This window comes from Bubalus bubalis, chromosome 5 (assembly GCF_019923935.1).
Source record: "Bubalus bubalis isolate 160015118507 breed Murrah chromosome 5, NDDB_SH_1, whole genome shotgun sequence".
Taxonomy (NCBI): domain Eukaryota; kingdom Metazoa; phylum Chordata; class Mammalia; order Artiodactyla; family Bovidae; genus Bubalus; species Bubalus bubalis.
In genome coordinates, this window is record NC_059161.1 from 99725485 (window position 1) to 99869663 (window position 144179).

General features: G+C 38.2%; 1 long non-coding RNA gene across 2 annotated transcripts; it reads left to right on the plus strand.

Moving 5' to 3' along the window:
• The first annotated feature begins 1244 nt into the window (after nt 1-1244).
• Nucleotides 1245-105651, plus strand: LOC123333772. Of its 2 annotated transcripts, none has more exons than XR_006551323.1 (3): nt 1245-1517; nt 8844-8985; nt 9118-10344. It is a non-coding gene; the product is annotated as an uncharacterized LOC123333772 (long non-coding RNA). The 2 variants fall into 2 exon arrangements; XR_006551322.1 differs by lacking the exon at nt 9118-10344 and adding an exon at nt 105189-105651 and having other exon boundaries at nt 1246-1517.
• The last annotated feature ends 38528 nt before the right edge of the window (nt 105652-144179 follow it).

Sequence of the window (144179 nt, forward strand, 5' to 3'; positions counted from 1 at the left end):
TGACGGAACAAGGCTAGGGAGCACTCTCTAGCATCCAGACTTCTCTGTGTGGTTTTTAGAGCCCCAACACCTGGACATTTGCTTTGTAACTGAGTCAGATCAGTCCCCTCTTGTAAGTTCCTGTCAAAATGGGACACTTGTAGTCCCTGACCCCTCTCTTGTTACTCTGCGTGGAAGTTCCTCTCATGAACTCCCCTGCACTTCCACCCTAGAGCTTCCACTTGCAGTCCTAGAGCCTCCAGTTGCCCCTGTCTGCTGGGAGCCCAGGGCTTGCTTAAATTCACAGGGCCCTGGAATCTGCAAGGAACCTGAGAAATCAAGCAGAAATTGGAGAAGTGTTGTGTAACTGCATGGGGCACACTCCAGCTCCATCCTGTAGATTCCTTCCCTGCACCTCCAAACTCCCACTCTGAGTTTCCTTGGTGATGATCAACCTGTAACAAAGATTGTGAAACTGGCACTGCAGCCTCTGCAACCGCTGCTGCTCAAACAGGACACCTCAATGATGAAGAAAAGAATCTCAGTAAAAGAAGCCCAAAGAGCAGAGGGAACAGGTGAGCAGCAGATCTAAGGCCAGGACTCTCCCACTCCTGAAACACTGTTTCACACTTAAAAAAAAACTCTTTGTTCAAACTTCCAATACCTCTGTATTTCCTCACCTCCATTTACTAGCACTAGTCATGTTTAAATGAGAAAACAGAAGCAATCAGAAGAAAATACTCCATTTTTCTGTTAAATGTTAAACAACTATTTATAGTCTGGCATCCCTCATGTTAAAACAGATGAACTTTACCTGCTTTTCTGAAAAGTTCGCTGCTTCACTTAACTCTCTGGATCTACCCTACTTCTTATTCAGACATCACCCTGACAACTGACCTCTTTCTTCCTGCTTTCTTAGTTTTTTTCCTTCTTAACCAGATTATTGCCTACAAAGGGAAAATATTCTGAGATGCTATTTTTTTACAAATCAATTTTATGGAGGTATAGTTTACATGCAATGCAATGCATGGTTCTTAAACTGCCGTCACTGTTTAAGTTCTCTTTATTTTAGTTATTTTGTTTTGTTTTCCATCTGTTTAATTGCATTCATTCTCAGCTTCACCTAAACCAGTTGTTTTACAGAGACTTGCCCGTTCCTATCCAATAACCAGCTGGGGCTACTTAGGCCCACTCTCCCTATAGCTAGGCCAGCACAGGTGTCTTTATAAATCGTCTTTTGACAGGGGCGCTCTGGAAAGCTCCACCCTCCTAGCCTTCTAAGGACCTCCATTTGTGCGTGCACAGAACACTGTTAAACGCCCTTTCCCCCTTACCTCCAATCACATTTCCCCATGCCAAAGACCTGCCTGCTTAGCCCATAAATACCCCAACCCCCTCACCTTGAGACGGTGAGTGAGGCTTGATCTCTGGTGTCATCGCTGGGTTGCCTTGTGAATAAGCTCTTCCTCCACAGCAAGTCTTGCAAGTGTATTGGCGTCAGCATTTGGCTGTCGTGTTGGGCAAACGGATTTGGTTCGGTAATGTCGTCTTTAAACATTTTTTTTTTTTCTTTCTTGAGTCTCAACAAAATGTATGCATTAACATTCTTATTCTAACATGACAAATTACTACAAACAGTAGCTTAAAACAGGTGTTATTTTACAAGCCTATAGAGCAGAAGTCTGACTAGTCTCATGGGCTAAAATCAAAATGGTAAGGAGACTGCGGTCCTTTCTAGAGATCCTTAGTGGACAATCCATTCCCTTGTTTTGTTGGCAGAATTGAGTTCATGTGTTTGTAGGGCAGAGGGCCTGTATTCTTGCTGGCTGTCTGCTCAGGGTCCTTCTTCGCTGATGAAGGTCACCTGTGTTCCTTGGCTCTCTGTTAATGCTCCCTCTATCTTCAGAGCCAGCAGAGGGAGATAGACTGTCTCACATTCGAAATCTCTGCTTCCTCTTCTGTCATTTCATCTCTCTTACCCTAGCCAGAAGTAATCCTCACACTTTAAGGATCCCCGTAAATTAATTGGGCCCACCTGGCTGATTCAGAATAATTACTTTATTAATCACATCTGAAATGCCATCTACAATTTAAAGTAACATATTCACAGATCCCAGGGATTAAAGTACTGACTATTTTTGGAGGGGGACTTCCCAGGTGGCACAGTGGTAAAGAATCTGCCTGCCAGTGCAGAAGATGCAAATGACCTTGGGTTTAATCTCTGGGTCAGGAAGACCCCTAAAGTAGGAAATGGTAACCCACTCCAGTATTTCTGCCTGGAAAATTCCATGGACAGAGGAGCCTGGCGGGCTACAGTCCACGGGGTTGCAAAGAGTCCCACATGACTGAGCTACTGAGCACACACATACACATATTTTTGGAGGGCCATTATTCTATCACAGAGACCCCAAAATACAGAACTCTTTCAAGTTTAGTTAACAAAGGAAGAAAATCCAAGTTCCTGGTAGTGGGATTCTCAAGGTATAAAATTAGCAAAGGTCTAATTGTGCTTAACATAAAAGCAGAGGTTTCATTATTTTAAAATGCTAGTTCGTGTCACTGTAAAACTAAGGTATACAACATTTAAAATTTTCTCAAGTCTAAGCAAATTAACTGTTAGAAGTACGTGGGTTTCTCATTAAGATTTTAGAACTGGGATTTAGGGCTGTTAATGAAGATACCTAGATGAGTAAATGACTAACAGGTTTAGCTTTTTTTTTTTTTGGCCATTCCCAAAATCACCAGGTGGAATACTGTTGGAAAAAGAAGTCAAGAAGTGCTTCTATGGTATTATTTCCAGCAAGTAAATAAAACCCAGACTATAGAAGCATCACGCTGAGGAAATGAGATTTATACCTTTAATGATAATAGCAGATGCTTTTGTAACATGTGAAGCTGTGCCTAGTGCCCAGTGCTTTGTCACACCTCAGAAATGTGATAAGCTTATAGTTCTAGGACTTTGAAAGAATTAAGCTTATAAATTTTGCTGGTGCTCAGTCGAGGTTGACTCTTTGTGACCCCATGGACTGTAGCCAGCCAGGCTCCTCTGTCCATGGATTTTCCAGGCAAGAGTACTGGAGTTGGTTGCCATTTCCTTCTCCAAATTTTGCTTGGACAACAGCAAATGTCAGTGAGTATTGGATGTACTCAAACTCTGTCTTCAATGTGGTTGACAAAATTGGAAACTTGCTGTTTGAAACTGAACTTAAAATTAGGTTGGAGCCTATAATAAGTTAGAATAAATAAAATAGATCTAGCCATCTTTCTGTACTGGTTGAGATCAAAGAAAGAGTAAATTGCTCAACAATCTTCCTCTCAAATCTTAGAGATTAAAAGCATATACAAGTACAGTAAAAGTAGAACTTAATGTCGAGGAGGGGCAGAAAATGATTTATAGTTTAATAGGAAGAAGTGATTTACTCTTAAAAGTGGGATAACAGGAGATAAGGAAGGCTTCTGGCAAGAAGGAAATTTTGAGCTGTTTAAAAAAAAAAGTCTTTGATTCAGTAAGCAAATGTGAGAAGCAGGAGATTTTAGAGCAGGTAGGGGAAATTCTTTCAGTATAGCGAGAATGAGTTGTGTGACAATTGGTTAATGTTATACTTTTTGTAGAGCCAGAGCATCATACTCGCTATTGGTCCTTTGTTCAGTTGCTTAGTCGTGTCTGACTCTGCAACCCATGGACTGCAGCGTGCCAGGCGTCTTTGTTCTTCACCATCTCCCAGAGCTTGCTCAAACTCATGTCCATTGAGTCAGTGATGCCATCCAACCATCTCATCTTCTGTCATCCCCTTCTCCTTCTGTCTTCAATCTTTCCCAGCATCAGGTCTTTTCCGATGAGTCTGCTCTTCACATCAGGTGACCAAATACATTTAAAGTATTGGAACTTCAGCTTCAGCATCAGTCCTTCCTTCAGGGTTGATTTTGTTGAGGATTGATTGGTTTGATCTCCTTGCAGTCCAAGGGACTCTCAAGAGTCTTAGTATTCATAGTGATAAAGACAGAATTGCAAGATAATTTGAGGGAAAAGGAAAGAAAATAACATTTTTTTTTTCTATGTGCTTATACCCAGGCTTTTTGCTGGACATTTCACATTAACTTAGTAAATATGCTGCTGCTAAGTCGCTTCAGTCGTGTCCGACTCTGTGCGACCCCATAGATGGCGGCCCACCAGGCGTCCCCGTTCCTGGGATTCTCCAGGCAAGAACACTGGAGTGGGTTGCCATTTCCTTCTCCAATGCATGAAAGGGAAAAGTGAAAGGGAAGTCACTCAGTCGTGTCCTACTCTTCACGACCCCAGGGTCTGCAGCCTACCAGGCTCCTCTGTCCATGGGATTTTCCAGGCAAGAGTACTGGAGTGGGGTGCCATTGCCTTCTCCATTAGTTAATATAACCTTTTAAAATTTTTCCCAAAAAACTGCTTTCAGTCAGGTTAATCAGTGTGCCCAAGGTTGCATATCTGGTGTTACCAATAATGATAGAACATTATATGTTGAGTCACAGTTCCTATTAGTATGGTAGTAGAACAGCAGTTACCACATTTATGTGCTTATTAGAATCACCTGGAGATTTCATTCACTCTCTAAATCCCATCTCACACACTAGACCTGTTAAGCCTTGGTGCCTGGTGGTGGATGCAGGCATAAATAATTTTCAGAGCTCTCAGAGTGAGTCCCCTTTGCAACAAAGTTTGGAAACAAAGTGTACAACACAGTCTCCTTTGAGCCTCACAGAGTTTACAGCCTATCAGTTGTAACACCATCCCCATTTCACAGAGGAAGACACAGATGTCTAGATTATGCCAGGGGTCTAAAGCCTCACATTAGAAATGATGGAGCCAGGACTTGAGCACAGGTATTTTATTTTGAGCCATTTCAGTGCTTTGCTGTGACAGTCACAAAGCACTTCTGTTTCTCTACAAAGCAAACCATATTTAGCTTTCTCATCATGCTATTTACAGCGATGCCAACTTATGTGCAGGAGAGACAGTCTTGCTGAAGAGATTTTTTTCGAAGACTAAAATACTCCAACTTGGGTGTTCATGTTGTGGTGGTCATTTATTTTAAGGTGGCAGTTTCCTGATTCCTATTTCCACTATTTCCAGAGTTTTCTTTGTCCAGAAATGCTTCTTTTAGAGAATATCTAGGAAATTGTCTCAAACGTTAGCTCAAAATTTAAACTAATTCCGAATGAGACTACATCATCATTCACTTATTTATAAGGTACCAATAGATTCTGATTGCTTAAAAGTTCTGGTGCCATATAGGCAACAGCACAGAAGAACTAATTGTAGAAGCTGCAGGCAAAAACTGAAACGTTTTTATTGTTCAGTGGAAATTTAGTAATCTCTTTTTCATTCTTACACAACTCATCATAGTATGTGAATGGTCATATCATTTGCACTTGGGTTCAAATGCTTTGTTTTCCTTTCTGGGTGAATAAACTTCATTTTTACCATCTTTAAAAGGGAATGAGGATGAGGGGGGGAGAGGGATGAATGGAGAAAGTAGCATAAACATATGTAGTATCAGTGTAAAATGGATAGCTGGTGAGAAGTTCTGTGTAACACAGGGAACCCAACCCAGCGCTCTGTGATGACCTGGACAGGTGGGGCTGGGAGAGGGGCGGGAGGCTAGAGAGGGAGGGGACATACGTACAATTATGGCTGATCTACATTGTTGTACAGCAGAAACCAACACAACATTGGAAATTTTTTTTAATAAAGGGAATGATGCCTCACCAATAAGTCATTCAGAGAGTGAAATGAAGTAAACAACACCTGTCCCATGAAAGGTACTTGATAACATGTTAGAGTTCATTTTTGTAATGATTATTTTATAATGTCATTTTAGATTTCTGGGTATTATTTCTGTTCACTTTGCTCTTCAGTTTCTCATTATTTCATGGATAGGGAGAGAATTCATGGAGGGACAGTGGTAAGAATCAAAATAAACCAAATCACTCCATGTGAATTGCTGTCCAAACCCAGAATCTCCATATTGGCTCCTGGGTAAATGTACTCTCTTGATTTTAGAGCACAGTCTCCATCTGAACATGTCCTAAAATATCAAATGTTGACATAAATATAGACATTGACAAAAAACCCTGAATTCTTGGACACAGTGGTTTAGAAAATTAAAAAACAAAACAAAAAAACTTAGTCCCAAAGAGAACTTCATCTGAAAAGATTACAAGACCCAAGCTGCAGTTGTTACTGTACATTTGTACGTAAGGTGGGATTTCAGATGAGCCGAATTCAACTTCTGGGATCCTCATTTTCTACTTCCCAATGATACTGTAATTGGGCCTCTATAGTAGATAGTGCTCAACCTGAGCAATTTTGACATGTGCTTCAGAGACATGACATGATCAGTGGAAAAGCTTACATAATCTAGACTCGTTTGGAATGGTTGGAGTTTGTGGTAAGTCACTTCAGTTGTGTCTGATTCTTTGCAACCCCATGGACTGTAGCCCACCAGGCTCCACTGTCTATGAGATTCTCCATGCAGGAATACTGGAGAGGGTCGCCATTTCCTTCTCCAGGGAATCTTCTTGATCCAGGGATCGAACCGATGTCTCTTATGTCTCCTGCATTGGTGGGTGCATTCTTTATCACTAGCGCCACCTGGGAAGCCCCCAGGATGGTTAGAGTAGATTCTCAAATATTGGGTTGGCCAAAATGTTCGAATTTTTCATAGCACCTTATGGAAACACCTGAACAAACTTTTTATCCTAGCAATGAAATGCCTCCAGAATTCCCAAAGACATTAGAATGATTAAACTTCATGATTCTTGTTTTGTGAATAAAATCATTGTATGAATTATTGCTTAGCAGTGGACACTCATGGATTAATTCAATACAATTAGTTAAGGGTCATGTGTTAGTAACAATGCTGGAGATTCAATACTCTAAAGTTAGATGATAAGGTCAGCTTAAATAGAAGTGGTTTTACAGAACTATATATGATACACCTCTCAGCAGAATCTAACCACCAGTGGACAGAATCTAACAGCCAGTGGAAATAGTGGGAGAGCATATCAATTCCATATAAAATGAGCTGTTTTTGAGAAGTATCTAGAAATAGGAGCCACATGTAGAGGTAGGAAATTGTATTATTGAATAATGAAAATTATTCATCGTTGAAGCACTGGGGCCGTGAGAAATAGTAACATAAAGGTTTCTTTCGACTCCAGGATCCAATGGCCATGAGAGATTACAGTGAAAGCTGATAGGAGCACATTTGATATTTTAGTGAATTAAAAGCAAAGGACAGACATCTCTGGTGCTCCAGGGGTTAAGAATTCACCTGCCAGTGCAGGGGATATGGATTTGACCACTGGTCTGGGAAGATTCCAAGCCTGTGCCTAGAGCCTGTTCTCCACAGTAAGAGAAGTCACTGCAAGAAGCCTGAGCAACACAACTGGAGAATAGCCCTCGTTTGCCACAACTAGAGAAAGCTGGTGTGCAGCAGTGATGACCCAGGATGGCCAAAATAAATAAATAATTTTAAAAAGCAAAAGAGATACATTTTGATTTTTGTTGATCGCATAGGGGAGAAAGTCACATAAGGGAGAAAGCCTTGAATTAGAATCCTGACTTTGGTTGTCTTGTGGACGACTGGCTATTATTCTGAGTGCTGGCTTCCTTACGCATGTAATGTAGGCTAATGTTCCTAAATTTTAGGGTGAATTATAAATGGTGGATTTGTAACAAGGCCACTTACATGTCTGCTAGCAATAGTTTTTGTTTTGCACTTTGAGAAACATTGACATTAACATCTTGATTTGAGATGTCACTAATAAATGTTACATACACAGTATTTTAACAAACCTTAAAATCCCATAAGTGTCTATATCTGTATATCACTAGCTTCTCAAATGGAGAAGGAAATGGCAAACCACTCCAGTGTTCTTGCCTGGAGAATCCCAGGGACGGGAGAGCCTGGTGGGCTGCTGTCTATGGGGTCACACAGAGTCAGACACGACTGAAGCGACTTAGCAGCAGCAGCTTCTCAAAAAGCTGCTGTACAATTTCTAGATTTCTGAGCTTCAAGAGCCAAAGTTTGCCTCGAAGTCCCCTTATCATGAGCTATCTTCTTGAGTTCACACCACACACTGTATATATTTTCTGTAAGTCTGGTGGGGCTATTTAGGAAATGCCTTTGGATTCTCTGGTAGTTTTTAAAATAGACTTAGAAAATTTGAAATGGATCATGGAGAGCTAAGGGGCATACTGAATTTTCAGTTTAGGGTGTCTTTAAATTACTTTAAAATGATGGGTTATTTTCAGCAGCTTTTCTTAAAGGCTAATATTGGAGTCACATAGAGAAAATAAAGGCTATACATACTTCATTTCATTTTCCTGGGGATTGAAATTGTGCTTCGTATTGTTTTATAGTATAGTAAGAATTAAAGAAATTGCACATTTTATTTTAATTTTCAGTTAGGGGTTAAGACTCAGTGTAAACATTATTTTCAATGTTTTTAACTCCTAAATATAGTCAATATTCATTTTGTCTTAATGGGCTGAGGGAAAGGAAAGAAAACAGTGGAACTAGGAGACTTTGCTTGGTTTCTTGCAGTTTTGTTCACGTGCGCATTTATCATCAGAGGGAATTATTCCATGGCAGTCATTGCCTAGGGATGGTAAGAAAATAAAAATGTGTAAATCAAGTCCTAGAGCAAAGAGAAAATTATGCCAGGATTTTCAAATTAAATGTGCGCTTCTTCAGGGATTTATGTAAACCTCCTTTGCCCTTTCCCCAATAGTTACTATGTGTGTCACTATAGCAAGCTTTGAAATTTTCACATAAGGTGGATTAATTTTTTCTAGACTAATTATGCTTTGCTATTATTTGACCCAGAGAACAGATTTCTAGAAACATCATTCTGGCTCTACTGCATGAAACAACATGAAGAGGTCACTTCATGCAAAACCTTCTTGTTACTGTGGTACTTTTTAAAAAGAAGAAGCAGTCATGCCTCATCTCAGTCTTTGCAGAGATGGTAAGTAGTTTTCATGGTTTTTTTTTTTTTTTTTTTAACCAGCTGGCTGTTCTGCCTAATAGATAAGTATCCTGTACAATACCTGACCTTAGAGCAGGTGATAATATGACACATCTTATTTTCTTGCCATAGATCTTGTGGACTTCTAAATATTGAGGGTCAATTTGTTGATCTGGAGAATGTGAAGAAAAGCTATGCTAGATAAAGAGGTCACCCAATCAAAGATATGCAAATACAGATATCCATAATTCTGTGACCTTTGCTAAGAAAGTGTTAGCTCTTTCTTCTTGATCCTCATAGGATTTGGTTTATGCTTATGTTTAGGCTGTATCACAGGTGAATTGGTATTTCTATTACTTTTATAAGGTGTGTTTTAGGCAATAAATTATAAGCAATTTGAGAAAAGGAGCCACGAAAATCTTTGTATTTCCTATAGCACTTCACAAAATATGTGTTATCAGGAGCTTAATGATATTTGTCAAATAAAAGTATACATTTATCAAGATAGGATTACATTTATCTAGATAAATGTAGCTCATTCACTGTAGAGGTGAAGAAACTAAGTTTCAAAGAGGCAGTGTCACTTGCCTAGAGATGTTGTCAGGGAGCCTGAATACTGGGAGCACTAACTCCTAGTCTTAACACATTTACCATCAGCCGCATCAATTGGAATAAGAAGGATTGCCTTAATTAGACATATGCTTCAATTAGCTTTTTCTCTGCTTTATTATTCTATTTTTCTGATTTAGAAAAAAATCATGCCAAATCTGCACTTTCTCATGAAACAGCCATTTGATACACATGGACTGAAAATAAATTGCCTTTCCAAGCAAATGGGTCTTAGTTACACACTTTTAAAATGCAAATAATGCTTCTTTTTTAGTCTTCAGCCTCTTCTGATTCCCAGTTAATGCTATATATTTGCCTTGTAGTACTGCCTTATGTGCATCCTGAAATTTTTACATGATCTTTTATTTTCATTTCTAAATATTTTCTAATTTTCCTTACAATTTATTTGACCCATGGTATACTAGAAGAATATCTAATTTCCAAGTATGTGGTCTTTCCCAGATATTTTTCTCCTTTTAAGTTTTAACTTGATTTCGTTGTGGTAAAAGAACTTATTTGTGTGACTTAAGCTGTTTAACACTTATTGCAAGTATTTTGTGACAGAATAGGATGTGGTTTATTTTGGTAAATGTTTTCTGTGAAGTTGGAAAAAATGCATGTCTAACTATATTTTGGAATATTCTGTAAATATCAGATACATTTGGTTGATTATATTATTCAAATTTTCAATGCCCTTACTGATATTCTATTTAATTAATTACTGAGAGTGTTATATTTAAATCTTCAAATATAATTGTGCTTATTTCTTTTTTTAGTTCTAGTTAATTTTTCATTTAAAAACATTTTTTAATTGGAGAATAATTACTTTACAATATTGTGATAGTTTTTGCCATATGTTGACATGAATCAGCCACGGGTGCACATGTGTCCCCCTATCCTGAACCCCACCTCCCACCTCCCTCCCTCTACCATCTCTCTGGGTTGTCCCAGAGCACTCACTTTGGGTACCCTGCTTCATGCATTGAACTTACACTGGTTGTCTATTTTATATATTTGGCCACCTCATGTGAAGAGTTGACTCACTGGAAAAGACTCTGATGCTGGGAGGAATTGGGGGCGGGAGGAGAAGGGGACGACAGAGGATGAGATGGCTGGATGGCATCACTGACTCGATGGATGTGAGTCTCAGTGAACTCCGGGAGTTGGTGATGGACAGGGAGGCCTGGCGTGCTGCGATTCATGGGGTTGCAAAGAGTCGGACACGACTGAGCGACCGATCTGATCTGATCTGAATGTACAAGTCTCAGTGATATTCTCTCAAATCATCCCACCCTCTCCTTCTCCCACTGAGTCCAAAAGTCTGTTCTTTACATCTGTGTCTCCTTTGTTGCCCTGCATGTAGGATCATTGGTAACATCTTTCTCAATTCTATATATATATGCATTAATATACAGTATTTGTTTTTCTCTTTCTGACTGACTTCACTCTGTATAATAGGCTCCAGGTTCATCCACCTCATTAGAACTGACTCAAATGTGTTCCTTTTTATAGCTGAATAATATTCCATCATGTATATGTACCACAACTTTCTTATCCTTTTATCTGCCAATGGATTGCTTCCATGTCCTATCTATTGTAAATAGTGCTGCAGTGAACACTGGGGCACATGTGTCTCTTTCAATTCTGGTTTCCTCACGGTGTATGCCTAGCAGTGGTATTGCTGGGTCATATGGCAGTTCTGCTTCTATTTATCTAATTTCTAGCTTTTCATTTGAATATTGAAGTTTTTTAAAATAAGTAAACACATATTCTCTTGGTGGATTGATCCTTTTATCTCTCTGAGTTGAAATTTTTCTTTTTGGTAATATTGTTTGTCCAGTAGTCATATGTCTAATATGAGTATAGCCACTTCTCACCTTTTTTTTGACTGCTTATAAGCATGATGTGTGTGTGTATGTGTGTATACACTTTAGGTATCTTTTAAGTTTGGTTTATCATAGATAAAATAGTTGGATCTTGTGTTTTATTCAATCAAATCAGTCATGTCTACTTAAAATTTCAAGTTCTTTAAGTTTTTAATAGAAATTTCTGATGTCTCAAGTTTATTTCAGGCTACTTCTCAGTATAGGTTTCAGTCAACTTCCAAAAAAATATTAGGTGCATCCCTAGTTAGTTGAGCTAACACAATGGATCCAGGATCCAGAATCTTACTAAATTCACTCATATTTGTAATTATTTCCCAGTCTGATGTTATGTTCTCTTCCTTGTTTAACAGAATGAGAACATGTCACAGCATGTATTCTCCCAATTATTCTGATAGAAATGAATGAACGCTTGTAATTTATTTTCCACATTTAATCTCTCTGTTCCTAGTCAGACTTTGAATTATTTCCCCTATAGTGAAGTAAGCCAGAAAGAAAAACACCAATACAGTATACTAACGCATATATATGGAATTTAGAAAGATGGTAACAATAACCCTGTGTACGAGACAGCAAAAGAGTCACTGATGTATAGAATAGTCTTATGGACTCTGAGAGAGAGGGAGAGGGTGGGAAGATTTGGGAGAATGGCATTGAAACATGTAAAATATCATGTTTGAAACGAGTTGCCAGTCCAGGTTCGATTCATGATACTGGATGCTTGGGGCTGGTGCACTGGGACGACCCAGAAGGATGGAATGGGGAGGGAGGAGGGAGGAGGGTTCAGGATGGGGAACACATGTATACCTGTGGCGGATTCATTTTGATATTTGGCAAAACTAATACAATTATGTAAAGCTTAAAAAATAAAATAAAATTAAAAAAAAAAAAACAACAGAAAAAAAAAAAAGAAAACAACAGAAAAAAAAAAAAAGAAGACTAACATCATAGTACAGTTATCTGGAGGAAGTGAGGGTGGTAATCATGGGGGATGAAGAGAACTGCTGTTCTTTAGTTAGATACCTGCTTCAGGAGATCCTTAAATCTGCTTCAGGACCAGCCTTATTACACAGAATAGGATGGTTGCTTGTGCTGGTGAAGAGCTAGGCTCAGAGGATTTCATTCCTGATATTCAAATTTACTGTTTTTTTTTTTTAATTTTCAAATTCTTTTTCCCTTATAGCTCTAACTGTTAAATGGGACTTGTGGTGATGTTAATGTAACTTAAATTGTAGTACAACGACATAAAATCCAGTGGTAATGTTCAGCTGAGTTTTTCAAATACATGATCCCTGTGGCTATGAGATGAGCATTCTTCTTAGCCTTGTCATAAAAGCTCTGATTCTTTCACCATGCTTTCTGAGAAGAGACTTAAACTCAGATTTTTATTTTCTTTAAGATCCCAATGATACCAGAATTAGCAATTTGGTCACCAACTCTGCCCTAATTCTTATATTTATTTTGGCTTTGTAATAGATTGGCTGACTCAGTACTACCTGTGACAAAGCCTTGCCTTTATTATGCATTTTATTCTAGATCATCATAGGCTGATTATTTGATAATAACCATTTAACACTCTTTTGGGCTTCCCTGGTGGCTCAGACTGTAAAGAATCTGCCCGCAATGCAGGAGACATGGGTTCAACCCCTGGGTTGGAAAGATCCCCTGGAGAAGGGAAAGGCTACCTACTCCCGTGTTCTGGCCTGGAGAATTCCATGGACTATACAGTCCATTGTCTTGCAAAGAGTTGGACATGACTAAGTGACTTTCAAAAGCATTTTAAAAAGGAACAGGAACAAGGACTTTAACATAAAGAGAATTATACTCTATCAAAACTGTTGAAAGTTTAGAGTTGTTCCATTCTGGACTTACACTGCTTAAAACAGTACCCATGAGAACACAGAACTGGCTCTCCAGGCCTATACCCTTTGTCATGGCCACTGTCTTTACCCACAGGCTTTGAATCCCTCTCATTTCTTTTGGCTTCTGCTGAAATGTAGCTGTGTCAGTGAAGCCATCTCTGACCACCCAATAAAACAACCCACCCAGCATAATGGTAATTCTCATCTGATTATTTAATTATACATTTCTTTATCAACTATTTCTTCCAGTAGAATATTGTTCTATAGTGGGGGAATTTTGTTTACTAATATATTTTCCTGCTTAGAATTTTGTGTGTCATATTGTAGGTTTGTAATATCTGGAGTGAATAGATGAATGAATGGACAAATGAAAATTTGTTCCTTTGTCCATGGTCTTGCTCCTACATTAAGTGTGTTTTCCTCCTCTATATCTTCCCAAATTCTTAGCATAATTCAACATTCAGCTTACATCAGGCATCCTCATGGTTTCTTCTCACACTTTGTGATCCCTTCTTCCTGAGATCCTAGCTATTTTTTCAGTCCATACCAGGTTATTTAGGATTCTGCTATATTTTTAAAACATGCAAACACTACTAAAACCTTATAATATTTGTGGGGGCAAAGCCAGTCCCTTTGATTTATCTTGACATTCCAAGAACCTTATGTTTTAATAAACATAGTTTGGTGCCAAATAGTTTATGTTGAACAGGCATGCACTATTTTTCAAGGGTTTTGTCTATGTTATCATGCCGATGATAAATACTTGATTACTTACCGTATGTCAACTCTAGTTCTCCATCCTTTATATTTATTATCCTATACAATCATGACAAACACTCTGTAAGAAAGGTAAAATAATTTTGTGCATGGAGCAGTTTGCTGTCAAAAATTTGTAACTCTGCTGCCGCTGATACATTTGATATGTTGGGAGAAGGGGAATCAGACTTGACTGTGCTAACCCTTTCCAGTATTCTTGCCTGGAGAATTCCATGGACAGAGGAGCCTGGAGGCTTATGGTCCATGGGCTCGCAAGAGAGTCAGACACGACTGAGTGACTAACACACTGGTCAGCCTTGGTCAGAGTTTCCTTGCATGCCAGCTGAAGGAAGTAACAGGATTATCTCTAAGGCCCCTTCCAGTTCTAATAATCTATAAATCTGTGACTTAGAAAAATTGAAGCAATTCAAGGATGCTATTAACTAAGAGTATAAAAAAGCAGACTATTAAGGAACATACTTTCTCTGAGGAAACCAGAGATCTCCCAGGCTTCCCCAGCTCCATTGTCTGTAGTTAAACGAATCCCAGATTCACTCTCATTTTTTTAGGATCTTCATAGTTCAAATACATTACCTCCTAGCTGGATATAGTTATTTGAAAATGAAAATTTTAAAAATTTCTCCTAAAGTACAAACTAAAATTCTCTCTGTAAAGGAAATTTTAGTCTGTATGTTAGAGACTAAAATAATAGAGACTAGGAAGAAATCTTGTTTATTAAACTTTACTAATGAAAGTAAAAGTTGGGGTCCTGACAGAAAATAAAGCACACTCGAAGCGTTTGATGTAGGATAACTTGCTGAGGTATAAATAGGATAAAATATCCATGAAAAACTGTGAAGCAGTCACAGATGAACCCTGTCAAACTGTTGCCGCATATAGGCTTAAAGAGCAAGAGGAGAAGTAAGGGTAACTAAAGCTAAACCACAGAAGGAGTGCAGCTCACAGAGGTGACACTTAGAACAGGGGTCCCAACCTGCAGGCCGCAGACCACTCCTTCCTGTCAGATCAGTGGTGGCATTATATTATATATATAGAAGTCAAGTGCAAAATAAACGTAATGTGCTTGAATCCTCACGAAACCACTCCCCTACCCCCAGTTTGTCTCCCACAAAATCGGTCCCTGGTTGCAAAAAGCTTGGGAACTACTGCCTTAGCGCACAGCCATTGCCATACCAACAGCAAGGCAGGCAGGCAGCAGCAGCAGGAGGTGTAGCAGTATCCCAACTTTTACCCAGCCTATACTCCTGAACCCTGTCAGTGTCATCCGTTGACCAGCTCAAAGATATAGACGCAGTCTATGCAGATCTGTCTCCTGGACTACAGAGTGGAATAAAGGTGTTGAAAAAATGGGAGAGGTAACACAAGATCGCATTATCAAATCAGATTCACACAAATCAGATTGCATCTAGTGTTAGATTTTTCCTGATGTCTGCATCCTTGAAATTAATCAAGAGACATGGTCTAAACAGGAAAAAGTCTGGCTCATTTGGGGACATCCTTGGTCCCTCTTTATTAGTGAAATACTTGGGTAGGTTTTGGAGCATCTCCATTCTATACCTCAGATGGTCACTATTTTATATACCACTTTTTAAGAATGACAGGCCCATAAATCCACATATCCCAAGTTTGTTTCCTATAAGCAATTGTAATTAGGCACATCATGCTAAGATAATTCAATAGGTAAGCACTCTCCTCCTAGAAAATATTCTGTTTAGCAGAAGGTCTTACATTCTTAAAAAGAGATTGTACACATTCCTTTCTTTGCTTGAGTCTCCTTGATAAGGAGGAGAGTATTGGAGAGATGGTATATGTGATTTTATACTGCCAGCTGAATTTAAATTTAAAAGTGAGGCACAGTCATTAATCTTCATATAAGATAACAGGTAAGAGGAATTAAAAATTAACATAAAGCATAGCTGCTTCATTGACAGCTACAAGGAGGCGACTTTCACCTGCTGTTTGCTACCCCTGATTTCGTATTAAGCTTACCCATTCCTAACAACTCAGCATATTTTTGTTTTCTCTGCTAGGAAACCCAAATCTTCTCTGGATGCATATCCTTTTTGTTGCAGTTGTTTAGTGGCTAAGTCGTGTCCAATTCTTTTGTGACCCCATAGACTGTAGCCTGCCAGGCTCCTCTGTTCACTGGGTATCCCAGGCAAGGATAATGGAAATGGGTTGCCATTTCCTTTCTCTAGGACATCTTCCTGACCCAGGGATCAAACCCACATTTCCTGCATTGGCAGGTGGATTCTTTACAGCTGAGCCACCTGGGAAACCCTATAGTTGCAAAGGCTGCCCTAACAAAATAGCGCAGACTGGTTGGCTTAAACAACAGATTTAGTTTTTCACAGTTCTGGAGGCTAGAAATCCAGGATCAAGGTCCTGGAGGATTCAGTTTCTAGCAAGGACTTTCTTCTTGGCTTGCAGGTGGTTGGTACAGGGGTAAATAGGGGAAGTACTGCTCATGATATTGAAGGGGGCATTCTGAACATGCCCATCTACACAAACACATCAACTTATTCCACATCTGCTACTATCCTGTTAGCCAAAACAAGTGAAAAGGTCTTCATTTTTCAAGTTAAGCAGGAAATGCACACTCTTCCCGTCATCAGGCCAAACAAGCCACATGGTTGAACCCATTAACTGTTGGAATGGAATATACTTTCCATAGAGTGTATATATTTGAGGGAATAATGAGTCAATAACTTGATGCAGTAATTTAATCTATCGCATTTCTCAAGTCTAGGTAAGTGGGATCTCTTTGTGTCTGAAAATTACAATTCCAAACCCCACCCTCTACCACATCACATAGGTGTGTATTAACCATAGCTCTCATCATGATACTATCATTCCAGCGCTAATCTACTATATTGCTTTAACCTGATTTCAACCTTACATAAGTGCCAGTTGTCAGTGGCTAACAGTCCAAGATTTATTTCACAAGGTTATGAGGTATTGTCTCTATGTGCTACTTTTTTATTCTCTTTTACTACAGTGGAAATACCTACTCCTCATTTGCTATGCATCTCCCTCTCTCTGGTGGTTAATCTTTTTCTTTTTTTTTTTTTCATTTACATCTAGTTCTCTTATAATTACTTCTAATCTTGTGTTTTGGAATATTGATTCCATAGATGTGAAATATTATTTCATTAGCTTAAAACAATTATTTTTTATCAGGAAACTTTAAAAAAAATTAGCCCTCTGAGGACAAAGATAGCTTTTTAGACATTCATGGATAAGTAGTTCATATGTATTATGTGATCCTTGCTATTTAATGAGGTTGTATTTATTGTGCAATTTCTATTTGCTTGGCAGGTTTTATATAGTTTGAAGATATTTATATTGCATTAATTATTTAATTATATATCTTACATTTTAATGTTAATATCCTTAAAAAATACCCTGAAATTTATAGACAACAGAGGAATTATACATTATTAAAAGATGGTGGACAGCATAAATGTTACTTGAAGGCAGAATTTATTACTCCAAGTGCCATGTTTCTTTTTAGTAGCTTAGCTGCCATGGTTGACTAATGTTCCCCTAGATTTTGCATATAATAAAACTTTATATATTTGAGTAAAGTTTATTTGAAAGATACTTTAATTCTATTTCTGTACTGATTTGAACATTTAGCACAGTCTTGCAGCTAATGAACTTTGTTCTATTGTGAGAGGGTCATGTCAGAATGAAGCCATTAATCACTGTAATTCCACAGAGAGGAGCCTAAAATTGTTAAAGAGTGAAGGTTTAATAAGTGGGAGTTGCTATAAATGTCACTTCAGATGTGCACCAATGAAGAGACAGGTAATGATTCAATAGTGTATTTTTAAAACTATATGTAGGCTGACTTGAAATAGATTCATTTTTGGAGTGATTTTTATGGAACCAATTTATCTGAAAGTTGCAGCTAAGAAAATGGTATGTGTGTGATACTAATTTTTCCATTTTTAACTGGAAGCCATAAAAATGAACGTTAATTGGAAGATAAACATTAAGAGAAAACTTTTCTTCCGAATAACTCAGCCTTCACTTGAGAGGCAATTGAAGGGTTATCTCTTTGAATAAGGCAAAAATATGAGTAAAATTTTGTGCCTATAATTTCAAACCTCATTTTTTTTTAACTAAAAAGAAAAGGGGGAAATATTCATGGTTCAAGATCTGCAGATTAAACACTTCACTGGCCGAAGAAGTATGGTGTGTTGTTCGGTTGCTAAGTCATATCTGACTCTTTGCGACCCCACAGACTGCAGCACACCAGGCTTCCCTGTCCTTCACCAACTCCTGGAGTTTGCTCAAACTCATGTCCATTTAGTCAGTGATGCCATCCAGCCATGTTATCCTCTGTCATCCCCTTCTCTTGCCCTCAATCTTTCCCAGCGTCAGTGTCTTTTCCAATGAGTCGGCTCTTCGCATCAAGTGGCCAAAGTACTGGAGCTTCAGCTTCAGCATCAGTCCTTCCAAGGAATATTCTGGGTTGATTTCCTTTAGGATTGACTGGTTTGATTTCCTTGCCGTCCAAGGAACTCTCAAAAGTCTTTCCAGCACCACAATTTGAAAGCATCAGTTCTTCAGCACTCAGTCTTGTTTATGGTCCAGTTCTCACATCCATACACGACTACTGAAAAAACCATAGCTTTGATTATATGGACCTTTGTTGGCAAAGTGATGTCTCTGCTTTTTAATATGCTTTACTATGGTTTGTCATAGCTTTACTCCCAAGGAGCTTTTAATTTAATGGTTGTAGTCACTGTCCTCAGTGATTTTGGAGCCCAATAAAAGAAAATTTGCCACTGTTTCCATTTTTTCCACATCTATTTACCATGAAGCGATGGAACCAGATGCCATAATCTTAAGTTTTTTTGAATGTTAAGCTATAAGGCAACTTTTTCACTCTCCTCTTTCACATTCATCAAGAAGTTCTTTAGTTCCTCTTTGCTTTCTGCCATTAGGATGGTAACATCTGCATATCTGAGATTATTGGCATTTCTCCTGGCAATCTTGATTCCAGCTTTTAGTACATCCAACCCAGCATTTCGTATGATGTACTCTGCATATAAATTAAATTAGCAGGGTGACAATGTATAGTCCTGTCCTACTCCTTTCCCAATTTTGAACTAGTCCATTGTTCCATGTCTGGATCTGTTGCTTCTTGACCTGCATAGAGGTCTCAGGAGGCACTTAAGGTGGTCTGGTATTCCCATCTCTATAGGAATTTTCCACAGTTTGTTGTGATCCACACATCAAGGGCTTCCCCGGTGGCTCAACTGGTAAAGAATTTGCCCACAATGCAGGAGACCCTGGTTTTGTTCCTGGGTTGGGAAGATCTGCTGGAGAAGGGATAGGCTACCTACTCCAGTATTCTTGGGCTTCCTTGGTTGCTCAGCTGGTGAAGAATCTTCCTGCAATACGGGAGACCTGGGTTTAATCTCTGGATTGGGAAGATCCCCAGGAGAAAGGAACAGCTATCCACTCCAATATTCTGGCCTGGAGAATTCCATGGACTATATCTATGGGGTTGCAAAGAGTCAGACATGATTGAGCTACTTTCACTTGGACTTGGACACAGTCAAAATCTTTAGCATAGTCAATGAAGCAGAAGTAGACGTATTCCTGAAATTCCCTCACTTTTTCTGTGATCCAGTTCAGTTCAGTTCAGTCGCTCAGTTGTGTCCAACTCTTTGCGACCCCATGAATTACAGCACACCAGGCCTCCCTGTCCATCACCAACTCCCGGAGTTCACTCAAACTCACGTCCATCGAGTTGGTGATGCCACCCAGCCATGTCATCCTCTGTCGTCCCCTTCTCCTCTTGCCCCCAATCCCTCCCAGCATCAGTGTCTTTTCCAATGAGTCAACTCTTCTCATGAGGTGGCCACAGTACTGGAGTTTCAGCTTTAGCATCATTCCTTCCAAAGAACATCCAGGACTGATCTCCTTTAGAATGGACTGGTTGGATCTCCTTGCAGTGATCCAGTAGATGTTGGCAATTTGATCTCTGGTTCCTCTGCCTTTTGTAAATCCAGCTTATACATCTGGAAGTTCTCAGTTTATGTACTCTTGAAGCTTAACTTGAAGGATTTTGAGTATTACTTTGCTGCTGCTGCTGCTAAGTCACTTCAGTCGTGTCCGACTCTGTGCGACCCCATAGACAGCAGCCCACTAGGCTCCCCTGGGATTCTCCAGGCAAGAACGTTGGAGTGGGTTGCCATTTCCTTCTTCAATGCATGAAAGTGAAAAGTGAAAGTGAAGTCACTCAGTCATGTCCAACTCTTCGTGACCCCATGGACTGCAGCCCACCAGGCTCCTCCGTCCATGGGATTTTCCAGGCAAGAGTGTAATAAGCGTAATTTGTGGTAATTTGAACATTCTTTGGCACTGCCATTCTTTAGAATTGGAATGAAAACTGATCTTTTCCAGTCCTGTGGAAGTATGGTGTAGCAAACACCCAAAATGGTAGAAAAGCATTATCATAATTAAAAGTAATTTTATTTTGTGAGATATGAGAGGTTAATGTTGCTATAGCCTAATTTAGCAAATTTCTTAACTCCCTGGTCCTCAGTTTCCTTGATTGCAAAATGGATCAGTTGTATGAACTAATATATAAGATGCTTTCTAACTAAAAGGTTGTGACTATTTAGACAACCTAATTTATTATTAGTGACAAGTAGCTTTCTCTCTGGCAAAGTCCTTATTGGTTACTAAGAATAAAAATGTTAACATTATGCTTCTCCTTGGCCTAAATAATTTCCTCATAAAGGCATGTGTGCTCAGTCATGTCCGACTCTTTGTGACTTCATGGACTGTAGCCAACCATGGACAAATTCCTCTGTCCTTGGAATTTTCCAGGCAAGAATATTGGAGTGAGACTGGAGTGAGTTGCCATTTCCTGCTCCAGGGAATCTTCCTGACTGAGGGATTCAACCCACATCTCGCATTCCTGCATTGGCAGGCAATTCTTTACCAGCTGAGCCACTGGGGAAGCCCAAAGTGAAAGTGAAAGTCACTCAGTTGTGTCCAACTCTTTGAAACCCCATAGACTATACATTCCATGGAATTCTCCAGGCCAGAATACTGGAGTGGGTGGCCTTTCCCTTCTTCAGGGGATCTTCCCAACCCAGGAATCAAACCCAAGGCTCCTGTATTATAGGTGGATCCTTTACCAGCGGAGCCACCAGGGGAGCCCATTTCCTCATAAAGAGAATATTTAAGCAGGTTTTCTTTAAAATCGGCAAAAATAATTGGGATGCTTTATATATATATACATACATATATATATGTATATATATATGTATATATACAGATGTGGATTTTTTAATCTTTCAGGAGATTCTTATAAATGTCAAGTGTTTTGAAGAATAATTAACATCAGTTTATTCTTCAACAAGAAGCTAAATCTTCTGAAAGCCTCTTTGCCCACTGTCTCATATACTATAAGCCATTAATAATTAAGTGCAGCCAAGTAAAACTTTGAAAGGCAACACTGACATTATTTAGGGGCTGCTACTGATATCCAAATTGTGTATTTTTTCATCAAATTGCTGTGAAAATGGCATCCTATGTTTTAGGTAATATTTACATATATCATATACATTTATGAACAACTGTCTCTCTGATAAGGAAGCTATGCATGTTTTGTTGAAACTGGAGTCCCAGGGGTTTTCTATTATAGTATTCCAAAATTTTAACTGAATGAATGTCACAACTCATTTCTGAGTCATGAAAGAATACTGCGTATCTTTAAAACATTTCTTGATTTTTAAGGTAAAATTAGTCTTATTTTCCTCCCTAATCCATGTTTTTGTTAAATTTCTATAGAGATATTCTCCTTTGATGAGAAAGTGCATATTATGAAGAATAGTGTTTTCTTTTTTTTTCTATTTTTTTAAAATTTTATTTTATTTTTAAAATTTACATAATTATATTAGTTTTGCCAAATATCAAAATGAATCCGCCACAGGTATACATGTGTTCCCCATCCTGAACCCTCCTCCCTCCTCCCTCCCCATTCCATCCCTCTGGGTCGGCCCAGTGCACCAGCCCCAAGCATCCAGTATCATGCATCGAACCTGGACTGGCAACTCGTTTCAAACATGATATTTTACATGTTTCAATGCCATTCTCCTAAATCTTCCCACCCTCTCCCTCTCCCACAGAGTCCATAAGACTGTTCTATACCTCACTGTCTCTTTTGCTGTCTCGTACACAGGGTTATTGTTACCATCTTTCTAAATTCCGTATATATGCGTTAGTATACTGTATTGGTGTTTTTCTTTCTGGCTTACTTCACTCTGTATAATAGGCTCCAGTTTCATCCACCTCATTAGAACTGATTCAAATGTATTCTTTTTAATGGCTGAGTAATACTCCATTGTGTATATGTACCACCGCTTTTTTATCCATTCATCTGCTGATGGACATCTAGGTTGCTTCCATGTCCTGGCTATTATAAACAGTGCTGCGATGAACATTGGGGTACACGTGTCTCTTTCGCTTCTGGTTTCCTCAGTGTGTATGCCCAGCAGTGGGATTGCTGGATCATAAGGCAGTTCTATTTCCAGTTTTTTAAGGAATCTCCACACTGTTCTCCATAGTGGCTGTACTAGTTTGCATTCCCACCAACAGTGTAAGAGGGTTCCCTTTTCTCCACACCCTCTCCAGCATTTATTACTTGTAGACTTTTGGATCGCAGCCATTCTGACTGGTGTGAAATGGTACCTCATAGTGGTTTTGATTTGCATTTCTCTGATAATGAGTGATGTTGAGCATCTTTTCATGTGTTTGTTAGCCATCTGTATGTCTTCTTTGGAGAAATGTCTATTTAGTTCTTTGGCCCATTTTTTGATTGGGTCATTTATTTTTCTGGAGTTGAGCTGTAGGAGTTGCTTGTATATTCTCGAGATTAGTTGTTTGTCAGTTGCTTGATTTGCTATTATCTTCTCCCATTCTGAAGGCTGTCTTTTCACCTTGCTTAGTTTCCTTTGATGTGCAGAAGCTTTTAAGGTTAATTAGGTCCCATTTGTTTATTTTTGCTTTTATTTCCAATATACTGGGAGGTGGGTCATAGAGGATCCTGCTGTGATGTATGTCAGAGAGTGTTTTGCCTATGTTCTCCTCTAGGAGTTTTATAGTTTCTGGTCTTACGTTGAGATCTTTAATCCATTTTGAGTTTATTTTTGTGTATGGTGTTAGAAAGTGTTCTAGTTTCATTCTTTTACAAGTGGTTGACCAGATTTCCCAGCACCACTTGTTAAAGAGATTGTCTTTAATCCATTGTATATTCTTGCCTCCTTTGTCAAAGATAAGGTGTCCATATGTGCGTGGATTAATCTCTGGGCTTTCTATTTTGTTCCATTGATCTATATTTCTGTCTTTGTGCCAGTACCATACTGTCTTGATGACCGTGGCTTTGTAGTAGAGCCTGAAGTCAGGCAGGTTGATTCCTCCAGTTCCATTCTTCTTTCTCAAGATCGCTTTGGCTATTCGAGGTTTTTTGTATTTCCATACAAATTGTGAAATTATTTGTTCTAGCTCTGTGAAGAATGCTGTTGGTAGCTTGATAGGGATTGCATTGAATCTATAGATTGCTTTGGGTATTATACTCATTTTCACTATATTGATTCTTCCAATCCATGAACATGGTATATTTCTCCATCTGTTAGTGTCCTCTTTGATTTCTTTCACCAGTGTTTTATAGTTTTCTATATATAGGTCTTTAGTTTCTTTAGGTAGATATATTCCTAAGTATTTTATTCTTTCCATTGCAATGGTGAATGGAATTGTTTCCTTAATTTCTCTTTCTGTTTTCTCATTATTAGTGTATAGGAATGCAAGGGATTTCTGTGTGTTGATTTTATATCCTGCAACTTTACTATAGTCGTTGATTAGTTCTAGTAATTTTCTGGTGGAGTCTTTAGGGTTTTCTATGTAGAGGATCATGTCATCTGCAAACAGTGAGAGCTTTACTTCTTCTTTTCCAATTTGGATTCCTTTTATTTCTTTTTCTGCTCTGATTGCTGTGGCCAAAACTTCCAAAACTATGTTGAATAGTAATGGTGAAAGTGGGCACCCTTGTCTTGTTCCCAGCTTTAGAGGAAATGCTTTCAATTTTTCACCATTGAGGATAATGTTTGCTGTGGGTTTGTCATATATAGCTTTTATTATGTTGAGGTATGTTCCTTCTATTCCTGCCTTCTGGAGAGTTTTTTATCATAAATGGATGTTGAATTTTGTCCAAGGCTTTCTCTGCATCTATTGAGATAATCATATGGTTTTTATTTTTCAATTTGTTAATGTGGTGTATTACATTGATTGATTTGCGGATATTGAAGAATCCTTGCATCCCTGGGATAAAGCCCACTTGGTCATGGTGTATGATCTTTTTAATGTGTTGTTGGATTCTGATTGCTAGAATTTTGTTAAGGATTTTTGCATCTATGTTCATCAGTGATATTGGCCTGTAGTTTTCTTGTTTTGTGGGATCTTTGTCAGGTTTTGGTATTAGGGTGATGGTGGCCTCATAGAATGAGTTTGGAAGTTTACCATCCTCTGCAATTTTCTGGAAGAGTTTGAGCAGGATAGGTGTTAGCTCTTCTCTAAATTTTTGGTAGAATTCAGCTGTGAAGCCGTCTGGACCTGGGCTTTTGTTTGCTGGAAGATTTTTGATTACAGTTTCAATTTCCATGTTTGTGATGGGTCTGTTAAGATTTTCTATTTCTTCCTGGTCGAGTTTTGGAAAGTTGTACTTTTCTAAGAATTTGTCCATTTCTTCCACGTTGTCCATTTTATTGGCATATAATTGTTGATAGTACTCTCTTATGATCCTTTGTATTTCTGTGTTGTCTGTTGTGATCTCTCCATGTTCATTTCTAATTTTATTGATTTGATTTTTCTCCCTTTGTTTCTTGATGAGTCTGGCTAATGGTTTGTCAATTTTATTTATCCTTTCAAAAAACCAGCTTTTGGTTTTGTTGATTTTTGCTATGATCTCTTTTGTTTCTTTCGCATTTATTTCTGCTCTAAGTTTTAAGATTTCTTTCCTTCTACAACCCTGGGGTTCTTCATTTTTTCCTTTTCTAGTTGCTTTAGGTGTAGAGTTAGGTTATTTATTTGACTTTTTTCTTGTTTCTTGAGGTGTGCCTGTATTGCTATGAACTTTCCCCTTAGGACTGCTTTTACCGTGTCCCACAGGTTTTGGGTTGTTGTGTTTTCATTTTCATTCGTTTCTATGCACATTTTGATTTCTTTTTTGATTTCTTCCATGATTTGTTGGTTATTCAGCAGCGTGTTGTTCAGCCTCCATATGTTGGAATTTTTAATAGTTTTTCTCTTGTAATTGAGATCTAATCTTACTGCATAGTGGTCAGAAAAGATGCTTGGAATGATTTCTATTTTTTTGAATTTACCAAGACTAGCTTTATGGCCCAGGATGTGATCTATCCTGGAGAAGGTTCCATGTGTGCTTGAGAAAAAGGTGAAATTCATTGTTTTGGGATGAAATGTCCTATAGATATCAATTAGGTCTAACTGGTCTATTGTATCGTTTAAAGTTTGTGTTTCCTTGTTAATTTTCTGTTTAGTTGATCTATCCATAGGTGTGAGTGGGGTATTAAAGTCTCCCACTATTATTGTGTTATTGTTAATTTCTCCTCTCATACTTGTTAGCATTTGTCTTACATACTGCGGTGCTCCCTTGTTGGGTGCATATATATTTATAATTGTTATATCTTCTTCTTGGATTGATCCTTTGATCATTATGTAGTGACCATCTTTGTCTCTTTTCACAGCCTTTGTTTTAAAGTCTATTTTATCTGATATGAGTATTGCTACTCCTGCTTTCTTTTGGTCCCTATTTGCATGGAAAATCTTTTTCCAGCCCTTCACTTTCAGTCTGTATGTGTCCCCTGTTTTGAGGTGGGTCTCTTGTAGACAACATATGTAGGGGTCTTGTTTTTGTATCCATTCAGCCAGTCTGTCTTTTGGTTGGGGCATCCAACCCATTTACGTTTAAGGTAATTACTGATAAGTATGATCCCGTTGCCATTTACTTTATTGTTTTGGGTTCGAATTTATACACTGTTTTTGTGTTTCCTGTCTAGAGGATATCCTTTAGTATTTGTTGGAGAGCTGGTTTGGTGGTGCAGAATTCTCTCAGCTTTTGCTTGTCTGAAAAGCTTTTGATTTCTCCTTCATACTTGAATGAGATCCTTGCTGGGTACAATAGTCTGGGCTGTAGGTTATTTTCTTTCATCATTTTAAGTATGTCTTGCCATTCCCTCCTGGCTTGAAGAGTTTCTATTGAAAGATCAGCTGTCATCCTTATGGGTATTCCCTTGTGTGTTATTTGTTGTATTTCCCTTGCTGCTTTTAATATTTGTTCTTTGTGTTTGATCTTTGTTAATTTGATTACTATGTGTCTTGGGGTGTTTCGCCTTGGGTTTATCCTGTTTGGGACTCTCTGGGTTTCTTGGACTTGGGTGATTGTTTCCTTCCCCATTTTAGGGAAGTTTTCAACTATTATCTCCTCAAGTATTTTCTCATGGTCTTTCTTTTTGCCTTCTTCTTCTGGGACCCCTATGATTCGAATGTTGTAGCATTTAATATTGTCCTGGAGGTCTCTGAGATTGTCCTCATTTCTTTTAATTCGTTTTTCTTTTATCCTCTCTGATTCATTTATTTCTACCATTCTCTCTTCTAATTCACTAATCCTATCTTCTGCCTCTGTTATTCTACTATTTGTTGCCTCCAGAGTGTTTTTAATTTCACTTATTGCATTATTCATTATATATTGACACTTTTTTATTTCTTCTAAGTCCTTGTTAAACCTTTCTTGCATCTTCTCAATCCTTGCCTCCAGGCTATTTATCTGTGATTCCATTTTAATTTCAAGATTTTGGATCAATTTCACGATCATTATTCGGAATTCTTTATCAGGTAGATTCCCTATCTCTTCCTCTTTTGTTTGGTTTGGTGGGCATTTATCCTGTTCCTTTATCTGCTGGCTATTCCTCTGTCTCTTCATCTTGTTTAAATTGCTGAGTTTGGGGTGTCCTTTCTGTATTCTGGCAGTTTGTGGAGTTCTCTTTATTGTGGCATTTCCTCGCTGTGTGTGGGTTTGTGCAGGTGGCTTGTCAAGGTTTCCTGGTTAGGGAAGCTTGTGACGATGTTCTGGTGGATGGAGCTGTATTTCTTCTCTCTGGAGTGTAATGAAATGTCCAGTAATGTGTTATGAGATGTCTATGGTTTTGGGGTGACTTTGGGCAGCCTGTATCTTGAAGCTCAGGGCTGTGTTCCTTTGTTGCTGGAGAATTTGCTTGGTATGTCTTTCCCTGGAACTTGTTGGCCCTTGTGTGGTGCTTGGTTTCAGTGTTGGTAGGGAGGCGTTTGATGAGCTCCTGTCAATTAATGTTCCTTGGAGTCAGGAGTTCCCTGGAGTCAGGGTTTGGACTTAAGCCTTCTACTTCCAGTTATCGGTCTTATTTTTACAGTAGTTTCAAAACTTCTCCTTCTATACAGCACCATTGATAAAACATCTACATTAAAGATGAAAAGTTTCTCTACTGTCAGGGTCACTCAGAGAGTTTCACAGCATTACATGGAGAAGAGAAGAGGGAGGAGGGAGTTAGAGATCACCCAAATGAGATGAGGTGGAATCAATAGTGGAGAGAGTGGGCTAGCCAGTAGTCACTTCCTTGTGTGCACTCCACAACTGGACCGCTCAGAAATGTTCTCGGAGTTATACAGAGAAGAGAAGAAGGAGGCAGGAGACAGAGGTGGCCAGAAGGATAAAAGGGGGAAATGAAAAGGAGGGAGACAGATCCAGCCAGTAATCAGTTCCCTAAGTGTTCTCCACCGTCTGGAACACACAGAAATTCACAGAGTTGGGTAGAGTAGAGAGGGGTTAGGGAGGAGATACAGGCGGCCTTGTGGAGAAAACGGAGAGTCCAAAGGGAGAGGGAGCAGTCAAGCCAGTAATCTCGTTCTCTAGTGAAAAATGGGTCCTGAAGATTGGGTTCTTAAAGGTACAAAATTGGAAACAAATAAATAAAAGCAAAAATTAAAAATCTAGAGTAGAGTTTGGAATTTCAAAAATGCGATGTTAATGAAAAGAAGAAGGAAAAGAAAGAGAGAAAAAATGAACGAAGAAAAACAAACAAGGTCGTGAAAATTATAAAGAAACTACAGGTACAAAATTGATAACTAATACCAAAAAGCAAAAATTAAAAATCTAGAGTAGAGTTTGGAATTTCAAAAATACAATGTTAAAAAAAAAAAAAAGAAGAAGAAAAATAAAGAGAGAAAACAAACAAACCAACAAAAACAATGTTGAAAAAATTATAAAGAAAATACAGGTAAAAAATTGATATCAAATACCAAAAAGCATAAATTAAAAATCTTGAGTAGAGTTTGGAATTGCAGATATACGATGTTATATAAAAGAAGAAGAGAAAGAAACAGAGGGAAAAAAAAAGTCACAGAAATTATAAAAAAAGCTATAGGTACAAAATTGATAACATATACCAAAAGGCTAAAGTTAAAAATCTAGAGTAGAGTTTGGAATTTCAAAAATACAACGTTAAAGAAAAGAAGAAAAAGAAAAAAAAACAAAACACGGTCAAAAAATTATAAAATATATATATGAAGTTTGCTGAAGAAGAAAAAAAAATAGGGTCTTTTTTTTTTTTTTTGCAAAGTAATAGTTATAAAAGTGAAAATTAAAGGACAATAGAGGACTTAAAAGTTTTTAAAAAAAATTAAAAAAAAAAAGAAAGATTGATCGTAAAAATAGTAAAAATATATCTAGGTGTTTCTCTGGTTTTGTTGTGAGTATTGTGGGTTCAGTTCATTTTTGGCTAGTTCCTTGGTCCGACTTATATTTCTCAAGATCTATAGGCCCCTTCCTATGTAGTCCGTAGTAACCACAGGGTTTTAATCTATGGCCTGTAGCTTCCAAGGCGTTTCCCTTTGTTATAGCTTCTTCTGTTTGCTGGTCTCTTCATTGTCTGGTTTCCGCCCTGACACAAAGGGATGGTGGAGGACACTTTTTTTTTTTTTTTTTAGGCTCACTTGTTCAGCCGCGCTGTGGGGAAGGAGGGAGGGATGCTGCAAACAGATAACAGTGGCGTGCGCTCGCAGTGCCTCAGCCCCACTGGGTCTGCCCCCGCTCACGGCGTGTGTAGCCTCCCTGCCCACACTGCTCGGGCTCTAGGTTGTTTCGCCTGGAACAATCAGAGGCCGGCCCTGGGCTGAGCTCCCAGGTCCAAGCCGCTCAGGTTCCGGCACTCGGGTAGTCCTCAGAGGCGCAGACTCGGTTGGGCCTGCGTTTTGTGCTCTTCCCAGGTCTGAGCAGCTCAGGTGATGTGTTTGGTGGGCGCCAATGCTGGGACTTATCGCCTCCCCGCCACTCGGTTATCTGGGTGTAAAACCAGCTCACCTTCTCAGGTAGATGTTGACCATCCAGACCCCCAAGAAGTTTTAGTTAGCGAAGAAGCCTGCTTACAGTTTTATAGATAGTGTCTCTCTGGGGCTGCGATTGCCCCCTTATGGCTCTGGCTGCCTGTCACCAGAGGGGGAAGGTCTGCAGCCGGCTATCTCTGTTCAGTCCTTTGTTCTATGCGCGGGCCTGGCGGTGTCTTAGGTTAGGGCTGGCTTTTCGCGTGGTAGATATCCCACAGTCTGGTTTGCTAGCCCAAATTATTTCGCTCAGATAGCGCTCAGGACATTCGGGCCCGATTCTTACTCTAAGGGACACAGCCCGCGCCCCGCTTCCCTGCCCAGCCCCCGCTTGCTAATGCCGTGTGCAGGCGTCTGCGCTGCTTCTCCGCTGGGGGAGTTACCGTAGGGCTCACAATCTGCGATTTTTAATTGTTTATTTATTTTTTTTCTCCCTTTTATGTTGCCCTCTGTGCTCCCAAAGCTCAGCACAGATTCGGCAGTGAGAAGGTTTCCTGGTGTTTGGAAACTTTTCTCTTTTTAAGACTCCCTTCCCGGGACGGAACTCCGTCCCTCCCTCTTTTGTCTCTTTTTTTTTGTCTTTTATATTCTTTCCTACCTTCTTTCGAAGAGTTGGGCTGCTTTTCTGGGTGCCTGATGTCCTCTGCCGGCATTCAGAAGTTGTTTTGTGGAATTTACTCGACGTTTAAATGCTCTTTTGATGAATTTGTGGGGGAGAAAGTGATCTCCCCGTCCTACTCCTCCGCCATCTTGGCTCCTCTCTCAAGAATAGTGTTTTAAAGAAAAGCAAATTATTTGGTTCTTCAGTGGAAGCAATTGCTGAAATTGAAGCAAGTGAAATATTTCCTTTCTTCTAGGAATATAATATGAAGTGCTTATAGAGAATAGTGAGCAAATACTTTCAAAGAAGTGAGAGAGCTTAGAAATGTAGAATAGGAACTCAAGGTTGAATTTTCTTGAGTGGAAGTTGTCATTTAAAACAAGTGTATTTGGAAAAATACTCATGTTAGCCTTCTATCTACGACACAGAGCTTCTTTTGTTCATTCTGCAGCTGCTCTGTTTAGTTTTAGAATCTTTGAGTCTATCCTGACCTTTCATGCAGTCATAACCAAATAGATTATCAATAATGTATATGCTTAATATATTCAGTTTCATCCTAAAGACAAAATATATTGCTGATTGCATGTTAACTTTGGAAAGGTCTTTGGCGTCTCATATTTAGACAACCCAGATCAGAGGTGTAGGGAACTTTAAACTTAATTATAAAAAGCCAGTATTCTTTGAGTGTTCATCTGGGTGTTAGTGGTAAGCAGTGTCGCATAGAGTTGATTTTAACCTGGATATAGAAGGACACCTAGAAATATATAGAAGGACACTCTGGAAAAATGTGACATCCTGGCAGTGTCAGGATGTACCCATGTACCATGGAACTCATATATATATATAAATATATACTATATTTTTGAAATGGGAAATACTTTAGAGATATTAATTATCCATGCAACACACTCACAGAAATAGTCTGTCTCTCTCTCTCTCTCTCTGCCCCCTTACCTCCCTCCACCCCCCCATCCCCAATTTCTCTTCCCTCATTTTTCTCACCCCATTTAAGTAAGTAAATATCTGGGATTAAGACTCAGCTTAGCTGTTGACTAGATTTGCTGCTTTCAAATTAAAACACAGTGTTATTTCCTATTTCTATATATAAAGTGCCTGAACTGTAGGACATTTATGAATAAAATGCCTTGTAGAAAATTGGTTCTTACTGCACCCTAATCATTTTCACATTTGAAAGATTTTTGTTTTGTAATTTTTATGTTTTTATCCATCTTATATTTCTATTAGTTAGAGTCTAAAGATGATTTTTTTCCAATATACTTTCTTGACATAAAACCAAGTCAAATCCTGGCTCTATTGCTAATCAGCTATAAGATTTTAGGGAAGTCAGACAACCTCCCTGGGCTTCAATATCCTCATCTGTATAAGTAAGTCATTGACTGTACAGTTATTTAAGGTCTCAATACTCTTCTGCATAAATGTGAGTGATAATTACCTCTGTTTTCTATTTAGAATAAATTGTCAGTCAAGTAAAATGTTAGTCTTCATCCACTATTGAAATTTAAAGTTGTGAAATTTAAGAGATTTCTTACCACTTTTTGCGTTCCCCACTTGACATCCCTGTAAGCATCTTTGAATATTAATGAAAATTTGAGTTCATGTTAAGACAGGTTACTATTTCACTTCATGGAACTATTACAATTACAACAACTTTAAAGGAAGAAATAGTTGTATCTCGAGAAGCTTGAGTTTGCAAGGTATTTAACACATTCTAAGTAAAACTTTCCTGCTGTAAAAGATAGATGGTATTATCCTCTTGAAATTTAGGAAAGTGAATTTTAAAAGTGATTCCTTAAAAAACTGGAAATAGAACTGCCTTATGATCCAGCAATCCCACTGCTGGGCATACACACTGAGGAAACCAGAATTGAAAGAGACACGTGTACCCCAGTGTTCATCACAGCACTGTTTATAATAGCCAGGACATGGAAGCAACCTAGACGTCCATCAGCAGATGAATGGATAAGAAAGCAGTGGTACATATACACAATGGAGTATTACTCAGCCATTAAAAAGAATACATTTGAATCAGTTCTAATGAGGTGGATGAAACTGGAGCCTATTATACAGAGTGAAGTAAGCCAGAAAGAAAAACACCAATACAGTATACTAATGCATATATATGGAATTTAGAAAGATGGTAACAATAACCCTGTATACGAGACACCAAAAGAGACACTGATGTATAGAACAGTCTTTTGGACTCTGTGGGAAAGGGAGAATGAATTGGGAGAATGGCATTGAAATACGTATAATATCATATATGAAACAAGTCGCCAGTCCAGGTTCAATGCACGATACTGGATGCTTGGGGCTGGTGCACTGGGACGACCCAGAGGGATGGTATGGGGAGGGAGGAGGGAGGAGGGTTCAGGATGGGGAACACATGTATACCTGTGACAGATTCATTTTGATATATGGCAAAACCAATACAATATTGTAAAGTTAAATAAAATAAAATTAAAAAAAAATAAAAGTGATTCCTTTCCTTAAACCTCAAGGAATTGAAAGATGTTTTGAACCTAGTTCTGTATAGTGGCAAAGCTGGCCCCATTTCATGTCACTCTTTAATGAAGGAAAAGAGTCAATAATGAATTGGCTTTGGTTTCTTCAGATACTTATGCTTTGAAAGTCCTTTCATTAGCTTTTATTGTTTGGGTAAGTTAGTTCGTTGTGTCTCATTTTCTTCATCTGTATAAAGGATTATAAATTATATAATTAATGTAATTCTGCCTACTTAAATCTAAAGCAATAAGATGTTTTATATTTAAATAAGCATAGAGGAAGAGAAAGTGGGTTCTGGGCAAGGAAAGCAGTAGATACAATCGAAAGCCTGGGAAAAGCCATAGTTTTCTTGAGGTTACTTGGCTTGAATCTCATTTTCTTAATCTGCACAAAAGAATATAAATGATATAATCATTATATACTTAACATATAGGATTCTTGATATGTAAAGGTATGGATATTACTGTGTGGTCCTGAAATTGTTTTTAGGATAATTTGGCCAGGGAGACCCAGTTCTTCATCCTGGAAAAAAGAAAAAAGTTATGAATGTGGGCAAAATTAAATGGACTATAAATGTAGCACAATGAGAAGGGCTTGACTGTTGTAAATGAGTTTGATAGCAAGACTAAGTACTTAAGCAGTGATGAGAGTTACTGAAGTTCCATCTAATCTGTGTTCTGTTCGTTTATTCAACAACAGAGTTTCTGAGGAGAAGGTCCATTGGCTTCCAGAATATTCTCAGTGGGGTTTTATAACTCCAAATTCATACAGTGTTTATGTCAGTTATCTAATTTTTTTCAAATGTCTTGTCAACGCTATGTATTCAACAGTGTCATTGGTAGGGTACAAAATTGTCTCCAATAAGGAAAGCTGGGGAGATAACCAAAAAAGAATTGCTTTAGGCTTCAGGCTTTCCCAAAACAAACACATGAAAAGAGAAGATAGCTTTTACTGAAAATTTCTGGATTGAGTAAAGCCCATCTTGAAGGAATTAGGATGGGAATTCCTGGCCAAACTACCCTAAAACAATTCCAGTTCCCCACAGCAATATCTACACCCTGCGGGGGGCCTACTCACAAGTGTTTACTTCATGGTCTAAGCAAACTCAGTGATGCAAAAAATGGGAGCCAGCAGTAAGGATTCATCAAAGTCACTGCCATTAACCATGAAGCCATAAAAGCTTCTAGGGGACAGTATCCTGGAACCCAACCCTGCAGTGTTATAAGGTCTAACCAAGTTCAATGATGCAAGAAATGGTAAGTGAGCAGCAAGGACAGAAATGAGAAAATAAATCAGACTCCACTGACACATGAATGCCTGGGAATATTAGCTAATTTTCTGTCCCAAATATTTTCTCCTCATACATTTACTCTCCCTACATATCAGAAAACTCTAAGATTTAAAAAGTTTATATTTCCATGAGGCAAAACAATTTTGTTTCACAGTATCTATGGTTCTTGTTACTTAAAGTTACGTTTCATGTTCTGTCACATTTGAATGCCATTGTTTTTTTGATTCTTTCAATTTAGGAAATTCTCTATTTGAGGTTTTGGAAATGAGCTGATAAGTAATGATACACTAGTTCTTATGTTGATTTTGCACAAAAGAAGTGGCCTAAGAATAGAGAACGACCATAAGACATATGCACTGATTCAGAGAAGGGGACTAAATAACTCAAGCTGATTTAAGAGGCATTTTCCTTCTCTGCTAGTTAATGTGGTCTAAAAATAATTTCTAAACCTTATGTTCACTTGTGACTGAAGATCCTTCAGTTCAGTTCAGTTCAGTCGCTCAGTTGTGTCTGACTCTTTGCGACCCCAGGAATCGCAGCACGCCAGGCCTCCCTGTCCATCACCAACTCCCGGAGTTCACTGAGACTCACGTCCATCGAGTCCGTGATGCCATCCAGCCATCTCATCCTCTGTTGTCCCCTTCTCCTCCTGCCCCCAATCCCTCCCAGCATCAGAGTCTTTTCCAATGAGTCAACTCTTTGCATGAGGTAGCCAAAGTACTGGAGTTTCAGCTTTAGCATCATTCCTTCCAAAGAAATCCCAGGGCTGATCTCCTTCAGAATGGACTGGTTGGATCTCCTTGCAGTCCAAGGGACTCTCAAGAGTCTTCTCCAACACCACACTTCAAAATCATCAATTCTTCGGCACTCAGCTTTCTTCACAGTTCAATTCTCACATCCATACATGACCACTGGAAAAACCGTAGCCTTGACTAGACAGACCTTTGTTGGCAAAGTAATGTCTCTGCTTTTGAATATGCTATCTAGGTTGGTCATAACTTTCCTTCCAAGGAGTAAGCGTCTTTTAATTTCATGGTTGCAGTTACCATCTGCAGTGATTTTGGAGCCCCCCAAAATAAAGTCTGACACGGTTTCCACTGTTTCCCCATCTATTTCCCATGAAGTGATGGGACCGGATGCCATGATCTTCATTTTCTGAACGTTGAGTTTTAAGCCAACTTTTTCACTCTCCTCTTTCACCTTCATCAAGAGGCTTTTGAGTTCCTCTTCACTTTCTGCCATAAGGGCGGTGTCATCTGCATATCTGAGGTTATTGATATTTCTCCTGGCAATCTTGATTTCAGCTTGTGCTTCTTCTAGCCCAGCGTTTCTCACGATGTACTCTGCATATAAGTTAAATAAGCAGGGTGATAATATACAGCCTTGACGTACTCCTTTTCCTATTTGGAACCAGTCTGTTGTTCCATGTCCAGTTCTAACTGTTGCTTCCTGGCCTGCATACAGATTTCTCAAGAGGCAGGTCAGATGGTCTGATATTCCCATCTCTTGAAGAATTTCCCACAGTTTATTGTGATCCACACAGTCAAAGGCTTTGGAATAGTCAATAAAGCAGAAATAGATGTTTTTCTGGAACTCTCTTGGTTTTTCAATGATCCAGCAGATGTTGGCAATTTGATCTCTGGTTCCTCTGCCTTTTCTAAAACCAGCTTGAACATCTGGAAGTTCACAGTTCACATACTGCTGAAGCCTGGCTTGGAGAATTTTGAGCATTACTTTACTAGCATGTGAGTTGAGTGCAATTGTGCAGTAGTTAGAGCATTCTTTGGCATTGCCTTTCTTTGGGATTGGAATGAAAATTGACCTTTTCCAGTCCTGTGGCCACTGCTGACTTTTCCAAATTTGCTGGCATATTGAGTGCAGCACTTTCACAGCATCATCTTTTAGGATTTGAAATAGCTCAACTGGAATTCCATCACCTCCACTAGCTTTCTTCATAGTGGTGCTTTCTAAGGCCCACTTGACTTCACATTCCAGGATGTCTGGCTCTAGGTGAGTGATCACACCATCGTGATTATCTGGGTAATGAAGATCTTTTTTGTACAGTTCTTCTGTGTATTCTTGCCACCTCTTACTAATATCTTCTGCTTTTGTTAGGTCCATACCATTTCTGTCCTTTATCAAGCCTATCTTTGCATGAAATGTTCCCTTGGTATCTCTAATTTTCTTGAAGCGATCTCTAGTCTTTCCCATTCTGTTTTTTTTCCCTCTATTTCTTTGCATTGATCTCTGAGGAAGGCTTTCTGATCTCTTCTTGCTATTCTTTGGAACTGTGCATTCAGATGGGTATATCTCTCCTTTTCTCCTTTGCTTTTTGCTTCTCTTCTGTTCACAGCAATTTGTAAGGCCTCCCCAGACAGCCATTTTGCTTTTTTGAATTTCTTTTCCACAGGGATGATCTTGATCCCTGTCTCCTGTACAATGTCAGGAACCTCATTCCATAGTTCATCAGGCACTCTATCTATCAGATCTAGTCCCTTAAATCTATTTCTCACTTCCACTGTATAATCATAAGGGATTTGATTTAGGTCATACCTGAGTGGTCTAGTGGTTTTCCCTACTTTCTGTAATTTAAGTCTGAATTTGGCAATAAGGAGTTCATGATCTGAGCCACAGTCAGCTCCTGGTCTTCTTTTTGCTTACTGTATACAGCTTCTCCATCTTTGGCTGCAAAGAATATAATCAGTCTGATTTCAGTGTTGACCATCTGGTGATGTCCATGTGTAGAGTCTTTTCTTGTGTTGTTGGAAGAGGGTGTTTGCTATGACCAGTGCATTTTCTTGGCATAACTCTATTAGTCTTTGTCCTGCTTCATTCCGTATTCCAAGGCCAAATTGCTTGTTACTCCAGGTGTTTCTTGACTTCCTACTTTTGCATTCCAGGCCCCTATAATGAAAAGGACATCTTTTTTGGGTGTTAGTTCTTAAAGGTCTTGTAGGTCTTCATAGAACCGTTCAACTTCAGCTTCTTCAGCGTTACTGCTTGGGGCATAGGCTTGGATTATTGTGATATTGAATGGTTTGCCTTGGAAACGAACAGAGATCATTCTGTCGTTTTTGAGATTGCATCCAAGTACTGCATTTCGGACTCTTTTGTTGACCATGATGGCTACTCCATTTCTTCTGAGGGATTCCTGCCCACAGTCGTTGATAGAATGGTCATCTGAGTTAAATTCACCCATTCCAGTCCATTTTAGTTCGCTGATTCCTAGAATGTCGTCATTCACTCTTGCCATCTCTTGTTTGACCACTTCCAATTTGCCTTGATTCATGGACCTGACATTCCAGGTTCCTAAGCAATATTGCTGTTTACAGCATCGGACCTTGCTTCTATCACAAGTCACATCCACAACTGGGTATTGTTTTTGCTTTGGCTCCATCCCTTCATTCTTTCTGAAGTTATTTCTCCACTGGTCTCCAGTAGCATATTGGGTACCTACTGACCTGGGGAATTCCTCTTTCAGTATCCTGTCATTTTGCCTTTTCATACTGTTCATGGGGTTCTCAAGGCAAGAATACTGAAGTGGTTTTCCATTCCCTTCTCCAGTGGACCACATTCTGTCAGACGTCTCCACCATGACCCACCCATCTTGGGTGGCCCCACGGGCATGGCTTAGTTTCATTGAGTTAGACAAGGCTGTGGTCCTAGTGTGATTAGATTGATTAGTTTTCTGTGAGTATGGTTTCAGTGTGTCTGCCCTCTGATGCCCTCTTGCAACACCTACCGTCTTACTTCGGTTTCTCTCACCTTGAACAAGGGGTATCTCCTCACCTCCGCCCCTTCTGACCTTGTACTTGGAATAGCTCCTCTAGGCCCTCCTGTGCCCACGCAGCCACTGCTCCTTGGAGGTGGGGTTGCCCCTCCCGGCCACAGCCCCTGGCCTTGGACATGGGGTAGCTCCTCTTGGCCGTGCTAAGTGTGCCGGTCGCAGCCACCCACACTAAATGCGCCAAAGATCCTTTGTATGGTATAAAGGAATAGTTATTGCATATCTCATGGCCCAAATCTTTGCTAGTCAATGAAGGTGATCTCTACCTGGGGTAACATAGGTTAAGGGGGAAAGTAGTTTTGATATAATTGCTATAAAAGCATTATAGATATGGGAGGGATTTATATAAATTGATGTGGAATTACATAGGAAGAAAAACAAGCACATTGCAATATACACAAACTAGGATAGTAATTTGAACTAAGTTTTAAGTTCATATTAGGCTTATCAGGCAGAAGATAATGAACTGTTTTAGAAGATATAAATCATTATCAGTTCAGTTCAGCCACTCAGTCATATGTGACTCTTTGCGACCCCATGGACTGTAGCATGCCAGGCGTTGCTGTCCATCAGCAACTCCCAGAGCTTGCTCAAACTCATGTCCATTGAGTCAGTGATTCCATCCAACCATCTCATCCTCTGTTGTCCCCTACTCATGCCTTCAATCTTTCCCAGCATCAGGGTCTTTTCCAGTGAGTCAGTTCTTTGCATCAGGTGGCCAAAGTATTGGAGTTTCAGCTTCAGCAACAGTCTTTCCAATGAATATTCAGGACTGATTTCCTTGAGAAAACAGTTTTAACTGTTGCTTCCTGACCTGCATACAGGTTTCTCAAGAGGCAGGTCTTGAGGTAGGTGGTCTGGTATTCCCATCTCTTTCAGAATTTTCCACAGTTTATTGTGTCCGCACAGTCAAAAGCTTTGGCATAGTCAATAAAGCAGAAATAGATGGAACTCTTTTGCTTTTTCGATGATCCAGCGGATGTTGGCAATTTGATCTCTGGTTCCTCTGCCTTTTCTAAAACTAGCTTGAACATCTGGAAGTTCACGGTTCACGTATTGCTTAAGCCTGGCTTGGAGAATTTTGAGCATTACTTTACTAGCGTGTGAGATGAGTGCAATTGTGCGGTAGTTTGAGCATTCTTTGGCATTGCTTTTCTTTGGGATTGGAATGAAAACTGACCTTTTCCAGTCCTGTGGCCACTGCTGAGTTTTCCCAGTTTGCTGGCATATTGAGTGCAGCACTTTCACAGCATCATCTTTCAGGATTTGAAATAGCTCAACTGGAATTCCATCACCTCCACTAGCTTTCTTCATAGTGATGCTTCCTAAGGCCCACTTGACATCACATTTCATGATGTCTGGCTCTAGGTGAGTGTGAGTGATCACACCATCATGATTATCTTGGTCGTGAAGATCTTTTTTGTACCGTTCTTCTGTATATTCTTGCCACTTCTTCTTAATATCTTCTGCTTCTCTTAGGTCCATATGATTTCTGTCCTTTATCGAGCCCATCTTTTCATGAAATGTTCCCTTGGTATCTCGAACTTTCTTGAAGAGATCTCTAGTCTTTCCCATTCTATTGTTTTCCCCTATTTCTTTTTGCATTGATGGCTGAGGAAGGCATTCTTATCTCTCCTTGCTATTCTTTGGAACTCTGCATTCAAATGGGTATATCTTTCCTTTTCTCCTTTGCTTCTCTTCTTTTCACAGCTATTTGTAAGGCTTCCTCAGACAGCCATTTTGCTTTTTAGCAAGTCTGGGTCAGTCTCTTTTGGGGTCACTATTCCTTTCTCCTGGGTCCTGGTGCACACAAAGTTTTGTTGGTACCCTCCAAGAGTCTGTTTCCCCAGTCCTGTGTAAGTTTTGTAATCAAATCCCACTGGCCTCCAAAGTCAAATTCTCTGGGGATTCTCAGTCTCTTTGCAAGATCCCCAGGTTTGGAAATCTGTTGTTGGTCCTAGAACTTTCTTAACAGTGCAAGAATTTATTTGGTGTAAATCATTATACAACAAAGCAAAGGTGACTGGAATCATTTTTTAGACCTATATTGGCTTCAGATATACAGAAGCCTTGTTAATTTTGCTTGTGACACTATGAGTCCATCTCTTAATTTTTTGCTCTTTTCTGTCTATACATGTTACATCAGTTGTTGAACTAAAAAGGTGAGATATCTAACAACCTGGTTATGCTGTATGGTATATATAAAGTATACACCAGAACATATGTACCGTTGCATATCTGTGTGTATGTGCTTTCACGCCTGACTTTTTGTGGCCCCATGGACTGTAGCCTACCAGGCTCCTCTGTCCATGGAATTCTCCAGGCAAGAACACTGGAGTTGGTTGCCATTTCCTCCTCCAGGGGATCTTATTGACCTGGGGATCAAATCTGAGTCTCCTGTGTCTCCTGTATTGGCAAATGTATTCTTTACCATTACACCACCTGGCAAGCCATATGTATGGTTAGAGGCTGGGAAATGATAGAATTTCTTAATTTGTATATTGGAAAAAAGATTTCCTTTTTTTGTAATTTTAATCTATCTAAAAGTAACTATACATGATATTTGAATTTTATATTGTGTTTTTCTTTGGAGATATTTTATTGCCAGAGAACTCAGAGGTAGCCATTTTTATTTCAATATAGAAAAAAAAAAAACAAACAACACAATGGATCCATGCACATTAGAACTATATAAATGTAATATTTGGAAATGGAGTTTAAATATCACTTTTTTTTTTTTTACTGAATTTTCAGCTCAATGCAGTGAAAAAGATAAATTAGAAAAAATAAGTTTATTCTATATAGCCTATCAGAGTAAGACATGGCAACCCACTTCAGTGTTCTTGCCTGGAAAATTCCACAGATAGAGGAGCCTGCAAGTCTATAGTTCATGGTGTGGCAACGAGTTGGACACAACTGAGCACAGCAGCAGCATATAGCCTATTATAGTTTAATTTTTGTGAATGATTATTTGGGTTAATATCATACAGCAGAATTTTAGGACCTTCTGACATTTAGATGTTCATTCCTTTTCTTTTTCTTTCAAATCAACTGCCAGAAATGAAGTCTCTCTAGAAAGATAATGTTTTAGCTGATACCCAAAGCAGTTAACCAACATTTTAGAAGAAAATATAACTTTTAATGTTTCAGACTATAAATTATCATATAATCCTTACAAATTATATAACATTTATAAATTAAAAAATTATAGTTTAATTAGAAGTGTGTTTGATATAGATTCTCCTTCCATTAAAGCTTTCAAATATTCAACATATAAAAAAATAGGATATTTAAAGAATTCAGTATATCATTTAGTTCAAGGTAGATATTTAAAATATTAGTATTCCTTTCTTTCTCCACCATGTAGCCCTAAAAAGTGTCAGTGTTTAGGCTTCAATATCTCTGTTTAGTTCCTGTCACCATGAAAATATTTGTATATGTGTGTTTTTTAATGATGATTGATGATTCACGATGTAATGTTATGTCTGAAACTACTTGGTTTCTGCAAGCAGCAGCCTGTCACCCAGCAAGGGTTTAATAAGTAACTCCTTGATTTTTAAATCATGACAGAATTTCAAAATGGTTTCTGCATTTAACTAATTGGACCATTACCATTTTGTATAAAATTAATTGCCATGTGATGGTTTTGTTCATTGGCTTCCTTCTGTGCTAAATTCCCAACCAAATGTTATTAGAGGCATATGATTTCTGATTTCTTCATTAAAGATTTTATTTTGTGATAATGTGGCTAAATTTGAAATGTGTGGTTTACTCCTCAACAATTATTTAATAATAATTCTTAAGTATTGTGGGGGGGGGGTTGAGGTTTTGCACTCTTTTTTTTTTTTTAAGAAAATTATATATAGATGTAGATTTTTTTTAATAAAATTTCCTGATACATAAAGTGTTGAAATGTGAATTAAAATTGTAAGGCCTTATTTAGCTGTCCAGATGTTTTCATTTAGATTGAAAATAGTTTGCTTCTGTTGAAGGCATTAATGAATTATGATGTAAAATTTATAACAGTTGCATTTTGCTTTCTCTGACTTAAGCATCTCATATAAAGAACTAGGGAATTTTAAGTGCTTTCAGTATTTCAAAGACATTTCCTTTGAGGGTTGGACAGATTTTAATGTGTTATTCTTGGTCAATGTTAGTTTTTTCCCTAACAAGCTCAAATTCAAAAGAGATTTCCTTTTGAAATACTGGCAAATTTGAAGGACTATGAAATAGATTTTCAAATGCAGTAAATTTACTTCAGTGATGCCTCTTGGAAGACAGCAATACTCTTCTCCCCTCCAAATTTAACCTTAACATTTAATCTATAAGGTTATTATTTTCTATATTTCTTTATATCCCCCTAACCCAGCAGGAGAGGGGGACACAGAGGACAAGATGGTTGGAGGGCATCACTGACTCAATGGACATGAGTTTGAGCAAGCTCTTGGAGTTGGTGATGGACAGGGAGGCCTGGTGTACTGCAGTCCATAGGGTTGCAAAGAGTTGGACATGACTGAGTGACTGAACTGAACCCAGGCTCTGAAACAAAGCTGTGCACTTAATAGGCTTACTTCTTTCTTAGTACTGGAATTGCCACTTGGAACAATTCTTGAGTGAAAATTTTCATCTCATCTTGAGACTATGTCTGCATATGAACTCAGTGCACAAGTCAAGGTCTTAGGGAGGAAGGCTGAGTGGGAAAGCCATTGGCTACTAAACTGAAAGACCTAGATATTAATCTTTGAGCTACCATGAACTTCTATTGGAGAAGGCAATGGCACCCCACTCCAGTACTCTTGCCTGGAAAATCCCATGGACGGAGGAGTCTGGTGGGCTGCAGTCTATGGGGTCGCAAAGAGTCGGACATGACTGAGTGACTTCACTTTTCACTTTCATGCATTGGAGAAGGAAATGGCAACCCACTCCAGTGTTCTTGCCTGGAGAATCCCAGGGACGGGGGAGCCTGGTGGGCCACCATCTATGGGGTCGCACAGAGTTGGACACGACTGAAGCGACTTAGCAGCAGGAGCAGCAGCAGCAGCACCAGCAGCAGCACCTCTATAAGATCAGCAAGTCAGCCCAGATTTCTTAAACTTCCTTTTCCTCATCTCAGATCAAGAGGATAACCCCAATGTTCTTCACAGCACTGTTTACAATAGCCAGGACATGGAAGCAACCTAGATGTCCATTGGCAGATGAATGGATAAGAAAGCTACACACAATGGAAATTACTCAGCTGTTAAAAAGAATGCATTTGAATCAGGTCTAATGAGGTGGATGAAACTGGAGCCTATTATACAGAGCGAAGTAAGTCAGAAAGAAAAACACCAATACAGTATATTAAGGCATATATATGGAATTTAGAAAGATGGTAACGATGACCCTATATGTGAGACAGCAAAAGAGACACAGATGTAAAGAACAGACTGTTAGACTCTGTGGGAGAAGGTGAGGGTGGGATGATTTGAGAGAATAGCATTGAAACATATATATTATCATATGTGAAACAGATCACCAGTCCTGGTTTGATGCATGAGGCAGGGTGCTCAGGGCTGGTGCCCTGGGATGACCCTGAGGGATGGGATGGAGAGGGAGGTGGGAGGGAAGGTTCAGGATGGGAAACACATGTGCACCCATGGCTGATTTATGTGAATGTATGACAAAAACCACCACAATATTGTAAAGTAATTAGCCTCCAATTAAAATTAAGTTAAATAAGCAGGGTGACAAAAAAAAAAAAGATGATAATACTTGCCTCATGGATTATAGTGAAAATTCAGTTCAGTTCAGTTGCTCAGTTGTGTCTGACTCTTTTCGACCCCATGAATCACAGCATGCCAGGCCTCCCTGTCCATCACCAGCTCCTGGAGTTTACCCAAACTCATGTCAATCGAGTCGATGATGCCATCCAACCATCTCATCCTCTGTCGTCCCCTTCTCCTCCTGCCCCCAATCCCTCCCAGCATCAGGGTCTTTTCCGATGAGTTAACTCTTTGCATGAGGTGGCCAAAGTGTTGGAGTTTCAGCTTCAGCATCAGTCCTTCCAATGAACACCCAGGACTGATCTCCTTCAGAATGGACTGGTTGGATCTCCTTGCAGTCCAAGGGACTCCCAAGAGTCTTCTCCAAAGCATATATATATACTGGTTAACACTTACGGAGTACTCACTGTGTAGCAGATATCATGTTAAACACAGTAGAACACCAAAATCCTGTGAGACAGGTACTGAAATCCAACATTTCAGGGAGAAAACTGAAGCCCAGAATGAAAGTAAATTGCTCACCATCACTCAGCTGGTAAATCAGGCTCCAGACCTGTGTCCTTAACTAGGCTTCAGTCCAATTTCTGTCCAAAGTATAAGATCAATAATCAGTAGCCTCTCTCATCTCTGTCTTCTCAACTCACAGGTCAGGATGCTTATGAATGGTAATCCACAGTCCAGTGAATGTTGAAGCATTCATTTCAGGCCGTGGTATAAATCGCTTTCCTTTAGTGTTTTCTGTCTGGCGATTTATTTTTTATCTCATCTTTGACATACTCTGCCTCCATCTGGTGTTACTCTTTTCCCGATAGGAGCTTTAGGTGTTTAATTAATAATTTGGTTCTTTATTTCATAATATTGCTATTTTTTTGGTTTCTATGGTGAAACTTTTTCAGTCTTCTCTCTGGCAATTTATTCTCAGCCATTGTTCTCTCCTCATCCTCTGCCAAACCCTCTAATTACTGAAATGCTCCTTCCTACTCTTATATACAGGCTTCCCTGGTGGCTCAGATGGTAAAGAATCTGCCTGCAGTGCAGGAGATCTGGGTTTGATCCCTGGGTCAGGAAGATCCCCTGGAGAAGGAAATGGTGACCCACTTCAGTATTCTTTCCTAGAGAATTGCATGAACAGAGGAACCTGGTGGGCTATAGTTCTTGGGGTGGCAAGAGTTGAACACGACTGAGTGACTAACTTACACACTCTTCTACACTCTGTCCTTCCTTTCAAATGTATTCGTTTTAAATCAGGAAAGCAAATATTTTTCTCATAAGGACCTACACTAATTAGAACTGGGAGACAGAGTTGAGCAGGACTCAGTGTAGCTCTAGAGACGTGCTGCTTATTCCCTTCCCTTCATTTATAACATGGCGTCCATTTCACGAGGTCTATAATTCTCACTTGTGTTCAGTCTATTTTCCTTACTCTGCTGATCATCTCTCTCAGCTTATTTGGAGTTTGCACATGGTTCATCATAAAAATGCATGATAGAGAGAGTTTTTAACCTTAAGTGCCACTGCCAACAGGTCCATTATTTTATTATTACATAGTTCACATTCCCAAGCAACAAACCTTTATAGTGATGTATTAGTATTTGACTTTTGCCTCTATCTCTGGCTGCACTTTGACCCTTCACTCCTGTGGTAACCATGTGCTGTCTCACTGGCTTTCTTTCTGTAACTGAAACGGGACTGGCTTATCTCCCCCTCAGGTTTTTTATACTTGCTATTTTCTTCCTGGAGACTGTTTCACATCTTTGCATGGCTGATGTCTGTGAAAAACTCTTTTTTCTAGATGTAACATTTAATCATCTTTCATTCATCAAGCTGTGATTGATTTTTGAAATCAAGATTTCAAAAAGGACACAAAAAAGATGCATACATTTTTATAATTATCATTGATCTATGATTTAAAATTTTCCATTTCTTTGTTAGATTGACTTTTTTGTCAACTGTGGTTAATTATTTGTAGCACAAGCAGAAATATTTAATTTTATCCAGTAGCTTTTCTATAGAAATTTTTCATCTCTGGGGTTGACTTTGTCAAGTCACTCCAAGACTCAATAACCTTTCAAGCAGTGTTTGGACCCTGAGATACAGTGGCTCATTTGTCATGGATGTCTGAGGCAGAATTTAGGCATATCATGGGGACTGATACTCAAAGTGAGTCTAGGTCAGTCAAAGAATGAGAATTGTAAGCTATTAATTATCTGAAATCTCGTTTTTCTCTCACAGTTTATTTTGAATTCATAGCTCTGGAGATCACTTCATCTTTTAAGCTCCTAGAGAGTGTTGAATTTATTTATATTAAGTTTCCTGCTCCTTGTATAATTATTGTCATTAGTTCACTGATTAATACTCATTCATTGCTTTTTGTGTTTACAAGACACTTACCTAAATTTTTAATGTTTACTTGCTTAAATATGACAGGTCTTTATGGAGGCAGTTGGGGTTTTTTCCCCTTATAAATTGTATTTGGCACTAAGGCAATGGCACCCCACTCTAGTACTCTTACCTGGAAATTCCCATGGATGCAGGAGCCTGGTGGGCTGCAGTCCATGGGGTGGCTAAGAGTTGGACACAACTGAGCGACTTCACTTTCACTTTTCACTTTTATGCATTGAAGAAAGAAATGGCAACCCACTCCAGTGTTCTTGCCTGGAGAATCCCAGGGACAGGGGAGCCTGATGGGCTGCCGTCTATGGGGTCGCACAGAGTCAGACACAACTGAAGTGACTTAGCAGCAGTAGCGGCAGCAGGGGCACAAAATTTGCAAAATGTCTCTTTAGCTTGTGGATCATTTCAAGTTTTAAACAATTAAGGTCCAAAAGACTCAGGAAGAAACTTTGACCTTCCCCCTATAACTGCCTGAAATTTGATAGAGGGCCTTTGCTGAGATAGAGCTGTCACCAGAAAGGTGGTATATGGTGGGGGAAACTCGGCAAGGCCAAGGAAGCAGAGTGCTCTCTGTTTCCCATTATTTCTGCTGGTCCCAGCGAGCATGTGTTTACCAAACATTTGCTTTTCCATCTCCATGTCAGTTGCCTCCCTCCCCTTTGAAGTCCCAAACCACTACTCTGAACATCCTCTGTAGTCTTAAGCTGACAGTGGTATTTAAGGTGAGAGTTTCAGCTTTTTGGTGAGTTACTTAGTTTTCCTGGATCTCCCCCATAGATACCTGTTATTAAGCTTTAGTCTGATTGTCTCCTGTCAGTTTAAATTTTAGACCAGCCAGAAAAGCCTAGAAGGATAGAGGAAAATTTCTTCTTCTTCAACACACTTTCCCCAAATTCCTTAAAGTTTGTGTGTGACAGTATTTAATTCAGGCTTACTCACTCACTGCATGGGCATGTTTGGAGACCTAGAAGATAGGAACCTTAAGAAGCAGGGGTTGTAACTGTGTACTGTTTACTTGCTATTAAGCAATAACTGAAATTGTATTAACTTCTCTATTTGACAAAAACTTACTGAACACCTATGTTCTGATTTCTTGGAATTATTTGGAACAGAGTTAGCAAAGATCCATGACCTCAAGAAACTTCTGCTATCTACCAAAAACAAAAAATAAAGAAGGCTGCAAATAAGGAGGAATTATTTGGTATCTTGGGAGTTACAATTCAAGAGACACAGATTTGAGTAATAACTTAAATGAGATAGGAGGGAAATAGAAAATGGTGAGGGTTTACAAAGATGACAAAAATAAAAATATTCAAGAGGAGTTACACAGGTTGTTTTACAGAACTATGATTGGTGCTGTCAGGCATTCAGCTTCTTGTCAGCAAGTGATAACTTGCCAAACTGCATTTTCCAAGGGGTAAAGAAAATGAGTTCCAGGTGGCCTGTGAATGGCCTGGTCCAGGGTTTATATTGCATCTAGGTGAGGATATGTTTGAGTGCTGCGTCCTCAGTGGCCTCCTGATTGCATTATAGGTCCCTTTGACATAAGTGACTCCATTTTGTGGTTCATAGTTAACACTATCCCAGTGACTTCTGTGGATTATAGAGGGGAAGAAATGTCAAAGTCACTTATACATTTCTTTTTTTTTTTTTTGAGAGAAATTGTGATCTAAGGGATTTTGCTATGTTTAGAAATATGGACAGAATTCTGTGGAAGGCTTTTAGGTTTTGCACATTTAGATTTCAAGTTTCTTGCATCTAATAATCAAGTATGGTCAAAGCCATGGTTTTTATATACACACACAGTGTGATACTCAAATAATGTACAACAAACTAACAGCATACAGTGGGCTCTGCTCTGTCTCCAGCATGTCTTAATTGTTATAAAGACCATCTTTGAGTGAAAGTCACTCAGTTGTGTCCAACTCTTTGCAACCCCATGGACTATAGCCTGTCAGGCTTCTCTGTCCATGGAATTCTCCAGGCCATAACACTGGAGTGGGTAGCCGTTTCCTTCTCCTGGGGATCTTCCCAATCCAGGGATCAAACACTGGTCTCCTGCATTGCAGGCAGATTCTTTACTGTCTGAGCCACCAGGAAAGCCCAAGGCCAATTTTGAAGTCCTATATTTGAAATCATGCTCCTCATTTTAGGCCTGTTACTGCTGACAGTTCTCACTATTATCCCTGGTAATAACATCATGTGGCTGCAATCTCTGCCCTCTACCAGAAAAGTAACCTCTCTAAACTCCAGAAACTGCATTTCTCTCTAAAGGACCAGGTGTTTCTGTCCTGGTGCTAGTTGATTTTGTTGGTCCACACAATGGGATTAAATGTCCCTTTTTGTCTAGAAGTATCCTTATTTTTTTCTTGGCTTAGAGCTATAATTTACTGTGCCCCTTTTAGCTCAGTGAGGTGAACAGTCTTCCAGGGAGTATTCTATAAAGAGTTGTTGTTCTTGTTGTTCATTTGCTCCGTCATGTCTGACTCATGGTGACCCCATGGACTGAAACACTCCAGGCTTCTCTGTCCTTCAACATCTCCCGGAACTTGCTCAGACTCATGTCCATTGATTCGGTGATGCCATCCACCATCGAGTTGATGATGCCATCCACCATCGAGTTGATGATGCCATCCAACCATCTCATCCTATGTTGTCCCCTTTTCCTCCTGCCTTCAATCTTCCCCAGCATCAGGGTCTTTTCCAGTGTGTCAGTTCTTCGCATTATGGCCAAAATATTGGAGCTTCAACTTTAGCATCAGTCCTTCCAATGAATATTCAGGGTTGATTTCATTTAGGATGGACTGGCTGTATCTCCCTGCAGTCCAAGGAACTCTGAAGAGTCTTCTCTAACACCATAGTTCAAAAACATCAGTTCTTCACTGCTTAGCTTTCTTTATGGTCGAACTCACATCCATATATGGCTACTGGAGAAGAAATAGCTTTGACTATATGAATGCTTATCAGCAAAGTAATGTCTCTGCTTTTTAATATGATGTCTAGGTTTGTCATAGTTTTTCTTCCAAAGAGCATCTTAATTTCATGGCTGCAGTCACCATCTGCAGTGATTTTGGAGCTGCATATCTGAGGTTATTGATATTTCTCCCGGCAATCTTAATTCCAGCCGTGCTTCATTCACATTTCACATGATGTACTCTGTATATAAGTTAAATTTGCAGGGTGACATGTCCACTTCTAACTGTTGCTTTTTGACCTGCATACAGATTTCTCAGGAGGCAGGTCAGGTGGTCTGGTATTCCCATCTACTTAAGGATATTCCATAATTTGTTGTGATCCACACAGTCAGAGTCTTTAGCGCAATCAATGAAGCAGAAGTAGAATTTTTATGGAATTCTCTTGCTTTTTCTATAATCCAATCAGTTCAGTTCAGTTCAGTCGCTCAGTCATGTCTGACTCTTTGCCACCCCATGAATTGCAGCACGCCAGGCCTCCCTGTCCATCACCAACTCCCGGAGTCCACCCAAACTCATGTCCATTGAGTCAGTGATGCCATCCATCCAGCCATATCATCCTCTGTCATCTCCTTCTCCTCCTGCCCCCAATCCCTCCCAGCATCAGGGTCTTTTCCAATGAGTCATGTGTTGGCAATTTGATCTCTGGTTCTTCTGCCTTTTCTAAATCCAGCTTTAACATCTGGGAGTTCTCGGGTCATGTTCTGTTGAAGCCTCACTTGGAGAATTTTGAGCATTACATGTAAGATGAAAGCAATTGTGTGGTAGTTTGAACAGTGTTTATCATTGTCCTTCTTTGGTGTTGGAATGAAAACTGCCCTTTTCCAGTCCTGTGGCCACTGCTGAGTTTTCCAAATTTGCTGGCATATTGAGTGTAGAGCTTTAACAGTATCATGTTTTAGGATTTGAAGTAGCTCATCTGGAATTCCATCACCTCTACTAGCTTGGTTCATAGTGATACTTCCTAATTCAGTTCAGTTCAGTCACTCAGTCATGTCTGACTCTTTTCGGCCTCATGGTCTACAGCACACCAGGCCTCCCTGTCCATCACCAACTCCTGGAGTTTACCCAAACTCATGTCCATTGAGTCGGTGATACCATCCAACCATCTCATCCCCTGTCATCCCCTTCTCCTCCTGCCTTCAATCTTTCCCAGCATCAGAGTCTTTTCAAATGAGTCAGCTCTTTGCTTCAGGTGTCCAAAGTATTGGAGTTTGAGCTTCAGCATCAGTCCTTCCAATGAATATTCAGGACTGATTTCCTTTAGGATGGACTGGTTGGATCTCCTTGCAGTCCAAGGGACTCTCAAGAGTCTTCTCCAACACCACGGTTCAAAAGCCTCAATTCTTCGGCACTCAGCTTTCTTAGTAGTCCAACTCTCACATCCATACACGACTACTGGAAAAATCATAGCTTTAACTTAGAGGGATCTTTGTTGGGAAAGTAATGTCTCTGCTTTATAATATGTTGTCTAGTTTGGTCATAACTTTTCTTCCAAGGAGCAAGCGTCTTTGAATTTCATGGCTGCAATCACTATCTGCAGTGATTTTGGAGCCCAGAAAAATAAAGTTTGTCACTGTGTTTCCCCATCTATTTCCCATGAAGTGATAGGAGCAGATGTCATGATCTTTGTTTTTTGAATGTTGAATTTTAAGCCAGCTTTTTCACTCTCCTCTTTCACTTTTTTCAAAAAGCTCTTTAGTTCTTCTTTGCTTTCTGCCGTAAGGGTGGTGTCATCTGCATATCTGAGGTTATTGATATTTCTCTGGGCAATCTTGATCCAGATTGTGCTTCAGTCAGCCCAGTGTTTCTCATGATGTACTCTGCATATAAGTTAAATAAGCAAGGTGATGAAATATAGCCTAGACGTACTCCTTTTCCTACTTGGAGCCAGTCTGTTGTTCCATGTCCAGTTCTAAATGTTGCTTCTTGACCTGCATACAGATTTCTCAAGAGGCAGGTCAGGTGGTCTGGTTTTGAGTGTCTCCTATGGAGGTACGGGTCACCAGTGGACTGCCACAGGGGCAGGGGATCTGGGTACAGCAGACCTGGGTGTGGCATAAGCCCTCTTGGAGGAGGTCGCCATTAACCCTACCATAGAGCTGCCAGAAGTTACACAGGACTGGTAAATAGACTCTTGGAGGGCACAAACAGAAACTTGTGTGCACCAGGACACAGGAGAAAGGAGCACTGACCCCACAAGACACTGCCCCAGACTTGCTCATGAGTGCCCAGGAGTCTCTGGTGGAGGCTTGGGTTGGCTGTGGCCTGCTGCAGGGTTGGGGGCACTGAGTGTAGCAGTGTTTGCATGGGATCTTTTGAAGGAGGTCTCTGCTTTTGAATATGCTATCTAGGTAGAGACATTACTTTGCCAACAAAGGTCCATCTAGTCAAGGCTATGGTTTTTCCAGTAGTCATGTATGGATGTGAGAATTGGACTGTGAAGAAAGCTGAGCGCTGAAGAATTGATGTTTTTGAACTGTGGTGTTGGAGAAGACTCTTGAGAGTCCCTTGGACTGCAAGGAGATCCAGCCAGTCCATTCTGAAGGAGATGAGCCCTGGGATTTCTTTGGAAGGAATGATGCGAAAGCTGAAACTCCAGTACTTTGGCCACCTCATGCGAAGAGTTGACTCATTGGAAAAGACTCTGATGCTGGGAGGGATTGGGGACAAGAGGAGAAAGGGACGACAGAGGATGAGATGGCTGGATGGCATCACTGACTCGATGGACGTGAGTCTCAGTGAATTCCGGGAGTTGGTGATGGACAGGGAGGCCTGGCGTGCTGCGATTCATGGGGTTGCAAAGAGTCGGATACGACTGAGCCACTGATGTGATCTGATCTGATATGTATATATTCTTAATATAAAATGTAGTAAAACACAAACAAACCTTTTGGCCAACCCAGTAACAGCCACAGAAGTTAAAGGCTTAATTGTAAATGTACCAATTCCCAAGCTATTGCTCCCAGATTTACTATTTTTGGTAGTGCGTGGTGTCTGTGGATGAATTAAATATGATGTCTGGCCTTGGAGAGCAATTAATACCCTAAGATACCATAGGGCAAGGCAGGTACACAACTATAAGCAATACTGTCAGACTAACATTTACTTAGTGTTTACTCTGGATTGGCATTTGCATACACTTGCATTTAATCATCACAACAAATCATCAAAGTCAGTGGGTGGCATGTGTTGGTACTAACCCGAACATAAGTTCCTTCTAATATATCCTGTCTTACGATGCATTGTGATTGGTCATAATCAGTTAAGACAGATAATCTGCGATTTCTGAGTCTTTCTTGAAGCCAATGTCTGGCCACATTTTTCACTTCTGGACAGTGATAAATAAGGGAAAAACTTCTGGGTAGTAGGGACAACTTTATAGAATGTCTGCTTTCCTAGTGAAGGGAAGCCCAAATAAACAAACCATGGCACTGTCTGTTGAATCAACAACTGTAATGCCTTACATCTGAATTTTATTGTGTGTGAGAAAAATGCACCTCTGCTTAAATCAGTGATAGCTTCCTGTTATATGTAGCTAAACATATTTCTAATTAATGTTACTTTATATTTTTGTAGGAGGATAAAGGGAGAGCTAAGGTCTAAAGACACTAAATGACTCAAGGTGACAACAAAATAAGTGAGGGGGGCTAAGATCTGAGCTGACTCTAAAAGCCATGCTTATCCCATCACATATACCATACTTTAAGAGGATATAACAACTCATCCAGGACATCAAGGAGGATTTTACAGAAATAGAACAGCAAGATCTTCCCAATGGGCATGGGAAAATTCCACTGCTAATACTGAGAAAGTTATTGTCATTAGAAGACATCTGCTGAGGTCTGGTATTATCCAGAAATCTGTAACACGTTAAAACACAGTATTACTAAAGATTAGGGATGAAGTAAAGAAATACTCAAGCTGGGTATACTTTAACCTTTCTAAATTTATTTTAGAGAAATTAAACATTTTCTTTGCTTAGTGGATAGATAGTTTTATCTAAGCTTTTTAAAAATGATGGGTGAAAAATCAGCTCCTATCTGTGAAAACAACCAGACATCTCTGTGGACCCCATCTCTCTGCCTTCTCTGCAGCCAATGAATGATTTGCTGACAGTTTGTGTGAACTTGTCACTGGGCCGACTTTGCTGAGGCTGAGCATGTTGAGGCTCAGTGAGGCTAGTGTGTTGATGATTGTGCTCAATGAAGGTGATTTTATCCTGTGTCTGTTCATTTTGTCTGACTTGGTAAGCCAGAAGAGCAAAATAAATTGTGAAGCAAAGTAAAGCAGACTCCAATAGCTAAAGAATAGACTCTGTGACCTCAGGGGTCATTCCCATCATGGATGTGTGTGGATATGTGATTTTTCTTTGAGTTTAAAAGGGTTTTGTTGATGTAATTGTTGAAAACCTTGTTTTGTTTTGAGTCAGCTTTCTATATACACTTTTCAGCAAGCCTTTCAAGATTTACCCTCTCTCACTCCTGTTCTCTTCCATTAAAAGTATCCATTTTATTTGTATTTACCAATCTTCCTTTACTTACAATGTGGCTACATCCCAATAAGCCCACTGTAAGCTGAGTATTACAATTAGAAAATGCATTTAATACACCTAACCAATAGTTTAGCCTAGCCTAATATGCTCAGAACAGTTACATTAGCTTACAAGTGGGCAAAATTATCTAACAGAAAGCCTATTTTATAATAAAGTGTTGAATCTCTCATGAAATGTATTGAGTATGTACTGCAAGTGAAAAGCAGAACGGTCGAATGGGTGCAGAATGGTTCTAAGTGTATCAGTTATTCGTGTAATTGTGTGGCTGGCTGGGAACGAGGGCTCTTTGCTGCTGCCCAGCATCACAAACATATTAGACCACATATCAATAGCCCAGGAAAAGATCAAAATTCAGACTTTAAAGTTTGGTTTATACAGAATACTTCCTGCTTTTGCTCTACCTTGAAGTAAAAAAATCATAACTCAAAGCATCGTAAATCAGGTATCATCTCTAGTTACCTCATGGATATCTAAAGATGATTTTCCATGTTTTTTATTAAAAAAAAAAAAGTATTCCTCAGCACTAAAAAAAACTGAACTATCAAGGCATGAAAAACACACAGAAACTCCAAATATATATTACTAAGTGAAAGTAATTTGATTTCCAACTCCATGATATTTTTGGAAATGCAAACTTTTGGGAGTATTAAAGGGATCAATGATTTATAGTGTTGGGGAGGGTGCAGTAGGCAGAGCACAGAGGATGTTTAGCTAAGAGAAAATATACTGCATGATACTATGATGATGGACCTGTATCATGCATGATACACTTGTCCAAACCCATAGGATGTACAATACCAAGACTGAACCTTAAGGTAAACTATGAACTTTGTGTGCTTAACATGTGTCGATGTAGGTTCATATTTGTTTAAAAAAATTCTAGGGAGTGATGTTGATAATGGGGGAGACAATGCATGTGTGGGGGCAAAGAGTATCTGGAAAATATCTATACCTCCCTGTCAATTTTATTGTGAACTTAAAATTATTCTGATAAGGCCTTATTTTGTTAAGACAATACAAAATTTGAAAAAAAAATCAAGGAATTGAATGGTATCATATCTCTCTTCACCAATACTTATGTTTGGGTGGGGTTGAGACATTTTTACACAACAAAAAAATTGGAGACAGCTTTGAATTCAGTAAAGTAGCCTAAAATAGAAAAAATTCAAGTATGATATTGTGTTTGTGTGTGTTATTTGCTCAGTTGTGTCTGACTCTTTTGTGACTCCACAGACTGTAGCTCTCCAGACTGCTCTGTTTATGGGATTTCCCAGGCAAGAATACGGGAATGGGTTGGCATTCCCTTCTCCAGGGGACCTTCCCAACCCAGGGATTGAACCCGGGTCTCCTGCATTGCAAGCAGTTTCTTTACTGTCTGAACCACCAGGGAGCTTCAAAATGTAAATTAGGAAATAGAAACTTGAGGAGAAGTAGAATTTTCACCCATAGGTCAGTAGTTCTATAGTTATAGAATGAGGTTCAAATATATTTTCTATAGTTACCATTGATGGCATGTTATGTTGCAGACAGGATATTGTTTTCCAATACCTGTCAACACCATCATGTGCATATAAGATGCAACTAAAATAAGACATTTGTTGTCTGTGCATAATCAGGGCTGGGAAAGTCACTGTGTCACAATCTGCTTCTTATAACTTTGAATTTGGTCCAAACTAACTGTAATTTTGAATGATCTGAAATCTCCTTGCAATTAATCAAATAGGTTGAGTTGTACTCAAGTTAGTGAAAAATACAGGGTACCTATTTTATACATTAATATAGGTGTACATATATACTCTGTACAGAAGCTTATCATTTCTTCATTTGCTAGAAGTGAATACAGTTTTTTAGCCAGTATTTTTGTCTGGTCAAAGTCCTCTATTTGCAGTGTGTGCTGATGCTCTCCTGGATAGCTTACAATTTTTTCTCCAAGAATTTGCATCAGTTCAGTTCAGTCACTCAGTTGTGTCCGACTTTTTGTGACCTCATGAACCGCAGCACGCCCGGCCTCCCTGTCCATCACCAACTCCCAGAGTTCACCCAAACCGATGTCCATCGAGTCAGTGATGCCATCCAACCATCTCATCCTCTGTTGTCTCCTTCTCCTCCTGCCCTCAATCTTTCCCAGCATCAGGGTCTTTTCAAATGAGTCAGCTCCTCGCATAAGGTGTCCAAACTATTGGAGTTATGGCTTCAACATCAGTCCTTCCAATGAACACCCAGGAGTGATCTCCTTAAGGATGGACTGGTTGGATCTCCTTGCAGTCCAAGGGACTCTCAAGAGTCTTCTCCAACACCACAGTTCAAAAGCATCAATTCTTCGGCACTCAGCTTTCTTTATAGTCCAACTCTCACATCCATACATGACCACTGGAAAAACCATAGCTTTGACTAGACGGACCTTTGTTGGCAAAGTAATGTCTCTGCTTTTGAATATTCTGTCTAGGTTGGCCATAACTTTCCTTCCAAGGAGTAAGCGTCTTTTAATTTCATGGCTGCAGTCACTATCTGCAGTGATTTTGGAACCCAGAAAAATAAAGTCAGCCACTATTTCCACTGTTTCCCCATCTATTTGCCATGAAGTCATGGAACTGGATGCCATGATCTTCGTTTTCTGAATGTTGAGCTTTAAGCCAACTTTTTCACTCTCCACTTTCACTTTCATCTAGAGGGTCTTTAGTTCTTCTTCTCTTTCTGCCATAAGGGTGGTGTCATCTGCATATCTGAGGTTATTGATATTTCTCCTGGCAATCTTGATTCCAGCTTGTGCTTCTTCCAGCCCAGCGTTTCTCATGATGTACTCTGCATAGAAGTTAAATAAGCAGGATGACAATATACAGCCTTGACGTACTCCTTTTCCTATTTGGAACCAGTCTGTTGTTCCATGTCCAGTTCTAACTGTTGCTTCCTGACCTGCATACAGGTTTCTCAAGAGGCAGGTCAGGTGGTCTGGTATTCCCAACTCTTTCAGAATTTCCCACAGTTTATTGTGATCCACATAGTCAAAGACTTTGGCATAGTCTTATTTATATTTCTCTTTGCATGTGCACAAAACGTGATATTTGCAAATTTACTTTCAAAACTGTCTTGATCCCTTAGGTTTTGTAAGTATTTTGATTCTCTGCAATGCATTCAACATGATGCTAACGTTCCCATTCACCTGTAAGTGTCTTCTTAGTCTTAATGAGCAAGCCATTTTGGGTCTCTATTCCCTTCTGCTATTCCCTCTATTCCCTCCTCCTAGTCTCTGAGGCTCTTTGAATGAAAAACAGGCCATCCCCTGCTGTATTTGAGAGAGTCACATGTGGATTGGTATGTACTCCAGAATTTGTTCCATTGCTTTATTGTCATGACCCCACTGTGTGTAACACCATTCAGTGCTAGTTATCAGCAACTTCCCTGGTGGCTCAGACGGTAAAAAGTCTGCCTGCAATGCAAGAGACCCAGGTTTGATCCCTGGGTCAGGAAGATCCCCCGGAGAAGGAAATGCCAACCCACTCCAGTATTCTTGCCTGGAAAAGCACATGGATGGAGAAGCCTGGTGGGCAACACCCTATGTGGTCGCAAAGAGTCAGACACAACTGAGCAACTAACACACACACACACACACACACACACACCGGCAGCACTTCTTTTAACCTTTTTTTTTTTCCCCCACAACAAGTCTTCAAACTTCAACTTCTGCACTGAGGACAAGTGTTGTCTGGTAGGTATTTGTTAAATGAAAAAATGTAAGAATAGCATCCATTGGCTAGTTAGGAGACTTTAATATCAGTAAGAGTTTTGAGTTTTCACTATTTCCTAAAAAGTGTACTGAAAACATAAGCTAACATGTATGTGATTTGCTTTCTGATGTTCATGAACTACTCAAGAAAGATCTTACCTGGCCAAGGAGATTTTGGATTGGCTCCTCCATTTTCTTAGGAAAATGAATTACATGATTCTCAATGCAGTGAAGTATCCTTAGTTTACTTGTGTGTAACAACATCCTTCACATCCTCATTCACAGACTGTTCTGCTGTTTCCAAAGGCTTTCTAAGGGCTATGCCAGTAAGTTGAAAGAACAAATCAAGTAACCCTGAAAGGACCTTGAGGAAGATAAGGGAAATAAGAGGTTATTTTTGGTAGCTGTCCACTTTCTTGGGTCAGAACATTGGTTGATTCATCACAATCCAAATCTATTTCTTAGCCTTCAGGTTTAAGGATTTTTTTCCTCGGTCATTTCAAAGTATTTTAGTCAAGGGAACATGACAATGGGAGAACAAGAGTCAATGTTTTTCCTTTTTACTAACTGAAATATTTGAGTCCTTTAAAAATCTGGAAATCCCACTAGCAATCAGAATATTATTTTATAAATATAGACCAAGAAGGTAGAATGTTTTACCTAGATTCTGATAAAGCTGTATGAGCCATTCCTGCTCCACAGCACGCCAATGTCCTTTGGATTTTTATATCTCAATTCCATGGACAAGATGCTTTGATGAAAATTTAATGAAACCTTTTGATGAATATTTTAGTACGTAACTATGAAGTTTATATTTGGCATAGAGTTTATTTGGCCATAGCCTGGACCTAATTATTATTAATAGTTATGATCAAGCTACAACTTACAATATTTTACATTCTTTGTATTATTAGCTTCATATATGTATAACTATGTTTTCCTTGGCTTATGGTCAATTTAATGCATTTTGCTGTTATATCTCTTCATTATTCCATGGGTGTGAGTTAGGTTAATTTTTATTGACATCTTCTTACATCTAGTTTAAACTTTAGTGGTATATATAACTTAGTTGTGACTGGAAATCACATGTGTGCATTGCTTTAATCAATTTGCCTTTTGGGACCCAGGCTCCCTTTTATATGCTGAGTCAATTATGGAGTTTATATCCCAGTCTACTGAAGATAAGTGTGAGTATTACTTAAAATTTGTATTCAAAATATTCATGATGATACCTCATGAGGCATATGTTATTTTTAGGTAAAATAGGTGTGAGAGCACAGTGACATTAACTGATAAAGATCAGATAGCAGGAGTGTTTTATGTATTATTCAAAAAATATGGATGTTGTCCTGGAAGCAAAGGAGGACATTCTGACATATTTTAGAAAGGGCACATGGAAATATAGAATAAAATTTAGAAGTAATGAGATGAGAAAGCAAAAGGGAAGAGAAAGACTAGTAAGAGTCTATTGCAATGATCTGGTAAATGGGAACACAGAATCACAGCATAGAGGGAATCATGGGATAAGTGTGGAAATGGGGGGTTGTATTAGGATTCTCTAGAAAAACAGGACCAATAGGGTGTGTTTAGAGGATATTTATTACAAAGAATTTGCTTGTGCAGTTTACAGAGGCTGAGAAGTTCTGCCATATGCCAACTGGAGACTCAGGAAAGCTGGTGGTATAACAGTCCAAGTCTAAAAGCCCAAGAAATAGGAAGCCTCTGATGTAGATTGGGCTTCCTGGGTGGCTCACTGGTAAAGAATCTGCCTGCCAATGCAGGAGGCGCCAGAGACACAGGTTTGATAGTGTGGGGAAGGTCCCCTGGAGTAGAAAATGGCAACCTGCTCCAGTATACTTGCCTGGAGAATCTCATGGACAGAGGAACCTGGTCGGCTACAGCACATGGGGCCACAAAGAGTTTGACATGAGTGAACGACTGAGCAGACACGTGATGAAGATTATAATCTGAGTCTAGAGAACTGAGAACCAGGAGCACAGAGAGGTGTCCCAGCTCAAGACAGAAAAGCTGAATTCTTTCATCCTCTGCCTATTTGTCCTATTCAGGCCCATATTAGATTGGATTGTTCTCACCCATATTGAGGATGGCAAACCACTTGACTGAGTCTATGTATTCCAATGCCAATTTCACCCAGAAATGTCCTCATAGAGACCCAGAAATAAGGTTTAGCCTAATACCTGGGTACCCCATTATCTAGTCAAGTTGACACACACACAAATAACCATCATAAGTGGGAAACTGACAAGTGAGAATTTGCTGGTAAACGACTGGGAGACTTGAGGCAAATTATTTTTAATAATCAACTACATTTCTTAACTGATCGTTTCTGATTCACATAATCTGATTCCATTATCTAATAGCTTGCCATCATTATCCATTGTTATCTTTATAAAATATACAGTGCACCACTGCCTTGAGTTATTGGAATTTTGGTTGACATGGAGAAAAGAGAAGAGACTATCCATGAGTCAAGACAGAATACTTCTAAAAGTCTAAAGGAGTAGGACATTCGAAGTGGGAGTTGACCAAGAGACTCTGATAGTTCACAAACTATGAGTGAGGTCCTGGATTTATTATTGTATATGGGAGGAGCTCCCCATGGCCTTCTATTTTTTTCCCTAAATGTTAGGGAGAAAGCAATCCCCAAATCCTAGCTAACTTGTGGACATACGAATTAGAGATATTCAAGTTACAATTTAAAAAATAATTTTAAAGCATTTTTCATGAGAAAGCTTTGTACAAACTATGAGATTCTTAAAATAATGTATATCTATGTTGGAAATCAGGCAAAAGCTCTAATTCTGTGATGCTTGTTCAGTGTGTAACTTGGGACAAATTAGTATGTCTCATTTTACTTATCTTTTATATTTAAAAGTGATTATAGATGCTACAAAATGTTACTTCCTAACTGCTATGAAAACTCAGAAGATGAATATGATATGTGTTCTTTCTTTATATAATTCCTTACTATATCTCTAAACCTGGCAAAGTGTGCATTCAGCCAGTGTTGAAAGGCTCTGGAGCTATGATCTGGAAGAATAGCCAGATTAGATAATTAGAGTAATCACTTACTAAGCAGCCATTGCATGCTAGCTATTAATTTTGATAGTATTTAATTTCCCACAAACTTTATACAGTAGGTTTTGTTATTTTCCTTTAGGTGGAAAATTGAGTTCTAACAGTATTTAAATAAATGATCAAGGGGAACAGCTTATTTAACTTCCAGGAGTACTCCAAACTCAGCAAATTATTTGTATTTGCCTCATCAATATGTCATTAGTTGTACCAGTTTTGTAGCACTCAGTTATGAAATGAAATGACTAGATGTCTCTTCCTGAGCTTCTTTCCCCTTTGTACATGTTAGAAGAAAATAAAGACTCTATGTCTTATCTATAGTCAAACTCAATATTCTCTATATTAAATATAGTGACAATCTCCACCATCAATAGTAAATCATTTCTAATGGTCTAAGGTGTTGAGTTACTAATAAATTAATAGTATCCTAAACTTATGTCTTTCTGTATATTAGTAAAATGTGTTGTCATAAAGTGTTTCCTGAATAGCTTAGCAAACATGATAAATATTCACAATCAGAAAGCTTAACTTTAGGGAAAGAGCCTTTCCTTGTGGTGATGGAATGTTTCATAATAGACTAAATTTCTTTTTGCCCTTTTCATCCCTATTCTGACTCTCATTTATAAACGATGTGTAATATGACACAAGGACACAGATATAACAGAGGAAAGAAAGGAAATTCCATACAAAATGTATTTTCTATTGCTCATTTTTGTCTCCCCTTGCTCAGAGGAAATTCACTTGAGTATTTTGCCAAAACAAAAAATAGTAACAACAACAAAAAAACACATTAAAGATTACTTGTTTTGTTTTGTTTTTGCTGACTTTTGGAGATACTTACCTGATGTTGCCTGACATAAAAATGGCCAGAGGCAGATGTTAACTGGTATGTACAGTTTAAAGAACTGTTGAGATGTATGTGATCTCTTCAATTGGAGATGTCAAAAGAGCATCCACAGCTTTGCAATGTAACTGAAAGTAGGCACAGACTGATCTCACTCTTAACATACTGAATACTGATAAAGATATTAATTCACAGGAAATACAAAGTTTCTTTAATGGTAGAAATATGATCCCTAATTGAGAAGAAAAAATAAGAGTTAAAGGGGAAGAGTCAGAAAGCAAATGTTCCTTGAAGTACAGATCTATTTTGATTTAGGTACTCAATATGAGAAAAACACCCAGACAGAAGGAAGAGCTAGCATTGTTTCTTAAAAGCTCAGCTTGTAACTAGTCTCCACCAGCATTTTACTCGCATCCTAAGGACTCTACTACCAAGCAGCCCCTCCCTCAGCTTAATGGCAGGGTAATGTGATATTAACTTTGGGAAGGCGAGTTGTTTACAGATGAAAACAAACTTGATTTTTGATTAGAGAAAGTTGGGAAAATCCTGAAATAAAAAGGAAGTTAGGCTTTCATGATGGTAGGAATAGGCCAGCTCAAGAAGGACCGTGAAAGACATACTAAGAGATTTCTGAGTTTATTCTAGAGGCAATCAATTGTACTTAGTAGGCATTCAGTTCCATTTAGTCATGCAGTCAACTATTTGCGACCCCATGAACCGCAGCTCGCCAGGCCTCCCTGTCCATCACCAACTCCTGGAGTCTACCCAAAGCCATGTCCATTGAGTTGGTGATGCCATCCAACCACCTCATCCTCTGTCATCCTCTTCTCCTGCCCTCAGTCTTTTCCAACATCAGGGTCTTTTCAAATGTGTCAGCTCTTCACATCAGGTGTCCAAAGTATAGGAGTTTCAGCTTCAACATCAGTCCTTCTAATGAAAACCCAGGACTGATCTCCTTTAGGATGGACTGGTTGGATGTCCTTGCAGTCCAAGGGACTCTCAAGAGTCTTCTCCAACACCACAGTTCAAAAGCATCAATTCTTCGGTGCTCAGCTTTCTTTATAGTCCAACTCTCACATCCATACATGACCACTGGAAAAACCATAGCCTTGACTAGAAAATATTAAGAAGAGGTGACAAGAATACACAGAAGAACTGTACAGAAAAGATCTTCATGACCAAGATAATCACGATGGTGTGATCACTTACCTAGAGCCAGACATCCTGGAATGTGAAGTCAAGTGGGCCTTAGGAAGCATCACTACAAAGAAAGGTGGTGGAGGTTGAGCTATTTCAAATCCTGAAATATGACGCTGTGAAAGTGGTGCACTCAATATGCCAGCAAATTTGGAAAACTCAGCAGTGGACATAGGACTGGAAAAGGTCAGTTTTCATTCCAATCCCAAAGAAAGGCAATGCCAAAGAATGCTCAAACTACTGCACTATTGCACTCATCTCACATGCTAGTAAAGTAATGCTCAAAATTCTCCAAGCCAGGCGTCAGCAGTACATGAACTGTGAACTTCCAGACACTCAAGGTGGTTTTAGAAAAGGCAGAGGAAGCAGAGATCAAATTGCCAACATCTGTTGGATCATGGAAAAAGCAAGAGAGTTCCAGAAAAGCATCTATTTCTGCTTTATTGACTATGCCAAAGCCTTTGACTGTGTGGATCACAATAAACTGTGGAAAATTCTGAAAGAGATGGGAATCCCAGACCACTGACCTGCCTCTTGAAAAACCTGTATGCAGGTCAGGAAGCAACAGTTAGAAGGAAACATGGAACAACAGACTGGTCATGGCTAAGGTCATGGTATCTGGTCCCATCACTTCATGGCATATAGATGGGGAAATAATGGAAACAGTGACAGACTTTATTCTTTTGGCCTCCAAAATCACTGCAGATGGTGACTGCAGCCATGAAATTAAAAGATGTTTCCTCCTTGGAAGAAAAGCTATGACCAGCCTAGACAGCATATTAAAAAGCAGAGACATTACTTTGCAACTAATGTCCATCTAGTCAAGGCTATGGTTTTTCCAGTGTCATGTATGAGTGTCAGAGTTGGACTATAAAGAAAGCTGAGTGCCAAAGAATTGATGCTTTTGAATTGTGGTATTGGAAAAAACTCTTGAGAGTCCCTTGAACTGCAAGAAGATCCAACCAGTCTATCCTAAATGATATCAGTCCTGAATATTCATTGGAAGGACTGATGCTGAAGCCAAAGCTAAATACTTTGGCCTCCTGATGGGAAGAACTGACTTATTTGAACAGACCCTGATGCTGGGAAAGATTGAAGGAGGAAGGAGAAGGGGATGACAGAGGATGAAATTCTTAGATGGCATCACCAACTCAATGGACATGAGTTTGAGTGAGCTCTGGGAGTTGGTGATGGACAGGGAAGCCTGGCATGCTGCAGTCCATGGGGTCACAAAGAGTTCTACACGACTGAATGAACTGAACTGATTTGACCACATGATATTTTGGCGTTAATATAAAAAAATTTCTCTTTCTCATAATGCCTTCCTACCATCTACAAGGAAAATGTCATAGGGTATAGTACAATTTACTTTGACCTCATGGAAGATGTCACCATCCCTATTGTGGGGCCTATATCTTCAATACTGTATCCAGCATCATTGAAGTATTGATGTAAAATAAATGTAAACTGATTTCTTATATTAATTCTCAGTGACTAAAGCTGTAGAAGAATGATAGAAAGCAGTTACCTCCAGTACATGGGAGAATTCCAGGGCATAGGAGATGAGTTTGAGGACTGTCACCATGCACTCAGTATTTCCAGTTCCCTCTGCCTTCATCAAATCTCAAATTTTCTGTGTACACAGTTTTCTTAGTAGGTCATTTTAATTCACCTACCAGGACACCATGAAGTGGTTTTTGAATGCCGGATTTTGTAAGCATAGCCTATCCTAGGGAGGGAGGAGGTAGACTCGGCTTACTTTTCATATTGATAGTTCCATTTGACTTTTATCCTTGCTCTTCTTCTGTTGCCAAGTCATGTCTGACTTTTTGTACCCCTGTGGAATGCAGCATGCCAGGCTTCCCTGTCCTTCCTGACATCTCAGAGTTTGCTCAAACTCATGTCCATTGAGTCTGTGATGCAATCCAACCATCTCATCCTCTGTCACCTCCTTCTCCTCCTGCCTTCAATCTTTCCCAGCATCAGGTTATTTTACCATGAGTCGACTCTGTATCAGGTGGCCAGAGTATTGGATCTTCAGCATCAGTCCTTCCAATGTGTATTCCAGATTGATTTCCTTTAGGATTGACTGGTTTGATCTCTTTGCTGTCCAAGGGACTTAAGAATCTTCTCCAACACCACTGTTGGAAATCATCAATTCTTTAGCACTCAGCCTTCTTTACGGTCACATCTGTACATGACTGCTGGAAAAACCATTACTGATAAAAACCAATTTTATCCTTAAATTGTTTTATTCTGCATTATGTTCATCTTGTAAGCTGCTTCAAATAGTTTTGATTTAGGGAAAATGTGATATAAATCCTAAATAAATACACTAGCAAAAACAAATTATATTTGAATGAAAAATAAATGAAGCTTCCCATTTTCTGGAATTCTTAGCAGAGACACATTTTATGAATTGTGAGACTAGGTTGAGTATAGAAATACTAATGAGGTAGCTAGACTCAATAAACTATTCCACATTCCCTCTACAATTAGGATTCTCTGTGCTTTTCGAAGCTGAGATTCAAGGATAAGCAGATGTGGTTTTCTTTGAATGACATGAAATGAATGATATTTTTTTTGATATTATCACTTGCTTCTTTGTAACTGTACAGACTAAAGACATTATTCTTAACAGAATTCAAAAATAGATGAGAATATTTTTTGACTCAGAATTCTTTATAAGCCTACAAATTCTTTAGAAAGTCATTTGCTAATTGTGGTTAGTTTTCTCAGTAAACTTTAGGTTGATTCATTTTACTGTGTGCAAGTATTTACTATTTATTTTAATTAATATTGTATTTTATGTTAGACACATCGTACTGAAATTGTTAGATTAATTAGCATGATTAATTCATTGCTTTACATTTTAGTGCCAAGCTTTAAAGGTGATCAACTTTAAATGTTACCATAAAATTTCTTTATAGCATTTAACCACTGAATATATATTATTAATCAGTTTATTGTTAATGTCAGCAATGATGGCTAAAATAGATGCACTAATTATGTTTGGAAATAAACTACATGCTGCTTTTTCACATTCAGAGTGTGATAAATTCCACGTGGAAAAGGGAATCTTTTGTTTTAGAGTTGTAAGGAATTTTAAATTTAATCAAATAAAAGTAAAACTATAATTTATAAAGGGATTAGTATATACCAACAATGGCACACAATATTGCATTTCATCCATAGTAGTCCCAGGTGGCAGACACTATTATTCCTAATTTCAGATGAGAACAGAGGGATAAACAGTAATTTTTTCCTATGTCACATACTAGTAAGTGAAAGACCCCAGATTTCAACCCAAATATCTTTAACACTAAAGTTTACCTAAATTTAAGAATTCTGTTGCCTTTTAGTTAAGGTATCATCAATCTAGAGAATAAAACCATATACAACTTCATGTAGTAGTTGAAAACGAAACATTTTTCCAAGTAAAAATTACCTACTCTACTGTGGATATATAACTTAATATTATTGTCTTTACAATTTAGAAAAATAATTGTTTTAAGGAAAAAACACACCAAAGCCTTGGAGTAAGAACTCATACTTTCCTAATCTGAAGTTTTCTTCATGGACTCAGAGATTCTGATGATAATCTCACTTTTGCCTCCATCCTACTAGGGATGTATTTACTGGATCCTCAGGAAGGGTGCGGGGCGGGGGAGGGTGGGGGGAGGGTGGGGGGGTGGTGGAAGACAAGACATATGCAATTCTAATAAAAAAAAAAAAGACCTATGCGGTTCTAGAAAGCTCCACAGGTAATGGAAATTAAACTCTTGACTGATCAATTGGAGGCCACTGTACTAGTTTGTTTTCATGGTCATATAATAAGAGACAAACCAAAGAGGAATATGGCTAATGGAGCAATGCTCTGCAAGGGGTGAGTTAAACTGGGTGAAGTGTGGTGACTATTCTGTCACTGGAGGCATCAGAATATTGATGCCATTGATGATCAGCAATTTAATTATAAATCTTCAAATGTATTAGAGCTTTCAATTCAATAGTATGTAAATTCTCTAGAATGGGCTAGGAGAATAATTAAGACCTTTTATGGAATTTTGGGTGTTAGAACTAACACCCAAAAAAGATATTCTTTTCATCATAGGGAACTGGAATGCAAAAGTAGGAAGTCAAGAAACACCTGGGGTAACAGGCAAATTTGGCCTTGGAATACGGAATGAAGCAGGGCAAAGGCTAATAGAGTTTTGCCAAGAGAACGCACTGGTCATAGCAAATACCCTCTTCCAACAACACAAGAGAAAACTCTACACATGGACATCACCAGATGGTCAACACTGAAATCAGATTGATTATGTTCTTTGCAGCCAAAGATGGAGAAGCTCTATACAGTCAGCAAAAACAAGACTGGCTTAGATCATGAACTCCTTATTGCCAAATTCAGACTTAAATTGAAGAAAGTAGGAAAAACCACTAGACCATTCAGGTATGACCTAAATCAAATCCCTTAAGATTATACAGTGGAAGTGAGAAATACATTTAAGGGACTAGATCTGATAGATAGAGTGCCTGATGAACTATGGATGGAGGTTTGTGACATTGTACAGGTGAAAGGGATCAAACCATCCCCATGGAAAAGAAATGCAAAAAAGCAAAATGGCTGTCTGGGAGGCCTTACATATAGCTGTGAAAAGAAGAGAAGTGAAAAGCAAAGGAGAAAAGGAAAGATATTCCCATCTGAATGCAGAGTTCCAAAGATTAGCAAGGAGAGATCAGAAAGCCTTCCTCAGCAATCAATGCAAAGAAATAGAGGAAAACAACAGAATGGGAAAGACTAGAGATCTCTTCAAGAAAATTAGAGATACCAAGGGAACATTTCATGCAAACATGGGCTCAATAAAGGACAGAAAAGGGAAGAAGAAGATATTAAGAAGAGGTGGCAAGAATACACAGAAGAACTGTAGAAAAATGATCTTCCTGACCCAGATAATCACGATGGTGTGATCACTGACCTAGAGCCAGACATCCTGGAATGTGAAGTCAAGTAAGTAGGCCTTAGATAGCATCACTATGAACAAAGCTAGTGGAGGTGATGGAATTCTAGTTGAGCTATTTCAAATCCTGAAAGATGATGCTGTGAAAGTGCTGCATTCAATATGCCAGCAAATTTGGAAAACTCAGCAGTGGACATAGGACTGGAAAAGGTCAGTTTTCATTCCAATTCCAAAGAAAGGCAATGCCAAAGAATGCTCAAACTACTGCACAATTGCACTCATCTCACATGCTAGTAAAGTAATGCTCAAAATTCTCCAATCCAGACTTCAGCAATTCATGAACTGTGAACTTCCAGACACTCAAGGTGGTTTTAGAAAATGCAGAAGAACCAGAGATCAAATTGCCAACATCCGCTGGATCAGTGAAAAGCAAGAGAGTTCCAGAAAAACATCTATTTCTGCTTTATTGACTATGCCAAAGCCTTTGGCTGTGTGGCTCACAATAAACTGTGGGAAATTCTTCAAGAGATGGGAATACCAGACCACTTGACCTGCCTCTTGAGAAACCTTTATGCAGATCAGGAAGCAACAGTTAGAACTGGACATGGAACAACAGACTGGTTCCAAATAGGAAAAGGAGTTCGTCAAGGCTGTGTATGTTGTCACCCTGCTTATTTAACTTCTATGCAGAGTACATCATGAGAAACGCTGGGCTGGAAGAAGCACAAGCTGGAATCAAGACTGCTGGGAGAAATATCAATAACCTCAGATATGCAGATGACACCACCCTTATGGCAGAAAGTGAAGAGGAACTAAAAAGCTTCTTGATGAAAGTGAAAGAGGAGTGTGAAAAAGTTGGCTTAAAGCTCAACATTCAGAAAACGAAGATCATGGCATCTGGTCCCATCACTTCATGGGAAATAGATGGGGAAACAGTGTCAGACTTTATTTTTTTGGGCTCCCAAATCACCACAGATGGTGATTGCAGCCATGAAATTAAAAGGCGCTTACTCCTTGGAAGGAAAGTTATGACCAACCTAGACAGCATATTCAAAAGCAGAGACATTACTTTGCCAACAAAGGTCCGTCTAGTCAAGGCTATGGTTTTTCCAGTGGTCATGTATGGATGTGAGATTTGGACAGTGAAGAAAGCTGAGTGCTGAAGAATTGATGCTTTTGAACTGTGGTGTTGGAGAAGACTCTTGAGAGTCCCTGGGACTGCAAGGAGATCCAACCAGTCCGTTCTGAAGGAGATCAGCCCTGGGATTTCTTTGGAAGGAATGATGCTAAAGCTGAAAGTCCAGTACTTTGGCCACCTCATGCGAAGAGTTGACTCATTGGAAAAGACTGATGCTGGGAGGGATTGGGGGCAGGAGGAGAAGGGGACAACAGAGGATGAGATGGCTGGATGGCATCACTGACTCGATAGATGTGAATCTGAGTGAACTCCGGGAGTTGGTGATGGACAGGGAAGCCTGGCGTGCTGTGATTCATGGGGTTGCAAAGAGTCAGACACGACTGAGTGACTGAACTGATGGTATTTGACTTAATGCAAGCTTATTTAAATGACATGAACATAGACACACATGCACATACATGTATATATAAAGGTCATTGGGGAAAAAAAGAGAAACTCAATTTTTAAGAATAGTAAAGTTCTGAAATTCCTGTCATGTGCCTTCTCCTCAGGAAACTAGAGAGGCTGTCAAGGGGGTGAGGCTAAGGGAAGCAGCAAAAAGTGATCATACACTTACTTATTTTCTAACTTTTCCTAATTCCATGCATCCTCAGTCTCTTCATTTTTATATCATTTTGTATTGAAATGCCTACACATTTTATTAGGCCTTTTATATTCTAAATAAATTTTTATCTACATAGTAAACCAAGTATGGTCCTCACCATATGTTTATATGGATCTACCTATTCTTCCATTTAGTTGCTGTATTGATTTGGTTTGAAGCTGACACTGAAGCCTTATGGTGGTCATGTGCACACACCACTGCTTCTAAAGGCAGCCCTTATCTAATGACTGATCAACCCAAGGCTTTATGCGAATTAGCCAAAGTCCACTGTTGAGAGCTAGGGAAGTACTGATGAAACTGAAGTCAGAGGATGCTGGACCAACCAAGGTGAAACACAGATTTTATCAATATGGGAACATTCACATGAATTACAGACTTCAACACCTTGAATCCTAGGAGATAAAGAGAGCCAGATGCTATGGTGGCTCCAAAAAAATAGAAAAAAAGCAATGAGGCAAAAATGCCAAATTGTCGTGATAGGTGGTGGAGGAAAAATTAACATGCTTCATGGAAATAGTCTTGTTAAATTTGCTACATTATGTAATAAAAATCAGCAGAGGCCTATGTTTCAGAGGATGACTCAGAGGATCTTCCTGATACCAGTAAGAAATTTGTGCTTAGAGGGACATCAGTATCGACAAGCAGTTCAGTGGTTGGGATGGCAGGGGTCTGAAAGCTGGAACTCCTGAAATGACTCAAAGGTGCTTATCAGGGGAGATTTGCATTCTGCTTGTACCTTCTTCTGCTCTTTCTGCTTTTCTCTCATTTCTTCAGCATTCAGTTCAAATTCTTTCCACTTCATGAAGACCAGTCTGCACTCAACTACTTATCTGCTCAAATTCCTATGTTATTCTATATGTTATTCTATTCTATCCTATATGATTCTCACAATAGATGAGATTTTGCCTCTATCTCCAGACATTTAGATAGCATGTGATAAAAAGTTTGTTGACTGCATGGACCCAGGGATGTAATAAAAGGAAAAATATGCCTTTTGATAGCTTGTATTTGCTGTATCTTTTATTTATTTTTTTCATAAATACGGTTTCTAGGCAGGAGCTCAGTTGGGTGCAAATGAGGACAAAGGAACTTTTAAGGAGGAGCAGTTACCTAAACACAGTCATCATATATGTAATACTTGTACCTGGGAAAACTAGGATCCGTGTGATCTGCTGAGCCACCAAGTAAAATCCAACCCAGAACAGAGATCCCAGGCTAGTATTTGATGTCTGAATAGAAGGATGCTGAATTCCTACCATAGCACTATCTTCCCAGGGCTTATAAATCCAACCTGCTTAAAAGTGCAACCCCCTAGGACACAGAACTCAAGTTTTCTGTGTTTTCTTTAGGGAGGAGAAAAAAAATAAATCCCCAACTGTAACAACTACTTTTTACTGTAAGGAGAATAAGAAAGAATGCTAGCAGGGATATTATTACCCTTAACACAGAGATCTCTGGTAGTCAGAGCAATGAACATACACTGGTTCTCATTGCATTGAGTGAGTAAATTCTCCTCTCTTGGTCCATGCTTCCTGTTTAAAATGGCAGGATTGGTCCAGATATATTGCATCACACTAAATCAAACTTTGTGTGGCCTCTTGATGGATAACAGAACTTAGCCCCATGACTTTAAACCTCAGAGTTCTCAAAAGAAATAATAGAAACAGACTATTTCCTACTATAGAAGTAGCTTTCGACTTTTCTATTTCTCATACCCTTCAGAATGGTGGTTTTTGCAACACAGAAGGGATAAGAGAAAGGATTGTGTGGTAGGCAATTTACCTATTTCTCTAAAATTAAAAATATTAATCTATAAGCTAAGGGCAAATGTTAACATCTTAGTCATATTTTTATTATTTTCTGAAATATGTTTGCTTGATACACTTTTAAACTAAAAGATTATTCTAACATCATTGCCAAAATATGACCTACAATCATAACAGAGAAGAATTTTACCTAAATATATTTTTGAAATCACTCCAGGGATCCACACAGGCAAAGAAATGAAGCTTTGTAGTTTATGATAAAAAAAAGTTAGGATCAGATTTTATAAAATCAGGGATAAACTAGATAAAATCTAAACCAAAGATAAAGCAGAGGTATATTAATACCATAATAAGTCTACTTCAAATTAAAGAATATTCATGATAAAGAGACACAACAAATGATAAGTTCAAGTCAATGTGTATATAATGAAAGTACATGAACATAGACTCAATAAAGAGCTATAATAGAGATGAAGCAAAACTAACTGAAGGGAAAAACAGGTGAATACTCCATTTTAGTTGGAGAGCACAGATTTCTTTCTCATTATTGTAGGAAAAGTATATAGAATTTCAGTATGAATAGGAAAGAAGGTAGAAAACATTATGAAGCAACTTGGCCTCGTTGAAACGTGCAAAACTTCCACACAAAAACAGCAGGATACACAGTCTTTAAAAATACTAGTAATGTGTTTATTAAAATATATATGCTGAGCCACATAACAAACCTCAAATTGGAAAGAATTGAATTGCACAAAGAGTATTATATGGCTGTTATATGTGCAATCACTAGCAATAATAACTGAAAAAAATCTCTATGAGTTATGGTTTTCTATTATCATGTCTTTGATATGATTAAGTGTAAAATATTAAAATATAACTGATGAAAAAATAACCCACAACACCTCAGGAAGTAATTTCCTTTAACTGTATTTTTCCAATCATCCTGGGGTTTACATTATCATTTATATTAGAGTAAGAATTTGGGCTAGGGCTGAGTCACTTCAGTTGTGTCCGACTCTTTGAGACTCCATGGACTGTAGCACCAGCCTCCTCTGTCTATGGGATTCTCCAGGCAAGAATACTGGAGTGGGTTGCTATGCCCTCCTTCAGAGGATCTTCCCCACCCAAGGATCAAACCTGCAACTCTTAGATCTCCTGCATTGGCAGGCAAGTTCTTTACCACTAGTGCCACCTGGGAAGTTAAGAAACTTTAAATAAACATATTTGTCACCCAGTTTTCCTAGACTTGATTGGCCTCATAATCAGTTTTTAAAAATTTATTTTTAATGTAAAGTTTAAAAATAAAATAAAATTAAAAAAAAAGAAAAAAAAGAAAATGTTATCTTCTCTAAATAAATAGCTTTAAGTCTAAAAAAAAATAAAATAAAATAAAAAATTTATTTTTAAATTGAAGGATAATTGCTTTACAGAATTTTGTTGTTTTCTGTCAAATATCAATAAGAATAAGCCATAGGTGGCATTCGAGATGTCTTTTGTTAGAAAGATTTTGGTAAAGAATCTGCCTGAAATATGGGAGACTTGGATTTGATCCCTGGGTCAGGAATATCACCTGGAGAAGGGAATGGCTACCCACTCCAGTATTCTTGCCTGGAGAATTCCATGTACAGAGGAGCCTTGTAGGCTATAGTCCATGGGATCACAAAGAGTCAGACAGGACTGAGTGACTAATACTTGCAAGTTTTAGAAAAGTTAATCATGACAAATTCTTGCTTTCAAGAGAGAACTGACCTATCTTGCAAGTTGTCTACATCCTTCTGTTCCAGGAATTCCTTTCACAATCTCCATTTTATAACATGAAGTCCATGATTATATGTACTTCATCCACTAGGATTTCATCTTGATAAAAAATATTAGCAATCCAGTAGCAATTCATTAACCAAATATCAGGTTGATTTTCCTCTGTTGTCCCCTTCTCCTCCTGGGAAAGATTGAAGGCAGGAGGAGAAGGGGGACGACAGAGGATGAGATGGTTGGATGGCATCACCAACTCGATGGACATGAGTTTGAGCAAGCTCCAGGAGATGATGAAGAACAGGGAAGTCTGGCATACTTCAGTCCATGGAGTCACAGAGAGTCAGACTTGACTGAGTGACTAAGAACAGCAGTTCATTATCAATTTGAAGATCTGTAGGGAAATGTCTTTTTTAAAAATAATTCTCATTCTGTGTCAAATAGAGGGTGTTTTCCTTTTGACATATATACACTATTATATATAAAACAGATAACAATAAAAACCTGCTATATAGCACAGGGAACTCTACTCAATTCTCTGTAATGGCCTTTAAGGGAAAAGCATTAAAAAAAAGAGTAGGTGTATGTGTTTGTACAACTGATTCACTTTGCTGTACACCTGAAACTAACATAGCATTATAAATCAACTATATGCCAATGCAAATTAAAAAGAAAGAGAAGGTCAGAAGAAGTGAATTTAAGCATATCTTAGAAGGGTGGACTAAGAAGTCTTGGTAGATCTACTAAACAGCAATTTGGAAATCATAGGCTATGAGTTCATCAAAATAACTGGGAAAACTAGACAATCAACCTGATATTTGGTTTAAAGATGACAAGCATAATTATGTTGAGTTTTGATATATACCTGCCCACTTGGTTTGACATTTTATTCAGAAACAGGTTGAAGACAAAATATGAAAAATTTATTCAGAAAATTTTTGAAAAATGGTACTAGTTCTTATTAAGCTTATGTTGCAATCTAATTTGGAATTTTCTGACAAATTTTAATAAGTGATGAACAGTGGCAGTTGAATTAAAATGAAAAAAAGCAAACGGACTAATTGCCAAGATGCTAATATCTGGTTCCTTAAGTTGTGAAACATCAGATATAAATTTAAATGAGATCTTGCTGGCACGTAGCATATAAATGAATAGTACTAGGAATAACAACTATATCTAATATTTTAGGGCTAATATTAAATATTTCCCTTGGGATAGGTGCTTGCATACATTCTCACTTAATTTTCTCAGAAACTCTACAAAGTACATAGGCATATCCTATTAGGGGCCTACACAACACCTGCTTCTCTGTCCAGTGTGTCTATGTCTTGGATCACGATGGGTCAGAGTAGACCATGACAATCATATCCTGATTTTTTGAGTCATCTTACATTCACAGGTGGCTGTTTGAACAGATTCTGGCCAGTGACCTGTAAAATGCAGATCAGTTTCCATTGTCACTAAAGCCTTTTCATGTAGAAATTCCTTACATTTTCCCCAGCATATTATATTAAGATTAAAGACAGAAGTTATTTTTAGGAGTGCAAAGAGCCAGCATTTTGCTGCATATGTTGGAGAAAAGCAACATTTCTAAAAATGTTACTTAACTAATCCTTTATTTAATTGAAACTTGAGCATTTACCCATTCACAGATTAAAAATTATTACAAATGGAACCAGATTTTCAGAATTAAAATATTAAGAATTCTAGCACAGAATAATCACTATGAACAAAGCTAGTGGGGGTGATGGAATTCCAGTTGAGCTATTTCAAATCCTAAAAGATGATGCTGTGAAAGAGCTGCACTCATTATATCAGAAAATTTGGAAAACTCAGCAGTGGCCACAGGACTGGAAAAGGTCAGTTTTCATTCCAATCCCTAAGAAAGGCAATGCCAAAGAATGCTCAAACTACCGCACAGTTGCGTTCATCTCAGTTCAGTTCAGTTCAGTCATTCAGTCGTGTCTGACTCTTTGTGACCACATGAACCACAGCACACCAGGCCTCCGTGTCCATCACCAACTCCTGGAGTCCAACCAAACCCATGTCCATCGAGTCAGTGTTGCCATCCAACCATCTCATCCTCTGTCGTCTCCTTCTCCTCCTGCCCTCAATCTTTCCCAGCATCAGGGTCTTTTCAAATGACTCAGCTCTTCACATCAGGTGTACAAAGTATAGAATTTTCAGCTTCAACATCAGTCCTTCCAATGAACACCCAGGACTGATCTCCTTTAGGATGGACTGGTTGGATCTCCTTGCAGTCCAAGGGACTCTCAAGAGTCTTCTCCAACACCACAGTTCAAAAGCATCAATTCTTCAGCACTCAGCTTTCTTTATAGTCCAACTCTCACACCCGTACATGGCCACTGGAAAAACCATAGCCTTGACTAGATGGACCTTTGTTGGCAAAGTAATGTCTCTGCTTTTGAATATGCTGTCTAGGTTGGTCATAACTTTCCTTCCAAGGAGTAAGAATCTTTTAATTTCCTGGCTGCAATCACCTGCTGCAGTGATTTTGGAGGCCAGAAAAATAAAGTCAGCCACTATTTCCACTGTTTCCCCATCTATTTGCCATGAAGTGATGGGACCAGGTGCCACAATCTTCGTTTTCTGAATGTTGAGCGTTAAGTCAACTTTTTCGCTCTCCTCTTTCACTTTCATCAAGAGGCTCTTTAGTTCTTATTCACTTTCTAGCATTCATCTCACATGCTACTAAACTAATGCTCAAAATTCTTCAAGCCAGGCTTCAACAATATGTGAACCATAAACTTCCAGATGTTCAAGCTAGTTTTAGAAAGAGCAGAGGAATCAGAGATCAAATAGTCACCATCCACTGGATCATCGAAAAAGCAAGAGATTCCCAGAAAAATATCTATTTCTGCTTTATTGACTATGCAAAAGCCTTTGACTGTGTGGCTTACAATAAACTATGGAAAATTCTGAAAGAGATGGGAATACCAGACCACCTGACCTGCCTCTTGAGAAACCATGTGCAAGTTAGGAAGCAACAGTTAGAACTGGACATGGAACAACGGACTGGTTCCAAGTAGGAAAAGGAGTATGTCAAGGCTGTATATTGTCACCCTGCTTATTTAACTTATATGCAGAGTACATCATGAGAAACGCTGGGCTGGATGAAACACAAGCTGGAATCAAGATTGCTGGGAGAAATATCAATAACCTCAGATATGCAGATGACACCACCCTTATGGCAGAAAGCGAAGAAGAACTAAAGAGCCTCTTGATGAAAGTGGAAGAGGAGAGTGAAAATGTTGGCTTAAAACTCAACATTCAAAAAACTAAGATCATGCATCTGGTCCCATCACTTCATGGCAAGTAGCTGAGAAACAGTGGAAACAGTGTCAGACTTTAATTTTGGGGCTCCAAAATCACTACAGATGTGACTACAGCCATGAAATAAAAAGACACTTGCTCCTTGGAAGAAAAGCTATGACCAACCTAGACAGCATATTAAAAAGCAGAGACATTACTTTGCCAACAAAGGTCCACCTAGTCCAAGCTATGGTTTTTCCAGTGTTCATGTACAGATGTGAGAAATGGACTATAAAGAAAGCTGAGCGCCAAAGAGTTGATGCTGCTGAACTGTGGTGTTGAAGAAGACTCTTGAGAGTCCCTTGGACTGCAAGGAGATCCAACAAGTCCATCCTAAAGGAAATCAGTCCTGAATGTTCATTGGAAGGACTGATGTTGAAGCTGAAACTCCAATACTTTGGCCACCTGAAGTGAAGAGCTGAGTCATTTGAAAAGACCCTGATGCAGGGGAAGATTGAAGGCAGGAGGAGAAGGGGACGACAGAGGAAGAGATGGTTGGATGGCATCACTGACTCAATGGACATGAGTTTGAGTAAACTTCAGCACTTGGTGATGGACAGGGAGTCCTGGCATGCTGAGGTGTATGGGGTCGAAAGAGTCAGACATGACTGAGCAACTGAACTGAATGAAGTACAAGACTGTGAGGATACACAGAAAGAATATCTGTAAAACTAGAAGAATACAAATATAGAGCAGGTGTAAAAGATTCATTTCTCTTTAGAACACTAGCAGAACACTTTACCACTTTAGGATGGATAAATTAAATGTATTACATTTACAAATATACCCCATATTTTACATAGTTTATATGTACATATGTGTTTAAAATATAAAGCAAATATCAATAACTTGTACCAACTTGAATAAGGTCATTCTTGACATTAGAGATAAACCTTATGTCGTGATTAAGTTGGAATAAAATCTTAATTATCTGGATCAGTAACTGAGATGTGGCCAGTTCCCAGTTGACAGGGAACAAAGATGTTGCCAGTTGCCAGGGAGCAAAGACAGGGAGGGTTTCCTTGCACTGGACTGCTTCTGTGTGAGTATATATGAGTATGTGTGTGTGCACATGTTTGTCTTGCAGGATGTACACCACAGTGTCAGTTACAGAGTAAACAGTCAACCTATGGCCCAAGCACAGTGCATGGCAAATAGATCTTGCACATACGGAGATGTTTGTGCTATAGTAGAGGTATCCATGATGCTTAAGACACACATTTTATGGGATTTTGTTATACCAGATTGAGCAGATTGAAACGGATTACTAATACTTTTTTCATCTCACCTGGAGCCAAATTGCTTCCATTTCAGGGTACAGACCATCCCTCTTCCCTCGAGAAAATATTTATTCACATTTCAAGCTCTCCCTTTCAATGAAGAAGAGGAGGAAATAGATTAGCTCCTACATAAGCTTTATGATTCATAATTCTGGGACTGTTCTCCTATGTGTGCAAGGTCTATATGGTAAACACTGTGTTATGCCAAGGAGGAAATGAGCCATGGGAACTGGCACTAACGTATTCTGTAAATAAATAGTTCATCTGCCCCTGATCCAAAAACTTCATCCTTATTTTCAGGAAAACATAAATTAATATGGATATTGAGTAACAGTGAATTTGGGTAGTCTTTGTCCCAGGTTCTTGGGAAGTGACTTCTATATCCTTGTACTGTCTGAGTGATAAGAATGTTTTGATCCTACGTAATGTGAGCTGTTCAAAGAACAAAAAGGCTGTTGAATTAAAAAATAAAAGAATCTTCAGGACAACGATGCACGATACTGGATGCTTGGGGCTGGTGCACTGGGACGACCCAGAGGGATGGAATGGGGAGGGAGGAGGGAGGAGGGTTCAGGATGGGGAACACATGTAAACCTGTGGCGGATTCATTTTGATATTTGGCAAATCTAATACAGTTATGTAAAGTTTAAAAATAAAATAAAATTAAAAAAAAAAAAAAAAAACAAAAGCAAAAAAAAAAAAAAAAGCTTAAGTAATAGACTATATTTAAGTTCCCATCTAAAGCAATAATAGCAGAACACACAGCATAAGTGAAACAATAGTTTTCAAGATATTCGACATCAGTGATCCCTCAGAGGTTGGAAACAAATTAAGAAACCCCCCAAAATTTTTCATAGTTTTGTTTTGAGAAAATTTCTGGGCCAGGGTTTAGATGGGAGTCCATGTAGAGTCAGCTGACTCTGTAAACTGAGAATGTGGAGCTGAGAGGCCAAGTAGGTACAAAACAAGGAGATTATGAAGGGCACAGGGAAACTTTTGGAGTGATGTGTATGCTTATTTTCTTGACCATGGCAGCAGATTCATAGGCATATACTTATGTGGTCGTGGTGGTTTAGTCACCAAGTCGTGTTTGACTCTTGCGACCCCATGGACTGTAGTAGCCTGCCAGGCTCCTCTGTCCATGAGATTCTCCAAGCAAGAATACTGGAGTGTGTTGCCATTTCCTTCTCCAGGGGATCTTCCTGACCCAGGAATTGAACCCAGGTCTCCTGCATTGCAGGCAGATGATTTACCGACTGAGCTATGAGGGAAGCCCATATACTTATGTCAAGATGCTCAGTTGTATGTTTAACTACAATAGATTGTGTATAAATTAAACCTCAATAAAAATATTTTAACCAAAAAAAATGAAAGGATATTCCCTTTCAGTAACTGCTGCTGCTGCTGCTAAATCACTTCAGTCGTGTCCGACTCTGTGCGACCCCATAGACGGCAGCCCGCCAGGCTCCTCTGTCCCTGGGATTCTCCAGGCAAGAACACTGGAGTGGGTTGCCATTTCCTTCTCCAATGCATGAAAGTGAAAAGTGAAAGTGAAGTCGCTCTGTCGAGTCCAACTCCTAGCGACCTCATGGACTGCAGCCTACCAGGCTCCTACTTCCATGGGATTTTCCAGGCAAGAGTACTGGAGTGGGGTGCCATTGCCTTCTCCGCTCAGTAACTGAGATGACCTTAAAAAGGAACTCTCCTTTCCTAGTATTGAAGCACTTAAGAAGCACCATTAGTCATTATATTGTTGTTTAATATATGTGGCACTATGCAACTGGGTAGTTTCTGGAGCTTGATCTTCAAAATCCATTGAACTACTCCTACTCTACAATATAACATTTGCACTCATGTCCTCTTATCTTGACTGCATGTAATCTCTACTCTAATAAAAATATCATAAACATAAAATAAGGTCTTATCACTTGTAAAATGAGCATAGACATTACTGTTGATTACCACTAACTTGTCATTAGTTATGTGTAACTAATTGCAGGTTTTAAAATTAAATACATTTAAGAATAATCATATCATAACCAGTTTGACATATTTAACTGTCCTTGTATTTCCTTATTATTATTATTGTCCTTATTTTATAAACATCTGTTCTCATCCTGTTTAACTTTTAGCAATTAACTCTAATAACTCATTTATGACTGTGGTTCACTTTCCTCCTTGTTATTAACAGAAGAATTCTGTTTAATTTCTGTAATGAAATATTCCTTTTGGAATCCAGGCATTTTGCTGTGGCCAGGTTCTGCTGCTGCCTCTGCTGTGGGTCAGAGGCAGGCACAGAGCCCAAATCCTCAGTACTGCACAGAATCTATGATGCACTTACCTAAAATTCTATGTTCAATATGTAACATAAGTCATGCCATTTGTTTTAGGTTTATATAAAAATAGTGGAGTTATTGGAATTGAAAGTTATCATAAGCAGAATTATTCAGAGTTGTTTTTCATGTTAGAAAAGATGTAAATTTTATACTGAAAAAAATACAGAATATTGAAACTTTTTTTTAATTTAAAGAATTCTTTTGTTTACTTACAAATAACAAAAACCCATAACACAAAACTTATATGTTAACATAATTTTTCTTTTTTTTCTTTTTTTTTTAATTTTATTTTATTTTTAAACTTTACATAATTGTATTAGTTTTGCCAAATATCAAAATGAATCTGCCACAGGTATACATGTGTTCCCCATCCTGAATCCTCCTCCCTCCTCCCTCCCCATTCCATCCCTCTGGGTCGGCCCAGTGCACCAGCCCCAAGCATCCAGTATCGTGCATCGAACCTGGACTGGCAACTCGTTTCATATATAATATTTTACATGTTTCAATGCCATTCTCCCAAATCTTCCCACCCTCTCCCTCTCCCACAGAGTCCATAAGACTGTTCTATACATCAGTGTCTCTTTTGCTGTCTCGTACACAGGGTTATTGTTACCATCTTTCTAAATTCCATATATATGCGTTAGTATACTGTATTGGTGTTTTTCTTTCTGGCTTACTTCACTGTGTATAATAGGCTCCAGTTTCATCCACCTCATTAGAACTGATTCAAATGTATTCTTTTTAATGGCTGAGTAATACTCCATTGTGTATATGTACCACTGCTTTCTTATCCATTCATCTGCTGATGGACATCTAGGTTGCTTCCATGTCCTGGCTATTATAAACAGTGCTGCGATGAACATTGGGGTACACGTGTCTCTTTCCCTTCTGGTTTCCTCAGTGTGTATGCCCAGCAGTGGGATTGCTGGATCATAAGGCAGTTCTATTTCCAGTTTTTTAAGGAATCTCCACACTGTTCTCCATAGTGGCTGTACCAGTTTGCATTCCCACCAACAGTGTAAGAGGGTTCCCTTTTCTCCACACCCTCTCCAGCATTTATTACTTGTAGACGTTTGGATCGCAGCCATTCTGACTGGTGTGAAATGGTACCTCATAGTGGTTTTGATTTGCATTTCTCTGATAATGAGTGATGTTGAGCATCTTTTCATGTGTTTGTTAGCCATCTGGATGTCTTCTTTGGAGAAATGTCTATTTAGTTCTTTGGCCCATTTTTTGATTGGGTCATTTATTTTTCTGGAGTTGAGCTGTAGGAGTTGCTTGTATATTCTTGAGATTAGTTGTTTGTCAGTTGCTTCATTTGCTATTATCTTCTCCCATTCTGAAGGCTGTCTTTTCACCTTGCTAATAGTTTCCTTTGATGTGCAGAAGCTTTTAAGGTTAATTAGGTCCCATTTGTTTATTTTTGCTTTTATTTCCAATATACTGGGAGGTGGGTCATAGAGGATCCTGCTGTGATGTATGTCAGAGAGTGTTTTGCCTATGTTCTCCTTTAGGAGTTTTATAGTTTCTGGTCTTACGTTGAGATCTTTAATCCATTTTGAGTTTATTTTTGTGTATGGTGTTAGAAAGTGTTCTAGTTTCATTCTTTTACAAGTGGTTGACCAGATTTCCCAGCACCACACCCCAAGACACATATTAATCAAATTAACAAAGATCAAACACAAAGAACAAATATTAAAAGCAGCAAGGGAAAAACAACAAATAACACACAAGGGAATACACATAAGGATAACAGCTGATCTTTCAATAGAAACTCTTCAAGCCAGGAGGGAATGGCAAGGCATACTTAAAATGATGAAAGAAAATAACCTACAGCCCAGATTATTGTACCCAGCAAGGATCTCATTCAAGTATGAAGGAGAAATCAAAAGCTTTTCAGACAAGCAAAAGCTGAGCGAATTCTGCACCACCAAACCAGCTCTCCAACAAATACTAAAGGATCTTCTCTAGACAGGAAACACAAAAACGGTGTATAAATTTGAACCCAAAACAATAAAGTAAATGGCAACGGGATCATACTTATCAGTAATCACCTTAAACGTAAATGGGTTGAATGCCCCAACCAAAAGACAAAGACTTGCTGAATGCATACAAAAACAAGACCCCTACATATGTTGTCTACAAGAGACCCACCTCAAAACAGGGGACACATACAGGCTGAAAGTGAAGGGCTGGAAAAAGATTTTCCATGCAAATAGGGACCAAAAGAAAGCAGGAGTAGCAATACTCATATCAGATAAAATAGACTTTAAAACAAAGGCTGTGAAAAGAGACAAAGATGGTCACTACATAATGATCAAAGGATCAATCCAAGAAGAAGATATAACAATTATAAATATATATGCACCCAACAAGGGAGCACCGCAGTATGTAAGACAAATGCTAACAAGTATGAAAGGAGAAATTAACAATAACACAATAATAGTGGGAGACTTTAATACCCCACTCACACCTATGGATAGATCAACTAAACAGAAAATTAACAAGGAAACACAAACTTTAAATGATACAATAGACCAGTTAGACCTAATTGATATCTATAGGACATTTCATCCCAAAACAATGAATTTCACCTTTTTCTCAAGTGCACATGGAACCTTCTCCAGGATAGATCACATCCTGGGCCATAAAGCTAGCCTTGGTAAATTCAAAAAAATAGAAATCATTCCAAGCATCTTTTCTGACCACAATGCAGTAAGATTAGATCTCAATTACAAGAGAAAAACTATTAAAAATTCCAACATATGGAGGCTGAACAACACGCTGCTGAATAACCAACAAATCACAGAAGAAATCAAAAAAGAAATCAAAATGTGCATAGAAACGAATGAAAATGAAAACACAACAACCCAAAACCTGTGGGACACGGTAAAAGCAGTCCTAAGGGGAAAGTTCATAGCAATACAGGCACACCTCAAGAAACAAGAAAAAAGTCAAATAAATAACCTAACTCTACACCTAAAGCAACTAGAAGAGGAAGAAATGAAGAACCCCAGGGTTAGTAGAAGGAAAGAAATCTTAAAACTTAGAGCAGAAATAAATGCAAAAGAAACAAAAGAGATCATAGCAAAAATCAACAAAACCAAAAGCTGGTTTTTTGAAAGGATAAATAAAATTGACAAACCATTAGCCAGACTCATCAAGAAACAAAGGGAGAAAAATCAAATCAATAAAATTAGTAATGAACATGGAGAGATCACAACAGACAACACAAAAATGCAAAGGATCATAAGAGAGTACTATCAACAATTATATGCCAATAAAGTGGACAACGTGGAAGAAATGGACAAATTCTTAGAAAAGTACAACTTTCCAAAACTCGACCAGGAAGAAATAGAAAATCTTAACAGACCTATCACAAGCACGGAAATTGAAACTGTAATCAAAAATCTTCCAGCAAACAAAAGCCCAGGTCCAGACGGTTTCACAGCTGAATTCTACCAAAAATTTAGAGAAGAGCTAACACCTATCCTGCTCAAACTCTTCCAGAAAATTGCAGAGGATGGTAAACTTCCAAACTCATTCTATGAGGCCACCATCACCCTAATACCAAAACCTGACAAAGATGCCACAAAAAAAGAAAACTACAGGCCAATATCACTGATGAACATAGATGCAAAAATCCTTAACAAAATTCTAGCAATCAGAATCCAACAACACATTAAAAAGATCATACACCATGACCAAGTGGGCTTTATCCCAGGGATGCAAGGATTCTTCAATATCCGCAAATCAATCAATGTAATACACCACATTAACAAATGGAAAAATAAAAACCATATGATTATCTCAATAGATGCAGAGAAAGCCTTTGACAAAATTCAACATCCATTTATGATCAAAACTCTCCAGAAAGCAGGAATAGAAGGAACATACCTCAACATCATCAAAGCTATATATGACAAACCCACAGCAAACATTATCCTCAATGGTGAAAAATTGAAAGCATTTCCTCTAAAGTCGGGAACAAGACAAGGGCGCCCACTTTCACTGTTAACATAATTTTTATAAAAAAAGAATTATATGAACAAACTTGCATGATAGAATGTACTTCCTTGCAGCATTGTGCAGTCAGTATTTACCAGGATGAGAGAATCACATTCATAGTAATAAGAGAGCCCTAGAAGATGTTGGAAAAAAAGTTAACAAGAAATTTTCATGACAGGAATGTCTTTAGGATGAACATACACTCATATATGTGTGCATATGTAACTATATAAATCCTTGTTGACCTATGGTATATTCTTATGAAAATTATTTAATAATGTTATGTCTATCCCAATTCTACCATGATTTCAAACCTTCAGTAAAGTACACTGCCAGCAAATCTATTGAATTAATGAGCTCTTGAGGCTCAGTAGGGCTTCCCTGTTGGCACGGTTGGTAAAGAATCAGCCTGCAATGCGGGAGACCTGGGTCCAGAAGATCCCTAAAAGAAGGGAACGGCTACCCACTCCAGTATTCTGGCTTGGAGAATCCAGTCCATGGGGTCGCAAAGAGTCAGACACAACTGAGCGGCTTTCACTTCTGGGGTCATTAAAGAAGCCCATATTTGCATTAATATTAGATAGAGAAGAGAACATAGGGAGTAGTTGAGGAAAAAAATCCCAAAATTCAAAAACAGTATGGAATTAAAATGAGATTTATCCAGTGAAGTCTCTTTGGGAACTTACAGAAAGACCTGGAATTAACAATAAACATGCAACTAGTTCTCTACAACTTTGTTCTGCCAAAAAAAAATAAAGGAAAAGATGACCTCAAAATGTTGGAGAACATAAACACAAGAAGATTGGGGCTATATATTCTTTGAAAGAATTAATTAAAATTAAGGCTGTCCTGAGTCCAATTTTAAGGCTGTAATAAAGCATATGAGAACACTAAGTACAGCTCTGACATAACCAGCAGCTGAATATGCAGTATGATAGTTGGTAATCAGAAGGTATTTATTCCAGTTATACTCCCTGTGTTTCCTCAGTTTTGACACAGGAAAAGAGCAATTTAGAATTTGAGTTTTATTTTACATTTCTATAATATCAGCTTGTTGGAAATTCCTTACATAAGAAAAGATATTTTATGTGTTCTGCTTTCTCCAACTAATTGCCAAGTGTGTCTGTAGAGCTCTCCATAGTTTGCTTGGAATCACTGATAGGAAAAACAAACAAAAATCAAAACTTTGTGATCTTTTGATTTAAAAGAGTCTTTAAAAAGTCCAGCTGAAATAATAATGACTATTTACTGAGCACCTTTGAAAAATTGCCAATAATAAGTTTTAGCTTTGTTGTTGGTATAAATTTCTAGATAACTCTTTCTTATTCTTATTTGACACAGAGAAAAAGAAATCTAAAAGGGAATAATCAAGAGATAATCAAGGAAGAAGCTTGTTTATAGCATATGCCATAGAAAGCATTTAGAGGGACATGTTTCATCCATAGATTAGTAGGAAAAATAATCTTGCCAGAAGAGTCCCTTTGTACTCTGACTCTGTTAAGTCTAGAGGGACGTCTGTTCCTAGGAGCTCTCCATTGCCTTCTAGATGTTTGTCAGCATTTTTATTCTAAGGGAACAGCTTGAAATAGTGTGACAGTAACTCTTAAGGGAATTGTAAGTACACTTTCCAGAAATCTAAAATGTAATGCCACTTAACTTCTCAAGTGTCCTGGGACCGTTCCCAACTGTTAGTTTTGTGTATCTGCTTGCTGCAATCAATACTCTATTAAGTACAGCAGTTTTGTAGCACTGAGCCATGAAATGGTGTGACGGGTTTTTCCAGACTGTTGCTTCATTAAAGGACAAGGGGGCCCAATATGTTTTGTTACTAGAAAACTATAGAAAATAAATCTAGTTAATGATTATGAATAAAATCAATCTTGTCTGACACTAAATTTGTTTGTGCTAAGATGCTTTAGTCATGTCTGACTCTTTACGACCCTACGGACTTAGACCACCAGGCTCCCCTATCCATAGGATTCTCCAGGCAAGAATAGTACAGTTGGTTGCCATGCCCTTCTCCAGGGGATCTTCCCAATCCATGGGTCAAAACCACATCTCCTGCACTGGCAGGCAGGTTCTTTACCACTAACACCACCTGGGAAGCCCGATATTAAATTTCATGAAGAGCAGTTCCCACCATCAGTAGTAGATCATCTGGATTTTCTTATTGATTTAGTTGAATTTGCTTAAGGGGCTGTTGGCATCATTGCATGAATTACTGACTTTTTACATTGCTCCACTTGACTCACAATTCAAAGTTTTGATGTCCACAGACTGCTTAGATCAGCTCTTAGTAGATAGGCAAAGTATTTCTAAGCCAGCTTAGGGAGAGACACAAAAAATTGTCTTTGTCATTATGGGAAATGCTTCACTGAGTTTTATATGGTTCAGAGAGTTATGAAGGCTTCTAACATTTGACTGTAAGATGATAGCCCAAGTATAGCAAATGTTCCAAATTAAAAACAGTAGTAGTGGCATATTCAATGGGCAAAATTATTGCCTATTAAAGACAAGGCTAATGGTAGTTCTTTAATTATTGATTTATTACTACTGTTCTTTCCAAAACTTTTCAAGGAAGTTGTCACGAAAGTTATGTGGGTAGTATTGATGAGATGGCTATAAAACAAAATGACACAGAGGATATCTGAGTATTGTTAATTCAAAAACTGCTGGGCTGATAGGATAATGGCAGTTTGCCTTTACATTTACATCTGCTAAGCTACTTGAAAGTCATACATGGATGGATTAATGGATGGATAGATAGATATAGACTGATAAAGTTTTCATATTTTCATTTTACTCATAATGGCTGGCAATAGCTGGATGTTTAACATTGCCTGAATATTGTGAGAAATTATTGTCCTCATTTAATTCTCATGAAAAATGTGAGATGTGTAGTGTTATCCTTTTTATACAGACAATAACATATGGATTTATAAAGTTTTAAGGTACTTATCCAAGGTTTCAGTATCTAAAGACCAAAATTACAAATTCAGAGTATTTTGTTGTCATGATGTTTGAGTTTTTATCTACTGGGGAGAAATTATAGAAGGACATTGTATAAGAGCATTAAATTATATAACAGACAAGCTTTATAATTCTATTTCTGTTGTCCTTATTTCAGTAAGGAAGGTCCATAGTAAGCTATTGATATGCAATTCATTGTTCTCAAATATACATATATATATTTGCCTATCTCATCTTGCAACAAATAATATTAACTACATCATAGTCCTATATGATTTTTAGGCTCAGTTTTGAAATCTTTTTTTTTTTAATCATTAATGTTTGCTTTATTGGCTATTTTGGTGAAGTGTTTAAAAATAAATAATAAGCACCATGACAATTCATTTCTAAACCCTTAAGCATACATTTTTTAAAAATAAAAATATTTTCTATATAACCCTAATACTACTTCACATCTAACAAAGTTAACAATTTCCTAAAATCATTTAATAACTAGTCCCTGTTAAATTTTCCAACAAAATGTCCTTTACAGATGGTTTTTGGAAACCAGAAACCAGTCAAATACTACGTATTTAATTTGGTTTCTGAGTATTTTAACTTTCTTTAACCTGTAATAGTTCTCATTCTACAGCATTCCCTCCATTATACTTGTGTTTTCTTAAAAAGATATATTAATATCGAATTGTGAAAGTTTGTTTTTAAATTTGAAGGAGACAGTATTGCAAATATCCTAGTATATTAACTTACTTATTGTAAGATTTAATAAATGTTAATACTGTTTTCTTTGGACACTTTCTTCTTAGTGATAAAAATAAATCTATGTCCTTAGTCCTTCCATATCATAGACCTCTAAACAGTTGACTACAACTTACTGATTTTACTGATCTTTTACTTACCTTAGTGTTGCTGCTTTTTCATGATTAATTTATATTAAGCTGATGTTTTGATGGTTTGTACCATGTTGATTTGTAAAGCTGGGAACTGTTGTTCCTGGCGTCAACTTTGCCTTATGGCTCCAAGTAAGGGTGTCCAAAATGGAACTTCCTTTGAAAGATTTGAAAGGCAGAAATGAAGTTGAAGCATTTCACTTGGAAGCTGATTGCAGTTAGACACAGGACTGACAGTCACAGAGAAGCTCATTGAGTTCCATTTGAACACATATTCCTGACTTTGTATCCAACTCATTTTCCATCTTCAGGAATAACAACCCCTGGTGTTCCACCAGATGCTTGGCTAGAGTCTCATAGAAGCAGCACTTGCAGAGAGGGAACAGCTTCCCATAGACTTATACACAAACTCCTTCTTTGTTATTTCAATTTATTAGATAGATGTACTTTTCCTTTTTCAGATTTCCTAGCATGTTCCAACTTGTCCACTCAAGCCAGTGTTTCATATGTGCATATTAAGGACTCTCTCCACAATCTTTCAACTCTCTCTGCCATAATTTCACTTCCCTTGTTAACTCCTTTATGTGTATAAGATCTAATTCTTACATGAATGGGGAGAGAGAGAGAGAGAACACAGGAAGGAAGAAAGACAGTACCAACCATGCAGACTCTTTCTAGAGGATGATTTACTCATTAAAAACACTAATCATGAAAGATCCTATTCATCAAAACCTGTACTTAAATTATTTTTCATATGAGTGGTAAATACTCTAAGAAGACCAGTATAAATTGAGTCCATGGAAGAAAATATTTAACTTTTATTTCAAGGAAAATAGATAAAATTATACCATGTCTAACCAGGGAATCAGTTTACCTTTTCTATATAGTGGATTTCAGGTTTGATAAAATTATGTATTGGGACATAGCACCACAGCAAATTTTGGTAGCCTTTGTCTGTAGGGCCCAGAGTTATTGATGTGTATGTGTACTATTAATGTAATATGTTCTATATATTAGCACAATTTCAAACATTGTTATTATAAATATAATAGTGGATTGAGAAAGCATAATGAATGCTCAGTAGATGAAAGATCAACTTCACAAAAAGGAATATTTCCATATGTCTATGTAATTGTTTATTAATAGCATAAATTTTTATTCTCCTTCTATGGTCCTTGGCTTCCTAATCTGACTCATCTAAATATAGACAAATAATACTGAGAATATGACAGGAAAGAAGAAGGAGATAAATAATTTCATGTGAAAAGTGTACTCTGTTACTATATTTTTATCTCTAATACTTTATCTGGAAAAATGGAAATTAGTTGGAAGGTACAATATATTAGGCCCCATTCCCAAAGAAAGCAGTAATGATGTTTGAAACATATTTATGTGCTCTAAAATATGTAGCTAATTAAGTAACCAGGATTTTCTACAGAGGTTATAAAAATGTGATTTTATATGAAAATGTTTTAAAGTGCCATTAAACTAGCTTAACCTTGGAATTTCAAAGTCTGCTTATCTCTAGTTTCAAATAAGCAGAAGTTTTGTGAAGTAGCTAAGGCAAGACACATAATATGGATCCATATGAAGTCAGGTTTTCTTCAAAAAGAAGATATGAATTTGTCAGATATGCTTGATGTTGGAGTACTGTGAGATTACAGTGTAGGAGGGTTCCCTTTCCTCTTAACCGTCTCCTGAATGTATTTGTAGACATTTTCATGATGGCCATTCTGACCAGTGTGAGGTGGTGTCTCATTGTAGTTTTGATTTGTATTTCTGTAATAATGATATTGAGCACCTTTTCATGTGCCTTCTGGGCATCTATAGGTCTTCTGTAGAGAAATGTCTGTTAAGGCCTTCTGCCCACTTTTCGACTGGGCTGTATTTTTGTTGAGTTGCTTGAGCTGTTTGTATATTTTGGCAATAAAGCCCTGTTGGTCACATTATTTGCAAATACTTTATTCTGTAGGTTGTCTTTTCATCTGTTTATGGTTTCCTTTGCTGTGCAAAATCTTGTACATTTAATTAGGTCCCATTTTTTTTGTTTTTGCTTTTATTTCTATTGCCTTTGGAGACTGATTTAAGAAAACATTGGTACAATATATGTCAGAATGTAGTTTGCCTGTGTTCTCTTCTAGGAGTTTTATGGTGTCATGTCTTATATTCAAGTCTTTCAGCTATTTTGAGCTAATTTTTGTGTATGGTTCAGGATGTGTTCTAACTTCATTGATTTACATGCCACTGTCCAACTTTCCCAACACAGTTTGCTAAAGAGACTGTCCTTTCCTCATCATATAGTCTTGCCTCCTTTGTTGAAGATTAGTTGGCCATAGGTGTGTGGTATTATTTCTGGGCTCTCTATTCTGTTCTATTTATTCATATGTCTGTTTTTGTACCAATGACATGCTATTTTGATTACTGTAGCTTTGTAGTATTGTCTGAAGTCTGGGAACATTATTCTTACCTTTTTGAGTTATATCTTCTTGAAGCCCAGGACAAAGTAAAAAGTATATAAAATGAATGAATAGCTGGTATATGACATAAAGATACTTAGATCAAAATTAATGAATCTAGACTGAGGCAGTATTTCTTAAAATGTTACTATTTAAAATAACAAGTTCTAAGAATGTGGCTTACATTCTCCATAAATATTCAGCTAATATTTATACATTGAAGGATTGAAACCATGGAGCTTAGGGATGTTAGTTTTATTAACTAGAGAATAGGGAGACATTCTCTTGAGCAAAGGAATTATGTGTGATAAGTGCTGTGTTTTTTAGAAGAATAACCCGTTGGCCAGTGCTTCCCCCATAGCTCACTCGGTAAAGAGTCTGCTTGCAATGCAAGAGACCCGGGTTCAATTCCTGGGTCAGGAAGATCCCCTGGAGAAGGAAATGGCAACCCACTCTAGTATTCTTGCTTGGAGAATCCCATGGACAGAGGAGCCTGGCAGGCTACAGTCTATGGGGTTGTAAGAGTTGGACATGACTGAGTGACTAAGGACACACAACCCATTGGCTATGTTTTGAAAAGATTGGAAAAGAAGCTACATTTCAGCAAGAATTATCCTGGCCTAAAACAAAGTGGTTAACTATGGGAATTGATAAAACAACAGAAGAATAAGTTACATTTTATAACTTGTTGCTATATGATTTGATATTTGGTTAAAAGACAAAATAGGAAGCAAATATGAATTAACATTATAGAATAATGTTGAAGAGTAATGGTAGTGAAGTAAAAAAGGCCCATAAATATTTAATGACCAACACTTGATAGCTTTAAGATCTTAAATATGTCACACCTTTATCTTTGTCTTAATTTATTCATGATTAAAATATTAACAACTGTTCCCAAACCCACATTTATTGTGACCTCTAAAGAGTATAAATATGATGGAGTACTTAGGGACTGACTTACCAGATGCTATAAATTATTATATCTAGTAATATTTTAAAAGGTTTAATCACATATTTCAGGTAATATGATTCGTTGCATTAGTCTAATGATCATCATTACATAATAAAGAACATCAGATAATGGATAGGGTCTGGAAATCCTAAGTACAGTACATTCTTGAGCTGAGTCAATGTAACTGAGGGTTAGATCTTCCAGCTCTTTACAACGTAGTTTGAAGATTATGTATGTATATGTGTGTGCTCAGTCATGTCCAACTCTGCGACCCCATGGACTGCAGTGCACCAGGCTCCTCTGTCCATGGGATTTTCCAGGCAAGAACATTGGAATGTGTTGCCATGTCCTTCTCCAGGGGATCTCCCTGATCCAGGGATCAAACCTGGGTCTCCTGAATTGCAGGCAGATTCTTTACTATCTGAGCTACCAGGGAAGCCCCATTGAATGTTCAAATGCAAACTTGATGCTTACAGAAACATTTTGACAACCTGAATCTTCAATAGTTTGGGAGCCAGTTGCTCGATATTTATGAAATAGTCAATTATAGACATAAGATATAAAAAGGCAGATGCGTTAAAAAATGGACTTTGAAAACTGTCAAGAAAGTCATTTGAAATTATTTTTTTCCATCAATGTGTCCTTATATTTAAAAAAATTGTTCCTTGCAGAAACTGATAATTAGATTTATCAAAAGCTGTCCATGTTTATTGGGCTTCCCTGGTGGCTCAGCTGGTAAAGAATCCGCCTGCAACATGACCTGCATTTGATCACTGGGTTTGGAAAATCCCTTGGAGAAGGGAATGGCTACCCACTCCAGTATTCTGGCCTGGAGAATTCCATGGACCATATAGTTGACTCATGGGGTCACAAAGAGTCAGACACAACTGAGCAACTTTCACTTTCTTTCATCTGTGTTTATGGGTTAGGAACAAATAATCATATTGGATAAGTAGATGTGGCATGCACTGGCACATTGATGACTTGTCACAGTATGGTATCTTCAGAATAGTTTATGTGAAGCAACCTACTTCAGAGAGAGAGAGCCCACCTTGTGGGGGATTTTCTTCATAATGTGGATTACATAGCACTGGCTTTCAACGTAGTTGCTGCTCCTCCCAGTTTCTCTGTGTAACAACTACCTAACTGCATGCTACCACATGCATTCTAAATATAATCCTGGACTCTTTCTTCACACTAAATTATTTATAGCTGAAATCCTCTATATTAATTCTTTTAATGTATAGTTTCAGTTGAAAATATGGGTTTTGTGATTAGAATACTTTGATTTCAAATCCTAGCTCTGTCAAGTAAACCCTTTTTTCTTCAGCAAATATCTACTTTTCTAAGCCTCAGTTTCTTAATCTGAAAAATTCAGTTAATATTTCTTTATAATTAGGGCATTTTAAGAGTAAAATGATAACGTATTCAATATTTAAGCACAGCTCTGGGAACTGATATCCTATGCAGTACTTTGTATGGTTCAAAAGAAGCCTCCTCTCCCTCAATACACTTTATTTCCATGTGCTCATTATTGTTATAATTTCCATGATCACCAGGTGAATAGGGCCTTCTAAAGTTGTATCTTATACAATTTACATAGCCTTGGCCACTCCCATGTTGCTGGCACAAAGTAGAGGCTCAGTGTGTGGTTATGATAGCAATGTCCCATTTATAAAACCTTAAAATGTGGGAGGAATTTCAGACTTGTTTGTGGACAGCAGATGAGTTTGAGGATTACTGAGTGGTAGCTGAACCTTGCTCTAATCAATATTTGGCTTTTCTCTATCCAAAATTATTCAGCACTATCAGTTAAGTGGTACAAACAGTATACTATAATTCCATTTATTTTTCTTCATCATCCTAGGAAGTGTGAGGTGGGTTCCCTATGTTAAACTGCCATTATGAATTTCTCCTGGGAGAAGGTACTTGCCACTTAGACACTCCTCTTGACTTTGTAGCTCAATTTTGATACTCTCTGTGGACTTACATCCCTAATTGCCCTATCTTACATTTTATTTTCCCTGTAAGCTGCTCCAAATTATTTTGATTTGGAGAAAATGAGGCATAAATGCTAAACATATATGGAATCATAATTACACATTATATTTGAAACATAAAATGAATCTAGCTTCACATTTTCCACAATTGCTGGGAAGAAGCATGGTTTATGGATTGTGAGACTGTATGAAAACTAATGAGGTAGTGAGACAAGTACCAGTAAGCTTTATCTTCCTTCTGCAATTCGGTTGCCTTATTTCCATACACTGAGATTCAAAAATAGTAGAAATGATTTCCTGTACATGTTGCAAAACTGTTGACTGTCTGCTTCACATATTATATCTCTGCTTTGAAGTTGCACTAACTACAAGCATACTTACTACAAATTCAAGAAGAGAGTTGGAAATATTTTATTCCTTTTTGATACTTATGTTTAAAGTATACTAATGCATATTTTAGAAAATAATTTTATACATTGCCCTTTTTATTTACATAACATCAAAAAGTCATTCATCATCATGAAATTAAGTCTCTTAGTTTATTAATATTGAATATTACAAGTTAATTACCTTCTAATGAAGTAAATGTGGGTTAAATGAAATGCTCTATTGCTCAGTATTTTACTACCAAGTGTTAAATGTAATAAGCTTCAATAAGTTGTGCCATAACATTTCTCAATAGTCTGTGATCAAAATAAGTAGAGATAATGTTATACAGACTTCACTGTTATGGAAAATAGAGTATATGTATATTTTTTTTAAAAGTATTAAAGAGTTTTTCAGAGTAATTACTATGCATCAAGCAATTTACGTATACTATCTCATTTATTTCTGATGACAGTCTTATATTCACAGATGAGGAATTCAGACATAAATAATGTTGCTGCTTTGATAGGCAGTGGGTTAAATATATATCTTTAAAAACACCCAAAATTTCCATGTTACATGAAATCATTTGAATGGACAAAGAATAATTGAATCCCACCATATGGAATTAGAATTAATATAAACATGTATAACAAAAGCATATTCAATTATTAAATATGTGCATGTATATATACTTGTATTACATACCTTTACATTAATTCAGATGTAAGCATGCATGCATATGTATGTGAATGCTCATGCATGTGTAGAGAGATCTTCAGTTTTAAATAATGTTTAGTAAGTTCTCATATTGGTCTTATATTTTGACCAACCTAGACAGCATATTAAAAAGAAGAGACATTACTTTGCCAACAAAGGTCCATCTAGTCAAGGCTATGGTTTTTCCAGTGGTCATGTATGGATGTGAGAGTTGGACTATAAAGAAAGCTGGGTGCCAAAGAATTGATGCTTTTGAACTGTGGTGTTGGAGAAGACTCTTGAGAGTCCCTTGGACTGCAAGGAGATCTAACCAGTCCATCCTAAAGGAAATCAGTCCTGAATATCCATTGGACGAACTGATGCTGAAGCTGAAACTCCAATCCTTTGGCCACCTGATGTGAAGAACTGACTTATTGGAAAAGACCCTGATGCTGGGAAACATTGAAGGCAGGATGGGAAGGGGATGACAGAGGATGAGATGGTTGGATGGTATCACCAACTCAATGGACATGAGTTGAGTAAACTCTGGGAATTGGTGATGTACAGGGAAGCCTGGTGTACTACAGTCCATGGGGATGCAGAGTCAGACACAACTGAGCGACTGATCTGAACTGAACTGAAGTCCTCATATTAATATCAAGTGCCGTCTCACTAGGTAATCAATGAGAACACTATGCAGATGTAACAACAAAAGAAAATAGCATAGATCTGAAGCTACCCATATCGTTTACTTTTCTAATTTATCATAATCTTGTCATCCATTGATCTTCAGATGAACAATTTAGCATTGAAAATGGCTGTTTTTTTTATCCTTGAGCGTCTGTATCGTTTATAAAGAGATCTCAGTCCTTCTGTGTATAGTAGCTCAGTGAAGTCTCTGTTGGATATTACACTCATTTCTATAGTCTGGTCCCTATTAGCTACTGTGCAAGTTAGGTAAAGCATAAATTTGGTAGAATCTATTCTTCAAAAATGCCCATCATGCAGCTGGAGCACCTGCCCTGCAGCTCAGCAGCACTGAGAGAAATAACGGAGACTGAGTCTGAGCAGGAGGATCACCTATGAATAGAATTATCTCCATAAAACGGTCTTATTTTGTGCAGAAGTTATTTTTACTATGGCTTCCCTGGTGGCTCAGAGGTTAAAGCGTCTGCCTGGAATGCAGGAGACCTGGATTTGATCCCTGGGTCAGGAAGATCCCCTGGAGAAGGAAATGGCAACCCACTCCAGTATTCTTGCCTGGAGAATCCCATGGAGGAAGGAGCCTGGTAGGCTACAGTCCATGGGGTCACAAAGAGTCAGACATGACTGAGCGACTTCACTTTATTGGTACTATTACTTGGTCTATTACAATATCAAGTCTCCCATCCTTCTCACTGCATCCACCCAGGGTTTTATATAGTATTTATTATTTCTGCTCTTTTATGTGAAATAAAATAGAGAGTGATAACACTGATAGGTTGTATTGTCTATAATTTGCTTTAAGCCACTGCAGTATCCGTGAGGTGAAATGCCTTTGTATATTAGTCTTCCTGTTCACTTTGGGGCAGTTAATCTTGGAAGCTCTCTAATCGGCAATGTAACTCTTCAGTGGTGCTGTTCTCCAAATGTCTTAATATGATTTTGTGGTCTTCACCATACTGCTTGCTAATTATATTAAGAAAAAGTGAAAGTGAAGTCACTCAGTCGTGTCCAACTCTTTGCGACCCCGCGGACTGTAGCCCACCAGGGTCCTTGGTCCATGGGATTCTCCAGGCAAGAACCCAGGGAGACCTGGGTTCGATCCCTGAGTCGGAAAGATGCCCTGGAGAAGGGAATGGCTACCCACTCCAATATTCTTGCCTGGAGAATTCCATGGACAGAAGAGCCTCGTGGGCTATAGTCCGTGAGCTCGCAAAGAGCTGGATACAACTGAGTGACTAGTGTTTTATGTGTTTCTTATGTTCAAAGTGACTATCATTTTGTATTCATTTAACTTTTCAAAATTTAACACTAAGTATTAGTGGACATTACATGTGGACATTTTCTCTGTATTTGGTAATTATGAACTGTGTAAGAGTTTTTTAAAAATAGGCTCACTTGGTATTTCCATGTGCAGCATTGCTACATTTGCTTGAATAAATAAGACACCATGACAGAATGCCAGATACTTGAAACATCCATAGGAATGTTGGTCTACAAAATTCCTAGAGCCTGTCGAGTGTTTCCATGATTCCAAAAGCTCTTCTGATAGAGCTGCCTTATTGATTGTGCTTAATGTTTAAAAGGCAGTAAAATTGAAAGAGTAAAGTTTAAAAGGGGCTTTCATACCACTAACCATTTGTCTAATGCCTTACTTTTAGCACACATTATAAGAGTGAAATTGGATCACAAATTCTTCGCCAACATGCAGTCCACTATGTTGAATTTCTGTGGTACAGCAGATACTCATCCAACACATAAAATCTAGGGCAACATGACCTTTAAGAGTCTTTCTACATCTTACAATTTATGATTCTGTAGTTTCACTTTTTATTACTCAGAAGGTCTTATAATGCTGAAAGTGGGGATGGAATAAGGGGTTGTACAACCTTCAATTTAAAGAAGGTGAATGCTGTCTTCTTTCTGTAATATCAAAATTGTTAGGATCTGGAAAGCAGAGTATGGAGTCCCAAAACTTTAAACCTGATATATAAAGGATCCTTCCATCTTCTCCTGTTGTATTCTACTTCTCTGACTCTATTGTAACTATTACTCAGGAGAATAAACACTCTTCATAAACAAGCCCCATTTTATTATCTTAGTCTTAATATTTTATTTGAATCATGTAAGAAAAATCCTCTCTTAAAACCCTCACTATATAATTAAGAATCTTAATAGTCTGATAAAACCAATACCATCTGGTCCTGTTTTTTAGCCCAAAATGAGGGGCAGAGTGAAGCCCAGCCCATTGGCTCATGCCAGAATTGATAAATAAGGCTTGTGCCTGAAAGTAAAGACTATACCTGAAACAAAGAGGTATATAACTAGACATCCATGGGATCACAAAGAGTTGGACACAACTGAATGACTACACTTTCACTTTTCAGGCTTCTTTGGACAGTAATGATATCTCACACCTTTTTATAACCCAAAGTAATTAGCTCAAGCCTGGCACATGGCTGGTTACCATATTCAGAGTTTTAACCAGGGGATCATGAAGCAGAATTAAGACATCCCATGTCCCATTGACATGCAGGATGTAGAAGCAGAGAATAGTAAATTATGAAAGAGAACAGTTGAGGAACCCATTTTTTAAAAGCAGACACCTTGTCTAACTTGTCCATTAATAAATCCCACAGCTTGAACAATATCTGGTACCCAGGAAAATTTCAACGAGTCATTCATCACTGAATAAGAAAATGAACAAGTATATATGTTTATTGTCATCTTAATTCTATCAAGTAGAGAATTACAGATATAGCAAGATACCAACATGGCAATGGAGGAAAATGAATCTGGTGTTTCTTTAACCAGCATCCTCTAAACTGGCTGTCTAAATTGACCACAGTGACTTAATAGTTATTTAGATAACTATTTCAGATAAATTTTAGTCTTCCTTGTGGGAGTTATAGTGAGGGTGTGTAGGGGAGGAATAGTATTTTTCTTACCCAGGCTGGAGTGAAATTCAGCTGGATATTGGCACTTTTGATTGTTATGCATAGAACAAAGGGTTAATAATGGAAACATTCTGTGTGGGGATCTGAACACACAGATACAGGAACAGAATACAGAATACAGGAAAGACCAAGTAACAAGGTTTGGAAGATAGAATCTGGAAATAGTCTCTAAAAAATATACCAATGAATGTAATAGTTTCCTGTGCCAATAGTGAGAAACTTCTATATGCTCAGTTCAATTCAGTTGCTTAGTCGTGTCCAACTCTTTGCAACCCAATGGACTGCAGCATACCAGGACTCCCTGTCCATCACCAACTCCCGGAGTTTATTCAAACTCATGTCCATTGAGTCGGTGATGCCATTCAACCATCTCATCCTCTGTTGTTCCCTTCTCCTCCTGCTTTCAATATTTCCCAGCATCAGGGTCTTTTCAAATGAGTCAGTACTTTGTATCAGGTAGCCAAAATATTGGAGTTTTAGCTTCAGCATCAGTCCTTCCAATGAATATTCAGGACTGATTTCCTTTAGGATGGACTGGTTAGATCTCCTTGCAGTCCAAGGGACTCTCAAGAGTCTTCTTCAACACCACAGTTCAAAAGCATCAATTCTACTGTGTTCAGCTTTCTTTGTAGTCCAACTCTCACATCCATACATGACTACTGGAAAAACCATAGCTCTGACCATACGGACCTTTGTTGGCAAAGTAATGTCTCTGCTTTTTAATAAGCTGTCTATGTTGGTCATAACTTTTCTTCCAAGGAGCAAGTGTCTTTTAATTTCACGGCTGCAGTCACCATCTGCAGTGATATTGGAGCCCCCAAAATTAAGTCTCTCACTGTTTCCCCACTTGTTTGCCATGAAGTGGTGGGACCATATGCCATGACTTAGTTTTGTGAATGTTGAGCTTTAAGCCAATTTTTTCACTCTCCTCTTTCACTTTCATCAAGAGGTTCTTTAGTTCTTTTTTGCTTTCCGCCATAAGGGTGGTGTTATCTGCATATCTGAGGTTATTGATATTTCTCCCGACAATCTTGATTCCAGCTTGTGCTTCATCCAGCCCAGCATTTCTCATGATGTACTCTGCATACAAGTTAAATAAGCAAGGTGACACTATACAGCTTTGACTTCCCCCATTCCTGATTTGGAATCAGTCTGTGGCTATATGCTAGGCATCTTGAATACCTTATGCTTGTCTTACAGCAAGCATTATCCCACTCTTAGATCACAGAGGACATCAGCAATTACCTCCTAGTGAGAGCTAAGCTGTGTAACCTCTCTGTTAAGGTTGGCATGGAACTAGGAATATTTGAATTAAAAGTTGAGATCTGTCATCTACCCTGTTTCTTGAAGGTTATAATAAGATATACTATGATAACAAAATTATATGTTTTCCTTCAATATGTTTCCTTCCTTTGTCTCATTGGAATTCAAGGCCATTCACCCTCATAGAAATTATTTAGGAGCAACAGAAAATCCCTTTGCTCCCATTTATGAAACTTTATTTCCTCTAAGCAACATCAACAGAAAACAATATTCTTTCTCTCCCTTGTGATGCAGTGTGAATGCACTTGGTCCACTAAAGATACGCATCCCTCTAAAGCACAGGCTAGACAAGAGGAAAAAAACTAATCAACAGTGTGGAAGGAAACTGTTATCTCTTCTAAAATGTCACGTTCTATGTTTACCATTCTCACTGTCTTCATTTGTTTAACATCATTCTTAGCATGGAATGGAGCTCACCACTAAAATTAAGTACAAGCCCAACAGGGACCTGGTGTACACGTGGTCACTCAGTCTTGTCTAACTCGGTGATTCCATGAACTGGAGCCCACCAGCCTCCCTCTGTCCTTGGGATTGCCCAGGCAAAAATACTGGAGTGGGTTGCCATTTCTTCCTCCATGGCATCTTCCCAACCTAGGAATCAAACCCACGTCCCCTTAGGCTCCTGCATTGTGGGCAGATTCTTTATCACTGAGCCACCAATGGTCTGCAGATCCAACGTGGCCACCCCCTTACTATTTTGCCCACATTTTTACTGCTAACCCCCTCCTCATATCTGTCCTAGACACACAGTCTTCCTTGCTGCCTTTTGAATACCCCAGATATGCTTTGTTTTAAGCCTTTACTCTATTTTCCCCTCTGCCAGGAACACTTTTGCCCAGACATTCATTCCACTTTTCCTTCCATCCTTCCATAGAGTAACTTTGAGTTTCACTTAGACTTCTCTTCTCAGTGGCAAGATTATTGACCCTATTTTTTTTGCCTGATCACTTATACCCTCTGTATAACAAATGCATGTAATGTCAACAATTCAGTTCCTGATTTTGATAATATTTTTCAAATAGTTGAAGAAATGAGGGTCAAATGTATACATAATTATGTAAACCAAAAAGATCCAGAGAGAGATGTACATGATCTAGCCAGAGTTTTAAACTAGATGACAAGTAGTGTCATCTAAAGTGGATTATACACTCTCCTATGTATAAAGTGTGTAAAGATTATACACTTTCCATCCAGGTCTCTTAAGCCTATGAAAATATAGTGAGAGAATGTTTCTTGTTCATATGAGGAGACTGAGATAAGAAATATTAAACTTGCCAAAATTACACAGCAAATGACAGATGAACTCAAGGTTTCCATCAAAGTCTGTCTGCCTCTAGAACCAAGTCCTTAAATCACATCTCTTTGGATGAGAACTAAAATGATCAGAATAGCTCCTTGTCTGGATAGAAATTGAGTGGGTCTTGCAAGTCATCAAAATTTAGGTTAGTGGAGAGGACAGGAAGGAAAAATAGCAACTCTGGCTCAGAGACAGTAAATTGATTACTGCTGTAATACAGCATGATCATGTAGCTTACCCTTGGTTAGTCATTTTAGGGAATTGCATAGGAAGTTATTTGAAATCTTGACTAAATAAATATCTCTGCTTCCATATTTGTTGCTACTACTCATGGATTGGATGAGGACAGAATGAAGTTGACAGATATTCAGTTTTGAGGATGATCCAAATGCTGGAAAACCTGCATGATTATTTAAAAAAAAAAAAAAAGGCGTAGTTGATTCCTTTTCTTGGTTTCATTGTATAGAAGGAAAAAAGAAAAATTAATTTACCCTATCCAGCCAAATACATGAAATCTTATTTCAGTGTCTGAAGGATTCATCATTCTGTCAGGTCAGCTGCATTTCTATACACTGTTTTTAATCAAAACCCATACTAACAGAATTTGTGGTGGAGAAACTGAAGAAACAACTCAAATTCATGGAAAATATGTGGGAAAAAAATAAGTTCAAAACATGAACTATGAAGCACTTGTAAAAGTTCAGATATCATAAAGTTTGAAAAGATAAACTCTGGCCTTCCAGGAGGCACTGATTTGTTAGTATTACTAACAATGTGAAGGCAGTGGCTCCCTGGGAACACTCGGGAGGAAATCAGCAACCATCACACCCACATCCATTCATCAGCACAGACTATGCACTCCTCTACCACGGGAAATAAATCAATTTCAAGTTGGCTTTGTATTACCAAAGATGAGCATTTCATAGAGATATGTTATTATACATTGAGGCAAACACTGCACAGGCTTCCCTGGTGGCTTAGATGGTAAAGAATCTGCCGGTAATGCAGGAGACCCAAGTTGGATCCCTGGGTTGGAAAGGTCCCCTAGAGAAGGCAATGGCTACTCACTCCGATATTCTTGCCTGGAGAATTCCATGGACAGAAGGGCCTGGAGGGCTACAGTCTATGGGATCACAGAGAGTCTGACATGACTGACTAACATTTTCACTTTCTGCATGCTAAATATTTAAGAGAAAAAGAAATAGATGGCTGATATAAGCCACAGGACCATTAAGTCTGGTTCATTTATTGTAAAAATAAGGAGAAAGTTCATGTCTTGCATTTAGAACATACTAGAATCCCACGTCCCACCCAGAAACACACCTCTGAGTTCCTTGAGGGCAGTAAATTTCTTAGTGGCATTGTAGTGGGAGCCCCAGTGGCCAAACACACTGATGTATACATTGCAGATGATTCATAACATGGAGGGACTTAAAATACTTGCTTTTGAAGAATGCAGATCTCAGCAAAAGGAGTGGGTAGTCTCCAAGATATTTAAAAATGAAACAAAAACTCTTAGATTTTGACTCAGAGGAAAAAACCTCTGAGAGGGATAACAGCCCTTGCCCTTTTCAGTTGCTGTTAATGACTTTATATTATCAGTGAATATTGTGTTTTTAAATGATGACATTGTCTCCTAGGCATTTATGCTCCAGATCTCATCTATGCAGTTTGTACCCCTTGTTATCTTTAACAATAAAAGATTCATTTAGATTCACAAAAAATGTCATGCAATTTAATTTGTTTTCTATTTTAAAATGGGAAAATGGAAACAGTTGGCTTTCATAGCAGCCTTCAGTGATTCTGACTTTGGTTCAATAATCCATTTAGAAGGTGGCAAATGATTGTGTAATGCAAAGCACATAACCCAGCTAAAATTATCATAGTTTTCCAAGTGCTAACATCTTTCCTTTTGAAAACTCAAAAGAGATTCTTCTTAAATTCTTTGTTTTTAAACATGTTTTTCTTTAGATTATTCTATGGTTATGTGTTCTCTCTCAAATACCTTGAGGATAAATAGAGATAATGAAAAGAAAACACAGGAGGTGTGGGAGGAAAATGCACATAGATAGCAGAAAAATATACAAGTAAGAAAATGAAGTAAAGGTTATTTTATCTGAGTGACATAGGCCAGAGGATTCCCAGCATTTATAATGTCCTCTGGAAAAAGCAATTATAAATGGAGCTAATATAGGAAGGCTATTTTGAGGAATAGTCTTGGAATGTCCGCCCTGTATTGCCACAGGTCTCCCTCTGATGGATACTCTCATGCAAAAATACGTTTACTTTGCATTTCAATCTTGAATGTATGAATTCTTGTCTTTTCAAAACTACAAAATGGAGCAAATGAGTAATACAAAAAAAGTAGTGTAAGACAACAGCCCCAAACCCTTTTGGCACCAGGAACTGGTTTCATAGAAGACAATTTTTCCACAGACTGGGGGTTGGGATGGTTTGGGGATGATTCAAGGACATTACCTTTATTGTGCACTTTATTTATGTTATTATTTTCTGTTATTATTACATCAGTTTCACCTCAGGTCATCAGGCTTAGATCCTGGAGACTGGGGACCCCTGCTGTAAGATATAAAAGAAGCGAAGACATGCTGTACACTTCTCTTATACTGTTAAGGCTCCTAGATTAGTATTGGGCTTTTTATAATACACTGGAAACTCTTGCATAGAGAAATTCCTCCATTACTTGTATTGTCCAGGTCACTAGTTATCTTAAATATTGACATGTACCTTAGAATTTCAATACCAATAAATGCCATTCAGATATGTTTGGATTGAAAGGTACTCTTGAGATAAATTAGTCTCTAGGGATGGCAGATATATATTGACACAGATTCTCTAGTTGATTAGTTTAGTTGCCTGGGATACTATATTTAACAGGACTCTGTTAGGCTTAGAAAAACATAATTTTGGGAAAATTTAGTAATGTCTTCTAAGGACATAGAATATTTGTAACCTTTGCACCAGATATTTGTTGTCACGTATTCCATTGAAAACTTATATAAAATTCACATTACATACAATTCACCATTTTAACTATTTTGAAGTGTACAGTTAATCAGGTTTTAGTATGTTTACAGTTCTGTGTAATTCTCATCAATGTCTTTCTAGAATATTTTTACCATCCTTAGAGGAACCCTATGCCTCTAAATTCCTCCGTTATCCCCATCCTCTGAAAACCACTAAAATAAACTACTTTATGTTTCAATGAGTGTATGTGTGTGTGCGTGTATTAGTTGCTCAGCTGCATCCAACTCTTTGTGACTCCATGGATCCATCAGACTCCTCTGTCCATGGGATTCTCCAGGCAGGAATACAGGAGTGTGTAGCCATTCCCTTCTCCAGGGAATCTTCCTGACCCTGTGATCGAACTCAGGTCTCCTGTACTACAGGTAGATTCTTTACTGTCTGAACCACCCAGAAAGCCCTAAAGTGAAAGTCTTAGCTGCTCAGTCATGTCTGACTCTTTTGTGTCTCCATGGACCGTAGCCTGCCAGGCTCCTCTGTTCATGGGATTTCCCCAGGCAAGAATTCTGCAGTGGGTAGCCATTCTGTCTCAATGGATTTGTCTAGTCTAGATATTTTATATAACTGCCAGCATAATTTTTTTTTTTTTTTATGACTGGCTTCTTCCACTTAGCATAATATATTTTCAACATTCACTCACATAGTAGTATATATTAGTATTTAATTTCTTACAACTAAATAATATTTCACTACATAGATATATCATATTTTTTCATCCATTTAGTGGTTATATGATTCAGTTTTGTAGTAAACAAGTAGCATCCTTTGAAAAATATCTTTTTCTATAATTGTAATTATAATTTTTGTATTTATTTAATTTGTATTTTTTCCTTTGATATTAATATTTTAGTTAATATTTATATTAATAAATATAGTAACATTTAGTTAAATATTATATTTAACCCCTGATTTTTCATGGTAATGGAAAAAGACCTTCCACATACATTACCTCAAATTTTTTAAATTAGATGCACATATGAATTAACATCAACATCACTGCCTATTTTTTTCCCCTATTTGAGCTATGTTCAAAATTTGACATTAGTGGAAAAAAAATAAAACTACAGTGAATCTTCTCAGAGTGGGCAAAGAGGAAACAAATGAATATCTAGTTAATACAAAGTAGAAATAATTTACTGTTAGAAATATCTTGTATATCTTATTAATATTTAAGAACTCAGTGCCATGGCCTGAATGATAACAATACAGATTTTGAAGTCAGAAAGATGAGGGCCTGAATGGTAGGTCCATGGTTTCTTAATTACATATTTCTTGTCATGTTGTTTTAAGTTTCTTATCTGTGAAATGTGGATAATAATAATCCTCCAAAGAGGGACAGAACAGAGATTAGAGGAGTTAATATATGTACAGTAACTAGTACATAACAGGAACTCAAGAAATATTAAGTCCCTTCCTTTTGTAAACACTGCTTCTGCTTCATTATTAACCTTCTAGTGTTATCTGAATGAGCTGCACGATCATTCCCTCCCTGCCTTTAATGCATGCTATTTCATTTTATTAGGAAAGCTTTCTGCCATTTGCTTTGCTTTTCACTCTTACTTCTTTTTTAATCTTCAGGGGAAAAAAAAACTGACAAAAACAAAAACTTTCACTACTTATAGAGTTATCGGCATATTTCCTATAAGACTTCCTATATTCTTGGTGTCTTTTTAGGTCAAGGAATTTCTCAGAATTCACAGTGAAGGCTGGTACAGTTTTTAGCTGCTTTGGTATTCATCTTAGCTACTGTAAGCCCCACCAGACTGTAAGCTCTTTAGGGAAGATAGCTTGCTAAGTTTGAAGCTATGAAGATTCATCCTTTACAATTTTTAAGCTAACAGTTAACCTGACATAGTGTGTTGTGTAGGTAGTATATGTATGTATGTATTTGTGAGGTATATATGATGCATATTATCTATATATATTCACACATATATACATATACATATATATGCATATACATTCTTGTGTGTACTTACAGGAGACTTCTGGATCAAAGCACACACCATTTACTCACAGAGCATCTTGTGCTTCCCATCATTGCTCCACTCCCAATTTTCCCAGGCCAGAGGTACCACAGGAGGAGAGGAACTCCTGAATTGAAAGGCTTAGCAACTTACGTAGAGCCATGGCATGTTTTCCTCTCCTCTCTTCCAGAGAGAGAGAGATCTTTGCCTTGGAACATAAAGCCATTCTGAGAAGAGAGCTTTCCCATCCTGGAAGGAAGCAAATGACTCCAGGGAAAATATGAATTAAGTCTCTCCAGAGCAATGTGCTATCTCTAACTTCCAAGGCATGTCTGCTATTCACTCATAAAGCCCAGACTGTGCAGAAATATGAAAATGTTCATGCTACTTTATTTCTCAGTATAACCATGTCTCTCTGAAGTTTTCATTTCCATTTCCCAAATGCTCCCAAATGGAAGAATAAATTAATTTATGTTATCTTCTTATTCCATGATTCTCTGTTTTTCAGGTATTCTGATTGATTTTAAAACTTCCTCTTGTGAACATTTTCTCTCCCTACTAGAGTGTAAAGCTTTTGTAAATATGAACTGTACATTATAGGTCTTTTGGAATTCATAGTGTTAATAACAGTGCTGACTGCAAGGAAATTGCCCAGTAATTACTAGTGGCTGTCCACTTATTCCTGGAGAAGGAAACAGCAACCCACTCCAGTATTCATGCCTGGAAAATCCCATGGACCAAGGAGCCTGGTGGGCTACAATCCATGGGGTCGCAAAGAGTCGGACATGACTGAGTGACTTCTTTGTGTGTCCACTTTTTCCAGTTAGTCAACATAAGAAAGGAAACAGTATATATTTTTGATATTTTAATGTATATGACTTGATGATATGTTCTTAAAAGGTATTGTTGTTGTTCAGTCACCCAGTCAAGTCCAACTCTTTGCGACTTCATGGACTATGGCACACCAGGCCGGCCTCGTCCTTCACCATCTCCCGAAGTTTGCCCAAGTTCATGTCAGTTGTATTAGTTATGCCATCCAGCCATCTCATCCTCTGATGCCCTCTTCTCCTTCTGCCCTCAATCTTTCCCAGCATCAGGGACTTTTCCAATGAGTTGGCAGTTTACATCAGGTGACCAAAATACTGGAGCTTCAGTTTCAGCATCAGTTCTTCCAATGAGTATTCAGGGTTGATTTCCCTTAAGACTGACTGGTTTGATCTGCTTGCTGTCCAGGGGACTCTCAGGAGTCTTTAGCACCACAGTTTGAAGGCAGGAATTCCATCACACCCACTAGTTTTATTGACAGCGTGCTTCCTAAGGCCCACTTGACTTCATACTCCAGAATGTCTGGTTCTGAGTGACTGACCACACCATATAATTAACCAGTTATATGGTTAATTAAGATCTTTTTTGTACAGTTATTCTATGTATTCTTTCCATCTCTTCTGTATCTAAACACCAACATCTCAGGAACTGGTGAACTAAAATGGACAGGAATGGGCAAATTTAATTCAGATGACCATTATATCTACTACTGTGGGCAAGAATCCCTTATAAGAAATGGAGCAGCCCTAACAATCAGCAAGAAAGTCTGAAATGCAGTACTTGGTTGCAACCTCAAAAATGACAGATGATCTCAGTTCATTTCCAAGGCAAGCCATTCAACATTACAGTAATCCAAGACTGTGCCCCTACCACCGATGCCAAAGAAGCTGAAGTTGATCAGTTCTATTAAGAACTAGAAGACCTCCTAGAACTAGCACCAAAAGATGTTCTATTCATCATTGGGGATTTGAATGTGAAAGTAGGAAGTCAAGAGATACCTGGAGTAACAGGCTAGTTTGGCCTTGAAGAACAAAATGAAGCAGGGCAAAGGCTAACTGAATTCCACCAAGAGAATGCACTTGTCATAGCATATACCCTTTTTCAACAACACAAGAGATAACTCTATACATGAACATCACCAAGTGTTCGATACCGAAATCAAGTTGATTATATTCTTTGTAGCTGAAGATGGAGAAGCTGTATACAGTTGGCAAATACAAGACCTGGAACTGACTGTGGCTCAGATCATCAGCTTCTCATAGCAAAATTCAGGCTTAAACCATAAAGGAAGTGGGGAAAATCACTAGGCCAGCCAGGTACACGTAAATCAAATCCCCTATGAATAGGCAGTGGAGATGATGAATAGATTCAAGGAGTTAGATCTATTAAACAGAGTGCCTGAAGAACTATGGACAGAGCTCTGTAACATTGTACAGGAGGCAGTGATCAAGACCATCCCCAAAGAAAAGAAAAAAGCAAGAAGGCAAAGTGGTTATCTGAAGAGGCTTTACAAATAGCTAAAGAAAGAAGAGAAGTGAAAAGCAAGGGAGAAAAGGGAAGGTACATCCAACTAAATGCAGAGTTCCAAAGAATATCAAGGAAAGACAAGAAGACCTTTTTCAATGAACAGTGTGTAAAAATAGAGGAAAACAAGAGAAAGGGTTAGGCTAGAGATCTCTTCAGGAAATTGGAAATATCAAGGGAACATTTCACCCAAAGATGGGCAGAATAAAGGACAGAAATGGAAGAGACATAGTAAATGCAGAAGAGATCAAGAAGAGATGGAAAGAATACATGCAAGAAATGTACAAAGATCTTAAAACGTATACAACTCTTTTATTTTTGATATTAATCTATGCGGTATGTCAGAGCATCTCCATAATATAATGTGGTGTGTGTGCATGCTCAGTTGCTTCAGTCATGTTTGACTCTTTGCAACCCCATGGACTGTAGCCCGCAAGGATCCTCTGTCCCTAGGATTATCCTGGCAAGAATACTGGAATGGGTTGCCAGTTCCTTCTCCAGGGGATCTTCCTGACCCAGAGATCAAACCTGTGGTTCTTGCATTGGCAGGCGGATTCTTTACCACTCCACTGAGCCACCCAGGAAACCCGATATAATGCAGGTGTCTGTCTGAATAGGAGTATGATTTCAATGCTTAACATTAGTGACTTTTCAAAGATGTTTTAAAACAGCAGCTTCCATTGAGTTAATCCTTGCTCTGTGCCTGGCCCTGTGATCAGTTGCCAGTGTCCTTGGAGACCTGCATTGAGAACAGTTTAAGGGTATTCTTTTTAGAATTTACTCAAAGTGATTAATTAGGCAGCCTAACTAGAGGGCAGTCTAGGTAATCCATTTTTTTCTCTTACTCATGAACTCATTTGCTTAAAGAAGATACAGTCTCTTATGGTACTGAGCATATTTATGGCCTTGAAATAGTGCCACACGAATCTGTAATTGCTCTCTCTGCAGGATGGTAGGGTGGTTTGCCATTATCAACTACAGAGGCATATAATTTTCCCCAGACACAATATAAACTCTTTCCCATTCCAGAACAAAATGCATAATAATAAAATTCTGGAAACGAATATGCCTAGATGTGCTGTTCTAATCCAGTGTACAATGAGAATATAAACAGCTTGGCATGTGAACCCCTGATTGCTTTTGCTTCTCTTCCCCTTCAGGATATGATTGATGCTTGCAAGTGTGGTTATTTGTTGCTCCTCCGTGCCTGTTCTCTTCAAAGGTTACATTTCTAGGCAGTAGTGAATAGTCCGTGCCAAAGTTTTGTGATTGTAGTTGCTGTTCTCTATTATTTTCACTGACATCAAGGCTTTTTTCACTGACTTATTTCTCTTTTAGAAAATGCTAGGTTACTTTTCAATAGATCATAGTAGGAATGCTTTGGGACACAAAGTAAACTACACTATTAAATGCAAAACTTACTATGTTTAATTGTGATAGGTCAAGATGGCAGAAAATTATTTACCATCTTGAAGAGGCCTTAATTATCCTTTCCTTGCATCTCTACCTACCCTAGAAATTTGTCTGGCCAGTACAATGTACCAGAAGAGACATTATATACATTCCAAGCTAGGTCAAAAGAAGCTTGCAGTCCCAAAGAAACCTGCAGTGTTAATTTCATGTACTGAGAGATTTACATCATAATTTCTTTTTTTTTTTATTTTATTTTATTTTTAAAGTTTAGGATGGGGAATACATCATAATTTCTTACGGGAAAAATATTTTAATTTTAATTCAACAGTGGACTAAACTTGAAATAATTGCTCTAAAGTTAACTGCCCCTCAAAAAAAAAACTATACTAAAGAAATCTTATATTTATTATTCTATGTTCCTCAGTTGTCATATGGCCTTTCTCTGGTACTCTGATCACTATGAAATATGTCACTATAAAATACAGAAAAAAATTGAAAGATGATAAAAGAAGAATATTCATTGTGGCTTTTTTTAGGAAAAAAATTGGGGATATATACTCTGGGAAGAGTATTCATCTCAAAAATATCAAATAATCTAAAAACAGTTTCACTTAAAAAAAAAAGATATGTGCTTTATTACATCAGCTTCAGTAATACCTATATGTGTGCTAGGATTTTTTTGATCATTGCTAAGATTATATTTCTAGGAACTCACAATATTAACTTTTTGTGGAAAAACATTTTTTTTTTTTTTTTACCATAAGCCATATTGTGTGAGAAAGCAAAGACTAAGAAGAGCTAAAAATCTTGCAAAGTCCAAATAGCACATTTCAAATTAGATTCAAGACTCAATCTAATTTATCTATTTTAAGAAGTCACCTTTTCACTGCATTTTGAAGCTTTAGCAATTATCAACTAATTTATTAACTGCTACAGTTTCTGTTTTCACTGGTTACAAATTGAAACCAATTTAATAATGTTAACCATGAAAGTCATCATAAGTAATGGTTATCTATTGGTGAACTACAGTTATTTATGTTAACTACAATAGAAGGTTGAAAAAAAATTCTGTGGTTGATCAGATCTGTAGATGCTTTAACCATGAATTCTGTTAGTAATTTATGTATCTTAAATTTATATAATAAGCTTATTTACTGTTAAAAATAAGTGTTTCCTAGAAAAAAATTATACCACAAAAGGAGATTAGAAGGACAAGTAGTCTCTATTGCTTTCATTTTCAGTTTTAAGAGATTTGAATTTTATGTAGCATAAATTATACCATGGATAATTGATATTTATATTCTATCAGTAAAGTTTTTGATAGAAATATATGAGTTAATAAAATTCCTGGAGCTATACATCTTCTGTGAAAGTTGTAGAGATGAATACCACCTAGTATATGTACTTATTTTTGATTTGCAATGAATTCAAATCATGTGCACAGCGAAATAGACTGAGAATTAGTCCAATGGTCCACACAGTATCAATATCCAATAGAACTATTTTTTTCTCTATATGGTACTCTTGTTTTATTGTATATAGGTTTCACTTTTCTGTCTGTTAGAATCAATTGTCTTTAAAAAAGATGATCAATTTTACTGGTATTTGAGATTTTTTAACTCACAAAATATATTTGTGAGTTTCTGATATTCTGTTTCTCTCCATTACCAAAAATCAGTTCAGTTCAGTTGCTCAGTGGTGTCTGATTCTTTGGCACCCCACGGACTGCAGCACGCCAGGCTTCCCTGTCCATCACCAACCCCCGGAGCTTGCTTGACTTGTCCATCGAGTTGGTGATGCCATCCAACCATCTCATCCTCTGTTGTCCCCTTCTCCTCTTGCCTTCAATCTTTCCCAGCATCAGGATCTTTTCCATTGAGTCAGTTCTTCACATCAGGTGGCCAAAGATTTGGAGTTTCAGCTTCAGCATCAGCCCTTCCAATGAATATTCAGGACTGATGTCCTTTAGGACTGACTAGTTGGATCTCCTTGCAGTCCAAGGGACTCTCAAGAGTCTTCTGCAACATCACATTTCAAAAGCATCATTCTTTGGTGCTCAGTTTTCTTTATAGTCCAACTCTCACATCCATATATGACTACTGGAAAATCCATAGCTTTGACTAGACAGACCTTTGTCTGTAAGTAATGTCTGCTTTTTAATATGTTGTCTAGGTTGGTCATAGATTTTAAAAGAGACACTGATGTATAGAACAGTCTTATGGACTCTGTGAGAGAGGGAGAGGGTGGGAAGATTTGGGAGAATGGCATTGAAACATGTAAAATATCGTGTATGAAATGAATTGCCAGTCCAGGTTCGATGCACGATACTGGATGTTTGGGGCTGGTGCACTGAGACGACCCAGAGGGATGGAATGGGGAGGGAGGAGGGAGGAGGGTTCAGGATGGGGAACACATGTATACCTGTGGTGGATTCATTTTGATATTTGGCAAAACTAATACAATTATGTAAAGTTTAAAAATAAAATAAAATAAAATAAAATAAAAGATTTTCTTCCAAAGAGCAAGCATCTTTTAATTTCATGGCTGCAATCACCATATGCAGTGATTTTGGAGCCCAAGAAAATAAAGTCTGTCACAGTTTCCATTGTTTCCCCATTTATTTGCATGAAGTGATGGGACCAGATGCCATAAACTTCATTTTTTGAATCTTGAGTTTTAAGCCAACTTTTTCACTCTCCCCTTTCACTTTCATCAAGAGGCTCTTTAGTTCTTCACTTTCTACCATAAGGGTGGTATCATCTGCATATCTGAGGTTATTGATGTTTGTCCTGGCAATCTTGATTGCAGCTTGTGTCATCCAGCCCGGCATTTCACATGATATACTCTGCATCTCAGTTAAATAATAAGGGTGACAATATACAGCCTTTACGTACTCATTTTCCAATTCAGAACCAGTCTGTTGTTCCATGTCCAGTTCTAACTGTTGCTTGTTGACCTGTACACAGATTTCTCAGTAGCAGGTAGGGTGGTCTGGTATTCTAAAAATAAACCCCATGTAATTAAAATTCCAGAAAAATTAGATTATTAGCTTTGGAAATTAGATATTCACCATTAATCAAATAACAGGAGAAAAAAAGAAAGTGGTGTAAAGAATTAGCAATGTTTGTAGAATAACATAAGTAAAAATGTGTGAATCTTGTTTTCACACCTTTACCCGGTAGCCTTGGACATGCCATCTCGACTTTCTCATATGTAAAAGGAAGATAGCAAAACTTCTGGGAACAGATGAAAGATGGGGAAAGTTCTTTATACACTCTTCAATATACACTATTCTTAAACATTTTTATTCTTAAGTGGGCCAACAGCAATATAAATAACCTATGGCTAGCATGAGATTGTCACAGAACTGTCTTTTCTTCAATGTGAAAAATACTCAGACATTATCTTGAATAATAGAGAATATTACTTTAAAACTATGAACTGCAGTCAATGTGATGTGCTTCTACGAGTATTTTTGGTGTTTGCTTACTGAAACCTCCGGTTCATATTTCAGTAGTTTTTTAAATCTTTGCCAGCACAGTAGATGATTATATATTACTCAGACCCTGACCTAAGTAATTGCTGCCTGGAAGTGCTTTGGCCTAATAGAGTAATAATTGCTCAAAGTATGACCAAATCCCATTCCCCCTGAAACTCTTATTCCCCTGCTCTCAACGTTTCAGGAAATTCTGATGGCGTTTTAATTGCTCCTGACCACCTCTGGCTCTGATTCTTTGTTTCTACTATAATTCTTCTCTGGTCTGCTACCTCCCACCTCTGTCATTTCTAGAGGATGACAGTTCAGCCAAAATGAAAGTGGCTGAACTAAAGCATAAAATCTTTTCACCATCAATTTTCTTCTAAACCCAAAGCTGTAACATTATGACTTAGTACTGGTTAGTTTTCTATAAGTTTTGCATAGTTCATTTCATCTCATTTATTCTCATAAATATCAGTGAGTGAGGTTTTTATGATGCATACTAAATTCTCCATTTTAGAAAGGTGAAAACTGAGGATCAGAATAGTTACAAAATGGGATCATGTTGTGAAATAAGCAAAGATGTCTCACAGAATAGAATTCCAAACTCTAATCTCCTTAATCTAGACCAGAAATGCAGTCCTTTCCTTATTTAAGTTCATTATTTGACTTCTTCTTGAGTAAGTACGCTCATCTATTATCTGGTAAAAATGTCCGTCCTTGTTATTTCCAATTGTATTCTCTCATTTTCTTTTTTTCAGATCTATAGGTAGTATTTTCCTCTATTTTTAACCCCTTTACAGACTGTATTTTTTTTCTGGGTGACATAAATACCAACCAAAATATAATCATAAACATGTCAATTGTCAGCACACTGAAAAGTTTTGATATTAGTCATTTCAATTTCCTCTTTCCCACCAATTAGAATGTGTAACCAAAAATCAATACATTTTTCACTTTAGAACCAGACTTTTTGCTTTAATTTTCCTATAGTTGAAGACACTTGTAATTCTGAAAGACAGTACTTCTTAATAATGATGCAAACAAAAATTACAGATTTCACCTATTGTTGACCCACTTAAAAGTGATGATAGTCTGTCCACAGTACAAGCCAGTGCTATGCTAAGAGGGAGCAATTACTAGAATTTTCTATCAGCCACGCATGTAGAGTTTCCAAGTTGTCAGCAGAATCATGTGCAAATTACCATTAGACTAAAATTAGAGTGTATAGAAATCAGCACAATAACTGCTACACAGCATAAATATCTCATTGAATAAAAAAATGCATTTGTATTTTGGACTTTCAGAAAACAAGTACAAGAATGTATTTCCTTTTACCGTAATCTATTTCAACCATTCTAGTATTGGCCTAAGATGATCACTGCATGCATGTAGATGTTTGATTACTTATAAGATAATTAGGTTCAGATTTGAGTTTTTAAGGCAAAACATTTCTCCCAGGGTTCAAACTGTTTTCAAATCATTCTTTGCCTTTGGCAGGTTAGTTGCCTTTGAGCTTAATGGCTTCAGTATAGAATGTATTATTTCTGTTTCAATTGTTTTAATTGTAAATTCAGCTCATGTTCTTATAAATTCTACAATTTTAGTTATTTCACAGAAATAATATGGGGCGGGGTGTATAATGGTGCTAGCTGATCTTAAAGTTGAAAGAGTGTGCTCTGGAATTTTGCTTCCAATCTATGAACAGTGCGACTTCAAACTTGACAGAATACAGCATTTGTAATTCTACTGCTGTCCCTGGCTCACTCAGTACTGTCATTTTTCAACCCCACAGTCCATCCTTCCTAGTAGAGTAGAATATGAGTTTTGTTCTTGCTCATATGTTATTAAGGCTAAGGAATGCATTTATTCACTTTAAAAATGTTGAATGAGCATTTGTTTATATGCCAGAAAAACAAAGACAAACCTGTTATTCCTCATGAGAATTTCAGCATGTTATTCTCCTGGGGATCTTTAGAGAGCAGATCCAGATGCAGTAGGCTTGGCATGTGGTCTGGTATTCTGAGTTAGTAACAAGCCCCCAAGGAGTTACAGTGCTGCTGTCCATCAGAAATAACACTGCGAGTCACAAGATTCCAGGAAAGTGAGACAGAGCAAGAACTAAATAAGTGAAATAAATGTTTTTCCAGAGACTTTTAGGTGTTATGAAGAACAACAAATTAGGAAATGACTAGAATTTCAGGAGTAGAGTTTCCAATTTTAAATAGAGTAGTCAGGGAAAATCTCTGCTAAACAGATGATATTTGAATAAAATCCTAGGCTTAGGTAGTAAGACAAGCAGATATCTGGGGGGAGAGCATTTCAGGTGGGAGGAAAAAAAAAAGACTGAAAAATGCTTTGAGTAGTGACATGAATAGTATGTTGAGGCATAGCAAGGGAGAATGTGGTTTGCGTAGAACGGGCCAGAAGGAGCTTAGGAGAAGAGCTCAGAAAGTTAACAAGGAGCCAGGTGACAGTGTTCTGTAGGCCTTTTGGTAATGACTTTGACTTTTATTCCGAGTGGTATAGTGGGCTTTGAGGGCATTCTCTTTACTCTTTTGAGAAATACACATGCCTTAAAAGGTAAATTGGGAGGCTCATGGAGTAAGCAAGATGAAGATGGTGGTGGTTAGTATGAAATGTTAGCTGTAAATGTGAAGATTTATAGACGTATCTTGATGGTAAAAATGTCACTGGTGGACTGATGTAGTACCTTAGAGGGGGCAAGGGGAAGAGAGTAGTTAACAGTGATTTTAAAAGCTTTGGCCTAAGCAACTTAAAGGAAGGAGATGCCATTATGTAAACAGAGAAGATCAAGTGCATTGTAGAATTAGGGGGAGATTAACAGTTCAGTTTTGAAAGTGTTAAGATTAAGATGGCTATTACACATTTCAGTTGATTTGTTGAGTAAATAACTGGATATTGGAGTCTATCATTCACGTTGGAAATATATATCTTCATCAGTCTATATATGGAATTTGAAGGTGGGACCCTGGGTAAGATCAGAATAAAAGTTAGTATAGATGAAAGGAATTCCATTGTTGAGACATCAGAAAGTTGAGAAGTACTAGCAAAAGGGAGTGAGAAGTGATACTGGCAGGACAAAAAAAGCATGGTTGCTTGGAAGCCAGAAAGTCAGTGTTTCAAGAAGAATAAAAGGATTAAATGAGTTATTAACTAATGAGGCCAAGAGTTAGACATGATTAAGCGACTTCACTTTCACTTCTCACTTTCATGCATTGGAGAAGGAAATGGCAACCCACTCCAGTGTTCTTGCCTGGAGAATCCCAGGGATGGGGGAGCCTGGTAGGAGGCCATTTATGGGGTTGCACAGAGTCGGACATGACTGAAGCGATTTAGCAGAAGCAGCAGCAGCAGGGGGCTACACTGGTGTCTGAGATGGTAAAAAATCTGCCTGCAATGCAGGAGACCCGAGATCAATCCCTGGGTCAGGAAGATCTCCTGGAGAAGGGAATGGCAACCCACTCCCATATTCTTGCTTGGAGAATTCCATGGGCCAAGAAGCCTGGCAGGCTACAGTCCATGGGGTCGCAAAGTGTTGGACAGGACCGAATGACTAACACTTTCACTTTTTTTAAACTAATAATAAAATTATAACCATATATAGCAAAGTAGAACCCACTGAGGATCTTGAGAACTGTTATTTTGATAGAGCAGCTGTTTGAATTAAAATGAGTTAAAGATAGAATGGGCAAAGACACACTATAGATAGCTCTTTGGGGAAAGTGGGTCTTTTGTTTGTCATAAAGAAAGAGGGTGAGAGGGGGGTTTATTCAAGGATGCGAGAAGTCATATCTGGTCTGTATGCTAAACAAATAACAAATAAAAGAGAAGTGATAATATAGCCAAAGGAAAGTGTAATTACCAGAGCAATACCCTTCCATAATCATGGAATCCATGGCACAAGTGACATGACTGGCTCTTCTGGGAACACAAAATGTTTACCTACAACAGAAAACTAGGCAGAAAATATGGGTAAAGATGCGTGTCTGTGGGTGGAAGCAGTGAAACAATGTGCCAAGCAGAGAATGAGGATAAAGAGATGGTATTAGAGGGACCAGGAGAGAGGGGTACATAAGAAATAATGTCTAGCAGACCAATGGAGTTCAAGAATTAGAAACATGTAGTTATGTAAAGAAATTGCGGACCCACTTGATGTTAGAGATCAAGAATGTGAACTGAAACCAGGGGATATGTTTATGTGTTTTCCCAGCTATGTTATGCTTATTAGTGACGGCCTAATTCTGCTTCGGCTTTACTTTGATGTCTCAGAAGAAGTCACAGGCTCAGGGCACAATGGCAAATATGGAACAGTACCTCATTCTGTTGTAGGCTTGCTCCATAAATCTCAGGGCAGAGCTCTGTAGCAGTGCAGATGTCAGTATGCCTAAAATTCGCAGTGCGCTCCCTATTGTCCTGAGCCTATATCCAAATGGTAATAACTTACTAACCTCTGACTAATCACTTGCTATAAGCTCCTGCAGCAATTAGTGCTTCCACATGGGTGTTTGATTAAAAAGAAAGAATGAGGTAGGAATAGGCAGTCATCCATGTTCAGGAGGCAAGACCTAGTTCAATTTATAATTTCAGTCCTAGGAGGACGGGGATTGTTGGAAAGAGAACAAAGAGGCAGGGCTGTTTCTCATACTGGTAAATGCCAAGGGACGTCTTACTAATCCTAGTTAACGGAAGAGATGGAAAAAGAGAGAGACAAATAGCAAAGAGTTGTGTTGCCCTTTATATGGAGAGAAGGTTTTGTTTTTCTTCCTTGGGCTTTGTTCCTTATACTCCTCCCACATCAGCCATAAGTAGGAAGAAACTGAAGTTAATTACAGTGTGCTCAATGTTTCATTACATTTTGCACACACATGATGTTTAAGGAATATGGCATATGAGTGTCTCATTAGCTAAGCAATTGGGTTGTTTTTCCATCCAGAGCCTTTCACTTGTTTTTCTTTTAAAAACTGTATGTTTAATCCAGACCTTGAAGTGTATATAAAGACTTAAACCAGTGCTTACTGTGCCTGATACCCAAAGCCCCTTCCGGGACAAAAGTGTGAACCTACAGACTACATGCTTCCCTTCATACCTCCGCTATTAGTCCTGTCTCTTTATATCATGACTTATCATCTTTTTCCAAACACATGCTTGTCCCTCAGATCTAACAACACACTTGATTTCTGTGGTTATGACTCTGGGACTTTATTCTATATTAAAAATAATAATGGTGATATTATAAAATGATTATTGTCTACCCTCTTCTCTCTCAAAGAGCTGAGGGGTGCAAAAAAAGAGATGTATTTTAGGATAGAAATTGAAGCTGGTATTGTGGTGGTTGATTTAACCATTTCTGAACCAATTTTCCGGAGCAGGCAATAGCAACCCACTCCAGTACTCTTGCCTGGGAAATCCCATGGGTGGAGGAGCCTGGTAGGCTGCAGTCCATGGGGTCACTAAGAGTCAGACACGACTGAGCGACTTCACTTTCACTTTTCACTTTCATGTGTTGGAGAAGGAAATGGCAACCCACTCCATTGTTCTTGCCTGGAGAATCCCAGGGACGGCGGAGCCTGGTAGGCTGCCATCTATGGGGTCACACAGAATCAGACACGACTGAAGTGACTTACCAGCAGCAGCAGCAGCAGAACCAATTTTCAGTTGTTTTGTGGACTCAATTCATCTAGCTGAACTATGATCTGATGCTAATCTTTCCCCAGATAATATCCTTCAGCGTTCTGTTCCTACCTGGTACTCGGATTTCTCAATATCTTAACCCCAGCCTTCTCTATTCTAATCTGCCTCCATGTGCTTCTATAATAAAAAGTTATGTGTTCTTCCTTAACTCTGTCATTGCTTTCAAGTCTTTGTGAGACCTGCTTCTTCTTAAACATATTTAGATTCCTTTTCCTTGTTTTAGGACCTACTCTTCATTCTACAAATTTGGCAGCATTCTCTGAATTTTTTACTTCCTCTATGTATCGGTCCCAAATTTCCCACAGCTCACTAGAAATAACTATTCCCTAATACAGTGTGAAATTACTGATTGCTCTTTTGTTTGACTCCTTCCTGAACAGACCCTGGCCATTGGATTTGTCTCCTGGCTAATTTACTCATTTGTGATAAATAATTCAGTCAAACCATTTAATAAAATGTTCTTTGTAAAAAAGAAAAAAAAAAAAAGCGTAGTTATCGAGGTTAGCAACTATGGGCACCAGTATCTTGATATACATGTCAGCTTATGCTGCCTCGGTGCATACATCTAATAACACCTAGAGATGTTTATAACTCTTGATATTTATATAGGTACCAGGTGAATCTTTAAAAATCATTGCTTATGGGAGGGAGGAGCCAAGATGGCGGAGGAGTAGGATGGGGAGAACACTTTCTCCCCCACAAATTCATCAAAAGAGCATTTAAACGTCGAGTAAATTCCACAAAACAACTTCTGAATGCCGGCAGAGGACATCAGACACCCAGAAAAGCAACCCAACTCTTCGAAAGGAGGTAGGAAAAAATATAAAAGACAAAAAAAGAGACAAAAGAGGGAGGGACGGAGTTCCGTCCCGGGAAGGGAGTCTTAAAAAGAGAGAAGTTTCCAAACACCAGGAAACCTTCTCACTGCCGAATCTGTGCCGAGCTTTGGAAGCACAGAGGGCAACATAAAAGGGAGAAAAAAAAAAATAAGCAATTAAAAATCGCAGATTGTGAGCCCTACGGTAACTCCCCCAGTGGAGAAGCAGCGCAGATGCCTGCACACAGCATTAGCAAGCGGGGGCTGGGCAGGGAAGCGGGGCGCGGGCTGTGTCCCTAAGAGTAAGAATCGGCCCGAATGTCCTGAGCGCTATCTGAGTGAAATAATTTGGGCTAGCAAACCAGACTGTGGGATATCTACCACGCGAAAAGCCAGCCCTAACCTAAGACACCGCCAGGCCCGCGCACGGAACAAAGGACTGAACAGAGATAGCCGGCTGCAGACCTTCCCCCTCCGGTGACAGGCAGCCAGAGCCGGAAGGGGGCAATCGCAGCCCCAGAGAGACACTATCTATAAAACTGTAAGCAGGCTTCTTTGCTAACTAAAACTTCTTGGGGGTCTGGACGGTCAACATCTGCCTGAGAAGGTGCGCCGGTTTTACACCCAGATAACCGAGTGGCGGGGAGGCGATAAGTCGCAGCATTGGCGCCCGCCAAAAACCTCATCACCTGAGCTGCTCGGATCTGGGAAGAGCACAAAACGCAGGCCCAACTGAGTCTGCACCTCTGAGGACTACCCGAGTGCCTGAACCTGAACGGCTTGGACCTGGGAGCTCAGCCCAGGGCCGGCCTCTGATTGTTCCCGGCGGAACAACCTAGAGCCTGAGCAGTATGGGCAGGGAGGCTACACGTGCCGTGAGCGGGGGCAGACCCAGTGTGGTTGAGGCACTGCGAGCGCACGCCAGTGTTATCTGTTTGCAGCATCCCTCCCTCCTTCCCCACAGCACGGCTGAACAAGTGAGCCTAGATAAAATAAAAAAAAATAGTGTCCTCCACCATCCCCTTTGTGTCAGGGCGGGAACCAGACACTGAAGAGACCAGCAAACAGAAGAAGCTATAACAGAGGGAAATGCCTTGGAAGCTACAGGCCATAGATTAAAACCCTGTGGTTACTACGGATTACATAGGAAGGGGCCTATAGATCTTGAGAAATATAAGTCGGACTAAGGAACTGCCAAAAATGAACTGAACCCACAATACTCACAACAAAACCAGAGAAAGACCTAGATATATTTTTACTATTTTTACGATCAATCTTTCTTTCTTTTTTTCTTTTTTTTTTAATTTTTTTTAAAAAATATTTTAAGTCCTCCATTGTCCTTTAATTTTCACTTTTATAACTATTACTTTGCAAAAAAAAAAAAGACCCTTTTTTTTTCCTTCTTCAGCAAACTTCATATATATATTTTATAATATTTTGACCATGTTTTGTTTTGTTTTGTTTTGTTTTTTCTTTTTCTTCTTTTGTTTAACATTGTATTTTTGAAATTCCAAACTCTACTCTAGATTTTTAATTTTAGCCTTTTGGTATATGTTATCAATTTTGTACCTATAGTTTTTTTCATCATTTCGGTGACTTTTTTTCCCCTCTGTTTCTTTCTCTTCTTCTTTTGTATAACATCGTATATCTGCAATTCAAACTCTACTCAAGATTTTTAATTTATGCTTTTTGGTATTTGATATCAATTTTGTACCTGTATTTTCTTTATAATTTTTGCGACATTGTTTTTGTTGGTTTGTTTGTTTTCTCTCTTTATTTTTCTTCTTCTTTTTTTTAACATTGTAGTTTTGAAATTCCAAACTCTATTCTAGATTTTTAACTTTTGCTTTTTGGTATCAGTTATCAATTTTGTACCTGTAGTTTCTTTATAATTTTCGCGACCTTGTTTTTTTTTTTTTGTTCGTTTTTTCTCTTTATTTTCTTTCTTCTTTTCTTTAACATCGTATTTTTGAAATTCCAAACTCTACTCTAGATTTTTAATTTTAGCCTTTTGGTATATGTTATCAATTTTGTACATATAGTTTTTTTTTTTTTTATAATTTCTGTGACTTTTTTTTATTTTTTTCCCCCTCTGTTTCTTTCTCTTCTTCTTTTATATAACATCATATATCTGCAATTCCAAACTCTACTCAAGATTTTTAATTTATGCTTTTTGGTATTTGATATCAATTTTGTACCTGTATTTTCTCTATAATTTTTGCGACATTGTTTTTGTTGGTTTGTTTGTTTTCTCTCTTTATTTTTATTCTTCTTCTTTTTTTTTTTTTTAAACATTGTATTTTTGAAATTCCAAACTCTACTCTAGATTTTTAATTTTGGCTTTTTGGTATTAGTTATCAATTTTGTACCTGTAGTTTCTTTATAATTTTCGCAACCTTGTTTGTTTTTCTTTGTTTGTTTTTTCTCTTTCTTTTCCTTCTTCTTTTCATTAACATCGCATTTTTGAAATTCCAAACTCTACTCTAGATTTTTAATTTTTGCTTTTGTGTATTTGTTACCAATTTTGTACCTTTAAGAACCCAATCTTCAGGACCCATTTTTCACTAGGGAGCGAGATTACTGGCTTGACTGCTCTCTCTCCCTTTGGACTCTCCGTTTTCTCCACCAGGTCGCCTGTATCTCCTCCCTAACCCCTCTCTACTCTACCCAACTCTGTGAATCTCTGTGTGTTCCAGACAGTGGAGAACACTTAGGGAACTGATTACTGGCTGGATCTGTCTCCCTCCTTTTCCTTTCCCCCTTTTATCCTTCTGGCCACCTCTGTCTCCTACCTCCTCCTTCTCTTCTCTGTATAACTCCATGAACATCTCTGAGCGGTCCAGTTGTGGAGTGCACATAAGGAAGTGACTACTGGCTAGCCCACTCTCTCCACTATTGATTCTACCTCATCTCATTTGGGTCACCTCTAACTCCCTCCTCCCTCTTCTCTTCTCCATGTAACGCTGTGAACCTCTCTGAGTGACCCTCACAGTAGAGAAACTTTTCATCTTTAACGTAGATGTTTTATCAATGGTGCTGTATAGAAGGAGAAGTTTTGAAACTACTGTAAAAATAAGACCGATAACTGGAAGTAGGAGGCTTAAGTCCAAACCCTGACTCCAGGGAACTCCTGACTCCAAGGAACATTAATTGACAGGAGCTCATCAAACGCCTCCATACCGACACTGAAACCAAGCACCACACAAAGGCCAACAAGTTCCAGGGCAAGACATACCAAGCAAATTCTCCAGCAACAAAGGAACACAGCCCTGAGCTTCAAGATACAGGCTGCCCAAAGTCACCCCAAAACCATAGACATCTCATAACTCATTACTGGACATTTCATTACACTCCAGAGAGAAGAAATACAGCTCCATCCACCAGAACATAGTCACAAGCTTCCCTAACCAGGAAACCGTGACAAGCCACCTGTACAAACCCACACACAGTGAGGAAACGCCACAATAAAGAGAACTCCACAAACTGCCAGAATACAGAAAGGACACCCCAAACTCAGCAATTTAAACAAGATGAAGAGACAGAGGAATAGCCAGCAGATAAAGGAACAGGATAAATGTCCACCAAACCAAACCAAAGAGGAAGAGATAGGGAATCTACCTGATAAAGAATTCCGAATAATGATCATGAAATTGATCCAAAATCTTGAAATTAAAATGGAATCACAGATAAATAGCCTGGAGGCAAGGATTGAGAAGATGCAAGAAAGGTTTAACAAGGACTTAGAAGAAATAAAAAAGAGTCAATATATAATGAATAATGCAATAAGTGAAGTTAAAAACACTCTGGAGGCAACAAATAGTAGAATAACAGAGGCAGAAGATAGGATTAGTGAATTAGAAGAGAGAATGGTAGAAATAAATGAATCAGAGAGGATAAAATAAAAACGAATTAAAAGAAATGAGGACAATCTCAGAGACCTCCAGGACAATATTTAATGCTACAACATTCGAATCATAGGGGTCCCAGAAGAAGAAGACAAAAAGAAAGACCATGAGAAAATACTTGAAGAGATAATAGTTGAAAACTTCCCTAAAATGGGGAAGGAAATAATCACCCGACTCCAGGAAACCCAGAGAGTCCCAAACAGGATAAACCCAAGGCGAAACACCCCAAGACACATAGTAATCAAATTAACAAAGATCAAACACAAAGAACAAATATTAAAAGCAGCAAGGGAAAAACAACAAATAACACACAAGGGAATACCCATAAGGATAACAGCTGATCTTTCAATAGAAACTCTTCAAGCCAGGAGGGAGTGGCAAGACATACTTAAAATGATGAAAGAAAATAACCTACAGCCCAGATTATTGTACCCAGCAAGGATCTCATTCAAGTATGAAGGAGAAATCAAAAGCTTTTCAGACAAGCAAAAGCTGAGAGAATTCTGCACCACCAAACCAGCTCTCCAACAAATACTGAAGGATATTCTCTAGACAGGAAACACAAAAACGGTGTATAAATTTGAACCCAAAACAATAAAGTAAATGGCAACGGGATCATACTTATCAGTAATTACCTTAAACGTAAATGGGTTGAATGCCCCAACCAAAAGACAAAGACTGGCTGAATGGATACAAAAACAAGACCCCTACATATGTTGTCTACAAGAGACCCACCTCAAAACAGGGGACACATACAGACTGAAAGTGAAGGGCTGGAAAAAGATTTTCCATGCAAATAGGGACCAAAAGAAAGCAGGAGTAGCAATACTCATATCAGATAAAATAGACTTTAAAACAAAGGCTGTGAAAAGAGACAAAGATGGTCACTACATAATGATCAAAGGATCAATCCAAGAAGAAGATATAACAATTATAAATATATATGCACCCAACACGGGAGCACCACAGTACGTAAGGCAAATGCTAACAAGTATGAAAGGAGAAATTAACAATAACACAATAATAGTGGGAGACTTTAATACCCCACTCACACCTATGGATAGATCAACTAAACAGAAAATTAACAAGGAAACACAAACTTTAAATGATACAATAGACCAGTTAGACCTAATTGATATCTATAGGACATTTCATCCCAAAACAATGAATTTCACCTTTTTCTCAAGTGCACATGGAACCTTCTCCAGGATAGATCACATCCTGGGCCATTAAGCTAGCCTTGGTAAATTCAAAAAAAATAGAAATCATTCCAAGCATCTTTTCTGACCACAATGCAGTAAGATTAGATCTCAATTACAAGAGAAAAACCATTAAAAATTCCAACATATGGAGGCTGAACAACACGCTGCTGAATAACCAACAAATCACAGAAGAAATCAAAAAAGAAATCAAAATGTGCATAGAAACGAATGAAAATGAAAACACAACAACCCAAAACCTGTGGGACACGGTAAAAGCAGTCCTAAGGGGAAAGTTCATAGCAATACAGGCACACCTCAAGAAACAAGAAAAAAGTCAAATAAATAACCTAACTCTACACCTAAAGCAACTAGAAAAGGAAGAAATGAAGAACCCCAGGGTTGTAGAAGGAAAGAAATCTTAAAACTTAGAGCAGAAATAAATGCAAAAGAAACAAAAGAGACCATAGCAAAAATCAACAAAACCAAAAGCTGGTTTTTAAAGGATAAATAAAATTGACAAACCATTAGCCAGACTCATCAAGAAACAAAGGGAGAAAAATCAAATCAATAAAATTAGAAATGAAAATGGAGAGATCACAACAGACAACACAGAAATACAAAGGATCATAAGAGAGTACTATCAACAATTATATGCCAATAAAATGGACAACGTGGAAGAAATGGACAAATTCTTAGGAAAGTACAACTTTCCAAAACTCGATCAGGAAGAAATAGAAAATCTTAACAGATCCATCACAAGCACGGAAATTGAAACTGTAATCAAAAATCTTCCAGCAAACAAAAGCCCAGGTCCAGACGGTTTCACAGCTGGATTCTACCAAAAATTTAGAGAAGAGCTAACACCTATCCTGCTCAAACTCTTCCAGAAAATTGCAGAGGATGGTAAACTTCCAAACTCATTTTATGAGGCCACCATCCACCCTAATACCAAAACCTGACAAAGATGCCACAAAAAAAGAAAACTACAGGCCAATATCACTGATGAACATAGATGCAAAAATCCTTAACAAAATTCTAGCAATCAGAATCCAACAACACATTAAAAAGATCATACACCATGACCAAGTGGGCTTTATCCCAGGGATGTAAGGATTCTTCAATATCCGCAAATCAATCAATGTAATACACCACATTAACAAATTGAAAAATAAAAACCATATGATTATCTCAATAGATGCAGAGAAAGCCTTTGACAAAATTCAACATCCATTTATGATCAAAACTCTCCAGAAAGCAGGAATAGAAGGAACATATCTCAACATAATAAAAGCTATATATGACAAACCCACAGCAAACATTATCCTCAATGGTGAAAAATTGAAAGCATTTCCTCTAAAGTCAGGAACAAAACAAGGGTGCCCACTTTCACCATTACTATTCAACATAGTTTTGGAAGTTTTGGCCACAGCAGTCAGAGCAGAAAAAGAAATAAAAGGAATCCAAATTGGAAAAGAAGAAGTAAAGCTCTCACTGTTTGCAGATGACATGATCCTCTACATAGAAAACCCTAAAGACTCCACCAGAAAATTACTAGAACTAATCAATGACTATAGTAAAGTTGCAGGATATAAAATCAACACACAGAAAACACTTGCATTCCTATACACTAATAATGAGAAAACAGAAAGAGAAATTAAGGAAACAATTCCATTCACCATTGCAACGGAAAGAATAAAATACTTAGGAATATATCTACCTAAAGAATCTAAAGACCTATATATAGAAAACTATAAAACACTGGTGAAAGAAATCAAAGAGGACACTAACAGATGGAGAAATATACCATGTTCATGGATTGGAAGAATCAATATAGTGAAAATGAGTATACTACCCAAAGCAATCTATAGATTCATAGCAATCCCTATCAAGCTACCAACAGCATTCTTCACAGAGCTAGAACAAATAATTTCACAATTTGTATGAAAATACAAAAAACCTCGAATAGCCAAAGCGATCTTGAGAAAGAAGAATGGAACTGGAGGAATCAACCTACCTGACTTCAGGCTCTACTACAAAGCCACAGTTATCAAGACAGTATGGTACTGGCACAAAGACAGAAATATAGATCAATGGAACAAAATAGAAAGCCCAGAGATAAATCCACACACATATGGACACCTTATCTTTGACAAAGGAGGCAAGAAGATACAATGGATTTAAGACAGTCTCTTTAACAAGAGGTGCTGGGAAATCTGGTCAACCACTTGTAAAAGAATGAAACTAGAACACTTTCTAACACCATACACAAAAATAAACTCAAAATGGATTAAAGATCTGAATGTAAGACCAGAAACTATAAAACTCCTAGAGGAGAACATAGGCAAAACACTCTCTGACATACATCACAGCAGGATCCTCTATGACCCACCTCCCAGTATATTGGAAATAAAAGCAAAAATAAACAAATGGGACCTAATTAACCTTAAAAGCTTCTGCACATCAAAGGAAACTATTAGCAAGGTGAAAAGATAGCCTTCAGAATGGGAGAAGATAATAGCAAATGAAGCAACTGACAAACAACTAATCTCAAGAATATACAAGCAACTCCTACAGCTCAACTCCAGAAAAATAAATGACCCAATCAAAAAAAGGGGCCAAAGAACTCAATAGACATTTCTCCAAAGAAGGCATACAGATGGGTAACAAACACATGAAAAGATGCTCAACATCACTCATTATCAGAGAAATGCAAATCAAAACCACTATGAGGTACCATTTCATGCCAGTCAGAATGGCTGTGATCCAAAAGTCTACAAGCAATAAATGCTGGAGAGGGTGTGGAGAAAAGGGAACCCTCTTACACTGTTGGTGGGAATGCAAACTAGTACAGCCACTATGGAGAACAGTGTGGAGATTCCTTAAAAAACTGGAAATGGAACTGCCTTATGATCCAGCAATCCTACTACTGGGCATACACACTGAGGAAACCAGAAGGGAAAGAGACACGTGTACCCCACTGTTCATCGCAGCACTGTTTATAATAGCCAGGACATGGAAGCAACCTAGATGTCCATCAGCAGATGAATGGATAAGAAAGCAGTGGTACATATACACCATGGAGTATTACTCAGCCATTAAAAAGAATACATTTCAATCAGTTCTAAGGAGGTGGATGAAACTGGAGCCTATTATACAGAGTGAAGTAAGCCAGAAAGAAAAGCACCGATACAGTATACTAATGCATATATATGGAATTTAGAAAGATGGTAACAATAACCCTGTGTACGAGACAGCAAAAGAGACAGTGATGTATAGAACAGTCTTATGGACTCTGTGAGAGAGGGAGAGGGTGGGAAGATTTGGGAGAATGGCATTGAAACATGTAAAATATCAAGTATGAAACGAGTTGCCAGTCCAGGTTTGATGCACGATACTGGATGCTTGGGGCTGGTGCACTGGGACGACCCAGAGGGATGGAATGGGGAGGGAGGAGGGAGGAGGGTTCAGGATGGGGAACACATGTATACCTGTGGCGGATTCATTTTGATATTTGGCAAAACTAATACAATTATGTAAAGTTTAAAAATAAAATAAAATAAAAAAAAATAAAAAAAGAAAAACAAACAAACAAAAATCATTGCTTATGATTCTGGTGTGAGATTACATGCAAAACATTAGCAGTGATAAAGTTATAATGATGTTACCATCCAGAGGGATCTAGTAGATCTTTATGATCTCATTGCTAGGTTCTAGTAAAATGGTTTTGCTGGCTATAGAAAATGATTACTGTTTGGAATACTCTGAAGTTCTCTTTGTGTTGTACTTGTCTTGATTTTCTTCTGTATCCCTTGGGTTCTTACATAAAATTGATTCTGAGCTAGAATGTTGTTTTCCCACTTTAGGACACCTAAAGGTTATAAAGATGGTACAGCTAAAAGGGTTTTTTTTTTTCTTAAGCACTGAATCTTATATAAATGACTTGTAAGTAAGTATTGTGAATGCCAGTTCCCCTTTTTTCTCTCTCTCTCTTGTTCATCACGAATAGATTCAAGATCTCTCATCTGAACAACTTTTGCTGGGAGCTTTGCCTGTCCCCTGCATTCTCTCTACCGCGATCATATTAGTATATCATCAAGGAGTGGGAGAGGTATCTAAAAGTCTGCTTCCTCTTTCTCTTCTGAAAAGACTCTATGTTCCTCTTTCTCTTCGGAAAAGACTCTATGGCTCCTTCTTCCCAATTTGCAAATTGATCACAGACTCTCTTTAAAAAGAGAGAGCATTTATAAATTGTCCTGCATATATGAGCTGGGACTTTTCCTTAATCAAAACCTGCATCCTTGCCTGAAGCTAATATGCCTGGGGCTTGCTTGGTCCATATGTATCAGTCATAAATTGAAGGAAGAACTTTCTGTATGCTCTTCAAGCATTTTTTTTTTCCTTATTTAAAATTCCCACAATGAATCTGAGCTAGTAAGTTTCTCCCTTGAGGCACAACCAATGTATATATTGAGTTCTCCCTATAATTCTAATTTCCTAAGATATTTCTTTTTACAGTAATGGCAATTCATTAAATGGACCCATAAAAGTGGATTTAATGTTTATACCATTGTAAAACTTTTCATCCATATGAATTCACACACAGTTCGCATTTTAAAAAATTCTTTTTCATACCATGCATTTTAGTTTGGAATTCAAAAAACCTGGTCATCATTTCTAGAAGACATATTCTTCAGTGTACCTATATGTCAAAATAAGGTTAATATTCTTGGGCAGTTGCTTTCTGATGAAAACACAGTTATGACACAGTACTGCAATTCATTCTTAAATTTCAAGACTGGTTTGGTTGCCAAGATATATAGGATCATTCCTTGAGTATAAAAGACCTTCTAGTTTTGCTAATTGTAATTAAAATCAGAGAATGGCTGTTTCTTCTGTTCACAATGTCAAAAAGAGATGGGATTAAATCACGGCAAACAGCATTGGCAAACAGGTGGATATAAGGACACTGACATATAATTTTAATTAGGTGAGTCACATCAAATTTCCTGTAATTTAAGGGATAAAGTCTTTCCTTTGGGGGGGTTACACGCTGTAAAGATTGGTTAAATGACAGTATGAAGTTCCACCTGGGCTGGAGCTTATGCTCATGTACTAGTTTGATAGGAATGCCATAACCAAGTACCACAGACGAGGTGACTTAAACAGCAGAAGTTTATTTCTCAAGAGAAGCTGGAAGTCCAAGATCAGGTATTCATCAGGGTTGGTTTCCTCTAAGGACCATTCTCCTTTAGCTTGTAAATGGCCATCTTTTCTCTGTATCTTCCTGTGGTCTTTCCTCTGTGCATGCCTGTGTCCTAATCTCTTCTTATATAGATATCACTCATATTGGATTAGGACCCACTCATCTGGCTTCCTTTTTCCATAATTACCTGTTTAAAGGCCCTATCATCAAATATAGTGGCATACTGAGATAGTGGGAAATAGACTTCAGGATGTGAGCTTTTAAAACACACAATTTAGCCCCTAACGGTCCTATCTGGGGTTAGTTCTTTGGCCTGATAGTTGAGCTAAGGGACTTCCTCAGTCTGTGGCACCTCTGCATGGTTCAGAGCTTCATGAAACCTCCAGTCTGTCTCACTTGTATCTCAGTCAGGTTTATGTCACATTGCATTTGACTTTTTGTCAGCAAGGACGATTCCTGGGCAAGGCGAAGTTCTTCATCAGTGCTGCCACTTTATTTCTAATGAGGAGACATGAGTTAGCTACCTAGGGAGCTATAACAGAATATCATAATGATGAAATGCTCTTTTGATTCTAGCAGACTTTTGTCTGACATCAAAATTCCCATCAGCACTTGAAGGGAAAAAAAATCTCTTTGTGAATGCCATTTAGACTGTCATCAAAACTAGTCAGGATTTAACTCATTTTTAATATTCTTCATTTAGCCTTTCAAATTTTAACAGATAGTGCACACTCTAATGCTACAGTTACATTTGAAAGTAATAACTAAATAATAAAAACTTGATCTATCATTCAGAAATAACAGGTATTGACAAACATGAAGCTTCATCTTAATCTAGTTGTAAGTCTGTTTCTACTTAACAGGTTTATCGGAGAAGGCAATGGCACCCCGCTCCAGTAGTCTTGCCTGGAAAATCCCATGGACCGAGGAGCCTGGTGGGCTGCAATCCATGGGGTCGTGAAGAATCAGACACGACTGAGCCACTTCACTTTCACTTTTCACTTTCATGCATTGGAGAAGGAAATGGCAACCCACTCTGGTGTTCTTGCCTGGAGAATCCCAGGGATGGGGGAGCCTGGTGGGCTGCCGTCTATGGGGTCGCACAGAGTTGGATACGACTGAAGTGACTTAGCAGCAGCAGCAGCAGCAACAGGTTTATATATTTTAGAAAATAAAACAAAAAGTAGAAAGTGAAATCAATATTTTTATGTTCCAAAAATTTATATGGTTTCCTTAAAAAAAAGAAAGAAAGAAAGAAATAGCCTATAAATGCAGTAAAGACTGCCAAAGTATTTTTGTGGACTTTCTTGTCAGTAACTAAAATTACTGACAGTAACTAAAATAGTGGAGAGGACCATCCTCATCATTTGTATCTTGGCCATTTAAACCAGGGGTAGTAGGAGATTTCATTATTTACAGTCACTTACATTGACATTTAATTACTTACTGTTTTTTGTAAAACCCTAAGAGCTTGAAAGAAAAGCTATGACGAACATAGATAGCATATTAAAAAGCAGAGGCATCCAGTAGTCATGTATGGATGTGAGAGTTGGACTATAAAGAAAACTGAGTGCTAAAGTATTGATGCTTTTGAACTGTGGTGTTGGAGAAGACTCTTGAGAGTCCCTTGGACTGCAAGGGGATCCAACCAGTCAGTCCTAAAGGACCTCAGTCCTGAATGTTCATTGGAAGGACTGATGCTGAAGCTGAGGCTCCAATACTTTGGCAACCTGATGTGAAGAACTGACTCATTTGAAAAGACCCTGATGCTGGGATAGATTGAAGGTGGGAGGAGAAGGGGACAACAGAGGATGAGATGGTTGGATGGCATCACCAACTCAATGCACATGAGTTTGAGCAAGCTCCAGGAGTTGGTGATGGACAGGGAAGTCTGGCATGCTGCAATCCATGGGGTCGCAAGGAGTTGGACATGACTGAGCAACTGAACTGAACTGAAGAACTTCATTGTTTACCCATGTTCTTGTGTGTGTTCAGTCACGTAGTCATGTCCTACTCTTTGCAGCCCCATGGACTGTAGCCTGCCAGGCTCCTCTGTCCATGGAATTTTCCAGGCAAGAATATTGGACTGGGTTGCCATTTCCTTTTCCAGGGGATCTTCCTAACCCAGGTATTGAACCTGTATCTCTAGCATCTCCTTCATTGACTGGCAGATTCTTTACCATTAACACCACCTTTCTTGGCAGGGTTCTAAAGTCTGTGAGTACAGTTGTAAGTTGTTTGTCTTTGAAAAAATGCATGCAATAATCCATCCCAGAATTGTTTAATCAAGTTTAGAACCACAGTCCATATTCAGGAGCTATTTGTAATATTGGACTCGAAAATTGGCTATAATTGTCATCTCAACATCTAGCACACTATTCCTCAATGTGAACAAGAATTTTAAATAATTTTAGAAGATAAAAGTGGAATCACTGAATATACTTCTTTCCTCGGGAAAACCTTTCTCACTGAAGTTCAAGAATTTTTTAAGAGGATTTTATAATGTTGATTGAGGCACATACATCAGATTCCCCTATTTCCCATCATAGCTCTAAATCCAATCAATTACTAAATCTGATCTGTTCTGTTTGCTTCAAAATTATTGACCTCCCGTCTTTCTTTTTCAGTTTCATTTCTTGTCATTGCCATAATTCAGGCTCTTCTGATTTTTAATTTGATTCTGTAGTAGTGATCCCATTGGTCTGTGTTTTTCTCATCTAAATGTCTAGTTGTATTTCTCTCCACACAGGACCCAGAGTGATTCTTCCAAGGGCAAATCAAACCTTGCCCAAGATAAAAAAGACCCCACAGGGGCTCTCCTTGGTCTTCATGATAATTCCAAACTTGTTTCAGTGCACAGAAAATTTGTCAAAATCTGCTGCTTGCTTACACATCTACCATCTTATCTTCTCTGGTAAATATTATTTAGAATTCAACTTTAGTTTTTCTACTTTTTAGCCATAACTCTTTGCATTAGTTTATTTTACTTAATTTATTTTAGTGGTTGTTCTAGTAACTAAAACATATTTCCTTAAATTTTGGAAACTGCTTGGAATTAATATACTACCACTTTATCTTAAATGTAAAATCCTTGAAATGCACAGTTCCATGGAAATGGCAACCCACTCCAGTGTTCTTGCCTGGAGAATCCCAGGGACAGGGGAGCCTGGTGGGCTGCCGTCTATGGGGTCGCACAGAGTCAGACACGACTGAAGTGACTTAGCAGCAGTAGCAGCAGCACTCACATACTCACTGTTCTTTGCAGCATATTTGTTATATGCATTGCATCTGTATATGCTCTAAAACCCACAATTCAGTGTCAGAATTGGCTTCTAATTATGTTTTTTATAAATAAATTGGGAGAATGGTCTTGCATTTATACATGTATCTACCATTTCAGCACCATTTATTTCTGAAGATCTGAGTATCCATCTTATGTAATTTCCCTGAGAAACTTTCTGTATTATTTAGTGTGGTACAGGGTTGCTGCCATCAAATTCTTAGTTTTATTTATGGTTTATTATAATTTGAAGGGCTTCCCTGGAGGCTCAGATGGTAAAGAATTGGCCTGAAGTATGGGCGATCTGGGTTCAATCCTTGGGTCAAGAAGATGCCCTGGAGAAGGGAATGACTACTCACTCCAATATTCTTGCCTAGAAAATTCCATGGACAGAGGCGCCTGGAAGCCTATACAGTCCACAGGATTGCAAAAAGAGTCGAACACAACTGAGCGACAAACACTTTTACTTTCATTTTCAAAATTTGAAAGATACTTTCATCGTATATTTTCATTTTCATTGTGTAGATCTTCATTGACTGTATGTTTATGTGTGTATATGCATACATATATTAATATACATATGTGCTTATATATCTGTTTTCAATACCTTAAAGATATCATTTCACTATAAATTATACTTGAAATAAAACTATTGTTATGTGTCAGCTTTCTTCCCTCTTCCCTCGTTTACATGCGTGTGTGCTCAGTTTTGTCTGGCTCTTTGAGACCTCATGGACTGTAGCCCACCAGGCTCCTCTGTCCATGGAATTTTCCAGGCAAGAAGACTGGCGTGGGTGGCCTTTTCCTACTCGAGGGGATCTTCCTGATTCAGGGATTGAACTCACGTCTCTTGCATTGCGGGTGGATTCACTGTTCCACCTGTGAAGCACATTCCCCTGATTACTGTTCTGTAAACAATTAGGTAGAATACCAAAAAATGTTTAGGGAAATCTGACTGATACTCAAATTTTGAGAATTAAATGATACTTACTTTAAGTAAATTATTTAATTAATATACACCTGTTTCCTTGCTAGGTGCTTTACACCTATAATCTGTTTTAAAATAGAATTTTTATGTTTAGACTTTTGTCTGTAGTGTTGTAATCGACACTGAGGAGTGGAGAGATGCCAGCATAAAGTAAATAATGGGCAAAAATTTAAGCTTCAAAGAATTTACACTTTTGAGCATTGGTGGAATAGTGGTAAGTATAGCTGCTTTCCAAATGATTTAGATTTGAAACTTTGATGGAATATTATGACTTCCAAAAGGACTACATAATGCTTTAAATAAGACATAGATCAAGTAGTAAGTTGTATAGAATTGGTAGGCTCTGGATAAGTAGGATAAGTGGAAAGAAATTCTAGTTGAAGGAATAAGCAGAAGTAAATATATGTATATCAGTCAGCTCAGTTCAGTAGTGTCTGACACTTTGCCACCCCATGGATTGCAGCACACCAGGCTTCCCTGTCCATCACCAACACCCAGAGCTTGCTCAAACTCAATCCATTGAGTCAGTAATGCCATCCAATCATCTCAGTTTCTCCTCCTGCCTTCAATCTTTCCCAGCATCAGAGTTGTTTCCAGTGACTCAGTTCTTTGCATCAGGTGACCAGAGTATTGGAGTTTCAGCTTTAGCATCAGCCCTTCCAATGAATATTCAGGACTGATCACCTTTAGGATGGACTGGTTGGATCTCCTTGCAGTCCAAGGGACTCTTAAGAGTCTTCTGATGTATGGCAAACCAATACAATATTGTAAAGTAATTAGCCTCCAATTAAAATAAATAAATTTAAATTAAAAAAATAAATCTTTCTTTTGAAAGGCAATAAAAAAAAAAACCAAACCATCAATTCTTCAGTGCTCAGCTTTTTTGTGACCCAACTCTTGCTTCCCTACATGACTAATGGAAAAACCATAGCTTTGTCTAGACAGACCTTTGTTAGCAAAGTAATGTCTCTGTTTTTGAATATGCTGTCTAGATTGGTCATAACTTTCCTTCCGAGGAGTAAGCGTCTTTTAATTTCACGGCTGCAGTCACCATCTGCAATGATTTTGGAGCCCCCCAAAATAAAGTCACCACTGTTTCCAGCTTCGCCATCTATTTGCCATGAAGTGATGAGACCAGATCCAAATAGGAAAAGGAGCACATCAAGACTGTATATTGTCACCCTGCTTATTTAACTTATATGCAGAGTACATCATGAGAAACGCTGGGCTGGGTGAAGCACAAGCTGGAATCTAGATTGCCAGGAGAAATATCAATAACCTCAGATATGCAGATGACAGCACCCTATGGCAGAAGGTGAAGAGGAACTCAAAAGCCTTTTGATGAAAGTGAAAGAGGAGAGTGAAAAAGTTGACTTAAAGCTCAACATTCAGAAAACAAAGATCATGGCATTCAGTCCCATCACTTCATGGGAAATAGATGAGGAAACAGTGGAAACAGTGTCAGACTTTATTTTTTAGGGCTCCAAAATCACTGCAGACGGTGACTACAGCCATGAAATAAAAAGACACTTGCTCCTTGGAAGAAAAGCTATGACCAACCTAGACAGCATATTAAAAAGCAGACATTACTTTGCCAACAAAGGTCCATCGAATCAAGGCTATGGTTTTTCCTGTGGTCATGTATGGATGTGAGAGTTGGACTGTGAAGAAAGCTGAGCGCCGAAGAATTGATGCTTTTGAACTGTGGTTTGGAGAAGACTCTTGAGGGTCCGTTGGACTGCAAGGAGATCCAGCCAGGCCATCCTTAAAGAGATCAGTCCTGGGTGTTCATTGGAAGGACTGATGCTAAAACTGAAACTCCAATACTTTGCCCACCTCATGCGAAGAGTTGACTCAATGGAAAAGACACTGATGCTGGGAGGGATTGGGGGCAGGAGGAGAAGGGGATGACAGAGGATGAGATGGTTGGATGGCATCACTGACTCAATGGACATGAGTTTGAGTGAACTCCGGGAGTTGGTGATGGACAGGGAGGCCTGGTGTGCTGTGATTCATGGGGTCGCAAAGAGGCAGACACGACTGAGCAACTGAACTGAACTGAACTGATGAGACCAGACGCCATGATCTTAGTTTTCTGAATGTTGAGTTTTAAGCCAACTTTTTCACTCTCCTCTTTCACTTTCATCAAGAGGCTCTTTAGTTCTTCTTCACTTTCTGCCATAAGGGTGGTGTCATCTGCATATCTGAAGTTATTGGCATTTCTCTCAGCAATCTTGATTCCAGCTTGTGCTTCTTCCAGCCCAGCGTTTCTCATGATGTACTCTGCATATAAGTTATATAAGCAGGGTGACAATATACAGCCTTGACGAACTCCTTTTCCTATTTGGAACCAGTCTGTTGTTCCATGTCCAGTTCTAACTTGCTTCCTGACCTGCATACAGGTTTCTCAAGAGGCAGGTCAGCTGGTCTGGTATTCCCATCTCATTCAGAATTTTCCACAGTTTATTGTGATCTACACAAACAAAGGCTTTGACATAGTCAATAAAGCAGAAATAGATGTTTTTCTGAAACTCTCTTGCTTTTTCGATGATCCAGAAGATGTTGGCAATTTGAACTCTGATTCCTCCGCCTTTTCTAAAATCAGCTTGAACATCTGGAAATTCATGGTTCACATATTGCTGAAGCCTGGCTTGGAGAATAAACGTGTTATAGGTTGCAGTAAAAGCCAAAATATTGTTGTTGCTTTCTATTAAATGCCCCATTAGCAAACCACCATTTTGCATTTGAAACTGGTATTTGCATCATGGGTTTGTTATGTTGATTCTCCCATTTTAGATGCAAACTCAATTAATTTGTTGCTAAAATCCGAAGGAATGGAGAGGTCCTTCAAATGATGTTAGTTTTTGCTTTTTACACAACTGTTAAATGCATCATGCTTAGATGTGATATTCTCTATACCATTTTTTCCCAAGTCCATTTGATTTCAGAAATAAATAATGGAAATATGTGTGTGTGTATATATATGTCCATATATATACATATGAGGAAGATCCCCTGGAGGAGGACATGGTAACCCACTCCAGAATTCTTGTTTGGAGAATCCCATGGACAGAGGAGTCTAGTGAGCTACAGTCCATAGGGTTGCAAAAGTCAGACATGACTGAAGTGGCTTAGCACACGTATATGTGTGTGTATATATATATATGTATGTATATTGTGTCTATCAATCTATGTCTATACCTGTATCATCTCTCTCTTGCTCTCTCATGTCCACCTCTGCTGCTGTTTACAGGCCTAGAATTTACTCATGACTTAGAAGAAAAGTGCTTTCTTCAGAGCTTTTCAGACAATAAATATATTGCATCAGGCATTATGAACAGTTCTTAATTAATAGATGCATTTGTTTTCCAGAAAATATGGAAGAGAATTGTGCTTTTGAAAGCCTGAGGTCATCAACGAGAAAATTTTGTTATGTTTAATAAATTTTTTTTTCAAAGCAAGATTTTATAAAGAGTAAAGCTGAAGATAGGACTGGGTGGAGAAGAGCTTTGGAAAAGAATATATACAAACACACACACACACACACACACACACACACACACACAGTATAGGAGTAGAAGCTTATAACTGAATTCATCAAGTTTTTTCACATAACATGTAGAAAAACCAGATAAGAGCACCAACAAAATTTATTTCAACTTTCAATGTATATGTGTGTGTGGAGATGGACTGTAGAGTTTAAAGTTTGTCTCTTTGTTCCAATAAGCATTAAATTGATCATTCTCATCTTCAATTAACTGAATGTAGGAGGTGAGGAAGTTTCTAATTCTCTTAGTTTTAATGTGGAAAAAATCATAAAACAATATTTTAAATTACACTGTTACTTAAGCTACCTCTGGTGAGGAGAAATATTTCCTTTGAAATCATATAATGAAAAATATGATCTGGAATAAGCATTCTTAGGTTTTGACACTATAACATTTTCAAAAATTATTTATAGATATTAAATAATTACTTTTGATCTTTTATCAAAGGTCAGAACCATGAAGTAGGGAGTTTATAGAAAGTCGTCTTTGCCAGATTCATTATAACTTAATTGAATAGAAGTATAAGGATTTTGGCCTTGGAGTACAGAATGAAGCAGGGCAAAGGCTAATAGAGTTTTGCCAAGAGAACTCACTGGTTATAGCAAACAGCCTCTTCCAACAACACAAGAGAAGACTCTACACATGGATGTCACCAGATGGTCAACACCGAAATCAGATTGATTATATTCTTTGCAGCCAAAGATGGAGAAGCTCTATACAGTCAGCAAAAACAAGACTGGGAACTGACTGTGGCTCAGATTGTGAACTCCTTATTGCCAAATTCAGACTTAAACCGAAGAAAGTAGGGGAAACCACTAGGCCATTCAGGTATGACCTAAATCAAATCCTTTGCGATTATACAGGGGAAGTAAGAAATAGATTTAAGGGCCTAGATCTGATAGAGTGCCTGATGAGTTCATGACACTGTACAGGAGACACGGATCAAGACCATCCCCAAGAAAAAGAAATGAGAAAAAGCCAAATGGTTGTCTGAGGAGGACTGACAAATACCCGTGAAAAGAAGAGAAATGAAAAGCAAAGGAGAAAAGGAAACACATACCCATCTGAAGGCAGAGTTTTAAAGAATAGCAAGGAGAGATAAGAAAGCCCTCCTCAGTGATCAATGCAAAGAAATAGAGGAAAACGATAGAATGAGAAAGACTAGAGATCTCTTCAAGAAGATTAGAGATACCATGGGAACATTTCATGCAAAGATAGTCTCAATAAAGGACAGAAATGGTATGCACCTAACAGAAGCAGAAGATATTAAGAAGAGGTGGCAAGAATACACAGTAGAACTGTAAAAAAAGAAAGCTTCATGACCCAGATAATCATGATGGTGTGATCACTCACCTAAAGCAGACATCCTGGAATGTGAAGTCAATGGGCTTTAGGAAGCATCACTACGAACAAAGCTAGTGGAGGTGGTGGAATTCTGGGTTGAGCTATTTCAAATCCTAAAAGATGATGCTGTGAAAGTGCTGCACTCAATATGCCAGCAAATTGGGAAAACTCAGCAGTGGCCACAGGACTGGAAAAGATCAGTTTTCATCCCAATCCCAAAGAAAGGCAATGCCAAAGAATGCTCAAACTACCGCACAATTGCACTCATCTCACACGCTAGTAAAGTAATGCTCAAAATTCTCCAAGCCAAGCTTCAGCCATACGTGAACCATGAACTTCCAGATGTTCAAGCTGGTTTTAGAAAAGGCAGAGGAACCAGAGATCAAATTGCCAACATCCGCTGGATCATAGAAAAAGCAAGAGAGTTCCAGAAAAACATCTATTTCTGCTTTACTGACTATGTCAAAGCCTTTGACTGTGTGGATCACAATCAACTGTGGAAGATTCTGAATGAGATGGGAATACCAGACCAGCTGACCTGCCTCTTGAGAAACCTGTATGCAGGTCAGGAAGCAAGTTAGAACTGGACATGGAACAACAGACTGGTTCCAAATAGGAAAAGGAGTTCGTCAAGGCTGTATATTGTCACCCTGCTTATATAACTTATATGCAGAGTACATCATGAGAAACGCTGGGCTGGAAGAAGCACAAGCTGGAATCAAGATTGCTGGGAGAAATGCCAATAACCTCAGATATGCAGATGACACCACCCTTATGGCAGAAAGTGAAGAACTAAAGAGCCTCTTGATGAAAGTGAAAGAGGAGAGTGAAAAAGTTGGCTTAAAACTCAACATTCATTAAACTAAGATTATGGCATCTGGTCTATCACTTCATGGCAAATAGATGGGGAAACTGGAAACAGTGATGACTTTATTTTTGGGGGCTCCAAAATCATTGCAGATGGTGATTGCAGCCATGAAATTAAAAGACGCTTACTCCTTGGAAGGAAAGTTATGACCAACCTAAACAGCGTATTAAAAAGCAGAGACATTACTTTGCCAACAAACATCCGTCTAGTTAAATCTACAGTTTTTCCATTAGTCATGTAGGGAAGCGAGAGTTGGACCATAAAGAAAGCTAAGCGCTGAAGAATTGATATTTTTGAACTGTGGTATTGGAGAAGACTCTTGAGAGTCCCTTGGACTGCAAGGAGATCCAACCAGTCCATCCTAAAGGAGATCAGTCCTGGGTGTTCATTGGAAGGACTGATGTTGAAATTGAAACTCCAATACTTTGGCCACCTGATGTGAAGAACTGACTAATTTGAAAAGACCCTGATGCTGGGAAATATTGAAAGCAAGAGAGAAAGGGACAACAGAGGATGAGATGGTTGGATGGCATCACCAACTCGATGGACATGAGTTTGGATAAATTCCCGGAGTTGGTGATGGACAGGGAGGCCTCACGTGCTGCATTCCATGGGGTCACAAAGAGCTGGACACGACTGAGTAACTGAACTGATCTGAGAAGGATTAAATGATATGTTTAGTTGCTAAACCATGTTCCACTCTTAGGCCAACATTAAAATGCATAGTTCTGGGTATAAAAATGGGGCCTGGTGAGGGTAGGTGGTCAGAGATGATTGCCATCTCAGTTTAGACTGGATGATTTGGGGCAATTTAGACAGGGCTGTGGCTCTGGAATGCCTCATGCAAATTTGTCACATGTAAATATTTTGCTTCAGTTGTTACAAGTAGAGCACTTTTTAAAATTTAGAACTATTTATTTAAGGGACTTCCCTGTATTTCAGATGGTAAAGAATCTGCCTGCAATGCAAGAGACCCAGGTTCAATCCCTGGGTCGGAAGACCCTCTGGAGAAGAGAATGGCAACCACTCCAGAATTCTTGCCTGGAGAATCCCATAGAAAAGGAGCCTGGTGGGCTACATTCTGTGAGGTCACAGAGTTGAACACGACTGTGTGACTAACACTACTACTACTACTATTGTATTTAAAAACAACAAAAGGGGTTTTAAGTCTGCAAGATGTTCCATTTCCCATGAGTATGTCGTCCAAGTAGAGCCTGCGAGAACAGAGCATCAAAAGGAGAATGTGTATTGCCAAAGTAAATCATGCTGTTGTCAAACTATGACACCAACTTAGCCTGTATTACTTGAGGAAAATAGTATGCAAAGTAGAACCCGGTGAACTCACTAGGAAGCTGTTCAGGTATTGTCTATACTGTTGTTTTTTGTTTAATTGCTGAGTCGTATCTGACTCCCTTGGGACCCTGTGAGCTGTAGCTCACCAAGCTCCTCTATCCTTGGTATTTTCCAGGCAAGAATACTGGACTGGGTGGCCATTTACTACTCCAGGGGATCTTTCCAACCCAGGGACCGAATCCACATCTCCTGCCTTGGCAGGTGTGTTCTTTACCACCAAGGAAGCCAGCCTATATAGTTGAGTGCAAATAATTCATAAATGTAACTCATCATTTGAAGTACCAGAATTTTGAGACCAAACTGATTTAGTGATGTTGAAATGATGAAGTTAGAAAGAGATTTGCAAGAATTGTTCATAACATTACTTACAGCACTAAATTTTGTCACAGTTGGAGAGTTTGGAAGAATCTGTCCCGCTTATGTTTGTTCATTTGTTTCTTCTGTAAACCTCCTCCCCATCTCATCACTTCCCTAAGGTAAGAAGTACACGTCCTTAGCCTTGGAAGTTAGGGCCTATGAATTCTGACAGCTTGAGTATGTTGCATGAAAAATAACTAAACAAGATACTGAAGTAACTCTAATTAAAAAACATTCATCAGGCACTTTAACTTTCTCAAGTACTTTTTTTTTTAATTTAATTTTATTTTTAAACTTTACATAATTGTATTAGTTTTGCCAAATATCTCAAGTGCTTTGATAAACCTCTGAGATAGGAAATGAATAAGCATTTTTTGCCTTGAAGGGTTCTGTGGCTGGTTGAGGAAGTATGATGTGCAAACAAACAAAATACAACCCCAAGCAGATAGAAGCAAGGATGGGGTTCTGAAGCAGGATGGGACTCAATATCAATAGTTACACTAGGCATGGGTGACTGCTTCAGGGTCAGCTCACTGAAAGGCATTTTATCTGAGTTTGTATTTTAAATGAAAATAGAAATTTTCCTGGAAAGCAAGGAGTAAAGCTGTTCCAAGATGAGAAATCCCCCTAAACAAACAAACAACAACAACAACAAAAAGTTATATCAATTGTAAGTATCAGATGGAAGATAAAAGATATGAAAAAAATGTAAGGACACCTGTTTCAGACTTTGATATCATGTGGATATACACTTTACCATCTGAGCCACCAGGGAAGCTCATTGGAGCAGTAGGACAGGGGAAATTAAAGGAATAGTTGTGGGAAGAAAGGGCAGAAAAATGAATAACATAATGAGGTCCATTTAGTGATTAAACAAAGCAAAGGACATAGTTTGTATCATTCACTGTCATGGCAAGAAACAGACAGCATACTCAAATTTGGATAATTTATGGACAATGCATGTAAAGAAACAGCTTCCAGAGGGGTGGGTAGGTTATAGATAAGCTACAAGCTACAGTAAGGTACAAAGGGGATTCTAACAAGCAGGTCATGTTCATCACCCCACGGGTGAAGGCAGGCAGCAATTATCTAAACATGGAGACAGATCTCTGTGGATAAAACCATCTTGAAGGGTCTGTCATTTTTGCTCAAAGGATGATCAAGATTTCCCAGGCAGTCCTGCAGGAAGGAACCTGGAGAACAAATATGCTGTCCTTAGTTCTTTCTCTTTTCTGTATATTGTTAGTGTTCTTCTCCATTGGTCAAACCCAAACAGCCAGGGTGTCACTGATATCTGCGTACTATTCAACTGTCCTGGGTACAGAGTACAGGAAAAAAAAAAAAAAAAAAGGTTAGTATTTATTTAGAGAGGCCAACAGAAGATTTTTCAATACATGGGTCAACTTCTACCTTTAAGATTTGGTTGAGTACAAATACCCTTTTCCGAGCAACTATTTTTCTCATAAAATGCATTTCTATTGCTTTTTAATAACACTAGCAATAGGAATGTATATATTCATAAGTTATAAATATGTCATCGTAATATAAATGTGTTTTGTTCACATACACAGAATCAACTCCCTGAAATTTCCCTTGTGTCTCATGAACCCATGTTAGGGTCAATTTATTCTCTTCCAGTGAAATATTTGTTAGATCTTTTCCATCTGTTCCAAGCTGCAACATACTTAATTTGCTATAAATAATCCATTTAGTGTGACTTATATAAAAAGTAATTATTATTGACTAGGTTCTAATTTCCCAAGGAATATTAAAAGTAAAATTATCAAATTATCTTTTTAGGAACAGTCCCAGATACAGTGCTCATGGGGCAGTTTGTCTGCTATAAATGCCAAATGTGTGAAAATTGTTTTCAAATACTGCCAGTTACTCAGTGCTATAAACACCTCTATGACTTAAGAGGCTCTGTAGAGAAGAAGCAATCATTTGTCAGAGTTTATAGTCTAGAGAACCTTTACTATGAAAATACAATTTCATAAGATGACTGTGGGAACAAATATTAGAAATTTCTTTCAACATGATGTGTATGGATCACTAAAGCATTTTGCCATTTCTTGAAACTACAGTATGGTAATTGGTGTGAATTATTCTTTTTGGTACTACTCAGTAAAGTTGTTTAAAAAGGATATAAAAGGAAAAACAGGTATGTTTTCCATATAATGAACCACTTTTGAGAAGCTTATATTTCTTATAAATACTTGCTAAAAATAGCAAGTCATTTCAGACGAGTGAAGAATGACATAAGATAATGTTCAGTTACTTGATAAAAGTGTTAATAGATTATGGTGGAGCTTTAAAATTAAGGGTGGATGGGCCTGAAAACACTGTGCCAGGAGGGATGTGGGAAGAAAACTTAACTAAATAGTGAAGGTTGAAACCTCAAATTACAGATTTGTTGAATTTCCAAACTGCTCTATTTCTTTTGGATAGGATAGTCATGTCAATTATATTTTGAAAAGAATTATTGGATTTTTGATATCATATAAAAATCTCAAGAGATAAGTCCTATAATTCTTTAATTATATAATAAACAGTATGGTATGAAAAGAGGTGTGTTGAACTAATATTCAAAAGGGTTTAAGTTCTGATTCTGAAGTCATGAAGGACTGTGACTTTGGAAAAGTCATATAATCTGTCTGGATTGTTGATGTATAAATTATTCTGGGCAGACCTTGTTTAAAAATGCATCATCTCTTTCACTTTTAATACTGGTTAATATTAACTTTATAACTTGGTCTTGAAAAAGACTAGTTTATTCATAAAAATTATAAAAAAGAAAATAATGCAAAGGATGATGCAGTCCTTGCTTTGTCTTTCTTTTATTTTACTTATGATTAGCTAGAAAGTATTTCAAGGTAAAGGCTATAAGTGAATTTTTACTCCTAAGAAGCAGAGTACACAGTTCTTTTGAAATGTACAATACAATGTACTTAGTAAGTACATTAAAATGTAAAAAATACAATGAAAATAATAAAAGTAAAATAAAATAAAAGTACAATAAAATGTACTTAGTAAACTGATCAGAGACAACAGGTTTAGTGGGATCCAGATAATTTTTTCCTTAAATGCTAGTTTACATACTTGTTGCACAAAAATTCTTGTAGATGTTTTAAAACAAAGAGATTTCCCAAGCCTTAACTTTAGATGCCTAGAATCAGCCATGTCTG